This window comes from Alosa alosa, chromosome 4 (genome assembly GCF_017589495.1).
Source record: "Alosa alosa isolate M-15738 ecotype Scorff River chromosome 4, AALO_Geno_1.1, whole genome shotgun sequence".
In the NCBI taxonomy this organism is placed as follows: Eukaryota; Metazoa; Chordata; class Actinopteri; order Clupeiformes; family Clupeidae; genus Alosa; species Alosa alosa.
The window spans coordinates 17,724,824-17,846,561 of NC_063192.1; the positions used below are offsets into that span (position 1 = coordinate 17,724,824).

A 121,738-nucleotide genomic window follows, 5' to 3' on the forward strand; every position below is an offset into this window, starting at 1 on the left:
CGCTGTCTGTTCCCTACCCCTGGATGCTGAGGGGATAACCCCACACACACACACACACACACTCACACCCCAGTTGGAGCTGTGGCCACCCGGCGTTCTCTCCTTGCCCGGCACCACTGCCACCACGCCATCCTGCATCTGTTTTCCTTACTGAGTGTCCATTTCCTCCTTTCTTTTTCTCCCCCCCCCTTCCCTCATGTCCGAAACAAGAAATCTTGAGTTAATGAATTTCTCCCACTTGATTTTTTTTTTACTGTTTGCATTTCAACTTCTTGTTTTCTTTCTTTGGATGACCTAATTGGACATATTTGATTTTTGGCCTGTTGTTTTGAAGTGGGGTTTCCTGTGACCGTATAAAGTCAGATCTTGGTAAATGCCCCTGAAAAATAGAACCTTAAGCAGCTGCTTTTTCCCAGTTCACAAATTCATCAAGATTGACTGTAAAATTCACTGGCAGCAGAAAGCAGGCTAAACTAAATGTTTACCATCTGTATATCCATGGCCTGCATCAAGACAATGGTCAGGGGTTACAAATGGAAAGAGTTAGCATTTTGTTCATTTTTCTCACTAATAAAAAACCTGCGAAATAACAGTGACTGTGAATAGATGCACAAATGTGCCTCACGCTTGTTTTATAAAATGATGCAGGGATTGAATTAACACCTAAAGTGCTTCACAGTGAAGGGGGAACTTCACTATCCACCACCAATTTGTTTTTTTTTGTCTTGACAGAATTGGGACATATTAAGATTGTTGCAAGTAGAATACAAAATTAATAGAATGAAGATAAATTGGATCATCTAACATTACCATGTTATTCATTGTAGCGATTTCTTTAGATACACACATCAAACTCAATCAGTAGGCACAGGTTAACCTTTATTTCAGTCTCAGCTGCTCTGAGTCCACCCACCATCAGTCTGTGGAGAGTAGGCACAAATCATTGGCAAGGACCTCTGTAAATGAGGAATAAAAACTATGGAATGTTTCATGTTCCAGGAAGACAATATTCTGTTTTCTGGCCAACTATCTATATGTCAGTTAAACCGAGAAATTCATCCCCTGATCCCTGTACTCTACCTCCCCTCCACCTCGTAGCGGTTCAACATTGCCTTGATGTGAAAGAAAAAGCCATTTCTATCCTAATTGATGAGTTGTTATGGGACCAAGTTACATAACTTTTCTTTTTAGAAAACCTTGGCCATTCAAATCCTCAGACTCACTTTTGTTAATTAAATTATTCATAGCTGGAATAATATTTTTCCAAATATTGACGCACAATACAATGCCATGAGCCATGACTGATTATATTTTAAATGAGCATGTTAGATAAATAAATAGGGTTCAATATAGATACCTGGAAACCAGATCAATACACCATGTGTACTTTAATGGTGAAAGGATGAGGAGTAATGTCAGGCTTGTTAGGAAGATGTGGTACTGAGCACTGCTCAGAATTATTTCAGCATATCGGACACAAAGAAGGAGACAGCCAGCCTTTCACAAGACGAGATATGCTATCTTTATTGTCAAAACACAAGAATGAAGGGGGGAAAAAGACACAGATTAGCTTTCCTGACAGTTGGCTGTTTGAAGTGTGTGCCAAAGTGCATTATGGGCCATTATTTGTACAGTTCGCTTCTGGCGAGCAGAGAAGCTGCGCACAGGAAAAGGCGAGATTTTCTTGCTAATCAACTGATAATTGGTGGCACTGTCAGTGACTCAGTGACCCCCAACTCGCCCACCACCTCCTCCCCACCCTCGCCATCCTGTGTGCACGCTCACGACACACTTACTTCACACGCTCATCCAGAGCTCTCCCAAAGCCCTGACAAAATGCCTACAGTACATGTGCCACTCTTACCGTAGTCTTACCTTCAGCCAGGAATGGATTACTGCACGGGCCTACCGGGCCCAGGCCCAGGGGCCAAAGGGGTCAGGGGACCTGAAGCCCAAGCCTTTGCATGGAATCATTGCCTCAATATCAACAAATCAGGATGTAGGCTATGAATCTGATTGAATTTCGTATTGGCCATCCCCAAAATGCACCAGAATACAGGAAATCACATCAAACAAATTAAAAATGTTCTGGGGGAGGATCCCCAAACCCCCCTCCCACATATACGACATTAAGTGGGGGGCCCTTAGTACATCTGGGCCCAGGGGCCCGAAAGTTCATAATCCGCCCATGCCTTCAGCCTTCAATACAATTGTTTTGTGAACTTCTTAACTGTAAGTTGATGTTCAGAAATTGGCCCAGTGATTATGTAAACCCCCAAGAAAAAAAATTACAAAGTAGTCAGGCAGAACTGGGTCAGAAGTTGAGGTGACGCTAAAGGGTGGTCACACATGGATAACACAAGCCATGACCTGTTTTATCAGAGCCTGTATTTGTAACAGGGCCTTATCAGACATACACAGTATATATGCATTCTACTTTCAACCTCTGATCTGCTTGTCTCAGGTCAGGAAGTTCCACCCTGGTCAGCTATTGTCCAGTCTGTTGCTGCATCGCCACAATCACAATATAGGCAATGAGCTTGTAGCTATTTTAGAAAAGCATCGGATTAACTTTCTCGTGCGTGACACTGTCATGACTCCTGTAATGTGTAATGCTATGCTACAGATTCATATGTACACATGGGACAGATGCCAGTGTTTTGTGTACCATCTGTGATCTCCCATCGTGTCAGCGAGGAGCCGGCCAGGGTGTTATGTGAGGTGAAGGGTACCATCCGAAGCTGCATGTTGACTCTGTCACACTCTCAAGCCAGAAATCATCCACTCTCACTGCTGCACCCTCAGTCGCACCACCCAGCCCCTTCCTGCAGTGATAACGGGGGTGAGAGAGACAGTGGAATGGGGCAGGCTCGCCGCTGCTGCTGGTGGTTGGTGGAGGTGAGGGGTGGTGGGTGGAGGGGTTGCCACAGTGCCTTGACTCTCTTTTCCACCTCCCTCCACATGGCCTCTCTCTCAGGAAGCTCAGAGTGTCTATTCAGCGCTCCGGCGACATTACAGCAGACAAGGCAGCGGAGGACAGGTCAGCCGCCGCATGATCGAGTCTACACAACATGGCGAAAGCCTTCACACCTGTAATGGCCAGGTCACTGTGTTCAAGCTGGTTCACTGGGGCAAACTGGGGAATTGAGAGTTTTCAGACATCTCCAAATAGAGACTGAGATTAGAAATGACCCAGAAGGGATTAGAAGTCAACTGTGTGACCGAAGCCCCCAGGTGGAAATGCAGTAATGCAATGGAACAAAGAGGGGTAGAATAGCCCAAGCAGGAAAGATCTTGTTTTCTGCGCTGTGGCTGAGCAGGAAACGAAGCCATTCACAAAGCAATATACTCCCATCCTGAAGTGGGGGAGTGAGAGCTGTTGAGAGCCAGAAGGGGGTGCAAGGCTGTAGAAATAAAAAATAATAATAATTACGCCATTTCCATTTAAAATGCACATGTTTATTTTTGTTTTGCCTCTCCCTTTCATGTCTGATAGCCGTCTTTTATTGTCTCTTCTCTGTTCCAGCTGAAAAGGATGTGACTATCACTGATTGTCCACCATGAAAGTGTATTTTGTTCCCTTTCTGATTGAGCTATTCCTTGTTTTTGCCAGTTATTAGTGATAATTATCATGTGCACCCTTGTACCAAACCCAAACTCATACATGTTTATGCTACAGACAGGAAGATGAGGCCCAGCAGCCCTCCCTCTCCCAGGTCAGGATCCTCAGAAATCCTCTCTGGATTTCTCCCTCCTGGCCTCAGCTTTAATACCCTTATGACCAATGTGCAGGCTAGTAGAAAATCACAAATTAATGTGGATTTGGGATATAAAATTACCATTTGGGTCTTAACATGTTCAACACATTAGGACAATAACTAACACAAGGGGTAGACATAGCTGATACAATTAGTTTGAGATTAAACTAGTGTAAATGAATTGCTGTCATTTTTTCAAACCAGCACCTGTCTTGTCCATATCCACAATAAAAGTACCCAGATTTCATCAGAAAAGTGACACAACTGTCATCACTGTTCCACCAAACATCATTTAACCACCTTGGACGTTTTGCGCCCACAGTCAGTCATGGTAGCCTGGGAGCTGATATCCTTAAATGTGATTTCATCCATCAACTTAATCATACTAACAGCGTCTCTTTGTCGTGATTACTTTTCTTATCTATAACCATCATTTACTTTTGGTACTGATATACATTAATTGAGAAAAACATGTCAATTACGAACTCTAATAGTATCAAGTGGGTCAGATCAAGCTATTCATGCCAGTTGTTTTAAAAAATCAGAAATACCACTGACACTGCTCAAATTAATCATTTGTGAGTCACAGTTTCTATGTACTGTACAATAGTGTTTGACAGAATCTCAGTTTTGACTAGTTAATTATTACTCAGTCTTGTATTGTGGTAAATACCAATGATGTCAACTAAACAGGTTTTATTTATTTAATTAAGCTTGATCTACAATGAGTCATGTGACATGGTTACTAAGGCAGGGATCGAACCAGAACACAAACCAGATTAATTGATTTTGCTCCCTTATGTACTTCATTGTTTATCTATCCCTTCCCTGAGTAAAGACTTCAGAAGAAATTATCTTACAAGAAATGTTTGTGTTTACAGGAAACTGAGGATGCTTAACATGTCACATACTTATCCTGGGCAGTTCATTTACATCTAAATAAATTAGATGAGTTGTCAAATGTTCAGCCTTGCCACATCACTTGGAGGATGTCATCTGAATAGTCCTCTGCTCTTCATTTTCTTCTATCTCAATTGTGGAAAGTAGGGAGACATTATCATTTTGATTTTATTACTTTCTGAAACTCAAGCCATTGTTCTGAAGTGGATAAAAATATTATGTTGACAGAATCACTGGGTGTTTCCAGTCAAGAGGTCTTCAGAGCGCGGAGGCCATGTCTTGTGGTTCAGGAGAAAACAAAAGGAGGGAGATTAACCGAGTCCAGAGAGCGCGTGTGTCAGGGCTGCGCTGTCTCTTCAGCAGGAAGCTCTTGTGCATAGCTGGCTGTGTGTCACAGACCCTCACCTTTAAACTGGTCTATTTATATACTACCGTCAAAAGGCATTTCTGCTCAATTCATCCCCTGGGAAACTACTGTTTCGCCGCAATCTGCCCTGTCCAATCCAAGAAAGTCTAAGTTTGCAGACATTCTCTTACTCTTCAGTGTATAGACGAAAAGTGTATATATTGTATAGATTTGATAGAGGGTATAATCAAATACGTTTACTCAGCCATGTTAAATGGGGAGGGGGGACTCAGGAGAGGATATTAACGAGAGTTATCCTGTATGGCGCACGAGGTTGAATTGGAGGCGTGTGCGCCACTGTCGCCCTTAGAGCGCGCAGGAAGGGAGGGCAATCTTGTCCGGTCACAAATAAGACCTGGCGGCTTGTGCGAAACGGACAGGAGCCCTCAGTCTCTATTGGAGACTGCCAACGGAGAATAACGAATAGCTTGGCATGGAGATGGCTTCTATAGATCGCTGAAGGCAAATATTTTGTTTTAGAGAACTAACGGACACACGAGGGACATGGATCTTAAGGGATGCGTGCCAATTGCTTGTTATGGACCAAAGGATAAGAGGTGATTGGATACCTGTGATACACCTGTTACCTTTTACGGACGTAAGGGATGTAACAGAGCAGGACAAGCACCGAGTTAGTTTCCAGTTTACAACACAAATGTCTTATGTAGCCTAAACAAGAAAGGATGTTGTAGTATTGAAAAAATGGCAAATGTTTTGACCAATTAACCTTATTTTTATTTTCTATTTTCCAATAGTCATTAATGCGAAAATGTGTTATGTTACATATTTGGAACACTATTCGTCAATAAATTGTATAACTTCCCATTGAGCTATACATGAAAGATTTTTTTTTTCAGTCGCAGTTTATCATTGATAGGATACTAAACCGTCAGCCATGGAGAGGATATGGACCTAGCTAGAATCAGTGACATCCCAAAATGCCAGCAGGTGTTCAGCGCTGTCAAGTCCCGCCAATGACGTTGTCTCCGTGGCATAGGCGGGCACTGCTCGTCTTGCTGTCGGTGTGCACATCCACATCGCTGTTGGTCCACGGATGCGGCCCTGGTCCTGGGTATGGCATTCGTCCCAGACCGCGCAAACTAATTCCTCTGAGGTACAAGCAGTTTGTACCCCCAATCTCTGAGAATAACCTCGGTGCAAGCGGGCGGCCAGAGGGCAAGATTACGCGCGACTCGAAACGCTTTAACGAGCTGATATGCAACTACAACATTCACATCGACTTCAAAAACGAAGAGGATACTCAAGCTGACCGATTCATGACAAAGGTGAGAAACTCAAGCAGGTAACATTTTTCTATGCAGTATGTGTAGTTGAAATGGGCCAACTCTGAAGATCACCTCAGCTGTTATGATCAAACCTCCATGTGTGCTGGCCTTGAGTGGCACCAGAGAATTATACTGCTATGATTTCTTGCAAAACAATTAGACACAGAATATGCAAAAGTATATGGCAGTTTGGATGTTTTTGTCTTCATGATCATATGTGCAGTCATACATTTGGTCATGCTTGTAATCTTTAACCAACTGTCTTGCTGAGCAGTGAAACAGTCACTAGTTTTGCTCCTCTGGTCTCTGTATGCCTCCAAGCCAGAGTTTCAGATAAGTCATAAATGCAGTGGCAACTGTAGGCTATTAACCTTCTGATCAAAAGAGAATCAAAGTCAGAGTTGCGCATTGTGCAATAAAACGACCAACTTAATGGTCATCGAATAATTTTTTGCCAGCACACATGGAGGTTTGATTTCTGGTAGGATAAAGATGGTGGTTAGTGGATTGTGAGATAGCTCACTGTGGTACCATCCCAGGTTAAGTGTTACATCACTAAATGCATCCATATAACTAATTACCCAGTCAAACGGAACTTCAATTATAGGTCATAATTGTTATGTGTGCTTGATTGCTTGAGGAAATCAGGAACCTCACACAGTGAATTGTCAGAGAGACGGAAACAATGCACACATTGTTATGCCTCTGACAGCTCTCAAAAAGGCTGGTCTCATATCATGGAACATAGAGCCAATTGTGTTAAGATCAAAATGTGTTAAGATCTAAATCTATGGACGTGATTAACACATGACATTTTTATGGAGATGCATTTGAGCGTAAATAATGATATGTAAGTTACAAAATATCTGGTGCTTTAGCTGATCTCATTTGAGGTACTCTCAAAACGTGTGAAGTGCCATCTCACTTCCATTACAGACTTTTCCTCTGATGCTGTTTACAGAGACTGCCAGTCATAATAACCAGTCCTAACACTAAACTGTCGTTCGGCTTCTAAGTTCCCAGAAATAGTAAATAGAGAGGTCTTATCATAGGCCACTCTATACACTGTGTTCCCACGGGAAGTCTAATCTATGCTGCCTTTCTGAATGATTCTACGTGATGTGTATTTATGATTAAGTGTGAGTGCCCTCCTGAAGCCTGGGCTTAGTATGTGTATATGTATGCATGTGCCCTCTCCTTGACCAGGCTTGAAAGCCAGCCTTTGTGCATCCTAAGGGAGGCTTTGCGGGGTTGCCTGTGCAAAAATTCTCGCCTGCTGAAGTAATGGCCACCGTTGGAAAGGCCTCTATTGTGGTTCCGACAATGAAACGCCTCTGTCAAACAGCGGCGCAGGAGGAAAATGTGCCCAGTTTGTTTTCTGTTCCTCTCTCTTTCTCACCCTTGCTGTCACATTCCCAAGTGTATGCCCATACATTCCACCCCGCTGGCCTCTCGCACGGGCCAGAGAGAGACTCAGTCTGCTGATTCAGTTTCTTAATAACCTCATCCTGTCTCTTTCTCACACACTCTTACTCGCCATCTCACAAATACAAGCACACAAATACTGTATGGCGCACCTGAGATGGCTGGTTGAATATAACAAGCCATGGTGAGGCAGCACATTTTTGTTACGCCACCTACAACTGGAATCAACCCCCATAAGACAGCAGCTGTGCTCCTACTTTAAACACTTTTTAATATAGGATGAAAACTCTCTTTTTGACAATTGCACAGCACCTACATTATTGTGTTCTTTTATGGCATTATACATTTGGTTTTTCACATTTTTAAACTTCTTTTCACTTCCTGAAAGTTTGGGTAACACCTTTAATCCACAAATGGTCATACAACTGTTTGAATTTGCAGTCTATGGAATGTGAACGTCACTCCCATCGTTTGTGCTTGGATTCTTAACTAGGTGACCTCTTTCCACAGATATACAGTCAAGTTAATAAATCGCTTAATCTAAGCTCAGCCAGAGTTCATATAAAAGTAAACATAGTCTTTAGTTAAATATTGATAAGCAATGATTGAATTCATGTAATGACAGAGAATATTAAAATTGTTGCATGCAATCGTTCATATGAGATGGATACTCATTGTTTCATATTTTCAGATCTGTACACATGATGTAACCAATGTGCACAGAATGAGCCAAAGGGTGTCGTTTTAGAAATAAAAATGTAACTCATCCAATGGTAATAAAGGGAATTGACCTTGATTATTCTCTCACCCTGCAGGGATGGCCAAGGAATGCTGGAATCTGGTTACAGTAGCTTTTTCTCTGATTGTTTGGGGAAAGGAGGGGAGGGGGGTGGAGATGGCCTTTACGAAGGCTGAGCAAACAGGAGGAATTTTCATGATGTCAACCAAAGATGTGCAACCCTACAACAACTGATTAGAATCCTGTTGTATAGTCTCAGTCAGTGGAATTTGGCTGGCATTTGTCACCAACTGAATAAACTCTAAAGTCAAAGAGGAAGAGAACTGAAAGGGCTTTCTCAGTACTGTAAATGAATAACAGGGGATGTCTCCACTTCAGTCGGTTGAGATGGTGACAATCTGTTGATTGGGAAAGATTTACAACAAGAGGAAACTAATGGGGTATAGCAAAAAGCCCAAGATGTTACTTCCCCTCAGGTGGAATATTAACCTCAGCAAATTTACTCACACATGAAATAGTCATGTGACTACACACAGAGGGCATGTAACTGGAAACACAATTTGCTGATTTAGTGATGCCCATAATTCAACTACATCCTCTTTTTTCCCCTCCGTATACTGCAGCGCTGCAAAGACTGCCTGGACAGACTAGCCCTAGCTGTGATGTTGCAGTGGCCAAAGACCAGACTGCGGGTTACAGAGGCCTGGGACGAGGATGGAAACCATCCACCTGATTCTCTGCACTACGAGGGCCGTGCCGTGGACATCACCACTTCAGACCGCAACACCTCCAAGTATGGCCTACTGGCCCAGCTGGCTGTGGAGGCTGGCTTTGACTGGGTCAATTATGAATCCAAGCATCATGTGCACTGCTCTGTCAAAGCTGGTAAGAGCAGTTGAGTGTATACAGTTGCTCATATTTGTTCCCAGGATTTATGCTGATTTCTGACAAATTCTTTGAGAGAGAGAGGGAGCTCAACCCGTGACAATATTCATGTCTTGAAATTATCTGTTTTAATGTAATGCACTGACCTCACATGGTTAGATGCAGCTTTCATTGGTATTTTTTTTCTTTCTCATTGACGCCGACTTTTTCTTGATGGCTGTTCTTGTTGTCCTCCACAGATCATTCTGTGGCTCTTGAGAGAGGTGGCTGTTTCCCAGGGTCAGCAAAGGTAACTGTAGAAGGAGGAGAACAGATGCCTATGTTTTTACTGAAGCCTGGAGACAAAGTCCTTTCCCAGACAGAGTTGGGTCAAACTGTTTTCAGTCGCGTCCTGCTCTTTCTACACAAGGACTGTGAGAGCAGGTCTTTGTTCTTAGTGCTGGGCACAGAGGATGGACAAAGGCTTACGCTAACACCTAATCACCTGCTCTTTCATTCCTCTTATTATGAAGCAGATCACGGCAAGTACCAAGCTTGCTTTGCCAGCAGAGTGCGGAAGGGAGACTATCTCCTCATTCATGGATCAGGAGGTAGAGTTAGACCATCCAAGGTAACCTCACTAACAGTGGAGGAACGGACTGGAATCTATGCTCCCCTGACAGAAGAAGGCACTATTTTTGTGGATGGAGTCCTAGCCTCTAGCTATGCCTCTGTGGAGGATCACAGACTTGCACACTGGGCCTTTGGGCTTCTCCGCTTCCTGCTCTCCCTTCCACAGTGGACCCAGGGAGTGGACCAACAGAGCAAACAAGTCAGAGTGGCGGTGGCTGTACACACTGGGCCACATATTTACAATGATACACAGAAAATAGGCCACCCAGGGGGGAATGGGACACTCAAAGTCAAAGGTGTAGGTTGGTATCAGAATAACCACTGCCAACAAAACACACTTTCACTGAACACCAGTTATGGGGAAACCTGTGAGAATTACAGACACAAACAGGGTAAAGTTCATTGGTATGCTAGACTTCTGTACACCCTTGGGCGAATATTACTGGACCCTCAGATATTTTACTAATAAAACACTTACCTTCTATCAATCTGATGCATAAACATTTATCAAGAATCTAACACTGCTAAACCCCAAACTGGCAAATGACATTGACATTTTTATGTATACAGTATGTACAATTATTATTTCATAACATATTTCCTAGTAATATCAGGTGTCAGGTTAAAAGTAGTTTTCCAACAAGAGGCAGACACTGGATGCCTATGCAGTTATGTAGCCGATGTTCCAAAATAATGATCTAATAAAAACAATATTTTTGAATGTTCATTATGAGAAAATGTTTTATACAACCATCAAAATCTTTATTTTTGTACTGTTGGATTTGTAATATATAAATGTATCTGCTTAATTATTCTCACCATGACCATGTTATTTTTCCATATATTTGCCTGCAAAACGTACTGTCAAAGCTATTTAATTTTGTAAAAAAATCATAATATGAAAAGATTGTTAAAAAAATTATTAAAAACAAATATGACCTGCTTAACTGATTTTCTTACTTTCCGCTAGATTGTGATGTTTCCTTCTGAGTTTTTGAATGTTTGAGCTGTTGCAACAGTAATGATTTTATGTGTCAGCTACAAATTGTACAGTGCTGCCATGACCTGTCCTGGCAGGTCTTTGATATGGCCTATGTGACTGCTCTTGCAGTTATCAAAGGGAGCGTTGTTCTATGTTGACTCTATAGATCTACAGGTTAAGATCTTCTTGAAAATCTCTTTGCATTTTGCCTGTTGACTCTTGAACATCTTGTGGGGTTTATATGGTGGGGACTAGTTAGCAACATGAAATTATACATGGTGGTTGTTTGAAACTCAGTACCTGCTTCCTTCAAGAATTCATATTTTTGCTGGGGGCACTTTTACACCCCCTTGTGGACAACAACGAGAACCGTTTGATGACGTACCGTTTCCGTGGTTGTAGGCTAGGTCTATGACATTTTGCAACACACGACTTAAGTAGACTTATGAGGCCTAATACTAATAAAAAGAATCAAAAACTCAATTAAGTTTTGCCATTTAAACCAAAGACAGACAATTCTGCACACAATCTTATCTATTTTCATCCTAATTGTGTCAAGGTGAATATGTCCCAGTTTGCCCAAAACTGACAGGTTCTAGGCCTACACTTTCTATGACTGAATGCTTGAAAATACTTTTCACAAAATGCTCATATCATTGCACCCTCCAATGGGACAGCCAATATGATAAAGCAAATTTAACCCAAGTAGGCTATGAACTAGTCACTGTGACTCTAGCCTCTCTGATGTCCACATGTTTCGGCAGCGGCCTACTGGTTACCACCTCGGACTTGTGACCGCCGGAGGGTTGCCAGGTCGAACCCCGACCAGTAGGCACGGCTGAAGTGCCCTTGAGCAAGGCACCTAACCCCTCACTGCTCCCAGAGCACCGCTGTTGTTGCAGGCAGCTCACTGTGCCGGGATTAGTGTGTGCTTCACCTTACTGTGTGTTTCACTAATTCACGGATTGGGATAAATGCAGAGACCAAATTCCCCTCACGGGATCAAAAGAGTATATATACTTATACTGTTCACTGTTGTGTTATATCAAATACTGTTGAATCATCCTTTTTTCTTTGGTCATTTGGTGATCCATCCAAATGACCAAATGGACCTGCTTTATTGTTTAGTAGGTTGTAGGCAGCTGTGAAGGTATTCAAGAGGATTATCCTGGAGATGGAGGAGGCAGATGGGCAAGCATTCTCTGAGGAGAGGAGTAGTATGCTATAGCCACAGTGATCCAACAAGATCAGCCCAATGGAAGACAGAAGCTTCTACAGAACCGCCCATCTATTATCACAAACGGACCAATCATATCCTACTAAACTGTACCAGCTATGGTACACATGGGGCCCAAACCTTGCTGTTAGCTAATCCTGGAGAAAGCTGTAACTAATCCTGTGCCTGTCAATAGGACTGGGATATAGTGGGTCACCTATGGCCTAGCAATCCTTTTACTCAATTCTTTTAAAACTACGGTCATTGGTCTTGTTCAAACTGTCTTTACATTTAGAACAAATATAGCCTATGTAAATAATTAATGCAAAAACAAACATAAGTCAAAAGAATGATTACTGTATAATTTGTACTGTATAACAATACAGGCCTAGATATCTATTCAGTAGCACTTGGATAGACCGATATAGGCCTAAGGTCAGTAAAAGAGGCTAAAAGTGAAACAAGAAATGGGCGAACGTGATATTTAATGTAACAAATGTAAAGACTAATAATCAATTAAATAAGTACTGGGTGTTGACATGAACTCCTGTTTTACGCGCGCGCCCGCACACACATATTTGAACATCAAAAGAATCATTAGATGGGAACAACTCGATTACATTAGGCTATTTCAAATGGATTTATCCACAGGCATGCGATGGCGATAAGTCCGAGAGCAGAAACTCGTTATCGTGACTGTCAAATCAATTCCAACTGAAGGTCTACAATTGCCTTAATGTTTTATCATAAAAAGAACACATTTTGCAGTTTCCTCGTTTAGCCTAGCCACCAATGCTCTACTAACCTCAATCTACGCTAACTTCCCTCTCGACGTTGTTTGCTATTTGTCATCGCACGTAGGAACAGTTTTATGCGCAAGCTAAATATTGTTATGTAGTGATGTTTGCACATGCACAAGCACCATTTCACGAATTTCGGTACAGTCAGGTATAATCTCATCGACAGTACCAAACATAGGAAGCATATCTGAGAAGCTAGGTCTCGTTGGCCCCTTCTGTTTTTGAACGCATAACATCAAGGACTACATTTAATATCCTCTCTCCATATGGTGTAGGCTACAGAGTAGGCCTACTGGTCGACAACTGTTTTCCCAAGATAGATTTAAAAAATACTTTACACGAGGTCCTCGCGAATGTGACTGTAGCTGACTGTTAACGCAAATATTTGTTTTCCTGCAGACATTAAACAGAGACATGCTACTTAGCGGGAGGATTTTAGCTGATGCCCAAATCTCTTGTCAACGTGATGGTGAAGTGAAAAACAATCAACACCAACTGGTCAAGTTAAAAATGGCAAAGTAGTACTGTATTGAACTCTAAGCACTCGGGGGCAGGACATTTCCTATGTTTACATTACAATGTCAATGTCCTTTACTCCAGCTAACACAGCCTACAAATAAACATAAACAGCCCGAGTTGTAATGGCATTAGCCAGCTAATGCTAACAGCGAGTTGGCGGTGCTATACTACACGCACCCTGTCACTCGCGTGGATGTGTTGTTGAATGAAGTCAAAGTGGCGGTGACTAGAGTAGGACAGTGGCAGAAGTTCAGATGGTAACCACATAGATACGCATTGAAATAACCTCGGGTGGTAACAGCTTTATATCCTTCTTAGATCCTTGGACGACAAGGTTCGTGGTAAAAGCATCAGTCTCGCAAAACTTGCTGCAAGGTGAACTATTCTGCTGACAGAAGTCAACGTTTATGTTAGTGAAAATGATCGCTAACACTTTATATAGCTAGGATGGCTAACGTTAGCTAGTAAAGCAAACTGGTTGGTTTGGTCAGGCTGTAACGTTACCCTGTCTTTTAAAGCTGCCTAGTCAGTACGACTTGCTGGGTAGGTGATTTCTGTCAACAAACCTAAAACTGAAATTCAGATTTCACCAAATGATGACCAGGATCAACTCTAACGGAAACTGCTGTCCTATTTTAATAGCCAGCTAACGTTAGCTACCCAGCCGTCGAACCAACGTTCTAACGTTTACTTCCCCCATCTGCAACCGGTTAGCTAGCCAAGCTAGCTACGTGAAATGAGACTATTACAAGCGATCAATGTCTGGATTGTTCTGATGTATGAACATACGAGCATCGCACTGTAAGGTAAGTGTGTACCATATAAAATAATGAACTTCTTTCCGGAGTCATTTGTACATAGCTCGCAACGAGGTCTTTCCAAAGTAACTGTTAAAATAAGATATACAGCTAACGTTAGCTTGCCTACCGAATGAATACAACGGGTTAATTTGGTTATTGCAAGTCGCCATCCTATCTTGCAGAATTGTTAACATGTTAAGAATGGTTTTAGGCTAAAACCTGTGTCATTAATGTTCTAACGTGATCTGCAACTCTGCATGACTGAACTGCCCTCGTACATGTCTGTTGAAATATTAGGTTAGAACGTAGAAATGCAGTCTGTTGATACGTTCCCTTGCTAGCTGAGCTGTTTTTCGTAGCTAGCCAGGCTACATGTTAATTCAGTTACATCAGTAAATGGGACGTTCTAGCTTGCGAAATTAATTACATTTGGGAAACTAACTGCAACTACAAAATGCTATATATGATCATGTGTTTGGTTGTGTTCCGTTGTCTTATACGCGAATAACCCGAGTTGCATTCGTCCCAAGAGTGAAAACAGCCATTAGAGAGATTTGAGTTTTGGTTGCTTGCAAGGTCCTTTAGCTGGTCGGATTTATTGGCAAGGTCCTTTAGCTGGTCGGATTTATTGGCAATGTTGTCATTGTTTCAGTTCGCCATAAGTTATACCTGCATTGGTTGAATTGTTTTTACAAGGGCTAAATAATCATTTTAAGGCTCAATTACAAGTTATCACAACTGGAGTTTGGTAGCTATCAATGGCTAGGTAGGAACAACTCCAAGAGACGAGCTGGCTAACTTTGTCTCGAGCTGTAGTATGTACTGTATATACTTGTTTGACAACACATTATCAGATTTTCCACCTGAATTGAACAATAATGGTTTTCCCTATAGTAAGTTTCACGAACGCACAGTTTGTGAATTGCTAACTTGGCCACACGTAGGCCTGTTTGGGGTGCCACTGTCGCTGAAAGTTGAGAAAATGTCGATAGATAGCTCACAGCTAACATTAAGGTTGGTTAGCTAGCCTGGTTTTGGTCTGGCATCGATGTTGAGTCGTACTTTCACCAATATTAGATACAAGTGACCTAGATAACATCAAATATCCAGGACTGTGCATTTATGCATTTTATTTCTTCAAGAATAATAACACAATCACGCTTACAACGGTGATATTTCTGGACTGTTACCTTCAATAGCTTCAAAGAGGCAGCTGAGCCAATGATCACTTTTAATTCTGTCAATTTATGTATAACCAGATCGCTAAATGTAACGCTAGCTGAAGTTAGCGTGCTAGTCTAAAATTGTACTTCATTGCGTCGTTTACTTGTGAGTGCTGTTTGCCGACGAGTACTCATTAGTGAAGGAAGGGTAACCTAACGTGGTCTACATGACAAACCCTGTTGTCGTACTTTGTATGTTGTTAATTGTTGTGTCGAACAGAATTAAATATTTTCGACACCTCTATTGGAGGCCAATCTGTCCGCGTTTCGAGGCCTTATCAAACTGGTTTGTCCGCGAAATTTCCTGTTGTGTGGGCTCGTCGCGACGATGATAAATCTGGGTTGAGATTCGAGATGTACAAGCAGACTTGAAAACATCTAATGTTAATGCACTCAAGAATTTGCTAATGTTTTGTAATCACATTCAGTACTGTTCAAGTTGGGCCAAATAGCGTTGATGTTTTATCGAAATTCAAGTTTCATGTATCGCAATGGGTCTTTGTTTTATTATTAGTGGAATGACTTGTTACTGTATAATGATGAACAAGATGGCTCGTTAATTAGGTTGTAGTGGCTACCCCTCTTCCCTCAGTCATATCAATCCCTAACATTGTTTTGAACGCCCTTAGTCGGTTTTCCAAACATGCGCACCTTGGTATAGGATGTTGTTTCTTTCAAATAAAAGTCGAAAAAGTAAGTTCTCTCTTAATTACGTAATGTTCACAATGTCTTTGTTCATTTTTTGGTGTTAAAAGTAGCGCATTTATTATTTCTGAAGGCTTAAGTTCTGTTATTGTACAGCGATAGCACAGGGAGTAATAATTAAAATATGTTTTATTTTATTATCAACTGAGAATGCTTAGTAAACATTTGCCTAAAGCATACATTGATAATCAACGGATAATCTACCGCTTTTATTACGATAGAATTACCGGTTCATCGTCGCTGTATGTTTGTGTGGTACACATTTTAACGTCATGCACGGCCTGTTTCAGATCAATATTTAACTAAAGATTTTTAAAAAAACATCCTCTTAATGTTGGGACGTGTAACCAGGGATATATATATATAGTGCAGTGCAGTAAAACCTGAGTGCCCGTTTTGCTGGAGTTGGATGACTGATGGGTTTGCTTAGTGTTCCGCCTGCTGAACGATATGGCTTGTGGTCAGGAACGTTGTTTTTGAGAGTGATGAAGCAGGTGTGGCGTTCATGTGGGCAAGGCATACATGTGCATTTATGACCATATATTACTCTTAACACGTCAACAATGGTTCTGTCTGTGTGATTATCAAACGAAATAGGCTACTGCTGGAAATACTTTCTGGCGTTACCTACCCATAATTTGGTAATATGCACATGTTTTCCCTGAAAAATCAACCGATTTCAAGTATTTTTTATTTTAACTAATTCACTGTTGCCCTTTAACTATATGCGGAACTGTAGAAGTCTCTGATGTTTCTACACGGTAATGTCATTGCTGTCACAGGAAGTGTTGCACACGGAAGTTACATTTTCTTTGTGTATCTCGCTTTAGGGTTGTTTTATTTAAAGTAAACATCATTTCAGTTCCGATATCATTTATTGTCATTTTGAAATAACTTGCGTCATTTAAAAGGATACATTGCAAGAATGCAACTAAAACAAATTCGTTAGAATACTTTTAATTCGTTTGGCTAGCAACTGACTAGCTATTTATGCAGAGTTTGTTGGCTAACCCCGGTTAGCAGGCTCCACATTAGCCAGCGATAGCAAGGTTGCGCGGCCAACTGGCCGAAGACGCACGAAGCAAATTAAGCTTATTTTATATTTATGCAGTATTTAATTCAGCTCCCGGAATACACACGGTTTACTGGCATGGTGCAATAAATGGAGGAATGCGCTTTGTGATGGTCTGTAGTCGTATTCGTATGATACTTTTCTGTGTTTTTGCACTGTCGGAATTTTTCTCGGTGGCTCATGTAAATAACTTTTCTTGTATCAGTAATGTGTATCTTGCATTGTTTTAACTTACAATCAGACCCCATGTTTAATGTTTGGACATGGTATATTTAACCGTGAACCTTAATCAAACATGGAATTTTGTGGTTACTAAGTCGTGAGCCATATGTCCCATGCATTTCGTGCCTTTGAATACAATGGGCGACTCTGAACAAGTAAATCCCATTAGGCTTTGAAGCCTTTGTCTTTATTTCTTTGACACATGGAACTTGGTGTAGTTTATGGTGCACGTTGCACTTGTGCGCATCTCAAGTCACCAGTGCTAACGCCCTATTTTTTGCGCGGGTGAGTATTCTACATTTTTAACTCAGTCGGTCCATGTATGTCTTCCAGATCTCTGCGAAAGAGATCAACTTCTGGAGAAGGTATGGACGAGCAGAAATCAAACTGCGAAGAGAATGATTCTGAAACGGCAGGTACGTGAATAGTATAACAAAAAAGTAAAGTAAGAGTGAGTAAAATTGCACAAACTGAAAATGCACAGCTGCACCAAAATTTAATTCTTTTGGAATGGGTTATGATTTAAAATACTTGGGTCACCCCCACCCCCCCTTCCATAAACATCTTTAAGGTGATGGAGTGTGTTGGAAGCTTCATATTGAGGTTTGTTTACCTCTTGTGCTCTATGCTAAAGGGACCTATCATTATTAATTACGTAATTACTTTTAAAATAGTTAAAAAAGCTTTTCTTAAAGACGATTACTATTTGTTTGTGACTGTAGGCTTATTACACTATTGGGTGGTTTCAGCAAGGCCCTTAATGTCGCCTATAATACCTTTATAAGGTATTTAATGGGTGTTATTGTCTCTGTTTCTCTTGTTGGTGTACTTTATTTACAATGGAATGAGAGGCAGTTGTGAAGTAGGGAATGCTTTGGATATGATGGAGCTGTGGTGTAATTGATCCTGGAGTGTGGCCAACATATTGCTTCCCTTTCCCCAGCTGATGATGGTGCCCCCCCAAACCCAAGCGTCCTGCCAGAGGGGGAGGTTGATGTCCCTGTTGCCACGGAGGACACTTCTAACACTACTGTGGAGACTTCCAGTGCACCTGTGTAAGAATGTTTAAAAATAATCCGTTGAGTTATTGTCATATTTTGAACAGGGTTAACAGTAGGAATGCAACATCTGTGAGTGTAAATGAAAGTGCTTTGCATTTATGTGCCAGTGTTTGCTCACTTTTTTTATTTCTTTGTGGTGTGCCATTTGCAGTAAGTCGGATATAGCAGTAAGGTGTGTTAAGGTTGGCTGCAAGCATCAACATATGCAACAGTGAAATTAACCATTACATTAATTGTAACTACTAGAAATGTGTATTTATTTTTTGATAGGAAAAGTAAATGGGACTTTTAGAAGTGGGCCTCAAAATTATATTGTATTCATCTTTAAAAAAGTGTTTAAGAGCCTCATAAAGACCAGTTTTGTAGCACTGCTTGTCCAAGATGCTATTTGTTCTGTTTTAAAGTTATAGTCGTATCAATTGAACACTGTTGCCTCTGCTGAGAGCCACTGCTACTACAGGCTTTTGTCTAGAACAGAATTTGTAGAGATGTTTGACTTAGATTTGAGAAATTCACTTTTCTCTTGTCACTGGTATTGGTGAACATGTCTTCTTGCTCCATTGTTGTATATTCGGTTTCATTACCAATTTATTTTGATAGGCTGAAGATTAAAGTGCTTGATGAATAACATAAAACTGCAGCCATTTTAATGTGTACATTGCCCTTGACTTTAAACACTATGGGCTTTTTCTTTTTAGATTCATTTTAGATTTACTCTAGGGTGAATTTATTATTATTTAATTTATTTATGGAGGAAGACACAAGGGGACGGACGGTGGTAGAATTCATGTCTGTTCGGTCTCATTTTCCCTCTGCAGGGAGAGCTCAAGAGCCTGTGCTCTCTGCAACTGTGTGGAGCGTAGCCTGCACGGACAACGAGAGCTCCGGCGATTTGGGCCCTCCTCTGACCGGCCCGCCTTGGAGCTCCCCGCTCCTGTCTTGCCTGAGGCCGGAAACGACGACCTGTCTTCCATCGGATTCTCCGACTCCAGCTGTCTGGCCACGCTGTTTGATGACACGGGTATGATCTTGACAGACCTGCCATTACATTGTGCCCCAAGCTCCATAAACCTCCATTATGTAGGGTCTGTCCTTGGCACTCACATATGGGATGGTGTTGGATATTGTGTGGGCATCCACGAGTGGAGTAATGGTTTCTCTTGGTCACAGGGAGCTGCTGGGTGCACCACTGGTGTGCGGTGTGGTCTGATGGCGTGAGGCAGGCGGATGGCGAGGACCAGGAATTTGAGAACGTGGATACAGCGGTCATCTCAGGGATACAACGGGTATGTCCCACTTCAGATTACTTCACCTGTGAAGCTACCTGTTCCATAGATTCCAAGATTCTGATTATACTCTGTGTTTACTGTCCTGTCTTGGTGCAGCTGTGTGACTATTGTAAAAGACTGGGAGCTACCATCCGGTGCCAGGCGGACGGGTGCTCACGGTTTTACCACTTCCCTTGCTCAGCAGCCAGTGGCTCTTTCCAGTCCATGAAGCTTTTAGCCCTCCTCTGTCCGGAGCACATAGATAAGGCAGAGGAGATTGGTAAGTGACTGCATTCCCCTCGAGTCAGTCATAGTTTTATGTATGTATGTGTTATATTAAACCTGTTGTGTGTGTGTGTGTGTGTGTGTGTTACAGCGGGGGAAGAAGCGCGTTGCGCTGTGTGCGACTCTGCAGGGGAGTTGTTAGGGCTGTTATACTGTACGGGCTGTGGGCAGCACTACCATGCGGCCTGTCTGGAGATCAGTGCCACGCCGCTGCAGCGTTCAGGCTGGCAGTGTCCTGAGTGTAAAGTGTGCCAGACCTGCAGGTAAGCACCAGCCCCGTCACTACACTTCTAGACCACAGCTTCCTTCTATTGTCTGTAATTTGCCTTGGTCTATATCAGTGTTTCTCAAAGTGTGGTCCGGGGACCGCTAGTGGTCCGCAAGCTATCCAAAGTGGTCTGCGAGCAGAAATGGTAAAATATAATATAGATGAGTTGTTTGCAATATTGAACTAACTTGTATGTAAATCCAAACAGTTCTGCAACACAGCCTATGTAATTTATGCCAGTTTAAGCAAGGTGATTCAGTGAGTAGGCCTATTGTGTAGTATACTGTTGAAGTAGGTCTACTCTTTATTTATTTATTTATTTATTTATTTATTTATTTATTTATTTATTTATTTATTTAAAGCTTTTTTTTTTTTTTGGTCTATCATTTCAGTGCACAGTGAAGCTGGAATGAAATAAAGTATTTGATTAAGTGTCTGATTGGCACTTCAGTGAATGCCTTTGGAACAATAAGTCATGCACAAATTCAATTTTATGTATTTTACATAGCACACAAAGCAATCACAACCTGCCCTGTTCGCAAGATAAATTAATTTAGTTGGTTATGGTATTGGTAAAGTTTTGATACCATGGAGTGCCTTTGGATTTATGATTACATCATCAGAGGACAAATAAAGACATTTTCACCCTGTACACAATTATGCTATTCTTCTATTTACCAGACAACCAGGGGAGGACTCCAAGATGCTGGTGTGTGATGCATGTGATAAGGGCTACCACACATTCTGTCTACAGCCAGCCATGGACTCTGTGCCTCCCGACTCCTGGAAATGCCGGGTAAGAGTACTGTTAGTGTATATTTTAAGTATACGGTCATTGTATAGTGACTCATTTGTAGTGCTGGTTTTGTTTCAGCTAAAGCAGTTAAAGCTGCATTGAATGGCTGACCTGTTATGATTCTCCTTGGTTTTATATTGCTCTCTCTCTTTCTTTCTTTCTTTCTTTCTTTCTTTCTTTCTTTCTTTCTTTCTTTCTTTCTCTCACATACAGAGGTGTCGTATGTGCAGTGACTGTGGGGCGAGTGGGCTCAGCCTTCCAGGCGAGGCCCAGTGGTTTGAGAGCTATGCCGTATGTGAGGCGTGCCAGCAACGGCGCCTCACTGTCTGTGGCGTGTGCAGTAAGAGCAGTGAACCCCCCGCCACACTGCCACACAGATGCAGCACCTGCCACAGGTCCGTACCCACCAAGCCCTTCCACCATGTAGGACAGTTTCTGTATGTAACGGTAGAGTGCCATCTCAAGCTTGTAAGCTTGACTTTAAACCACATCTTAGAGAACTGCAAAATCATACTTTGTCTTGGGTTCAGGTATAGGACCGAGTTAAAGTCAGGAAATCTGCCATTAAACTCATGCAGGATTGCAGTTTATTGGCTTACATTTACAGGCTGGATAATGACCATACAGATTAATGTCCCTTAAGGAGCATGTGTCCAATGCATGTTGTCCTTAGTTTTTGATTTCGGAATGCCTCATTTTCTTTGAACTGTGCAGATGGGTGCACCCAGAGTGTGCTGTGGTCGGCGTGTTGGAGGAGAAAACAGTGTGTGTGCTGTGCCGAGAGGCCACGCCTGAGGCCCCAGCAGAAGCTCCAGCTCCAGCTCCGATGGCACAGGAGGAAGAGGAGAAGACGACGACGGAGGAAGAGGTGCCCATGGAGCTGGGTAAGTGCTGCTGTTGGGTGTTATAGTTCTGATTTTTCACGCACGCGTCTTAGGGTTCAAAAAGCACTTGCCAGAATTCACAACCTCAACAAAGATTTGTTACAGTTTGGTGCAGCTAGTAGAAATTTATTTGTGGTTCATCTTGGAAGTTTTGCGCTGTGGTTGAACTCCTGTCTCTCTGTAGGCACAGACACTGAGGTGGTTGGAACGACAAAAGTCGAGGAAGTGATCATGGAAGAGGGACCTCAGGCTGAGGCCACAGAGGTCCCCTCTGAGTGTGCCGTGGAAACTGAAGTCCCGGTGCAATCCGAATCCGAAAGGGAAGTTCCACCAGAGCCTTTTGAGGAGGGACATATGCCGGCCGAGCCTCTCTTGGAGAGTGGGGTTCCCACAGAAACAGCTGTTGAGCTCCAGGTGGATGCGGTGGAAGGCGAAGCCCCCTCAGAGTCCCACGCGGAGGGAGAAGCCACCACTGTCCTTCCTGCTGAAGCTCTATCCGATGAGCTTCCGGTCAGCTCTGAAGTTCCAGGTAAAGTAGTCCATCACTTCAGCACTCTAGAAGCAGTCTCTGGGAAAAACTGCTGCTGAGATGAGCTTTTGAGTCACATTGTTAAAATTCTGCCATAGTTTTGTGTTGGCACTGTTTGTTTTAAAAGCACACTGTGCTCTTGCAGAAATGTGAAGTGCGCTGTTTAACTGTCATGCTTTTGTCAACAGAAGGAAGTGTAAGCGTTGAACAGGAAGCCAGTTGCTTAACTGTTGCCAGCAGTGAGGAGGAGAGCAGACCGGAGGCTGAAAGCCAGCTCATCCGGGACAGCCCAGAGAGCCATGTGGCAGACAGCACGGCTGGAGCTCAAAGCAGCGCTGTGGAGGGAGAACCTGAGGGGCACTTGGGGCCAGAGGAGGAGGAAGAAGAGGAGGCTCCTGTGCAAGACGCCGAGGTGAGAAAGGAGGAAACATCTGAAGACGTGGCTGTTTCTGAAGCTTCCAGGAAGTCTCCTCCCCGACCACCAACCCCTCCAACCGACAGCCGAGAGGCTGAGCCTGTTGCCATGGACACAGAGGAGGCAGGGCATACAGAGCTCGCCGAGGACTCGCAAGAAGGTGCGTTGGAACCCTCTGCGGAACAGGCTGAGCCGACTCCCTCTCTGCACACGGAGGACAGGCCTGCGCAGTCAGAGGAGGACGAAGAGGCACTGGACGAGGACGAGGAGGCCCTGGCGGAGTCGTCGGCGAAGGAAGAGGACTGCCCTGTGGCGGGCGAGGAGGACGATGACGACGACGACGAAGAGGTGGTGCGGCGGGTGAAAAGGAAGCGGCGGGTGGATCCCCTCGAGGGGGGCTGCAAGCCGGAGTTGCTGCTGGACGAGGCGTCCAACATGAGCCACGGCGACGAGAGCAGCAGCGGCTTCCTGGGCTCCCCGTCCGAGCATGACCCACACGGGCACTCCGCCGACCTGAGCCTGATGCCGGCCGGCCGTTCGCGCTCCGACTCGCTGCTCACAGAGACGGACGACTCTCTGCCATTTGACCCTCTCAAGCTGGATGGGGAGAAGGTGAGGCGCCGCGGCTCCCCAGGTCGCTCTCGCATCAGACAGGTAAGGACCGTCCAGCTCTGCATACTGGGGCATCTGGTGGGGGTGTCTTGGTAGTAACTGACCTAAGGTTTGGATCTTGGACTCGGTGATAACAGTGTTTGCTGGTGCTTTCCTAAGGGGCGGAGCAGCGGTTTCCCAGGGAAGAGACGTCCTCGCGGCGGTGGCAGTGGAAGGGGCCGTGGCCGGTCGCGCCTAAAAGCCATGGCCTCCTGCATCGACGCCTTCCTGGTACGTTAGCCTAGCACACCTGCTGCTGCTAATAGCAGTTGAAGTTAATCCGTTTGTGGGAGTTTCTCTTCCCTTACACCTGTTCATGCACAGATCTGGTTACTAAATGCTGTTGGTGGGGATTTCTGTTCAGCTGCTACTGTTAAGGGCCTGAGGGGGTTCTGATTTCGTGTAAACACTCTAGTGTTTGAGCCCATCACCGACATCACTTGTGTCCTCTGAACCTGATCTCTCCTTCTCTGCAGCTGAGTATGACCACAGACACTGGACCGAGCAAGGAAGAGGCAGAGGAGGAGGAAGATGACACCATGCAAAACACAGTGGTGCTCTTTTCAAACACTGATAAATTTGTCCTGCTGCAGGTAAGTCGCTACTTTGTCTCACGTCATTGACCCCTGTTTTACTAGCTCAGGAGTGTTTACAGTTGAATGGCCTCCTCTTTCTGTAGGACATGTGTGTGGTGTGTGGTAGCTTTGGCAAGGGCGTGGAAGGGCAGCTGCTCGCTTGTGCCCAGTGTGCCCAGTGTTACCATCCGTACTGCGTCAACAGCAAGGTGAGCATTCATTCACTGCCACTTAATGCCCCCTACCACAGGGCAACAGACTGCACACATTCACAGATTTTGCCCATTATGCTCTCTCTTTGTATGAATATAATCAACTATGAATAATGTATGACTGGTTTTGACCTTTCTGTGCGCAGATCACTAAGATGATGTTGCGAAAGGGCTGGCGCTGTCTGGAGTGCATAGTGTGTGAGGTGTGTGGAAAGGCCTCGGACCCCTCGCGCCTGCTACTGTGTGACGACTGTGATGTCAGCTACCACACCTACTGCTTGGACCCGCCCCTTACCACTGTCCCGAAAGGGGGCTGGAAGTGCAAATGGTGCAGTAGCCCTTCATTTAACTAAAACATTTGATTTCTCTTCTGAAATCTGCTGAAGATCTGCTGAAATCACTTGGTAATCAGTGAAGAATACGTAATCAGGGAGGTAGTGAGGTCTATAAATGAGTTTTTCCCATTTGTTTGGCACTGCAGCATATTGTGCTAGCTTATTCGTTATGTATGCATGAAGAAAATTGTCGACTTCTCACCTTTCCAGCTGTTTGCAGTTTGAGTTCTAAATTCAGCCTGAGCTTTACAGTTAACAAAGACAGACATGACTAATGATCCAGGAGTCTCATTATGCAGGGCTCTACACTAACATTTTTTTTCAGGAGCACTTGTGCGCCCAAGTTAAAAAATTTAGGAGCACAGACAAAAATTTGGGCGCACAGTCAGTTCTGTACTTAACTTGCACATAATCTAACATTATACTGCAGCTGACAGTTAAACATGCCAGTGCACCAATTGCGAATATTAAGAATGACTGACAACATTTAGGCTACAGGAAACAGGATTTTAAAGATCAGTGCCTACTTTATTTTCAGTCTGTTCTATTTTCCTACATTTTGTTAATGTAAAATAATATAATACATTGCCATATTTGCATTTAGCCTGTATATCAAGTATCCTGCCAAATGTAGGCTAATTTATTTATTTGTGAATCCATCTATAGCTAATCCAAATATGCCCATGGTGACCTATCTGACTGCATACTGCCTAATACTACTACTAAAACAGTCCATTTACTCTTCCACAAAACCCAACATAGGCTAATCAAGGATATATGTTTTATGCTTTTAGTTTTTATTTTAAATATATGCATTGGTGGGGGCAGTAGGCAAACGTTAGGCCTACTTTCGTTTTGCACTTCAGCTTGTATTCGGTGTAAACAAACAAGCATATTTTTTTGCACTCGCACGGCATCATTTTTACTCGCATGTGCGAGTGAAATGGGCGCACTGTAGAGCCCTGCTATGTACCAGCTTATGTCCACATGAAGCTGAATGCATTATGTATTAAATGGCCGGTGGTAGCGTAGTGGCTAAGGAGCTGGGTTAGCATACAGCCAGAAGAGTTTCAGCTCCACCGTTCCACCGTTGTGCCCATGAGCAAGGCACTTAACTCTGTGTTGCTCAGAGAACAATGGTCCTTGTAATATAACTAATGTATGTAAGTCGCTTTGGATAAAAGCATCTGCTAAATCACTGTATGTAATTAAATGCATTGTATATAAATTAAATGCATTACACCGTCGTAGGACGTGTTAGCTGGTCAACAGTTCCTTATGCCCACTGCAGTTGCTCCTCTCTGACCGCTTTGCTGTCATGCCCGTGCAGGTGTGTGTGCTGCATGCAGTGTGGTGCCAGCTCCCCGGGGTTCCACTGCGAGTGGCAGAACAACTACACCCACTGTGGCCCCTGTGCCAGCCTGGTCACCTGCCCTGTGTGCCGAGAGAATTTCAAGGAGGAGGAGCTACTGCTTCAGTGCCAGCACTGTGACAGGTGAGCGCAAGCACACACACACACACATCTATATATATATATATATATATATATATATATATATATATATATATATATATATATATATATATATATATATATATATATATATATATATATATAATATATATATACACAGAGGTTATATTTTAAAATGGAAATGTGATTCATTCATGCGCATATGTATTAGGTTGTCTTCCCTGTGACTTTCTTTTTTATGACTTAAGACTGCACCACGTTTGTCTGTTAATGTGGTCGTCATGGGTTGATTGGTGCATCTCCTGACTTCTTTTCCCCACAGATGGGTGCATGCTGTGTGTGAAAGTCTCTACACTGAGGATGAGGTAGAACAGGCATCTGATGAAGGATTTGCCTGCACTGCTTGCATTCCCTATGTGCCCAAGCCTGTGGGTAAGTGAGCGCCTCTCAGTTATACAGAAGATCTCGAAGGTGATTTAAAAAACATATAAATAAGATTGCTGTTGTAGTTTACCCTGTTAATGTATCCTATTTTCCTCCACCAGTGGTTTCCCCCATGATGTCGGCTTTTAAGATCAAAGAGCCGGGTGAGTGTTTCCCACGCCTAGTTGTTATTCCTTGCCTAGTTGATGTTGTCTCATGACGGTTTGTTTTTAAAAAGGTGTTTATCTTTGCAGTTTCTCTTTTTGTTTTGATGAATGCAGGTGAATGTACATGGTTGTTGAAATCAGCCTTTGTGTATGTAGCACTGACCTCTCTTGTGTCTCCTCCCACAGAGCCGCAGTTCTACCGTCTGGAAGGCGTGTGGCTGACCGAGTCGGGCATGTCCCTGCTCCGTAGCCTCTCCATGTCACCCTTGCACAAGCGCCGTCAGCGCCGCTCTCGCCTTGGGACCCTGTGTGGGGAGGTCCAGGACAGCCTTGAGCTTAAGGAGGTAGACGGAGAGGAGGGCAAAGGTCAGGGTTCTTTTCTCTATATACACACACACACACACACACACACCTTACACTCTAGTGTTGGCACCATTGGAGATGCTTGTCTCTGATTTATGCAGTGCATCCACGGAAGTGGCCATAAAGGCTCATTTGGTTTCTGTAATCATTCTTCCAAAGGCTGTGGAGAGCCAATGGAGTGCGAGCCAAAGCTGGAGGTTCCTGGGAGTCCTGACCGGGAGGGAGGAGCAGAAAGGGAAGGAGCAGAAGGATGTGCTGACGGCATGGCGGACCCTGAGGGACTCAAGGGAGGTGTAGAGGAGACAGATGATGGGAAAAAGAGAAAAAGAAAACCATACAGGCCAGGTAAGACATGGTCGGGTTGCTTTCACTCCGCTGAATTGGTGAAATTGAATGTGCTGTCGCTAATGAACTGGTCTGCGTTGCTAGGAATTGGCGGGTTCATGGTGCGGCAGAGGAAGTGTCACACAAGGATGAGGAAGGGCCAGATCGCGGCTCTCTCAGGGGAGGGAGGAGCAGATGGCCAACCTCATGAGGCCAAACTGGAGGATGGTACGGGAAAAGAGTTATTTTTCTAGAAATGTTTTGAGTCAAAGGAATCCACATAAACAGTTTCTAATGATTTTGTTTTGCTTCCCTACTGCCTGTCAGGCGCACATCCAGACACTCCCATGGACGGACCCCCAGAGGTGAAGACCGGGGAAGGTGAAGGGGAGCAAGCCAAAAAGCGACGGGGGCGGAAGAAGAGCAAGCTGGAAGATATGTTCCCTGCTTACCTGCAGGTACTAACCTCTTTTATATGTTTGAAACCACCCCATATACCAGGGGTGTCAAACTCATATTAGGCAGTGGGCTGGATTTGTTGGAATGAGACCTCGTGGGGGCTGTCATTCTCATGGTCGTTATAATTTTTCTGCATGGGTATCAGAGTGTTCGATGATATGTTCCTTTACTATACCCACTTATAAGCAAACAAATACAAATCATGTACTGCTGTCATATACTGCTCTTTCTCTCTTGAAATATCCTACTTCCATGCCAGTTTTTTCAGCCTCCTCTTCCCTGAGAATGGTTTGTGCTAGGTTTAAGCAATTTATCGTATTTTTCAGATATTGCATATTACACACGGTGGGGTGGGTTTAGATGGACAGTTTTTTTTTGTCATTCCGATTAAACTATTCTGAATGAAAAAATCGTGCCATCTGTTTACAAGGGGTGCGTTCTATTCCGATCAGGTGCTCTCAAGCGCTCTAGAATCTTTGATTGAATAGACGTGGCAGCTTTGCTTTTGTTTGAGAAACTACAGCAGACAACCCGATTGACTGTATACATGGCTGTTCAATCGAAATACACCACCCCTTCCATTCCGATTAAAATTTTAATCAGATTGGCAGTTTTATTCCGATCAAGGTGTTTATATGCGTAATTTTTAATCCGATTCTAATCGAAATAAAAGTGTCCATGTAAACCCACCAATTGTTGACCACAACAGGATGTGAATATCTTTTCTTTTCTTTTTTTTTCCTTCTAATTTTTCTCTTCCTACCTAAAACATCTGGGGAGCCCCCAGGACTTATGTTTGACACCCCTGCCCTATACAATTGTGTTACGGCTCCTACACACAGTTGCATGCGTTGACTGAACGCAACTGTTTGTAGGAGCGGTTAGAGATTGGAATACCTGTACTCAAAGGATTAACCCCAATATATGTGTGTTCCCCATGCAGGAGGCTTTCTTTGGCAAGACGTTGTTGGATCAGAGTAAGAAAGCTCTCCTGGTTCCACCAGGCCAGAGACATCCTCAGGGCCTACTGCGACCTCCTCTGGCTGGGCAAGGCCCTCGGCCTATGCCTCTGGAACCAGGTAAACACCATCTCATTCGTGTTTTGCAATGCCTCTGCATCTTGATTGTACTTCTTTGTGACTGGATCTCATGTTTCACTTTGGTATGCAATATTTTTACCAACACTGGGGAAGGTGTGAGTGTGATTATTTCAATCTGCGTATATTTGGAACAGACGCAAAGGACAGAATGATGGGTGCCGCTCTCCAGCTAAAGCATGAAGGAGGTACGGGACCAACATCTCAGGGAGCTGGGACGGGTAGGTCAAATTCTGACACCACCTGTCCCCTGTTGAAAGATTCATAAGCCATCTGTTATAGTTGGTGCATTTGTACTAACTCTGTTTACATGTTTCAGAGATGACAGGGCAGTCCTCCTCGCTTAAAGATCAGGCTGAAGCACAGGATAAAGAGAGAAGTGAAGGTAGCACTTCCCTAATGTCCAGTGTATTTTGTATTGCATCTCTTAAACCAAACCTGTACTGATTGCACAATTTGGTTTTGCCTGGCCCTTAGGTCTTCCGCAGGGAGTTGAGAGTCAGGACTCTGAGCAATTTTTCCGGAAGATCCTGGGAGGATCGGAGGGGTGTCCTCTTGGGGGCGTGAAGCCTATTCTAGAGGGAGACCGTGGCGGCCTCCCGCAGAGAGGCCTTCTGCCAGGTATGGATGAATGCCATACTCCAAAGTGATGCCTTCATAGTCATTCAAACGGCTATTCGTAGTCTGATATGGCACAAGTGGTAGCAGTTTCTATATTTGCTTTTCCATTATGTTTGATTTACAATTATTGTTCATGCAGGCACATCCTTGTCTGGGTCTCTGCCCTCTGCTGCAGTAATGGACTCATTTCCTGGACTCTCCCAGTCCCCCTTCTTGGACATGCGGTAAGTTACTTTTGGACCAGTAACAGCTAAACATACTTGTCCCAGTAAGGCCGATCTGAATGCCAGAGTTTTCTGCTTTCTGATTTTCTAGGGATCGAGGGGGGTTGTTTAGCCCTGACCAAGGGGAGGAGAGTCCATGGGCTACGCCATCCACCCCTGCCACCCCATCAACTCCCACAACCCCCACTGAACCGGAGGGTGACGGTCTGTCATACAACCAACGCAGCTTGCAACGGTGGGAGAAGGATGAGGAGTTGGGCGAGCTGTCAACCATCTCCCCAGTGCTTTACGCCAACATTAACTTCCCCACCCTCAAGCAGGACTATCCAGGTCTGTCAGACTGAGTCATTGTAATTTGTTGTGCATTAAGATGAATAGTGAGAGCTTTTAAAGGAGGTTGAATCTAGGGTGGGCCACTGTACACTGTACAGTTGCAGAGTTTAAGTTTGGTTACATTTTTTTTTAGCAGCCTCAATATGCCCTCTTGAATTTTCCACAGATTGGTCCAGTCGCTGCAAACAAATAATGAAGATCTGGAGAAAAGTATCTGCTGCGGACAAGGGTCCTTTTTTGGTGTGTTAACTGTGTTGTTCTGATGATTTTATAAATGTAATATTGGGCAATAATTTATTAAATGTAAAATGTAAAAAAAAAACTCCCCCTCTTTGTCTTTTCCAATAGAAAATGGCCAAAGACAACAGAGCTGCTCAGCGCATTAATAAAGCACAGAAGGTAAGGACTTAAAACAAAAATGCTGTATTTGAACTCAACATTTTATATAGTTTCTACTAGACATTCCAGAAGTATATCCAGTGCTTCCATATTCCGTAGATATTCAGCGCTGTTCTTTGTTTTCCCTTTACAGCAGGCGGAGAGTCAGGTGTGCAGGACGATAAAGACAGAAGGAGGTGCTCGAGTTAAAGGGGAACGACCGAACCTACACCTTCAGATCCCACCTCCATCTGGTTCAGCCTCCACCCCTTCTCAGCCCAGTTCTGCTGAGAGCCCCTTTCCCTTCGCCCCTGACTCGGCCTCATCCTCCACCTTCTTCCCTGACGGTCCCCTGAAGACCCCAGGCTCTGCGACAGATGCCCGGACAGATCCCTTTGCCAAGCTGCCTCCTCAGTCACCTCATCCACACTCTCACCCCTCCACCCCCTTCTCGCAGGCTTCCTCCAGCCCTCTGCAGGCTTCTTCCTCAGGTTACCCTCACTCTGGCCCCCAGGGTCCCCCTCCTCCTCCTCAGGGACGGCCAGCCAGCCTGGGCCCTCTCGACATGCAACCAGGAATTCCTGGCAACCTGCGGAGGGCTCAGCAGGTTGACCCATTCTTTAGACCCCAGCAGCAAGGCCACATGCCTCAGCCTCAGCCCCAGCCAGCCTCTCAGGAACCCTTATGCCCACCTGAGAGTCCCCGATCCCGAGCCACTGGGCTGGGGGACTCCCCTCTCTTCTCCCCTCCTCACAGTACTCACTATGTAGACCCGTTTCGCAATCAGCAGGCAGTCGTGCGTCAGGAATACGGCTCATCCCCCTCATCTTCATCAGTGCCCTCCTCACCAGCCGGGGCAGGCCAATATAGGGCTGATATGAGCGCCCCTTCTCCACGCTCCTCTTCCTCTGGGCGCCAAGATATTGGCACTGGCTCCCCTGCTGGAATGCTGGACTCAGGAGACGGACTGTTCAAGGCTCCAATGACCCCTCGGATGCACCAGGGAGATGGTGGGAGTGCTCTTCTCCCCCCTAATGCCTCTCCCAATCATCCATCAGAGGGCTACCGGCAGTCTCCTGCCCCGTTCTCAGATCCTAACGCTCAGCCTCCCCTGACTCCGCGGCCTCAGTCTGGGGACAGCTCCTCACCGCTGTCCCAGAGGCTGCCCATGCCCCAGCAGGAGTCACACCCAAGGGTGCCCTCCAGCCCACAGTCTCAGGGCAGCTCACAGTCTCCCCTCACTCCCGGTGCCCTGTCCAATGATGCTTTCTCAGTTCAGTCGCCAGCCACACCTCGTTTCCAGTCCCCTGATCCTTACTCAAGGCCACCCTCACGCCCCCAATCCAGAGACCCGTTTGCCACACTGCACAAACCTCCTCGCCCCTCCTCTGCAGTCCCAGAGGGCGGACAGACCTTCCGAGGCTCTCCTCATCCAAACCAGCAGTCACCCATGCCCCCCTGCTCTCCCTCAATGGGGGATCCACTCTCTGGAAAGCCCACTGGGCTGCCAGCTTTCAGTCGAAGCCCTGGTGTTGGGCCCCATCAGATGAGCCAGCAGCAGGTGCGGATTCCTTTCGGGGAACCCCAGCCTCCCCAGGCCCAGCTCCAACAACAGCAGCCTATGGGTTCAGACTTCCACCCCAGGATGCCACTGCCATCTATGGGCCAGGATCCCACATCTGTGCGACCACCTGATGTGTCCCAGGTCCCGGCCATGCAAACCCCACAGGACATGCCAGATATGTCAGTTGGTCAGGACCCAGCCTTCATTGGTCTAAGTCCTTTAGATATGGAAAAGAGCAAACAGGTAAATCTCCATTGTAACTGATTTTATTTTATTTTGATGGCCTTTTATTGTGATTTGCAATAACTTTGTTCCTTTACACTGCCTAATTTAGAAACAGAAGCTGAGAGAGTTCTTGATCAGACAGAAAATGCAAAGAAGCTCTCGTCAGGAGAAAGAGGCCGCTGCAGCAAGTGCTGCTGTCCCAGTTTGGCCTGGTGGAGACATTGCAGCATACCAGCAAGACAGAAGTCAGCGACCCCCGCCACCATACCCACAGGTACATGCCCTTCCAGAGCTGTCCCAGAGCTGATTGATCGCTAATAGACGTGCTTAGTCAGTTGTTGATATGTGTTGGTATGTTGTGGAAAAAATCCTCTGCTGGTGAGTCTCTATTGAAATAATCTTCCAGCTGTACCCTAACACTGATTCTGTCCACTGAAATTGTTTAGGTGTGCCACAGACGTTTTTCATGTTTGTTGTTTAGGTTTAAACAGGTTGTTTAGAGCTTTCTCACATGTTTTTGTGTCTTGCCTCAGGACCGAGCAGCAGTAGCTGCCGCAGCTGCTCAAGCAGCAGCTGCAGGGAAGCTCCCCCTCCAAGTGGGGCCTATGGATGACAAACTGTGTCGACCGGGCCCACTTGGGACGCCTGCAGTGATGGACCCTAATGCTCTCAGGTATGGTCACTCTTTTAATATGCATCTTTACATACTGTATATGACACACCTCACTGTTAGTCAAATCAGTGATGATTTCCTTTTCATGATATTTTCTCTGAATGCACATTTTTGTGAGAACATTAAGTAATCCATAGTGGCAAAGTTAAGTTATGAAATCAAGCAGTATCTCAAAGCTAACGTTAGAATACTGTTTGGATGTCGAATTTAGCATGCTTAGCCTACTTACAGCTGCTTGTCAATTTCGTTGAAGGGGTCATTTTATTGACTCTGACACTGAATGTTTGCAAAATCCCGATGTAAATGGAAAAGTGTTTTCCAAAATTTAAAAGTGCTTCTCCCAAGGAGAAGTACGAACCTTTATTTTAACTATGTAGAAAACGTTATGAATTGCATCCACACATCAGCAGCCTTTCCCTTTAAACTGTGTTACAATTGCAAGGGTTCCCTCAAACGCCTTAAAGATGAACTGAACTGAAAGAATCAACATTGATAATGTGTTGATTATGATAATTAAAAATAAATGACACTAAAAAAAATTATTAAAAAAAATCAATACGTAGCCTTTTTTAAGCAACACCAAAATTGCGTTTGTTAGTATTAGAACGCTGCCAGTTTCAATGACGTCACTGGCATGGTAGGACCTGAGAAGTTCTATAGGCAACAGCTGCAGCATATTCTGTATACACGAAAACTTGTAATTTTAATGGCATGGGTTACAAATTTGAGCCTGTGAGGGACAGGCCTGTAGTGTCTTGACTACCACTAGATGGGTTTCAGGCTCCAGCTCAACCTTCAGTAGGATCATTTGGGTGAAAATGACTGTGGGCGCTGCCGGAGCATGGACACTGGAATCTATCTGTTACAAAGCAGTGGCGAAACGTAGGGAAAATGTTCAAGGAAGCCAAAATGACGGGAAAAATATGTTTTTATTTATGTATGTGTTTATTTCGGGGGGTATACATTTTGTGCAATGTACAACATGGATACATTTTGTGCGGCACAACATAGGCTACTGTAGACCTAGCCTACAGGTCCTGTAGAAAACGACGAGGGGCGCTTGAGACAGCAACACGCACGCTGTCTCTCTGTCTCCCTCCATCCCTCACACACACACATTGCCTACTGTACATCCTTCACACAACTGCATACTCACTCACCACCACTATATAAGGCCTATGCGAAGGCTACGGTGCATATACAAATAAGCTATATAACACGCAGTCACGTCAATGTAGGCTAACGCAGTATGGACTACTGGCACTCGTAACAGCAACTCACACGGGCTCTCTCTCTCCCTCCCTTGAAACTGTTAAAAACTTCCTTACCCCAAGTTGACTCCAGATACACGGAGGATACACGAAGTTTGCCGCTTATTTTAGGCTAACGCTAGTGGAGAGTTTGCAGATTTTACCTTGTGGATGTTGATATTGCACGGTCTCTTTTGGATAGCAGCACTGCGAAGTTAAACTCCCAAAGATCAACAATCTGCCCTGAGACTTCAGGGTGAGTAGAAAGGCACATTGGATTCTGTTTACAGACCCGCTGTGGTTTAGTTACCAACTAGTAAAAGCATTATTATCGATCTGTGATATCGTCGGAGTCATGGTTTATACTCTCTATGGTCGGAGTGCTAGCTTGTGGAGTTTGACATAAGAGTGTTCCCAAGGTGTTAGCTGCTAGCCCTTTCCCAGGTTGGATCGTATGGTAGCCTATCGAACACTGGACCTCATCTGAGGCTACTTCGAGATATTATTCCAAAGGGGACAGATAGGCTTGCACTTAAAACTTTAAACGATTGAATGAACCTTCCCATACTTTAATTGCGACCAGTGACTGCATTGGGTGAACGAAACCGAAGTTGAAACTTAGGCTCCATGGCACATAGACTGTAGGCTCACCTTTCTATGAATTGAAAAAGACTACAAGCTACTCCACCGAGTTTGTGATAAAGTAAGCAAGAAAAGGATTTTTTAAGTCAGGATATGGCTGGTCAATGGCATTTATTCGTCCAAAATTACAGACCAGTTTCCATAGTGCACATCTTCTCAATAGTTCGAATGTCGTGGTGTTTCTGCTCATTGACAAAATAGCGTTCAGTATGATTCATGCCAAATTAATTTCCCCTGTTAAAGTGTTCGCCTTTGTTTCACTAGTTTGGTTTCATTTTGTATGAGATTTTGTGATGTAGGCTAGCCTATGATAAATGGCTTATGGCCAATATGTAACTCAGCTAGGCCTAATGTTAGTTTCCTCAGCCATGTCAGCTAGCCTCAGACTCATTATCTGCTATGGCTGCTAGTGCTAGTGCAGAGTAGCTCACCATGCCAGTGACGTAGCGATTGTTGAAACCAACATGGCTGGGCGCCTGTAACAACAATACCACTTTCAGCGCATAAATTTTATCCCTTTTAATAAATTCAGCCATTTTAATATATCTAATTATATATATATATATATATATATATATATATATATATATATATATATATATATATATATATATATATATATATATATATATATATATATATATATATATATATATATATATATATATATATATATATATATATATATATATATATATATATATATATATATATATATATATATATATATATATATATATATATATATATATATATATATATATATATATATATATATATATATATATATATATATATATATATATATATATATATATATATATATATATATATATATATATATATATATATATATATATATATATATATATATATATTATATAATATATCTATAAAATACATCTGTTATATCACCTTTACTTCAAATTCCAGTTAAGTTCATCTTTAAAGTGACAGGCACTCAATTAGACCTATACACCCCCCCCCCCTCCCCTTGTCAAAGTAAGCTACCGCCACAAATTGAATCCAATTCTGTGGGAAACATTGCAACACAGTGGCATACTGACAGGAAGACATCAGTATGACAAATGTGATGCTAAGAGCTGTATCCGGGAATTAATCTGTGTCCAACCTAGCAGTGAAATTACTTGACTGATGCAGGTAGGGCTGGGATAAACGATTATTTTTTAAACGATTAATCTAGCGATTATTTTTTCGATGCTTCGATTAATCTAACGATTCATTTTTTTAGTCCGATTCGATTTCGATTATCGAGTATCTCCCCATTAATTGACTAATAGCAACTTATACATGTTGATTTACATATCTGAATGAACATTGGAATATATGTTTATTGCTCTTAAGATTCCAAAATAAAAGACTATACAAGTGCAAAGTAATGCATTCTTAGTCAGAGGTAGCATTCAGTTCAGTTCAGTAGGTCTAATTGAGTGCCTGTCACTTTAAGACGACGTTCGTGAGGGAATCCCTGCAATTAACATTAACACCTTTAAAACGCTGCTGATGTGTGAATGCAATTCATAACGTAGTTAGTTCAAATAACGGTTCGTAGCCTACTTCTCCTTGGGATAAGCACTTTTGAGTCTTGGAAAACACTTTTCCATTTACATTGGGATTTTGCAAACATTCAGAGTCAATAAAATGAGCCCTACATGAGTAACGAAATTGACAAGCAGATGTAAGTAAGCATGCTAAACTTGACATCCGAACAGTATTCTAACGTTAGCTTTGAGATGCTGCTTGATTGCATAACTTAACTTAGTTTGGTCTCCTCAATGTAGGCTACTATGTTGTGATGAGACCTTAGCAGAGTTAACTTTTAATGCAGCAGTTTTGAACAAATTTGCGCAGCATGGTCACGATGCTAAGCGGATTTAATAGCAATTTAGCCCACCGTGTTCTATGCAATGCTTCTATGTTGCAACAACAATCCTTTAACAATCGTGAATTTTGTTAAATGCACATGCAGAGGAGGAGCAGCGGGCTCATTACAAGAGAGAGTGGCCGGGGCAAGGAAAGGCTGCGTGCGTCAAAAGCGCAGCTCAATGATTTCGTGGCCCCCAGCCACAGATTAGTCAACGTATGGGAAACACTGAAGGTGTAAAATTCAAAATATTTAGCAGCACACGTTATGCTTAATGAGTCAACGCGTATTTTTTGCGTCGACGTCATCGATTACGTCGACGTGTTGTCCCAGCCCTAGATGCAGGCTATGCATAACTGTTCTTCAGGGGTATGATGGTTGGTATATACGATTTTAAAGCCTGGAACATTGACCCTGTAGGCCATCCATCTACTGAGTGTTTTTTTTCTCACCCACTTTTGTAATCTTTCATAACAGCAACTACACAACTCACAGGGAATAGGAAGCAAGTCTGTCTCATCCACCCCTACTTCCCTTTTTCCATCCTGCTCATGGATTCTGGGTTTACATTTTATGATCACTTACTGATTGCATTGCATAAAGTCTGTCTGAGCTGTTATGGTTTATTTTATGTAATCAAGCGGCAACGCAAGCACCAGCAAATCAAGTTGCGGTTATGCAAATGAGCGTAGACAGCTCTTACATCAATCAAGATGGCGGACTGAGTTTAGTAGATGGTCTGAGCCTGCTGTATTTGCAGATAAATGTAATTTGTTTGGCTTTTTTGATGTTTGGATTTTAAAAATTAGCGAGGAAATAAGGGCTAAAAAGTCCTTATTGTAACCCCAAAACACGTCTGAAATGTTCAGTTTTTATTTTGTCATTGTTACAGGATAACAATGAAATGTTGTTAGAGCAAAACACAGACAGGCATATAGTTTTTGGTTGTCCACCCATAGACTGTTGGCCGGCCTGCTGGTTTTGGCCCTGATGGACCTATATCTATATCGTCGGAAGAGGTGGTGTGCTGGGTGTAGATGGTCCTGGAGGATGTTCCTCACTCGGTTCATGCAGCAGGAGGTGTACACAGTTGAAATGATGTGTGAACCAACTATATCTAACATTAGCAAGTTAGCAGCTAGCTACACTCCACTGCTAACAGGGAAAAGCTACCGGCAAGCGATAACGCACAGAAATGTGTGAAAGTTCTGTTAGGGTGCCTTTGCTGCTAGGCTCCTAAATATAAATACAATCCAACATGTATTTTCAAGAATCACCGTAGACTCACCTAATCATGTATCATAATTAAGAGATGGAAATCTTCTAAATGTCTACTTTGTTGTTTTGCCCAATGTAGGCCACAGGGACCTGCCAATCCACAACAGGGAGTGTTTCCTCGTCCTCCATTCCCACCTCATTGGCAAGGTCAGGCTGCAGGACCTCGGAGGTTCCCTCAACCATCTGGGATTGATGCTATGGGACCCAGACATCAGCTAGGTGCTCCTATCAATAACCCACTGGCAATGCAAGGCATGCAGGGTATGCCCAACCCTCTGGCAATGGTCCCAGGATCTGGGGGCGAGACTATGCAGCCTTGTGTGTCTGGTCCACCCCCCCAGTTTATAGAGTTGAGGCATAATGCCCAAAGAATGCCACTCGCACCACAGTTCTTGCCAAGGGGAGCTCATCCACGCCCAAGGCATTTTGTACCCCATCAGGCTATGAATCCTCAATTGGTACAGCAGCCCATGCCTCAAACACTTGATGCCCAGGCAGAGAGTATGAGAAAGGGGCTACAGCAAGGTGGTTTGGGACTATTACTGTCTCAGCAGGGAACTGACCTTCCACAGCAGTCGCAAGTCAAACCCCAGATGCCCACTGCCACCCCCAACACTCCCAGTGCACTTCAGAATTCTCAGCAAGTTGCACCAGCAAGTGGTGTAGGAGCACAGCCAACTGCTCCAGCGGACAGTGTTGATCTTCCAGAAGCAGTTCTAGGAGATCCCTTTGCTCCCAAAGGGCTAGGAGATGCTACAGGAGATGCAGGAGTGGAGGATGAGGATGATTTAGCCACTCTGGACTTGGATCCTGACAAAGGGGATGATGACTTGGGCAACCTGGACAACCTTGAGACAGCTGACCCACATTTGGATGATCTGCTCAACAGTGATGAATTTGACTTGCTGGCCTACACTGACCCAGAGCTCGATCAGGGTGACCCAAAAGATGTCTTCTCTGATCAGCTGCGCTTGGTGGAAGCAGAGGGGGAAGGACCAACATCATCTGCTACAGCTGACATCAAGGTGGAAGAAAAACCAAAGGCTGGTTTGGCAGGGCCAGACACTGCTTTGCCAACCTCTGAAAATGTCCCTACTCCCAAAGCTGAGAGCTCCTCTAATAGTTCACAACCACATTCGTCAGTTGAGGGCACTGATGCCTCAAGGCTTGCATCTATAAAGCTGGAAGACAAAGGTTTCACTGTGGAAAGTCTGTCTGAGCTTCAACAGCAACCAAACTCCGCTGTTGTAAAAGATGAGATGGGTGAGGCTGTCTCTATGCTGCTGGGAGGATCTGCTCCTACAGCCAAGCAGCCAGGAGGAGAGAACCCAACAGCTTCACTCAGTACAGTCCGTTTGGGAGGGATTCCCTTTCCCCTTTCCAATCAGGCTGATCCATTGTCATTTCCTCCAGCGACACCACATCCAGACCTTGGCGAGGATACTTTAGGACTACCAGATGGAGGGGGGCAGCACTCACCAGCAGTGGATCTTGATAAAGTGGAGAGCTCACTTGAAGCCAGTGAACTCCCCCTGTTAATACAGGATCTTCTTGAACATGAAAAGAAGGAACTCCAGAAACAACAGCAACAACAGCAACTCAATGCACTCCAACAGGGAGGAATGGGGGCTTCTCTCCATACGCAGCAACCACCCCCTCTTGGGGCTGGCCAGATATTGCTCCCTACTCATCAACGCCCCCAGGGGCTAATTGGTCAGCAAGGAATGGTGCCAAGACCACCACATATGATGCCACCACAACAGCAGCAGCACAGGTTAATAGGAGCACCAATGGTACCTCCACAATCCCATGTTGGCATGCCACCACAACAAGGAATGATAAGAGTAGGGCAACCTGGAGGCATGCATCCAGGAATAAATCCACAACAGCCTCCACAACCTCAACAAATGGTCAAACCCACCCTTGGCAATAATTTCTTCCCAGACAAAGGTAGTTACCTCCTTACTATGGACTTTTATTGATATTGGCTATCGGATATTGGGATGGTGTGGGTAAATGTAATATTAATTTTCTGCTGTTGTTGAATGTCTTGTAGATCTTGACAAGTTTGTGACTGATGACATCATGGACCCAATTGCTAAAGCAAAAATGGTAGCCCTGAAAGGCATCAAGAGGGTGTTGGATCAAGACCCCATGGGTGGTCCTCCGGGGATTAATAGGTACATGACAAGTCATGTCTTACTTATTAAGTCGTAGTTAAGAAGTTGTTTGTATTGAGTATGATATTAATTGTACCATCTGTTCACCCAGGCAACAAGTATCTCTTCTAGCCCAAAGGCTGGCATCAGCTGCAGGCAGTGGTGACCCACAGGGCCATTTTTCAGCTGGACCATCCAAGGTAGAGAGTTACTCATTTGTTAGATATCTGATGTATAAAAATGGTGTGGGGAATGACATGAGTAATTATTTGATTGATTAATTGTTTTCCTTAGGAGGGTGATGGAAGTGACCAGGCTCAAGCTAGACCCAATCCTCCACAGTTTGTGCAGGGCATCATAAGTATGTATTGTTAAAAATGCTTTGATTGTGTGCCATTTGAATGCAGTGTATATGTAGATGCAAATATTAATTGTTTATTTAATAGATGTTAGACAAAGAAATATGATTAAGTAGTGCAGTTAGATTTGACACCAAATTATCTTTTTATTTTTTCTCTTTTTTTCTTTATCTTACTCTAACCATCTCATCGGGGCTTGTCAATACTTAGATGATACTGAGCAACACCAGTATGAAGAGTGGCTCTTGCACACTCAACAACTGCTGCAGATGCAGCTGAAGTTCCTAGAGGAACAAATTGGGGCACACAGGAAATCCCGTAAAGCCTTGTGTGCCAAACAGCGCACTGCGAAGAAGGCTGGCCGAGAATTTCCAGAGGCTGATGCAGAGAAGCTCAAGCTCGTCACTGAAGAACAGAGCAAGATCCAAAAACAGCTTGACCAGGTTTGGAAATACAAGTTTATGCTTTTGAACGGTAATGGACATGGTTGTAGAAATGCAATGGCTCTAACTTGTTCATGACCATTTCTTCATTCTCAGGTGAGAAAACAGCAGAAGGAGCACACTAACCTCATTGCAGAGTATCGAAGCAAGCAGCAGCAGCACCAGCAAGGCTCTGGATTGATGCCTGCTGGACCATCTACACAGAATCCTCAGGGACTCTCCAAGATGCCAGGGCAAGTAATGATGGGCCAGCAAGGAGCACCAATCATGGGCCAACCACCTGGATACGTGCCTCAAGGAGGCATGCCTGTGAGAATGCCGCAGGGACAGCCTTTTATGGGTGCACAGCCCCCTCACCCTGGAGCTATGGGAGCTGCTCAGCCTGTCGCCCCTGCAGGGTTCTTCCCTCAGGGACCAGGATTTCAGGGATCAGATCCAAGGCTTTTACACGAGCGTCAGCTTCAGCACAGGATGCAGATGGTTCAGAAGCTGCAGCAGCAACAACAGTTAATGATGGGGCAGCAGCAGCCGATGCCACCTCAAGGGCAGCAGCCTGGGATGATGGCTCAGCAGCAGGGTGGTTTGGTTCCACAAGCACAACAAGGAATGATGGCCAATCCACTAATGGCTCAAACAGCACCCAACCTCCAACAAGGACTGATGACAAACCAACAGAATCAGCCAGGTCTAATTCAGACTCCTCAGGGTATGATGGGTAGCCAAGTGGTCCCTCAGCCACAACAGAACCTCATGGGCCAGCCGATGTCACAGACTCAGAACATGTTGGCCGGTCAACAAGGAATGGTGGGAAATCAGATGGTGCAGCAGAGGCCGCAGGTGATGATGGGCCAGCAGGGGCCAGTTGGACCCCAGGTGGCTCTCAGAAGCCTGCAGGGACAACTTACACCTCAGCAGCAGCAGAATCTCTTGGCACAGCGTATGCTCCTTCAGCAGCAGCAGCAGCAGCAACAAAAAAACCTTGCACAGCTGCAGCAACAACAGCAAGCATCACAGCAGAGACAACAAACACCTATGAGCCCGGCAGAACCCCAGAGAGTGGTAGGAACGCCTCCATCTGCAAATGCCCAGCCCTCTCAAACCCCTGGGACCACAGAGGGATTGCAACAAGGATTGGTGCCTGGTATTACCCAAGATGCTCAGTCTTCAGCCACCAAAGAGGGAGGAATTCTCAGTCCAAAAACACCATCTCAACAGATGGGACCTTTAACACCTGGCCAGATGCAACAAGGACCTTCTGGAGATGTACAAGGAGTTGTAGCACAACAGCAGCAAACTCCTAATTATGTGGGTCAGCAGCAGGTACCACAGCAACAAATGTCTCAAAGTCCTGCATCATCTGGACTTCAGCCACAGCAAGGTTTTGTAAACAATCAACAAGCTGTTGCACAGCAGCAACAACAACAGGTACAGCTCACTCTTCAGAGGCAAAGTTCAGGCACTGAAAGGACTGAGTTAGTTACCATAAAGCAGGAAGGCCAACAAATGTGTTTTATGGCCCAACAACAACAGCAGCAGGTTGGTCAGAATGTCATGCAGCAACCACAGGATGGCATCAACCAGCAGCCTGATGGGACTGTGCAATTACAGAATCCCATGGTACAGAACCACCCCGGTCAAACTCAGCCAGGAATGGCGGCTCATCCTAATGTCCAGCAGCAAGTCCTATTAGTCCAGCAGCAGAAACAGGCCATGATGGGACAGATTGACATGATGAGGGGCCAACAGCAGATGATGGGCCAGAGGCCTGGGGCTCCCACTGGACAAATAAGAACTCCTATCAACATCCAGGCCATCATTGCCCAGAACCCTCAGCTGCGTCACCTTACACCTCAACAGCAAATCCAGCACATCCAGCAGATGATTGCTCAGCGACAACTCCAACAGGGTCAGATGATGAGGATGTCTGCAGCCCAGGGACAAGTCCAAGGCCAGATGCATCCGCAGGCCATGCAAGGACAAGTACAGCAAGTTGGGCCTCGGATGCCCGGCCTTGAAGGTCAGCAACAGCTTCATTACGGAATACCAGGAAAACAAGGACTGGCAGGTACACCGCAGCAACCAGGGGTGATGGGCCAGCAGTTCCAACAGGGTCTCATGCCACAGCAACAACCCTCACAGCAAGGGGTATCTCCTCAGTATGGACTCACTGTGCAGCAACAACAGATGATGCAACAGCAGCAGGTCCAGCAGCAACAGATGATGAGAGGCCAGGTGCCTTTGCCTCGGGCAATGATGGGACAAGTCCGAGCTTCTCTTCAGGGCCGTATGGTCAGGCCCATGTCTCCCCATCAGTCTCTTGGACAGGGTTCCCCTGGAGATCCCTCAGCCCAGCAACGCCAAGCCCTTCTCATGCGCCAAACTTCTCCTGCCCAGGCCCAACCGTATCAGCAGCTTCCCCAGCAACAGCAGATGGCCACAGCTATGAGCCCTTTCCAGGCATCACCTTCTCACGCAGGATCACCAGCAGGTGCCACTGGACAGAAACAAGAATCTGATTCAAGTCCTGCAAGAATAAGATCTAACCCAGGCACTCCCTCCCTATCTTGTAACATCTCTTCACCTGCCAGAGTGGATGGTGGAGCTGGGAAGAACAGTCCATATAATCCGAATATGGCATCAGCCTCCCCCATAAGATCACCTCTGGCTAAGACTCCCCAAGATCATTCAGGTCTCAAGTCTGAGCTCCATGGTTGTGGTAGTGAGGTAAGACAAACCACCCCACTGAATGGGCCCTCACCACAGTTAGGAGATAACCCTCGAACAGGAGCACAGCAGACCCCTGGATCAAGTGAAGGAGTTCTCTGCAAAGTGACACTGCAGAACATCAAACAAGAACCCAAAGAGGTGCAGTGTGACACAGATGGGGCGGGTGTAGCCCATACTGGGATTGTCAAGCGAGAGGCATCTGGTGAGCCTGTCAGCAATACCAGTGGCTTCCCCCAAGGGAATGTTGCTGGAGATCCTGGCTCTCACATACCCAGAACAGAAACAGGTCAACAACTACTGCAGAAGCTCCTTAGAACTAAGAACTTACAGCTTGCCTCCCAGAGGCCCTCTGAAGGTATCCATAATGAGATCAATGGACATATCAACAGCAAACTGGCCATGTTGGAGCAGAAGCTGCAAGGGACACCACGGAACATGGAGGTACGGGAAAACTAGACACTCGGTTTTGTATACAATTTCTTTATCACCATCTAGGGTGCATTTCTTTAACCATTACTGTTGGTTTACAGGATCTGCAGTCTATAACAAAGAGGCCTCCTGTGGTCAAAGCCAAGCGTAATTATAAAGCTGCGGAGCGTGGTCCAAACTCTAGGAAGAAAACAAAAAAGGAAGAGGTTGGAAAAAGCACAGAGGCCCTGATGAAACAGCTAAAGCAGGTAAATTGGATTTTTACCTTAATGCTAGGCTTCAAGTTATGAGAAAATATTCAGTTGGTTTGAATATTTAAATGTGTATTTGCATCATTTAAGTTAACGTTTTGCCTTCTCTTGTGCTTTCTTCACAAAATCAAGGGCCTCTCTCTCCTTCCCCTGATGGAGCCCTCTATAACGGCCAGCCTAGATTTGTTTGCCCCTTTCGGCAGCAGCCCAGCCAATGGGAAGGCCCAGTTGAAGGGTTCCTTTGGGAATGCTGTGCTTGACAACATCCCTGACTATTATTCACAGCTTCTTACGAAGGTATGATACAGATATGTGCTATCTAGTTAGTGATATCTTTTCCTGTTGGTTATGTCTGAGTTTTCATTGAGGCAAATTGTGACACCAGTTGTCTGATCTTTGAATCTTAGAATAACCTCAGTAACCCACCAACACCACCATCATCCTTGCCCCCTACTCCACCACCCTCTGTGCAGCACAAGCTGCTGAATGGTGTGACTGCTGTAGAGGAGCTGTCTGAGGATAAGAAGGAGACGGAAGCATCAGAAAACACTATGGGTAAGAGTAAGGATGCACACAATTTTGTATTTGAGTGATCTAATGGTGACCAGGAATAATGCAGTGATTCATTTTGCTCTAGATTCCGTTGCTGAGGAAGTGAAGAGTGTCGACATACTAGCAGCCCTACCCACTCCACCTCACAACCAGAATGAGGACATCAGGTACACACACTGAATTTGCTGGGTTGCTTGAATTCCATGAGAAGTATTCTCTGTTGTGTGCAGTGCATTCTACTCTGCTGATGGGACATATTGGTTTTTCAGAATGGAGAGTGATGATGATAGTGATGCCCTTGATGGCATAGTTCCGGCCTCTTCCCCTGAGAGTCAGATAGGTGAAGACATCCCAAGGTTTCCCCTGCTGGAGCCCAAAGAGGAAGAAAATGAGAGGGCGATTTCCCCAGTCATTCCAATCATACCCCGTGCTGCCATACCTGGTATGTCTAGAAACATCCCCTCAATCTGTCCACGTCAATATGTAATGGGTTTTTTTTCAGCAGGTAATTAACCAAGGTCTGGTGGGTTTTTGTTTTAGTTTTTCCAGAAACAAAGCCATTTGAGGCCGTAGATGGGAAGGTAGTCTCAACAACTGGCCCATGGGATAAAGCAAAGAACAATGAGGTGTCAGTCACGTTCACACTGTCTGCAGCTGCAGCCAAGGTACAGAATTCCTCAGGGCTATTGTATCCTCAATTTGGCAGCAGCTAAAGCACATGCTCTCACTCTAACCTTGCAACACAACCTTTCTCTGCACAGAATCTGAACACGGTCATGGTGGCTGTGGCCCAGCTTTTGCATATGCGGATTCCAAGCTCCTATGAGGTGACTTTCCCCCAGAGTCCGGGTAGAGCAGGAGGCGCTGGACCTGGAAAAGGCCCAGATCCCTCTAATCCAGGTAATCCACATCCTTGTTCCTCCCACATCAATGTCTTGTAAAAAAAGAGTGACCTAAATGTTTTTTATTAGATATTCTGCTTTGCTTATCATATAATGTTGCGGTTGGGTGAAATAATACCTATGTTGTTGTCCTTCTCAAGGGATATATTTACATACAAAGTTCCTGTTTCATGGTGTGGCCTTTTGTGTGCTCTTGTATTCAAATGTTAGATTTTCATATTGAGAGACTAATTTACAGGGAACATTCATTCATTGGATTTTATAAGAGAGGTGTTTCAAGTTTGATGTTTGTCCTTTTAGTCAGTGCCTATCTTGCTAATCATTTTTAATTATGTGAGTACTTGGTTGTCTGGCATAATTGGGCCAACATGGAATGTTGGAATACCCTGCATCAAGTGTATATGGACACTAGGGGGCAGCTATTCAAAACTGAAGTGGTAATTCTATTGGGATTCCAGCTTGTTATTGACATGAAATTCTCTCTGAATCTCATTTCAGGAGCCCTGTGTTTGAAGCCCGGTACAGTGGATGGAAACCAGGATGCAGAATGGGTGAGGCAGTTTGACGTGACTTTACCTGGGTGCACTCTGAAGAAGCAAATAGACATCCTGTCTCTCATCAAACAGGTGGGTTTAATTAAAAACCCATGGCTGTGGTAGTTGGAGCACCAATAGATATAGTAGTAGTATATAATCTGTAGTGGTTTAAGTAGACACATTTAGTTTTGCATATAAAATGTATAGCTAGAAGACTCACCTTTTGGGAGTTCTGGATTTTCATGCCTTCTGTATGACCCATTCTGTCTCTTTCAGGAGTGCCCTGAGGAAGAGGATAGACCAGTCCAGCACTGTTACACCACCAATGTGTCTGACCTGGATGTGCGTCACCTCCCGGTCTTCCCTGTTGAGGAGTCTCCACCACCATCTCCCTCTCCACCACCTCCTCCCCCACCGCCACCACCTGCTTCTGTTCCTGCCCTTGCCCCTGCCCCTGTCCCTACACCTACCCCTGTTCCAGAGACAGAGACAGCCTCTGATGCTGTTGCAGATGCAGCCTCTGCTCCACCCGTGGACGCTCCCGCTGAAACAGAGTCTCTTCCTGCCCAACCCAGTTCCCCATCTCCATCACCAGCTCCTGTGAACCCTGCTGATGCCATCATCAAAACTGAGCCTGAGCAGGAGATGATTGTCCCCCCTGACCAGCCTCCTGCTGCTTCTAGTGGGGACGATGCTGTTGCTGCTGCCATTGCTGCTGCTTTAACCTCTCCTCTCCCCAAGCAGGAGCCATCACCCTCAGTCACTCCCATACAGTCCCATCCTCCCTTCAGCATGGCCTTGTCCCCCAAACTGATCAAGCAGCGTAGCCGGCCACTGTCCGGTGACGACCTGGAGGTGAAGCCAAAGATGAAGAAGTGGAAGGGCCTGCGCTGGAAGCGGCTGCAGCTGGTCATCACCATCCGCAAGGGCGGCTCCAAGAAAGAGAACAGCCGGGAGGTGTCTGAGCTGATGGAGCGCCTGCAGATCACGCTGCGGCCCAACAAGATGCCGCGCGACAAGCGGAAGTGCTGTTTCTGTCACGAGGAGGGCGACGGTGCCACGGACGGTCCCGCCCGGCTGCTTAACATCGACGTGGACCTCTGGGTGCACCTGAACTGCGCCCTGTGGTCCACTGAGGTGTACGAGACGCAGGGCGGCGCACTCATGAACGTGGAGGTGGCGCTGCGTCGTGGCCTGGGCACCCGTTGCGCCTATTGCCAGAAGTCGGGTGCCACCAACAGCTGCAACCGCCTGCGCTGCCCCAATGTCTACCACTTTGCCTGCGCCATCCGCGCTCGCTGCATGTTCTTCAAGGATAAGACCATGCTTTGCACGCAGCACAAGCTCAAGGGTCCGAGTGAGGAAGAGCTGAGCACCTTTGCAGTCTTTCGTCGCGTCTACATCGAGCGCGACGAGGTGAAGCAGATCGCCAGCATCCTGCAGCGCGGCGACCGCATCCACATGTTCCGCGTGGGTGGCCTCATCTTCCACGCTGTGGGCCAGCTGCTGCCCTCGCAGATGGCTTGCTTCCACTCGCCCACTGCCATCTTTCCCGTGGGCTACGAGGCCACACGCATCTACTGGAGCACCCGGGTGCCCAACAAGCGCTGCCGGTACCGCTGCCGCATCAGCGAAACCGAGTGCAGGCCACTGTTTGAGGTGCGCGTTTTGAGCGGGGTCAAGACGATCTGCAATTCCAAGACAACAGCCCTGATGGTGTGTGTTGCCCTTTTTAAGGTTATGAATATAGTTGACCCCAACACATGTATGTGCAAACTGCTGTGTTGCATGTCATTGTCCTGTCATTGTCAGTATTGCATTTTGTATTGCAATTTTGGAGAACTTACCTAACATAGGATTTATCTGGCAGTTAACATATGCAATCATAGGCATAGTTTAAGCTGAGCGTATTTTAACTCCTTGAGTGGCCATATTCCTATTTAGCAAAGCCAATTGATTGATCAATCTTGTCCTGCAGGTATTTGGGGTACAATTGTGCAGCGGGTGGCCAAGCTGCGTGAGGAGGCAGGCATGCTGAAGCTCTTTACTGACCATGTGAAGGGAGAGGAAATGTATGGACTCCGGCTGCACGCCGTCATGCGCATCACTGAATCTGTAAGTAAAAGGAAGCAGCTTTACTAAGCCACAAACTTGAACTGTTGTCTTAAGTGCTCCATGCCTTCTAGAACTAACATGGTCTACTGTATACCAGTTACCTGGAGTGGAGAACTGCCAGGACTACGTGTTCCGTTATGGACGCCACCCCCTGATGGAGCTGCCGCTCATGATCAACCCCACAGGCTGTGCTCGCTCTGAGCCCAAGATCCTCACCCACGGCAAGAGGTGAGCATGCATGGACTCCTGTGGAGCAGCCTAGTTTATACAAGCAACAATCCAGAATCGCAATGGATTTATACTTCCATAACTTAGTGAACTTATAGTGTGCAAATTGTAGAGATTTTACTTGAGTTTGCAAAGGAAGTTTTCTTAAGCATTTTTTTTTTATTTCCAGACCACACACCCTGAACAGCACAAGCATGTCAAAAGCTTATCAGAGCACCTTTACTGGGGAGACCAACACCCCCTACAGCAAGCAGTTTGTCCACTCCAAGTCATCTCAGTACCGGCGCCTGAAGACTGAGTGGAAGAACAACGTCTATCTGGCCCGTTCACGAATCCAAGGACTGGGTCTGTACGCCGCCAAAGACCTGGAGAAACACACCATGGTCATCGAGTACATTGGCACGATCATCCGCAATGAGGTTGCCAACCGTCGGGAAAAAATCTATGAGGAGCAGGTAAGACAAAATAAGTTTTACTTTGCCTACATTGCCTACTAAATGCTCAATTTGTAGAGGAGTGCAGATAACACTTTTTCTCCTGCTTTTGTTGGGTTCTCTTCTCTAGAACCGTGGGATCTATATGTTCCGTACCAATAACGAACATGTGATTGATGCTACCCTTACTGGTGGGCCTGCTCGGTGAGTGTCTGTCTACTTGCCTGCCTACATCTATGTGATGGATTGTTTACTCATTTGTCTCAATAGCTGCTTTCAGACACAACCTCCGCAGTATATGCGGATCTTTGTCAAACGGAGGTATGACCCCTCGGGTGATTCAGATATGATGCTAACATGCGGACATTGTGTGTGAACGACACCGACGCACATGAACAGAATCTCTGCGTGGTTGAACAGGTTGAACGTGGCTGAACATGAACAGAATCTCTACATGTTCTTCGCTTCGTTCAGACACAAGGTCATTTACATAATGTCCGTCGGAAATACTAGGAGGGGAGTAGTGTAAGAGCCGGCTAAGTTCGAATTCCAAATAGCTGGTTATGTTGTTCAGATATATACGGCCCAACCACTTGACATCCGCAGAACAAGCAGCTAATGTGACAACCTTACTTGACTCTACTTGGTAAACAACAATCTTGTCTTGCTTCTTTTCAAGCTATGTGAACCACTCTTGTGCACCCAACTGTGTTGCTGAGGTGGTGACCTTTGACAAAGAGGACAAGATCATTATCATCTCCAGCCGCCGAATTCCCAAGGGCGAGGAGGTAAGTGACCAACTAAGGGCTAGTCCACACGTACCAAACCGATCTTTTTTTCCTCCGTCTTCCCTGGAACCGTATCAAGAATATTTGCATCCAAACGGATCCATCTCAACACGACTCAACACGTTACTTCATATCCTAGGCCTATAGGTGGCACTGTTTCACAGAAATTGACCAAAGCTGGCGCGCTGTAGGCTATACAAACAGACAGAATAGGCTAGGACGTCTAATGGCTAGTGCAAGGAAACCAGAATTGTTTGTGTGGACTGATGGTGAACTGCCAACTGTAGTCAACTGTAAAATAAACTTAATTTTTACGGTTTGTGAAGGGTGCAGTCGCGTCCTTTATTTGGCCAACGCAGGTACAAATGATCTCCTTTACTTTCTTTGTTTGTAGGATAGTCCGCGATTCACATTAGTTTTGGCTATCACCGCAAATGCATAGGCTACTAAACGCTTGGTCAACCCAAGTTAGGCTATTCTGTCGCTACATTTATAATATTGCTATAATACCTTCGTCTAACAGTCGACACTTTTGCCTGCATCAAATCGCGCAGTCGCATTTAGTGTGCATCTACCATAGGCTTAACATGAGTTACGCGTCTTTGTATGTTCATATCTGACTTCACTAGACTATGAATGCATTTATTTATGTTGTAAGACATGTAAAATAAATTAATGACACCGCCACTATGCACAAACTAATTTAAACTTACACCGCACTCCCCTTTAGGGGCAGCTGTGGCCTACTGGTTAGCACTTCGGACCTGTAACCGGAGGGTTGCCGGTTCGAACCCCGACCAGTAGGCACGGCTGAAGTTGCTGTTGATGCAGGCAGCTCACTGCGCCGGGATTAGTGTGTGCTTCACCTCACTGTGTGTACACTGTGCTGTGTGTGTTTCACTAATTCACGGATTGGGATAAATGCAGAGACCAAATTTCCCTCACGGGATCAAAAGAGTATATATACTTATACTTATACTAATAACTTCTGATTATAGTTCTCTCGCGTCAACTAACGATGGCTAGAAATGCATCAAGAAAACACAGGGAAAACACTGTTCAGTCCACCATGTCATGATAATGATGATCTCATGAAGTCATGATTGGTGCTGCGCAGCACCAGTTGTGATATTTATCCTACTGAGTGTAATTGTAGGTAATGTCATGTATGAAAACTAGTATTGTTAGGCAATACTATAAGTGTTAAGTCCAGGGCAGCTGAGGTGAGGCAATGACATCATCAATACAGCAGATATGCGGTTTCGCCGTCCAAACGAACTCACAAGGGCTACGGTTTCAGATTTTTCCACCCTGGGACCAGGTTTCAAAAAAGTGCGGTTTCGGGCAGTGCTTTTACAGGATTCGTTTGGACGATCGGCCAAGACGAAGGAAAACCGGTGCGTTTAACCCAAAAAGCGTCTCCGTGTGGACGGGACCTAATTCAGAACCAGCCTGTATTTTAGAAGCTTACACAAGTTTTTCAGTTTCAGCCTATCAAGCAAGCATTACCCTGGGGAGGGGAGGAGGGGATGCTTTGGTGCAGCTGGCTGCAGCGTCCGTGCCGCATTTGGGTCCAGGTGCCCACGGGGATCCAGGTTTCGGGTCCTGCCGGCCTGGGTCATTTTCCGATCCCGCCCCATCTCTCTCTCCCACTCACTTCCTGTCTCTCTCTTCACTGTCCTGTCACAATGGAGGCAAAAAAAGCCCCCCCCCCCCCCACAAAAAAAAAAAAATATATATATATATATATATATATATATATATATATATATATATATATATATATATATATATAAATAAATAAAAGTAAGCATCGTCCTCCATTACTTTCTCTCTCTCTCCCTCTCCAGCTGACCTATGACTACCAGTTTGACTTTGAGGATGATCAGCACAAGATCCCCTGCCACTGCGGAGCGTGGAACTGCAGAAAATGGATGAACTAACAGGGTGGAGCGTTGGGAAAGGGGACGCATGCCTCCCTCCTCCCTCTGTTGCCACACCTGCCACCTCACCCCCACCCCACCCCTGCGCCAAAGCCTGTCGGACCCTACTCATCACTCAGTTCATAAGCTGTCGTCAGACTCCAGGCTGGAGGCGAAAAGGTTTGCCTCCCTTCACTGAAAGACAAGACTTTGCATTTCTCAACCCAGGAGCCAAAGGTCTGAAGGGAGGATACCCTTGGAAGATGCCACCTGTTTTGCGCAAGCAGCAATGGTGGCCATGCTTGAATAGATTTTTTTGTTTTGTTTTGTTTTACTGTTTCGTGACGTTTTGGAATAAACAATAGCACCACCACCAATAACAAAAACCTTGCTTGCCAAAAGCACCTCTACTTCCTCTACTGCTCTCCCATAATAAGCTAGCTGACTGATTGACTGACTGGCTGGAATCAATCCTTTTTACACTTACCAAAAGCCCCCTGATTTTAGAGATCATATCAGTGTGTTTGTAGGGTAGTAATAAGTGAAGAACGTTGATTTTTAAAGCCATTTCAATTACTCAGATGAACTAATAAGACTTTCACTTGGACCTATTGTATCTTTTTTCCTCGTTGGTCTCTCTCACCCCCACCATCCCGCCCTTCCTCCCACACCCCCGGTGCAACATTCTCTCCCACCAAGTCATCAATGAAGATGAAGATCAACTAGGATATATCAGCAAGACAATCCTGGAGGGGCTCCGCACAGAACTGGGTATCTTTTGATGGATAAGATGTAAGATAATATAAGAGTTGAGATAATATTTGACCTGTGGCTTCACAAAAGGCACCAGATGTTTTATTTGTATGGAGTTCAAAGGTGGGTTAGCTTGACCCCTGTCTACCTCATTGAGTTTGTGGGAAGTGACTGCTTTGTACAAAAACTGTTAAGTGCTACTGTGGAAAGGGGAAGGTAGGAATGTGTTCATGGTGAATGCCTTCTCGGATAAGCAGGGAAACTTAAGCAGCAGGTTTGCTTCTCATCTTATCTGTCAATATAAATGCATTCTTGTTTGTTTTGGTTTTCGCTTTCTAGTGATTTACAGTAGTGAACCACATTTGCTATCTATTCTAAAGCCTCCACACAAGCAGGGCTTTGGTTAGAATCATGAAGCATTAATCTTGATGTGATCGCATCAGCGGGTGATTGGGTGTCGTGAGTTGCGGCCCCACCCTCTGAGCGTCTCGTGTAGCTGATCTTTTTGTGTTATTCTCTCCCACGCTTTTGCAAAACAAATCTAAATCTTGCAATCATGTTTTCTTTTTTTTTTTTTTTTTTATTCAGTGTGTAAACGCACAATAGAAATCGACTTGTCTTGTCGCGGAGGGCGGAGCTAATGATGTGAATGACAGGTTCCACAGCCTATTGAATCATGGGTGCACTTTGAAGTTTTTCCTCCTCCTCTCTCGCTTTCTGATCATGGTTCAGCTAACCTCAACTGAGACTGTATGCCTGACCACCTCAGGCTTTTTGTAACGGCAAGTCCAATGTTTGATGAAAGGTAACTGATGATGCAAGACTACTATTGAGTTTGAGAGCGTGTTCTCCCATTGCGTAGAACCCTCACCCCGTCAGCCATGCGGTGTCATGTCATGTAACCATCCCCCAGCATTATCCTACAGTATGCCTCTTCCCTTGTTCTAGTTGACTGTTGTAAACTTACTGTAGTGAGTCTTTCTCTGCCATAGCCAAGCCAGTGTGTTTGCCCTCCCTGTGCTGTGGTTTTGATGGTGGTAGCACCCCCCACACACACACACACACACACACACACACACACACACACCTCCCCTATGAAAGGCTCCAAGCAATGGCAGAGAGAGACTATAAAAGGGCATTTGCTTTCTTTTCCTGTTGAATTTTTTCCTTTTTTAAGTAAAGTAATTTAAAAACAAAAAACTGAATTTTAAAGTCTTCAAACCAAGGAGTCTCTTAAGAGGAGTCTCCTGAGGTCCATGCTACGTTATGTTCCTCCTCCCTCTGACTTAGGACCTCATATTAAATAATAATGGAAAAAATGCAAAATGTACAAACTGTAAATACGAAAAGGGGGGGAAGGGGACAAGAAACTCCAGTCCCTTTTTAATCAATAAAAATCCAATTGTAGAGAAATAAAATCAACACAAATCAACCACTGGATATCGTTTTATCAGAAAGATTAAATGTGTGTGTGTGTGTGTGTGTATGTGTATATATATATATATATATATATATATATATATATATAAAATATATATATGTAAAATCGCAAACAAAGTACTATCCTGATATGTATATGAACCAGAGTGTTTTTTGCATTTATGTGTTTTTCTATTAGCGTTTTTGCTATAACACCACAAACAGTTTGACAAAAAACACACAAAAAAAAACAAAAAAAAGAAAGAAAGAACGTGTGCTGGATTTCTTGTCTTCACCGGTGACCGATGAGTGGTTCAGGTGAATTTGAAAAATGTAAAGTTTTGCTGATTAACTATATTTCATCAAGGGGAAAAGCAGTAAAATGGTGCATAGCATTTGTGTATTTATGTAATATTGTTCTCCCTATGTTTCTACTTTGATTTATTTATGCTACTGCTTGTAAACTTCAGAAGATAACCTGTCCTTGAATTAGGCGAAATTGGAATTAGTAGACTCAGTAAATGGCAAATCTTACAACTCTTGAAGATAGTTTTGATATGATTGGTGTTTGTTTTGTTTGTTTTTGGTAATGATTTCTTCCCTCTAGAAGTGAATGTGTTCATATATATACATACATATATATATATATATATAGCTTGTGAATTGGCTACATAGCCTGATGTATGTTATGACTTGATATTCTACAGTATCCCCATATTTACCCAAGAAAGAATTGCACTCAGCATCTTATGGAGTTCTTCTCTTTAAAGGTTAGATGTTAAAACGAGTATCAGAAGCAGTGATATAGCTATATATATATATTTTTATGTTTTCAAGGGAAGACCATAATATAAAAGAAAAAACACATTGGCTCTCACTGGATTTCAGCCTGCGATTTGTTCTTACTTTCTGTTTGGAAATCTTAATTTAAGTTTTTTTTTTTTTGTTTGCGTATCTGCATATCTTTATAATTTAATAAAACGAAATGGCTGAAGTTGGTTTTTTAACGTAACCTACTTTTTTAAGATGTCGCATCTGTACAGCAGACCTCTTTTTAGGGCAGATGAATAAATGATCATTTTTATTCTATGTGGCATGTTTTGTATGGATATAATTTTGAATTGTACATATTTTTTGACGACGCCAGAGGTTGCATCTCTTTATATACGGCTTCCCCCTCCCTCCCTAGCCCCTTTCTCCTTCCATTTATTTCTTTGTCTCTGCTTTCTTGTAAAGGAAAATAAATGCATTTTAAATATAAACCGTGTCAGTGGATGTACAATTTCATCTTCAAGTGACAGGGCTTTGTTAAAATGGGCTTTTCAGGAACTTGTCTGTAAAAGATGCAATACTAATAAGATGTAATTTTACGTTTATACATTACTTGAACATTTCTTCCGCTAAATGAATAAATGTTAATGAAAGATTTTCAAACTAATCTTGAAAAGATTTGCATTTTTTACATGGTTTTCACATAACTTTGCATGAACAGAATGTCGTCCAAAGAATCTGAGGGCCATTAGTCACATGTTGACACGGCAAACACGTACAATCATGTCATTTCATTCATCATGACATTTGGTTTACATAATAACAGTCGACAACAGCGGGCCTTCACAATTGTACCAGTTACCAGCATGGATCAGCTACATCTCACCACACATGCATTGATTGATATGAACTTAGTCTTATTCAGCTTTAGAAAGTAAATGTTTATAGTTTTTGCCCATTGCTTACACACTAAAAATGAATGCTTAGACCAAAGCCTCAATGCTTAAACTTCTTGTACCTGTGTAACTATAGCTTAAACACATTTTCTGCTTTGCACATTATTTGCAATTCTGCAACACACTAATTGTGAAACACTACACACGGTTTCTTACATTAGACACTTTGTTCAAAAATAAAATCTGTTATCATTGTATTGGGAAAACACTTTCATTCAAAATGCAAGCACATCTGGTAATTGGTAATACCCACACACACATACCTGATAACACTTACAGAGAAAATCAAACACCAATCAGTCTGAAGCATACCACTACAAATAGACTTCAGGTAAGGTTCAGGTTCAAGTGTGTACTTTAAATTGAGTAGCCGTGTACAGTTCTGTATTTGCCCCTTTACTCCCCATTTCTAAAACGTATCAAATAATTATTTTCAGTGGGCCAATGAAAAGTATATGATCACCAACCACATACCTGCATGCCTCTTTTGCAAGCAATTGAAGGGGCATGCAGAGACATTGATGTGGGGTCAGTTCAAGATATGGCACACAAGGTGATATTTTCCCTGTTGCCTAGCCTGAAAGGACATCGCCTGCGATGTAGATGAGGACTTGTGGCCAGATCTGAACAGAAGGCAGAATTATTTAGACATTTTTATTTGTTTAGGGTACATTTAGTTACCGCATTGTATTGATAACTGTGATTCTATTTTTCTTTATTTCTGTAAGAAATGTAAAAGAATGTGATTACTGCAGAAATTCAACTTTTGAGTTTCACAGAAGACAAAGTCTGAGAAAATGACAATAGAAATACAAAGACTGCAGTGTTTTATATAAAGCACATCAGTATGTTGCTGTTTATTTGAAATAATTCAAATGGTGCATGTCTGTATGGTTTTGTTGCAATAATTACATTTTTAGAAAGGATTATTGAGTTTTGATTGCAGTGTTTCATTTTGGCATAGATAGTTGTTTATCTCCAAGTGCTATGTCTTATTTGGCTGTGTGTAGAGTTTTTACATAATGAGCTAAATTCTGCAAAAAGTGTGTAAGCATAGGCAAAAACTGTATTCACACAATGTGGATATTGTGAATTTTACTTGGACTTAGGAGGGGCAACATTTGAAATGACCAAAACATTAAGACAACATTAGAAAGTAAATGTTTATTAATGCATCATTCGAATACACATATTCAAACTAATCCTGAAAAAACTTGCGTTTTTGACATGGCTGACGGGTTTGACTAATAACTCAACTTTGTCAACACAGGCGCAGAATGTCATCCAAAGAATCTGAACGGCATTAGTCACATGTTGACACACCAAACATGTACAATCATGTTTGACATTTGGTTTACATCATGCCAAGTTGACTCTCGCTAAACAACAGCGGATCAGCCAAACTGTGCCAGCTTCCCTGGATCCCCTCACACCCTGTGTGGTACACACCTCTCACCACAACACCTCCAGGTGTGTTCTGAACACACAGACGACACTGACAACAAGTTCGACCTAAATAACAGGACAAGTTTACTCTACACTCACCTGCATCTCAGATCATTCTTTAGGCAAATATTTATAACCCAGTGTTTTTGTTTATGCAGAGCACCATATTTCAAATGAGCAGTCACATTTAGTGTTTCAGTTCAAGTGAAAGGAACAGTCAATGCACCGAAATCCTGTCCCCCAAATGTCTTCAGGCTCCACATAATGTGGACACCAAACATTAATTGTCAAATATTTTGCACCTAATAATGACCACTTCAAGGGTTTTTTAAAGGGTCATATGAGGTAACCAACTGATGTTTGACATTCATAAACAGAATGGCATGAGGGGGTATTCATGGAGGTCAGAGTAGCTCAGCCAAGGAACACCGGACACCAATGCAGAACTCCCAGCTGTCCCAGTGCTGGGAATCGGGACCCCTCACCTCTACAAGAACAGGACATTGGTGGTGATTCACAACAGGAATGAGCGTTTTATTGGATGGTTGGAGACCTACTTACATGGACTTAATACTTCCATGCGTGACCAGCAGCCCAAGCAGTTTTAAATGAAAGAAGAATCTAACTAACTGTGCAAGTAAAAATGTCTTTACTACAGGTCATGGCTCCAAATGACAACAAATGGACAGCAACAGGAGGCAGAGTAGTAGTTTAGATCAGTAGTACCTTCAAGTTTGTTTGGAAAGCTAAAAATACAAACAGTAGAAAAAAAAAGGTATATTTGGAGTAGTTGATTATAAACAAGTGATATTGATTAGCTAAAAGATGCAATACTTTACAATACAAATATACATAATGCATGAACTAAGTGGTGAACCAGCATTCAGTTCTTATTCAATCAACCTTATTTCCAAAGACATCTCACAGTGCCCAGACAACAGAATCAGTATGTGAAACCACAGACGTCAGTTCCATCAAAGATTGTCATAAAGGATGATTTCCAGATATTATTAAAAAAAAAAAAAAGGAATTTAAAAATCTACTTAAATCAGAAACCAAAGTATGAACACACTTTCTTTCTCATTACAAGACAGTGCAGACATAGTAATTCCCCTTCCCTAAAATGTCAGTTTCTCAGTGTATGGCTCTCCAGCAGATCACGCAGGTTTGATTATCTGACTTCTGTCACTTCTATCAGCCATTGTTTGACAGTGACCTGGGCTCCACTGACAATACTCCCCTGATTAACACATCACAGTGAACGAAGAGAAAAAAAAAAAAAAAAAAAAAACTATATATAAAATATTAACAAATAAATAAAATGTAAAATCACCCACAAAACATTGAACAAAATAAAAGTCCAAGAAAACAAATCATGGACCACATCAAGAGATTGATCCTTATTGATTCAAATCACAATAAAATCATTCAGACACACGTGCACAGCCACACTGTTTGCAGCATTGTAGTGCTGTGACTGGGATTGAACCCAAACAGTCCAAACCACAACCCAAACAGTCCAAACCACAGATTTGGGAAAGATTTTTGAAAGATTGTACTTTTTTAACTAATGCCCCCCTTTCAAGCTTTCCTCAAAAGACTCCAATCTTTCAAGAATCTTTCCCAAATCTTGTCAAAGTTGTTTGGTGTAAGGAGGCCATAAGCTGTAGCCTGATTAATACATTGCCATATGGAAGGTCCTCTCACACAGAAGGTCTTTCCAAGCACATGTGTGTAGTATACCCCTAACCCCTCCTGCAATTTTAAATATTACATCAGAGCTATAATACGAAGTCTATATACATATATATTCACATACACACTTGAACACAGTCACAGACATCAAGGCTTGCTACATCCCTGCCTATGCTATTGTAATGCATCAGACCTCAAAAAGGAAAGGGTGTCTGCCTTTTTTCCTTCACATTCTCTACAACTGCAGTAGCGCATAACATGGTATGAGGAAAAAAAGTGGAGGAAAAAAGAACCCATATAACTGTGGACAAACTTTTTAGGTCTGAATTGTAGTGTAGAGCTACAACCGTTTGTCTTAAATGTCTCTCACATAGTCCCATTACTAGAAAATGGCAGGGAGATCAAATAAAGGAGTGGCAAGGTTTCGAACTGTAAGAGAATTTTTAAAACAAACAGCGATTCACTGTACATTAGTAGTTACTGCCATGACATGCGCAGAAAAGAAAACCCATTAAACACAAAATAAGGGATCCACAAACACTGGGCGGAGAAGGTTGAGGAGTGCAGTGGATGAGGAGCAGGGGGCCCTCCGCTTCAGGGACAGGAGGCCCAGGTGTGCGGGGAGGAGGGGGAGGATGTAGGGAGTGGTCAGCCGGTGGGTGGAGTGGCTTCAGAGTCGGACGGATCCTGAAAGAAGGGGATGGTGTGCACATGGAGGGTTGGTAGTGCTGGGCTGGAGTTGGAGGTGGAGGTGGAGGTGGAGGTGGCGAAACTGCTAGATTCAGTAGTTTGGGCTAAAAAAGGTGAGGTAGACCTCTTTACAACACAGAAGTGTGGCTTTGAAAAAACTGGCAGGGTCTTTTTTTTTTTCCATAAAATAAATCTTTCACTCTGTCTTTTCTTTTTCACTCCCACTCTCCCAGTTCAGAGTCTGTGCGCTCTCGGCTCGGTTGGTGCGTCTCTGTGGAAGTGTCCTGCAGGCGAAGCCGGTCCGGACCGCCTTCCGAGTGCGTCTCACATCTTCACGTCTTCCTGGACACTAAGCTGGGACAGGGTTTTTTTGATGCGCAGGGCCGTCAGCCTCGCCGCACCATTCGAGTACCAGCACTCCCGCATGATCTTCCCCATTACTCGCAGTGCCTGAAACACACACACAGTATCAAAATAGATATTTGAGCTTATATACCCAGGGTTGCAATTTATTTAATTTCTTTAAATGTCAAGTTATAGGGAGTATTGGACATCATAAATAATTAATACAATTATATATATATATATATATATATATATATATATTAATTAGTCTTAAATTGTAATTCACAAGAACATCAGAGGAGTGAATGACTTGATCCTGTGTCATGCTACATACCTCATCTCTTCCCCCTGTCCCATCTCAGAGATATATATATATATATATAGGACAGTCCTTCCTAATCTAATGGCAGCTCTGTTCTTACCTCATAGCTCTGCCACCAGTTGGGCACATTGGGCCGCAGTCTCTGGTCACACACCACCTTCCTCATCTCCTCGATGGACGGATCCGAGGGCACCAGGTCGTAGTAGGGCAGCTGGTACTCTTCATGAATACCTGTGAGGTAACAGCCTGCTTTATACCCACTGACACGAGCCAACCAGAACACGCCTAGGACAGCATAGGCAGCTACAGCAGCACTGGATTCCACAGAGATCAGATAACTCAAATATGTGGGTTCAAGGAGTTCTGAACTTCCATATGCACAACGAATGGCAACATTGTATCTCACCTCCAGCATTGCAGCGCCTCGCTATCTCCCAGTATACAAGACCCAGGGCATAGATGTCAGCACACTTGAACGAATCAAAGTGCTTCATATTGATGGTCTCATCCAAAACCTCTGGAGCCATATATCTGAGATGGGACAGGGGGAAGAGATGAGGTATGTAGCATATGATGTCATCACACAGGATCATGTCATTCACTCTTCTGATGTTAATTACAATTTAAGACAAATAATATGTATATTAAGATTTAATTATATACATATATGTATCTAAATATGTTTAATTATAATTTAAGACAAAAAAAACAAACAATGCATGTTGTCCATGTTACCCTTGTATAAACACAATAATTCTGTATGCTGGGTAAAAAGCTGCAAGGACAGTCATGTTTACGGGATCTCTTGGTACCTCTTCGTGCCCACTCTCTGATTGGGTGCGATATCAATGGTGTCAGTGGATGACTCGTGCCTCACTGCCAGTCCCAGGTCAGCGATGGCACAAGTGGCGTTCTTCTTCACCAGGATATTCTTTGACTTGAGGTCACGGTGTGCTATACCAGGCTTTCCTATGGAGAAGGCCATAATAGTCACTTATTAGCAATGGTTTGATTACAGCATGTATTGGCCATTCAGAAACACTTTAGAAGGAGGCCCTTACCCTGTGTGCCCAGGATCTCCATGTGCAGGTGGGCCAGTCCACTGGCCGCAGACAGCGCCAGCTTTATCATGCCCTCGATGGTGACCGAGTAGTGATTCAAGTAGTCAAAGAGTGAGCCATGCTCGTGGTAGTCCGACACCAGCCACAGCTGTGTCCATGTACCATTGTCTGGGACGGGGAGAGATGGAGAGGAGAAGGAGGAAGGGAAAAGAGAGGATATCAGAACAAGGAAGCTGTAGGCACAAAGAGATAGGCTAGACGATTTGCATACTTGTGTTTATACAAAATGCAGGAACAGATATTGATAACATGAAATGATATGGTGAGATTAAACCATAGTAGCAGGTCAAACTGCTTCACATCTGCACTGACTGCAACAAGAACCTTAATTCTAGATACATACTCTGGTGGGCCTAAGTCTTCTAAAACAAGGGTTTTCAAGCAGTTGGCCATGGCCCACTGGTGCTCCATGAAGGCATTGCTGGTGGTCCCTGACCATGATTTTATGTTTCAATTAAGTACACTCAGTGGTGGTCCACAGGTTGTTTCCTTATTTGAAATGAATCCCTGAGTCACAATCAGTGGAAAAGCCCCTTTTTAAATATGACCTGGAGGTGTTAAGATGGCACTCACCCTTGTTGTCTGCGGCGATAAAGCCCAGGATGTTCTCGTGCCGGAGCATGATGGTCTGGTAGATCTCCGCCTCGCGGAACCAGGAGCGCTCCTCACGCGAAGAGAAGATCTTGACGGCCACATCACCGCCTCGCCACTTGCCCCGCCAGACCTCGCCGAAGCGCCCCTTCCCAATGATCTCCTGCAGGACAATGGTCCTGGCCACCGTCCTCTGCACGAACAGGGGGAGGCCTGAAGGAAGGGGAGAGATTAGAGGGTGGGTCAGATATAGTCAGTCAACTACTGCATATGAAGACAGTCATCTGGGTGAGGAGTTGTCATTCTAGTGAAGAAATTAGATTAAGTACTCAAACGTGTACAAGGTTTCCAGTGTTGGTGGTAAGAAATTCAAAGGATTGGTATAAAGGCTTTGATGCTTGATTTCTATTTGTATATACAACTTCTACATGATCCCAATACTAACGTCACACACCTAAAGCTGATGACACGTTGCAACTTTGACAAATGTTACAGAAATTGAGGAATTGAGGATTTGTTCCTGAGTAATGCTGTTTGGGGACACTCGCATTGATATTGATAATTAGTAGCTAATTCAATCATCAGTAGGCAAATTCTCTTGATCATCAAAAAACATGGAACTGGCTATGTGGTTGCCTAGCAACATTGTTCGAGTTACCCCATGTGTCATCACCCTAAGCGTAGTAATTAAGATTTGTAATCACGTCTGGCACTAATTTAACTATCTGAATATCTCCCTTCACCTAGCTGAGCAACAATAGCTGAACTCACCTGAGCCAGAGCCAGAGGTGGACATATCAAAGATGAGGTCCTGCAGCGTCTTGTCCTTGGCGAGGTAGAGGTGGTCGCAGGACGGGTCCTCCACGTCCAGCCGCTGCCGGTGGTTGTAGGTGCGCTGGTGGTGCTGGAAGAGCAGCACGCCCACGATCAGCAGCAGGCACACCAGGATGATGGGCCCGGCGATCACCGCCACCAGCTCCACCGGCCCCCAACTGCTTAGGGCGCGCTCCTGCTCCGGCACTGCAGGGGAGCACAGGCAAGATAGGCCAGCGGTCACCACACAACGCCCTTACAAATAAAACATCTCCACCACCACAAGGCTGACGGAGGACAGACCACTCCATTTAACTTGACATTTCCGATCTCTTTCAAATGAGAGTTTTGTGAGAAATTCAAAAGCTGTAGCCTTACAGCTACTCCGTTGTTGTGGACTGGGATCAGGCCCTCTTAGTAGTGCTTTACCAAATCGAATTCCTTGCTTTTTTTTTCTCGTGTGGAAAAAACCTTGGCAATAAACGATTCTGATTTTGAATTGTTGTTATCAGACACCAATAGAGAACTCTCTTCACAATGACTTATAATGGGTACATAAAGCCCATAATACCCATAATCAGATGGTGTGTGTGATTTTATGGATGAACATTTACCCCCAGCCACTCCATTGACCTTGTAGTCATTTCCCCTCCCATTCATATCTCCCTCTCATGACTGACTGGCAAGCGGACGAGGCAGGGCGAGGCCTGTACAAACAATTGCCCCTAGGAGACAACACAGTTTCCTTGATCCGCTCACCTGTGGGCATCTGGAGGTCGACGCTGTTGCAGTAGTCGGTGTAGCAGCAGTGCGTGTTGAGGTAGCCCTCGGCGCTCAGGCAGTAGAAGGGCTGCCCCGGCGGCATGAGGTTGTCGCGCGAGATGCAGATGCGCACGTGCTGCTCCACGCCGCCGATGTTGGATGTGGAGGCCATGCAGGCCCCGTCCGTCTCACACTCATAGCCGTTGCTCTCGCAGTTGGTGCAGTTACACCTCAGAGCTGTGGTGACAAAAAAAAAAAAACAACAAAAAAAAGACAGGAAGGAAGGCCAGAGAGGTTCAGTGACACAGCTCAGGGACATGACTCCCTATCACACCGTGTGCCTGATATAGCATCAGGGCATTTCTTCAGAGATAAATGACGCTAGAGAGAAGGTTGAAAATACATAACTTTCTGATAGCAAGTCTTTAATTGGAAAGACAAGATGACATCTCTAAATCAAACAAATCAAAAACAAGCATCCAAGTAGAGTCCTGTCCTGTCAGTAGAATTCCCAACTGCTCTGCTTGCTGTAGTAGTATAAACCCTCCAGCAGGGGGTGAACACAGATTAGGAAACTTGCGAGGTGACTGTACAGAGCTGCACAGAGCTCGATTGGTGCCAGTCGCCTCGGGGTCTGTGCCGACACGCAGTCTCCCACCCACCCCCCTCCCTCCCTTCCAAAACACTGCATGACATGAAACCAAATCCTTCACTGCAGAGACCCAAACAAAAACAGACTGCGCCTCCAGACGAGACTGCCTGCCCGGCCTGTGGCCTCGCCGGATCCCCATTGCGGCACTAGTGGCAATGGCCAGTAAATAACCGGCCATGGGTCCCTTACCCAAACAAATCATTACCTCCGCATGCAGAGGTGCATTAATCGTCTGGCATAATGACCACCGATCAGATGGCCAGGGAAGGAGCTCTCAGCTCCATCTTCCCCTGATCTATTTAAGGGTCCAGGAATGGCAGGGGCAAGGCCAGAGCACCCGCCTAATGGACTAGTAACAGCACACTTTAGTCGGGCCTACTGTAGACAAGGACTCCAACTCCCATCAAGCCCCCATAACTGCTCTGTGTGAAGGCTATTTCAGTGGTTTACTAAAAGGACACGCGTGGACACTCCGCCTCTGGATTACAAAACAGGGCCCAAGCATTTGAGATAATCTACTGAAGGAGGCTCCACTGGAGAAACCAGAGTAAGGTGGTACAATCTTGGCATTTCTGCTTTAAGCCTCTGTGTGAATGCCTATGCTTTTTACGTGTGTGTGTGTGTGTGTGTGTGTGTGTGTGTGTGTGTGTGTGTGTGTGTGTGTGTGTGTGTGTGTGTGTGTGTGTGTGTGTGTGTGTGTGTGTGTGTGTAAATGTGCAGTGCTGAAGTGTTTGGAATGGTTTCTGTGGGCTGAGTTCTGTTTAGCTGTAGGAGGAGGCTGAGGTCAGTCTTGCTGGAGTTGGGGGGAGGTGGACAGTGAGGGTGGATGTCTGCCACACGTCACTCACACCCCACTGTTATCAGCCCAAAGCCCTGCCACCGACGATGGAGGGCCACTTTACACTAATTGCTTCGATCTAAGAAGAGAAACAACCCCTCAAAAAAAACACAGGCCATCTAGGAGAGGAAGTGACACACCACAGTGAACAAGAAGGATCCGGGACCCAGACCAGAACTGGGCCTATATGCCACTGTCTGTATCAATCATACCCCAACACACACACACACACACACACACACACACACAGGAGCATTTAGGACACATTAGACCATGGCGTCCCTTCCAAAGCACACAAAGCAGGTTTATGGGAAGGTCTGTGGCTAATCCGCTCTTCTTTTCTTCCAGATCTTTCCTCCCGGTGCACTCAATAGCCTGCTGTTTGTACAGGCCCTTTATTTGCAGATCCCCGTTTCACCACCCTCTCCCTTGGATCTGTCGCACTCAGAGCCTTTATCGCTCTCTCTCAGCCTCTCTGTCTCTGTCCGTGTCTTTCTCTCTCTCTTTTTTTCACCCCTTTTATGTCTCTGACCTGATCTCCTCCAGCTTGCTCATACTTTAGGGAAGAGAGCATGGTTCGCCCTGAAAGGTCTTACTCACACCGTTTCCTCCCTCACTCTCCCTCCCACTGATTGCGACATGCATGACATGCAACGAAGGCCTCACCCGTACCGATCAAAAAAGGGAACGGTTCACACGCTCATGTGCACGTCTGCGTGGGAGAATTTGAATTTATGTGTGTTTGCGAATGTGAAGGGTGAGTGTGAGTGTGAGTGTGTGAGAGAGAGAGAGAGAGAGTGTGAGTTGGAGTACACTACTTGTGTAATATTCTCGGCAGTTGTGCTGAGGGACAGGAGTGCCAGTAAGCGCCAGTGGAGCGGCTCCAAGTTGTGCTCGCTTGCGCAAGGAATTTCCTGCAGATTACGCAGAGGTGACCAGGCCCTCATCTATGAAAAACAAATCTGTGAAACACATGGCTGCTGCCTTGATGGAGCTGCCAAACTATCACCTAAACAGGTCGCTGGAGAAAAGGTCAGCCATTAACACGACCGCAGGATCACACACACACACTGTCTCACAATGGCCCTGTGGCTTGTCTGACAACAGTGGTTGGAAGCACAACGCTGTTCGGGAGACCTTTCTGCTCCTGGCTTTAACAGCACTAGCCAGCTACCGGATCAGGAAGAGCTGCAAGAACTGCAGCACAGTTCAGTGGAATGGGGAAGGTAGTTAAATGCTGCTGACACACGCAACCTGAGAAAGTCCATCTTTGGACAGAGTCTGAGGGGGCAGGAAGAGCTGCTAGACATCCGTCCTGTCGGGCATTAAAAAAATAAAATAAAATCACCCCACCACCCTGATTCTTCCCCTGCTTACTAGAAATCTGGACCACAGACACACTCTCGCACTCTTACATACACATGCAATTTAAAACACACTAAACAGGGATGGAGGAAAGTGTGGTGACGAAACAGAAATGTGGCAAACATGCTCACCACAAATACGTAAACATAAGCAGCAGATGTTCTGGGACAGCTGTACATACTGAAGCTCAGAACATCATGCATGCCGAAGTGATCCCCACCCCCACACACAATTCTGAACCTCCCCTCTGGCCCATGCCTCCTCTGCTCTCCATTCCAGGTCTCCTGACCTTCTGCAAGCCCGCGTGAGGTCTGTGGCTGACCAATGGGTTAAGCGGTGGTCGCTTTTCCCCACCTGTGGATGTAGCAGCAGCGCCACACTCACCCTCACCGTGAGACGTTGGGTGAAACCTCGCCATGACCACATCGGCCACTTGATAAGACACCACCCACACACACACTCCAAACACACAACACCAGAGCATTAGACCAACTTCACACTAGCAGTTTGTATTCTGCCCTCTCGTGTAGTCACGGTTCAGAGCTGTCCAGTGGACACCCAAGCCAAAGCAGCTCTCGGAGGGGGTCATATGTTCACATAACGGCCCCGGTGCCTTCAGTTCACAGATGGACGATTCCCACTCCAATGGAGGCCATTACACTTCCAGCGCTAACTAGCTGTGACGGTCATGAAATCCCACATTATCCTCTCCCAATGGAGTGGAGCAAGATTTGACCAACACAATTAAGCATATAAAAACGTAACCCCAAAACACCACGCTCACCCACAGAAAGGCCAAACAGGACTGTCGAGGACACTCCACCCCTCACTATTAGGAATTGTAGGAAAGCACGCAAGCACGCACGCGCTCACTTATTTTGGGGCTCTTTTAAAGTTGGCACACAAAAGCAGGCGAGAGTGGGGTAAGGCGGTGTTGGGCTCCGGGAACAGCGTGAATGTGGCTGAGGTGGAACCCTCTTGTGTGTGCACATAATTGGTGGCCTTACACTGGGCCTTTGTGTGAAGATTAGGGGGACGTGAGGAGGGATTGGGCTGGCTGTGTCTGAACAAAGAGCGGGAGTGGGGTGTGAGTGGGGGTGGTGGGAGTGGTGTGTGTGTGTGTGTGTGTGTGTGTGTGTGTGTGTGTGTGTGTGAGTGGGGGTAGTGTGGAGGAGTTTGTGTGTGGGTCTGAGTGAGTGGGGGTAGTGTGGAGGAGTGTGTGTGTGAGAAGGACTGGAGGGTGGAGACTGCATGGGGGGTGTGAGGGAGAAAGTTGGTGTGTTTGAGGAGGGGTGTGGCGAGCAAACGGGCGCCGGGGTGGGAGGGCAGTGAGTAGCAGACCTGCGCGACTCACCACAGCCACAGACTGAAAGTCTCACAGATTGAAAGGGGGCTGCAGGAAGACCCTGCAGCTGAAAAAAGGCTGGCAGGAGCGGCAGGCTGCACCAGGACTAACACACAGACTGCAACTGCAGGGTGAAGGCGCCTAACGACTGGTACAGCAGAGAAAAGTCACAGTTTGTGAGCAAGTGTGTGTGTGTGTGTGTGTGTGTGGATGAGGGGGGTGTGGGGGTGATTATGAAGCCCCCCAGCTGTGAAGTTTGTGCTGAGGAGCAGTAAAAAAAAAAAAAAAAAAAAAAAAACACACAACAGTCTAGTCTAGACTCAGACTTAAAACAGGCCAAGAAAGAGGAGAAAGATAGAGAGGTGTGTGTGTGTGTGTGTGTGTGTGTGTGTGTGTGTGTGTGTGTGTGTGTGTGTGTGTGTGTGTGTGTGAGAGTGAGAGTGAGAGTGAGAGTGAGAGTGAGAGTGAGAGTGAGAAATAGAGAGAGAAAAACAGGCAGCCTAAAAATTGGTGTTGCCAGCGCTAAAGTTCCTGTCATTCCACACTTGTTGAGACAGGAAATGACAGACACAGCGTGGCCAAAATGAATAAAAAAAATGCTCACCATTAGCAGAGATGTTGGAGAATGAGAAACCGCAAATGGTCTTAACACAAACAATCCCATGTGGGCCGGGTGGGGGTGAGGAGGGGGCCTGCAATGACTGGACTGAACACAAGCCCACCAGCTGCTCCTCCTCAGAGTGAGAATCTGACGGCGCGAGGCGGACTGGAGACGAGAGCGAGGATTAGCCCCTACGACAGAGCACTTCTTTACGATTTAACTACTGGGGGCCGCCTCGCAGCTAAATCATCCCGGCGAGAGAGAGAGAGAGAGAGAGAGAGAGAGAGAGAGAAGGGCTCACTCACTTTGCAGGCTTAACACTAATGACCAACTTCCTGTCATCGAAGGGTGTTTTATTTTCGAGGGCTGTGTGCTTGCACACACGGTTAACCTGCCGGGGTATAATGTGTGCTTCCTGCCTCCTTGGGCTTGATTTGGCTTCTCTTCTCTTCTCTTTTCTTCTCTCTCTTTCTGTCGCTCAGGGCAGGGGAAGCAGAGGCATTAAGCATGGTGGCAGCCACGGTGTGGTTTGCTGTGTTTTTTACCCAAGATGCACTGCTGAAATGAGATCCATAGAGTGGCCAGACAGGGAGCTGATTAAGATGCGCCGACGCCACCAGACAAGGCACACACACACACACACACACACACACACGTGTGTGCATGCACAAAGGCGCGCACACACACACACAAATCAATGCAAAGGAAGGAGGGCAGCCTTTTCCGCTTGCTCCCTCTGCCTCCTGCTCAGATTACCCGCTTGATGGCCTGGCGGAGGCATTTTACTCCACAACTGCTGGGGCTCAAGCTTCACCTCTGGGACACCTCCCTCCCTCCCTCAAACACTGCTCTCCTTCTTCTACATGTACACAGCATAATAATAAATCTAGCCCTGGACTAAGGAACATACTTCATATGACATCACTCTTCATGTACTTTGACTGTAGTGTAATTAACGCAGCATTCCCTTGTTTTTTCACTTGGGGTGGAGGGGGGCAACAGGAGGATATCTTATTCTACAGGAGGGCAGACAGGGAAGGGATAGGGTGACAGAAAAATGGATTTGGGGAGAGGGGAGGTGGGAGAGGGCGTCGGTCTCAAAACGCTGAGCCATTCCTCATTGCTACACACACACACACAATGAGAATCCCCCTGACACAGGTCGGGTCAGACAGGGGCTAGTATGTCTGTCAGCACAATTAGAGCCGTCCGCCGGCTGTGGTCGTTACAGAGGTCATTAACAGAGCACGTCTGCCACAGCCCCAACCCTGACCTAACCCATGGACTACAGACCACACACACATATACACACACACACACACACACACCTCTTACTTTCCTTAATCACATCTCCTGGATGCTTTCCCCTCCTGGCTCTGATCTCATACACAAGCACACACATGCAAAACATGACTTGATGTGCTCTACTTTGATTTCCATAACATTATTCTGACATTCAGCCCCTCGCACGGCACCTGGGCTAATGCTGTGAACTCCCTGAACCGCTGGCACATGGCAAGTCTCTGTGAGTAGGCTGAGGAAGACGAAGGGGGAAAAAACAACACACTGTTTATGCTGAGTGATTACTGTTTCCGAGTTGTCACTAGTGTATAAGTATAAGTATATATACTCTTTTGATCCTGTGAGGGAAATTTGGTCTCTGCATTTAACCCAATCCGTGAATTAGTGAAACACACACAGCACACAGTGTACACACAGTGAGGTGAAGCACACACTAATCCCAGCGCAGTGAGCTGCCTGCATCAAACAGAGGCACTCAGGGAGCAGTGAAGGGTTAGGTGCCTTGCTCAAGGGCACTTCAGCCGTGCCTACTGGTCGGGGTTCGAACCGGCAACCCTCCGGGTCCGAAGTGCTAACCAGTAGGCCACGGCTGCCCCATCATAGTGCTGCACGGTGTATCGATAAAAAGGTATCACGATGCCTTCACGCAAAATACGATTTGCGACGTTTTTAGAATCGATACTTTATTAAAATAATAACGTTTTATGTCTGAACTGCTGCGCTCACTGCTCCTGTCCTTGCACGCATCTAGGCAAGTGGGCGTGTCAAGCAGGCAGCTCTGAGTGAGTGCGCAGCCAACGTCAACATAGTTCTTTGCCGACAGTCCTCGGCCTTGTGGATAAAACAAAAGGTGAAGTGAAATCGAACTATTTCGGATACATCGCGAATAGTGAAGGCAAGCCATCAGGTACACAGAGGTTTGTAAAATATGTTTCAAATTAATTTAAAAGCAGTAGGCTACGCATGGAACTTGGCTAAACACCTCGCAGACATCCCAACATTTTAAAGAGTTCAAAGAACGACAGGTTGAATATGCTATAGAAAACACGACTACATGGTTAGTGCCAAGTTCTTCTCCTAAGTGAAACGAGTATGGTTCTCTGGGATAAAGCGAACCTTCCTTCATCAATGAATTTTGACGAGACATAACGAGCTGTAATCATAGGGTGCTAACGTGATGAAAGCGCAATGTTCACGCCAGAATAACCATATCTTGTAAACAATCTATTTCATGTTCGGTCAGCACTACTGGTAATATTTGTCATGGCATGTAGACTGCAATAACTATTGCCCAGATGTAAGATAGGCTACCCGAAATGCGCTAATTAAAGCCCGCAGCTAATACCACCAAAGCGCGTTGAGTCCTAATAATAATAGCGGCTTATTGTTACTGGTAGCAAATCATGTTATCAAAGAAATAGAGGTAATGTAGCAATGCACACAGATATATTGCAAAATGTAATGGTGTAGGCCTATCTGACGAAGACCTGGTTGGAACGTCGTACTTGTACACTGGGCGCAAAGAAGACTCACATTTTTCCCTTTACAACTGTCAAAGAAATCCCATGAACACGGGAAGGCCTAGCCTACATCAGATGGCCTAAAGATTAGGCCACTCTGCATGCAGTAATTTCAACACTGACCTTGATCTAGCCTAGTTTGGCTGTTTAAAGCTACTTTATTGCCAAAACACAACACAAAGTAAATGAACTATAACAAATAATAAAGGACTTAAATCACACAAAGGGCCTACTATTTTACTGATTATAAAAAAATAATTATGTAGGAAGTTTAGAACCCAGAATTGACCTGCACACTACAAAAGTGCACCGAATTCAACACAAATGACTCAATGCACTTGGAGGAGGTAGGAGTCCTTTCTTTTCCAGATATCTTAGGATTTCGCCGTAGTATTGTTTCAGTATTGAGCATCGTGATATTTATGGTATCGTATCGAAGTCATAATTTTGGTATCGTGACAACACTAGTTGTCACACGCTCAAAGCACCATTAAATGCCTTTCAACTGTAAAACAAAGCAAGAAATGATCTTAACCACACCATTTTGCTTTTTTAAAAATCCCTCTCACACAGACTTGCACTAATCCCTTTCAGTTTTTTTTTTTCAAATATACTGACGACCGGTTGGAACAGGTACTGTAATTTAAGGCCACACTTTCTCTATGAAAGTGGGCAGGAGAAACGGATCCATCCATTTTTTCTCTCTCTCTCTCTCTCTCCCCAGTGTGGCCCCGAGTGCTGATACTGAACAGGAATCAGACACAGCCATGGCTATACAGCTAACCGTGGAACCAAAGATAAAACCCAACTGAAACAGTTCATCCCCTGAGAAACTGTAGTCAGGCCAGCACCCAGCACCACATGAAAGTAAGACGAGAGAGAGAGAAAGAAAGAATGGGGGAGAGAAAGAGACGCACCCTGCCTTGAGGCTGCTTGCCTGCCTTGCACTCTGTGCCTGTATCACATAGCTGCTGCTGTTTTTCTTTGTGTATATGTGTGTGTGGGTGTACGTGTGTGTGTGGGTGTACGTGTGTGTGTGGGTGTATGCGCTCACAATCCACACAGGGACACAGAGCACACAGCCCAGGCTCTGAAGGGCAACGTCGACGGATGGAGAGAGTTTCGAGGTCGTCAACATAACACCTGCCTCAGCCACACTTTTCGACTGAGTAACCACACCGCTATCCAGTCACAAGCACCCGTCCCTGTTAGGCTTCGTAGATGACGTGAGGTGTGTATGCATGAGAGAGAGAGAGGAAGAGAAAGGAGAGAGAGAGAGGAAGAGAAAGGAGAGAGAGAGAGAGAGAGAGAGAGAGAGAGAGAGAGAGAGAGAGAGAAAGGAGAGAAAGGAGAGAGAGAGAGATGATGGTAGATATTGTGACATGCTTTGCTTTATATCAATAACCAATACCCATGATAGCACATTGATAAATATACAGTATATAGTAATACTGTATCATTATACATTTAATTTATTATTTTCTCTTTTTAATTATTATCATTGTTATTATTATTATTATTTTATTTGTATTTTTTAAACAGATATTGTATCTGTGTTGTTTTGTTATATGTTTGCTTTGGCAACACTGCTTCATTGAGTAATGCCAATAAAGCTCCATTGAAATTGAAATTGAGAGAGAGAGAGAAAGGAAGAGAGAAAGGAGAGAGAGAGAGAGAAAGGAGAGAGAGAGAGAAAGAGAGAGAGAGAGAAAGGAGAGAGAGAGAGAGAAGAGAGAGAGAGAGAGAAAGGAGAGAGAGAGAGAAAGAGAGAGAGAGAGAGAGAAGAGAGAGAGAGAGAGAGAGAGAGATTTGGCTTAAGAGTCCCCCCAGTGAGCCTCAGACTACCCCCATCTTCTCTCAAGGCTCCATTAGTATTAAAACCGTGGCATGGAATGGGCCCAAACTCCTCCACCACCACCCCCTTGTCAGCCACAGCTGTGCAAACCCATCATGGGTCTGCCTGGCCCCAGCCCCAGTTACACACACACACACACACACACACACACACACACAGCAAGACCCCACCCTCACAGGCAAATCAATGCAGGTGTTATCCATCTTAACAGGCAGCACTGGACGAACGAAACTTCCTGCCTCCATAAACACACACACAAAACAGTTCACCTTAAGCCTTATCAGACTGTCAATGTGCAGTGCAAGTTTGTGCATCACTGAATCTTCTCACAATCTGACAGTGGAAGGTTGCAGACCAATTCCTGGATGGAGGACGAATCACACTGTCTCAAGTGTGTGTGTCTGTGCAGGTATGTGTGTGTCAAATATGTAACTTCAATATACTGTAGCTGGGTGTCTGCACTGAAAAAGATAAACAAGAACGAAAAAGGAAAAAGAAAACCCTTGAGTGCATCTGGTTACATTCTCATTGAGCCTTCCCTCACAGATTGCCCCATCAGTGTGACAAGCTGCAACAAGGGGAACATTCACAGGTAAAGAAAAAAGAAATAAGAAGAGGTGTGTGTGTGTGTGTGTGTGTGTGTGTGTGTGTGTGTGTGTGTGTGTGTGTGTGTGTGTGTTTGTGTGTATGTATATGTGTGTGTGTGTGTGTGTGTGGGGCAGCAGCTTCTACCAGTCAGGGTTGCGACACAGTAAAAACAAAAGACGTTTCACACAAGGATTCAAACTATTTCTAACAGTAGACACCCAGACTGTGCAGTGTTGACAGAGCAGAAATCCTGTAGGTCACCATATGCCAGACCACAGATGTATTCATTTACATTCCGAGTGTGAGCAAAATGAGCCTGGGTCGTACAAAAGGGGGAGTGGGCCCCCTTGACCGGACACTGAAAGAGGCTCATTGCCAAAATTTCCATCACAAAAGATCCAGACTACAACTTTGACTTCTGTCTGGGCCGCCTGAATACACTGAACTCCAGCAGCATGCACGAGCTCATGGTCATAAAGAAGCCTTTAATTTTTAACAGACGCTGGGGGGTTACTGATTGTCTTTCAAACCCGCTCCTTATCCAAAGACATGAACTAACGCGCACAATTTCCGATTTAAGCATCTATAAATAAGTATATACTCTTTTGATCCCATGAGGGAAATTTGGTCTCTGCATTTATCCCAATCCGTGAATTAGTGAAACACATTCAGCACACGGTGAACACAAAGTGAGGTGAAGCACACGCTAATCCCGGCACAGTGAGCTGCCTGCAACAACAGCGGCGCTCGGGGAGCAGTAAAGGGTTGGGTGCCTTGCTCAAGGGCACTTCAGCCGTGCCTACGGTCAGGGTTCAAACCGGCTCCAAGTCCTAAGTGCTAAGTGCTAACCAGTAGGCCACGGCTGCCCCGTAAATCTTAGGAGTTGACCTGTCAATAAGTCATGAAAAAAGCGCATGACCAATTTAATGTTTTTCTAGTAAAGAACATTGTCCAGGCATATTCAACATGGACGGCACCCGGCCTGTGCCCTCGCCCCACGTTACCACATAGTCTGCCCTTACAGCTTCACCAAGTTGTTCGCGGGACGCCACTCTATTGTTTTGTCAACAACAGCCACATAACAGCGCGCTGATATTGTGATAATATCAAATTACTGTATACGTAGGTAAAAACAAACGATAAAGCGATTTGGGAAACAATCATTGTATGCGTAGCCTACTAAACATAGCTTAAATAAATTAAGTTGGTTAAAAACAATAAACGTGTAGGCTACGTTGGGCTGAGCTGAAACAGCATGCACGCACGCAAGTCATTCACATGCTACCGAGGATCTCACTCCTGGCAAGTAGCCGACTAAATACATTATTCACTTTTGCATGTTTTACTTGACCGTTTCACCAGATGCGTAGCCTACTTGACCCATCCTGTAATTATTAATGTGATAGTTTTTATTTTATTTTTAAAGGCTATTCATTGCCAAACGTTCTAGGAAGGACCTAAATAGGTTGCATAGGTTAAGCCAACTTTGTCTGAGCTATTTAAAGCGTCCCGTAATTATTGTTATCAGATCAGTCATGAAACGTAGGCTACGTATAGACAGGATTTTTTAAATAATCAAAATGGGTCTGTACATCCACAAATAATATTTCCTAATTTAGAAGTTATTTGACCCCGATATTTCGGAGTAGCCAAGCTACGAGTTCAACTGCTTACGTAGTAGTTGCCCACAATAACAAGCTAGCCGCTTAGCAAATCCTGATATGACGGGCAATGGTTAGTAATCTATTACTCCATAAAACACATGAAAGAAACAGATACGTTTCATCAATTTAACTGCTTCCCTCTTTTAACCGCCCCGCCAACAGAATCACACGAACTACTCATTTAGGCTTGCCAACTAACAAATCCCACACACCGCCATGATGAGCGACAGGCAATGCTACGTCCAGCCCAGCCGCCCTCTCTCACCGCAATAAAGTAAATAAATACACTATGAAAGACTCGAGATTAGACATGCATTGTAGGCTACGGGGGCATTTCACTTACCATTACCAATCGCTATCAGGACGGACAGAACAATTAGCGTTAAAGCAGTTCCTTTAGTAGACATGACTGCAGGATTCCCATCGCTTCGCATTAATGCATTCGGAGTGTGATATTGACAACAGAGCGAGACCTAACACAACCACAAACCATACACCGCCAGCCAGGCTCGCCAGGCTTTGATACAGACGCACTTAAAGGGGTGTGCTCAATTTTAAAGGGGAGGGCCCCATGCATATATTCTTTTGTTGTGGTACGATTTTTTCCTAGTCTAGAGAACCGATAGGATTAAAGCGTCTGAGTTTTAACATTTTAAAGGAAACATTATTCTTTGCCTTCACGAGGCCTATAAAATATTATATTTCTGACTGTGCTATAGGTATAGCATTTGGCATAGGATAGAGTATTTTGTCCATTTTTTTCCCAGAACTTATTGTAAGAGTCGCTTATAATAGCATATACACATCTTAATAATGTACGATACATTTAGAATAAAGTCGGTTTTCCCTCAATAGTAGGTTATAGAACTCTGTAGGTTGATTGACAGAGGCCAGTTCCTAGCGCTAGAATGGCAACTACCTGCCTTGAACTGAAGACAAGCAGTTGATGATGCCAGTAGTTTCCTTCCTGGACTGCACAGCTCTTTGCAAGATACAGTTCTGATTGCTCTCAAGGTTTCAATAATCTGTAAATGTAAAAGTTAACTATAAGCCAGAAAGCAAAGGTAAAGGTCAACCAGAGTTGTGAACAACTAGGCCTATGACCTGGCCTAACCAAGCCTCTGATTGAAAGGCAGAGTTAGATGACTTAGGACTTCCTGGCACATTCACCAGCTCTAAAGTTTTCAGAGCAGATTCATACCTTAAAATGTTTACTGTTTCAAGATGGCAGAGCCGTAGAGAAACTCGTGATTTTAATATTTGCTGAGGCGTTTGATGCCTCCCACCCCCCTCCACATGCTCTTTTCATAACCACATGACACAGGAAAAAATCTGCTCCAGAAACATTAGCTATTCTGGGTATGCAAGATTAAGTATTATTTAATTAAGCAGATACCTTAAGATGTGGCTAATAGCATACCAAATCCTGATTGCATTACAACCACCAGTTGCTTGCTCAGTATAGCTCCATGCAAGAACGTCCACATTTTGAATAAACTCAAATCTTTCCACCACCAATCTTTCCAGATATGTTTGTCTAATTAGGTTATTTTGAACATACTTAGGCCGGAGTTACACAGCTGTCATGAAGCTTGTCAGGTTTGCTGATCTCGTCATAAAGTCATCTAAGTCACTGGCTGTTCCCAATGCATATTGTCTGCTTTGTCCACACATGTGGCACCAAGTACATCCATTACAGTAAGCTGCATACCAACTGGACAGCCTATGCAGTAGAGATGAGGAGAGAGTGATGGATCAGGGGTGGGTTGGGGCTGGCATGGTCAAGCTCCGAGGCAGTGTGGAGGCCTCTGTACTCTGTTAAAAATAACCCCCCTTTCTCAGACCAGACATGCTGGGGCTTTGAAGGAGTATTATCTCCCCACGGTCCGCACAGCACAGACAGATACACCCAGACACATGCACACTCAGATGTGGGCGCACTCACAGACACAAATCAATGACTGTCCTATTCTTGGCCTATAGGATCCACTGGCCCTCGAACAAAAGGATCTGTGTATAACTGTCAGTTCACCTACAGTCAGATATACATTTTTCTGGATTTTAAAACGTCAATACAAAATAAAATGTTCGATTTGATTACTTGTCTTCAGCTCAAGTTGTATGTATTCTAAAAATAGTTAAAGAATTGATACTAGGATATGTTTTACAGCCGTTGTGTATAAGGTCAGAATGAGTAATCTGATATTGAAACACTCTTGTCATCTTCATTTTTATTTTTGCCAGGGTCTGTACATGAATGGGCAATTAAACCTTCTTTGCAGAAGAGTAAAATAAAAGTCGTTCACAGACAAAAGCATAGGTCTGAATGAAACATGATTATGAAAGATAGGTTACATTTTGTGTCTGTGAAATCCTGTCGCACCACAGTGAATTGCAGATATTGCAGGATTAGGGCCATGTCTTCAGATAGCTACAAGTAAACTAACTTTATCACAGACTGCTGTCAAAATAGCAATAGATCCATATGTGTATATGTTTGCATATGATCAAAGCACAACAGTTATTCAGTTAATTGAATGAAACATGTTTCACATAAACAGAACAATATGTGTTGCAGATCACCACAAGTGTTATGTGCACACAAGAAGTTATGAGGTGTTAGACCGCCTTGGAGCAGACAATATATGAATTGCTGCCCCCTAGTGGATAACAAATCTAGGTACAAGTAAGTCACAGGATAAGAATGATTATAAGGCAACCAATCTACAGTAAACAGCCACCTAAACCTACAATTGCTTTTTGAAAAACATGACTTCTAAAAGAATGACCATGATTGCATAGTGTTTCTTTATTTCCTTTTTTAAATTTATCACCATGTCCTGTTATAGATATAATATTATTGTTTTATACTTCAAAAAATTGTAGCCTATGGATATCCTTGATGATGATTACAAAAATCTTGTTGATAAAAATGTATATCATACAAAAGTATTAAATGGCAAGCTTAAGAGCTGAAGATACTGATGTGATCACTATTGGCACATGTGCAATGGCAAATGGTGTTGAAATAATAAAGGAAGTGGTGTCTTAATGGGAACGTGCATCGTGCATGTGGTTGATGCAGTGGGCTTCCAGGAAGAGTCGAATCAATACATCTCCATCCATACAATTAAACACACTGACACGGAATGGGAAATATGGCTCCCACCCTGCCCAGCTATTTGGAACGAAATACCTCCTTCAGGAATGACAGGAAAATCCTTAAGGAATTTGCGGAAATGTTTGAGGGAAGCCAGAATGACATGCACATCCTGGCAAAACAAAAGCCTTGAAAAATGAGCAGGACACCAAGAACTGTGGACTGAAATGCCGCACTGACGTGCATTCACTTTCCCCTCGTTAGTTGTCCAGCGTCTGCTCTGTTGCTCGCCTGTCACGCTTGACGGGCTTTTACGACACAGTCACTAAATCCTGGATTACATTCCTGTACAAAAAAAAGAAAACACAAGCGCGCAGAGAAAAGCACCAGCGGGGCCTGAAGTCCGTCTCAGTTGAGTCCAAAACAGTGGTCAAAGGCTCTGAATGGCAGGAAATCTTAAGAGGCGGCCTTGGCCATAGAGCACGAGACTGGACAGTGATGTCATGGGCTGAAGCGTAGAAACCGTCTCAAAAGGCACATTAGGCGAGGCCATCTCAAGAAAGATCACAAGGAAAAAGCATGGCAGCTCTTGCAGAGGAAACAGCAAATATACAGTATATATATATAAAACTTTGATTTCCACGCTTGGGTCGATTCCTGTGTCTTCCTGTGGTGGTTGTTGTTCAGACGTCCTGTTTGAGCTTTTCTGTGCTCTGGTCTGCGTCCTGGTCCAGTTTGGACAGGGTCTTGCGCACACGGAGAGCTGTCAAACGCGCTGGGGGGCTCTGGAACCAGCACTCTTTCATGACCTTTGCTATGGTGGACAGGATCTGGCAGAGAGAGAATATCAAGACAATCTGTAAATTACATCGACGCTGAGACCAGATGACAGAAGTGACCTGGATAGCAGCAGCAACAACAGTCTCTCAGGGATTCCTGCTGAGGTGTTTAAACACAGCAAGCCCATGGTGTTTTATACAACAGTGTATTTATACGTGTCTGTGTGTGTGTGTTTGTGTGTGTGTGTGTGTGTTTGTGTGTGTATGTATGTGTGTATGTGTATGTATGTGTGTATGTGTGTATGTGTGTGTGTATGTGTGTGTGTGTGTGTGTGTGTGTGTGTGTGTGTGAGAGAGAGAGAGAGAGAGAGAGAGAGAGAGAGAGAGAGAGAGTATGTGCGCGCGCGCGCGCGTGTGTGGGAGACTGTGTGTGTCTCTCTTACCGGATGGGAACACAGCCTGTTGTGCAGACTTGGCCTATACTGGTCCACACACACAACTTTTCTCATCTCCTCAAAGCTGGGATCCGAGGGCACCACGTCAAAGAAGGGAGGACGGTACTCCTCCACAATTCCTAGAATAACCACAAAATAACCCACTGATCAGTACTTTAGGAAGGGGGGGGGGGGCTCTCTTGCGACACCCATGCCAAATATGAAGGTGTAGCAAGACTGAATGCCATGACTAAAAACTGTATCTATCAGATGGGGTAGTGAAATGGGGGAGGTTGGCAGGAGGATTGATGCCGTGGGAGGCATGATGGACAGCAGCCAGCCGCAGCTCAAGCCTTAGGGGAGAAGGGGGAACAGGGAGTGGGACAATATCTACATTCTGATTACATTGGAATTAAATACGTAAGATGCTCGAATTTCGCCAGCCCAAAAGGACAACGTTTCCAGACATAGCTTAAAGATTAAGAGTGAATATGAGCGCCTCAGGCAATATGTATGAATGAAAAAAAAAGGGATAGAAAGAAAGAGAAGAGAAGAAAGAAAATAAAGAGTGAGGTCTGATAGCGGATCCCTGGAGAGTGTATTACATTGTAAGGGCACTGTGATTCCGTGGCGGTCTGAGTGTTCGTATGACTGAGCATCTGGATTGTATGAGGGAGAGAGTGCTGACACCAGATAACAGTGTTTATAATTACTGCACTGCTAATCATGTGAGAGGATAACAGACACAGTCAGACAGAGAGAGAGAGAGAGGGAGGCAGGGAGACTAGGAGAGTTTGTTGAACGACGACAAGTTTGTGCAACATGGTTTGCCAGATCGACGCACAAAACGGACATTATTCTAGACGCAAATTCATAATCTTTCAAGTGCGTAATGTCTGATTGGGTGAATTCTCAAAAGTACCCAATACACACATTTTCCATAGCTGATAATAAGGCCCTGTTTACACGACAATGCTCGCGGGTGAAAACAAAATATTTTATCCGATGTGCCTTTCGTTTAGACGGCGACAGCATTTTTGGGGCTTAAAAACGCAAAAAAGTGGTGAAACCACCATCCAGAGTGGAAATCTTAAAAACGCTCGCGTTCCTGTCTAAAGGGTAAAAACGCTCGCGTTCCCGTCTAAAGGGTAAAAACGCAAAAGTCTGCACTTGGTGGTGTTCTTGGTGGTGCTTCACACTACCACCTAGCCGCCTGGCATGCATACTACATTGAATTTCACACACTTTTGCATCACCGTGTGCACGCAGATTTCCCCCAAAAAATGCTCGTCTAAAGGGCTCAACATGCTTCTGCGTCAACGCGGGATAAAAAGTGAGAATGTAACGCCACTTTTGCGTTTTCTCTTCAGATCGTTTCCATCTAAACATAGCCTAAATATAAGAAAGTACTTATCACCGGAATCTGTAAAGCCCAGTCAGTTCATTCTGGTATGACTAACTGAATCATTATGAAACTGTCACTGTTAAAGAATTTACAGGCTAGAAACTCTTTGGGGGGGTTGATTAATCTAGCCAAGAGCTCATAAATGACTTCAATTTATAGCCACTCTCGACAGCTCAATTTCCCCACTGGACAGGCCATTACCATTCACGACGGTCCGGCGGGTGATCTCCCACAGCACCAGGCCGAGGGCCCAAATGTCCGTCTGCTTGTAAGACTCGAAGACTTCCACGCGGATGCTCTCATCCAGCACCTCTGGCGCCATGTAGCGCTTGGTGCCCACGCGAGGGTTGTTGCCCACGTCCAGGTAGTCATTGTTCTGAGAGTGTATGACGGCCAGGCCTACAACAAACAACATTTACATTTACATTAATTTATCTGACTACTAAGTGACTTACAGCAATAGAATAACATTTAAGCTACAGTGCAGAGGAGACATTAGCTAGGAATTACCACTGCATCTGTCAATACTATAGAGGATAGGAGTGCCTACATTATAAGTACTTTGTAAGCAACTAGACAAAACTAAACAAACAAAAATGCTGCATGAAACTCACCTACTCATCTAAAGGCCTAATTAAATGTATCCTTAAGGAAAATAAGTGGGGTGTGCCATGGGCTTACTGTATAGACATTTATTTGTCTTGTCTATATAGGATTAGTGTTGACATAGCCAGCTCATAAACATGTTGATGTGGTCTGTGGTGCTTCTGCTCTCCTGCAAACAGACACCCAAACATGCTGCTGGACTGACCCAGGTCGGCGATGCAGCACTGTCCGTTCCTCTTGACCAGGATGTTGCGGCTCTTGAGGTCTCGGTGGGCGATGGCCGGCTTGCCCTGCGTGCTGAGGATCTCGGTGTGCAGGTGCACCAGGCCACTGGCCACAGACAGGCACATGCGCAGGCAGCCCTCGGGGTCCAGGCTGCTGTACTGCAGGAAGTCGTAGAGCGAGCCCAGCTCGTGGAAGTGTGTGATCAGCCACAGCTGCGTGCTGGAGTTCTTGGACGTCATGTCTGACGCAATAAAGCCTAGCGGTAGAGACGCAGAGGGAGTCAGGTGGACTACACCTGCTGCCCAGAAAAGCACAAAAAGCCCTAACATCCAACCATTCTAAAACAAGTTAATCCACCCTCCACACAACAATATGGTGGTCTAAAAAGGAACCAGGAACACATTGAAAACTCTATCTGTATAACATAAACACATTTTGGAAAAGAAGGATGCATCCCTTAAAAGAGTTAATATCCTACAAACACATGCTATTATTCCGAGCATTACATCTTTACAATCTATGGAATATAAACTCTATTAAGAGCAACAAGAGGTCACTGGGGGACTCATCTCACCCAGGATGTTGTCATGTCTGAGCTGAACAGTGTTGTAGATCTCAGTCTCACGGAACCAGGACTGCTCGTCCCGAGAGGAGAAGATCTTTACAGCCACACTCTCACCCGTCCACGTGCCTCTCCACACTTCTCCATAACGGCCTTTACCTGTGCGCGCGCACACACACAGACACACACACACACAGCAGTGAGATACTGTGATACAAACTTTGACTAAATCAGTGATGTACTGCTGTATTACTACAAACGATGAGCACAAGGGGAGCAGAGCATGCTCTTACCGACACACTCCACAAGTGAAATCTGTCGAGCCATCGTTCTCTGCACCAGATAAGGCAGCCCTGTCCCACTGCCAGAGGTGCAGAACTCATCAAAAATGTCCTGCGCAAAACACAAGGTGCATCCTCTTCAGCATGTCCATGTGCACTTAGCATTACTTTCAACATAAGCTCTTACTAAATATTAAAACATTTCCTGCATACACTACAAATATTATACTTTGTTCGATTTGGTAATCAAGGCAAGCAAGGGGTTTGACAGCAATGTTTCAGTGCAATGTGGATACTCTGCTATGCTAGAGCATCCAGTTTAATGAACATGTAAAACCTCTTTGGATGCACAGAGTGCAGGTCAGACAAGTGGAATGTTAAAGGAAAATTCCGGTATTCAGCACTTTGAGTCCCTTTTCTGGTTTGTTTTGGATGAACTAGAGTGGTGGACACCGAAATTTTGACGATTGGTCCTGTCTCGACCTTTCTGACTCGTTTTGAATCGCCTTTGACGGCTCAGGGTGGCTGCCAACAGGCATACTGTAGTAGGCTACTCTACTACTACTACTAAAAGGGCCTTAAAGTGCTAAAAACCGGAATTTTCCTTTAATGGGATTCCATCCCTAACAAGAAATTATGTAGGTGGAATGTCAACAGCTGTGTCCTTTGCCCAGCCTGGCCTGACAGCTCTGAGCTTAGCAGCCCTGAGGGGCAGACCTTACCCCGTAGTTGGGGTCAGCTCCTGCATGGATCTTCATCATGGTGGCGTCGTCGTCGTCCTTGGCGAGTCTGTAGTGGGGCTTGCGGGAGCGCAGCCACAGCACCAGGGCACACGTGGCCATGGCGACGATCAGCAGCAGCAGCAGAGGCACGGCCACCAGCATGATCACGCTGTCTGGACCTGTCTCACTAGCCGGTGGCTTCACCTCTACACACGGCATATACAGTACGTGCAAGAAAACAAACACAAACAGTCACAACCACACACACACACACACACACACACACACACACACACACACACACAGATATGAAAATAGACTTATATGTACACTTTTGAAGTATACTTTAAGTAAAAACTTTTAAATGCTATAGTATATTTAGCTAACAAAATGATCTTCACTATGAGTCATTCATATGTGAAACGTTCCTGCCCCTCAGTGGATTAACAATGACCACTAGATGGCAGCAACCGCCTTACATTCTTTACTGCTGCTTTGTACAATGACGGTCACAGATATAGATAACCAATACATGTGTTTTCCTCCTAGTTTATTCCTGTTTATGTAAACAAGCTGTGGTGTGAGGGGCTAAAAGCCAGGTATTATCATAATTAACACCTAAACCTAAACTAGGCAGTCTTTACCCTCTGATGTTTCAAAAGCAACGTTTGGTATGAGGTGCTATACTCACCCTGCATTGGCTGCTCTTCTCTGATCAGTTTGTTCCAAATAATTAAAAACTAAAGACAGTGCATAGTGTGCAGGACTGTGGCAGTGGTTTGCCCTAGTTAGGGCTTCAAGTAGTTATATTGAGGGTACCTCAGGACTAATATAGACTGATACAGATATCTAACTTTATATTTTGTGTGTTCCTAACTGAGCTTTGCTGTTGCACAGGACTAATATAGACTGATACAGATATCTAACTTTATATTTTGTGTGTTCCTAACTGAGCTTTGCTGTTGCACAGGACTAATATAGACTGATACAGATATCTAACTTTATATTTTGTGTGTTCCTAACTGAGCTTTGCTGTTGCACATGAAAGTTATTTTGGTGTTCAGCAGATTAAGCTATTTCTATTTTCCAGCTGAGGTATTTCTTGCTGCCCTACCAACAATACTTTCAGAGATGGTGGTAAAGATAGATCAAGCCACATTGCTACGGTGCCTCTCTGCTATCTCGCACAATGTTAGGCTCTGTCTGTGGTGCAAACAGGTACAGTTAGGGGCTAAATTATTCATACCCCTGGCAAATATTGATTTAATGTTGCTTTTCTCTTGACCAATATGTTTGTTCTGACTGAAAATGACACAGCCACACGGCTAAAGGTTGTAAGACAATGTGGTAGAAACATGGAATCCAAGAAAGAAGCATTTTCATCTTTTTAAAAAATATTTATGAAAAATGGCATGTCCAAAATTATTATTATATATAATTTGTCATTTTCAGCCAGAACAAATATATTGGTCAAGAGAAAATCAACATTAAATGAATATTTGCCAGGGGTATGAATAATCTTGTTCCTAACTGTATGTTGAAAGGCCGTGTCCCTGACCTGGTACTTTGGGCTCGGTGAGGTCCTCATTGCACAGGTCCTTGTTGTTGCAGCAGGAGATGTGCAGGCCTGGGATGCGCGCTGTGCGGCAGGTCTCGTACTGCGCCTGCTCGAAGCAGCCCCTGGACTGGGCACCGTGGACCACGGTGAAGAAGCACCAATGGCCAGAGCAAGTGCCAGGGCAGTTTGGACGGTTTTCGCACGCACACGTCACCAAGCGACTGGAGCCAGCCACTGAGAGAGTAAAGGAGTAAAGTGGGGGTGGGGGAGGTGGACCTTCTGTTAGCATGCTATGCACATGTAACTTCTGTAAGACACATAGCTATTCACATGTAATGGGTAATCTCTATGGACATGTTTGACATGTTTGTTAAGACACGAGTTAAACACTTGTCCTAACAAACATCCCAAACACTGTCTTAACTCTTACCTTCCTCTGTGGATGAGTAATCTGTTATCTGATCTGCACAACAAAGAAGAAACTAATGAGTCATAGCCAGAGGCACATCTCTTCTGTTGTTACTAAACATGCTATCTATCCATTCAGTTAATCACTGTATGCAGACATTAAACAAGACCCAATTGTATTGTCATTTTCACACTTCTTATCAAGAATTACTCCCATGGGGATCTGACCGCCTTTCTGATCGACACATAGAGAATAGGACAGAGGCATTAAGGATACAGAGCTACAGGCCACTGAGAGTTGTCTTTGGGGGAGTTCACGCCACACACAGGTCTAGCCGGCTGGGTCACAGCCTGTAGGCTTGAAGTGGCAAGCACAGCAGGAAGGCTCTCACTTCCTCCTTTTCATTGTCTTGCTACTGCACAGTACAAATCCTCACATCTGCATCTGATTTACACTGACGCATGCACACACAAACACACATGCAGAATAGAAATGTGGTGATGGCGGTTTGTGGTGTGCCTGAGTCTTACCTGCAGGAACACATAGTAGCCAAGCTGTGGCAAGCAGGGCCTTGAGTATGGTGACTTCCCCCATTTCTGTGAAACAGAGGGTAAAAATATACTGTGACCTTTGGCCCTTGTGATCAAACCTAATTTTTCATGCACCACTTTCATCTTGTCGTCAGCTTTCTGTTTTTTTCCACTCTCTCTCTATCTGTCATCAGTTCACACCAAACTTCACTTATAGAAGTTCCCCATCTATGGCGACAGCAGCGCTAGCTGAATGGCTGACTAGACATCTTTGCGGGGAGCGCCTCTTCCCCAGTGGAAATAATGGCCACCGCGGCGCACTGCCTCTGTACCCATAGCAGAGGAAGTCGTGAGCTCAGAGAACAACAGCCGTAGGACTGCGTCCAGTCAGTCTGGCTGCCCCTTAATTGCAGCCAGCCCCGGTGGGAGGGAGGGAGGGAGGGAGAGAGAGAGGGGGGGAGGGAGGAAGGAGAGGGGGAGAGCGGGACTGGCTGTTCAGGGCGGCCTGGAGCCTCTATGGCTGCTCTGCACGCAGAGTAAATATTGATGGCTATGCTTCCTGCCATTGAGAGGCCGCACCCAGCACGCCAGCCGGGAACTTGGGGCAGCTCATTTGTTAGGACTGGGATATACCAGGTCACGCACGCAATATGGCTGAGAGTGTGTGTGTGTGTGTACTACTTGTTTGTTGTTGGGGGCAGGAGAGGTGGGGGTTTTGGGCCAAGCTTCGGTCTTGTATTTGTGTTTGAAATATTTGTGCTGGCTAAAATATGTATATATCTGCATAATCAAAAACAAAATCAGGGAAGTGTTGTGAACCATATCATTAGAGCCAAAAGAGATTCCAGTTACATTTTTCTTTAACTGGCTGCCTCTTCAGAGCTCCATCATAACACTGTGTACAGGGTGGAGGAGGACTGATTTGAGTGCCATTTTGAGTCCCTTTTTGTGTCCTCTTGCAATGCACTGCACAGATGCCAGAGTTCCTGGCCAGCTTAAGTTCTCACAGACATGACACACTCATAATACTTGATGTTTCGGAAGGTCAAAAGTCAAAAGCTTGGGGGTTTATTTAATTTCAGATCTGTGTACACTTTTGTAGCTTGTTGCTTTAACCCTACTCTCTGATATAGAAGGTTTCTGATTTCAAGTTTATCAACTCTGTTTTTAATTATTACCAGCAGTCGTGACATTTTTCTGAGATGCCCCAGCAGTTATTGTGGCATGCTTTTAAATGGATGTCAGAGCCCAGGCCTTTCCTGTATTATGTTTCCTGTAGGAGGACGCTCATTCCCAGGCTCTGTGATGACACTGAGACAAATCTCTTTTTTAATGGAGGTCTTTTTCTCACAGAAAATAGTAATGATGCCAATACTTTGATGAAACAGTTGGCCTGATATTTATATGCTATTAAAAAGTTGATTCCAGGTGACAGAAAAACTGACTTGGATCACTGTGTTCACCAAATAGTGTGCATTAAAGTATGGCTATGAAGCCTCTGCCATTTCTCTTCATTTGATCCTACAGAATGCCAGACCCAAAACCTTTGTATACCTATTACAATATTTTATTGTTTTGGGATTTAATTGTTAAAGCAACACCAAAGAGTTTTTTGTACCTTAAAATAATGTTTCCAAAATTGTTTCAGTGGTTCATCAACTCGTAACAGGGTGAACGGCACTTCTGCATTCGCTTCGCGGCCCATATCGGCTATAACCGCACTATGTAAATTGCCAGATCGGGTAGCGGATCTGTAGTTTGATGGAATGAGACATAAGAAACAAATTTGACTTGCATCTGATGTCGCAATGCATCGTACTTTCATAAATCATGCAACATACTCTACCTTGTCTGTGGACATCGTTATTTGCAAAGCCGATGCTGGATAAACAAATAACGTGCGTGCATCAGAGGGAAAGTTCTTTGGTGTTGCTTTAAGGATAGACATCAGATTTACTATACTTTTCTGTTGCCAATCAAGTTATTTCTCATGATGACCTAAACATTTGACATATTTGGGTCAATGTAGTGAATGAGAAAGAATGCATATCTCCATCAAGATTCTGACAGCACAAACCTGTCCACAGTCAAGAAATACATTTCACCAGGACTGACTGATAGAAAGACATTCATGGGAATGGCCAACACTCTTGCTTCAAGGAAGCATATAACAATTGCACTGTGACTTTTTACAGATGTTTACAGTTAAGAGTCATTCATTCTCCAGGGGTCTGATGAAATTTGTATACTGGTAGTGTGTAATTTGCGAGCCACCCAGAAGACACTGGACATAAACACAGTGTCATCCCGTTGGAGTTAAGCTAGTCTCCATGGAGCTACATAACTGTCTGTGATTTCCCCCCAGTCGCCCCAGTAAATCAGATTGAGACGAGAGAATGCAAACCTCCCCAAACAGCAGGATAGAGTTCTTAAGTCTACTCGAACTCATAGCTTCAGTTTTCGAGAGTTAACTTCCTCTCTGCTTTAAACTGCCTTCGTGATCTGCCTTCTTCTGTGAGAATAAGACTGACACCTTCTTCACGTGTTTCCTGTCTATGATCCGTGGGAAGATGAATCTGAGTTGCATTACTGATTAACTACTGACAAATGTTGCAATGACTCTTTGGCAAAACTATGTGAATGGGTATGGTTAGTCAAAAATGAGATTTATGATGCAAATGATAAGTCTTAGAGTTTATATGTTTGATTACATCTGTGGTAGAATATTTCTGTCATGGAAAAATAAAATTCCATTTGTGCTAAAACTACCACCCACCATATTATAATAGGTTCCATCTTTCTCAATCCTACAGTTTGCAGAGTTGCAGTGCTGAAACAGACCATGTTGAGCTTAACTCAGCCTGCTATGATTTCATCACAATGACAACTTTTCCTTACTTTATTCAGATGGTATTTGCAGTGGACAAAGATTTGGTCATTTTTTTCTTCAAAATGGTTTAATGCTGACAATATTACCATGGCAAGTTATTTGCAGTAAGAATAAAAATATAACTACGACATTGAAACTATCTTCCCTTGACAGTTACAGTACCTCTGTTATGGTCTTCAAGAATCAAAAAAACATAGACATGACTCACTGACAATTGGTGGTGGGGAATATTCTGAAAAGCCAGTTCTAGTCTTGTCTACAATAACACCCAGAGCTATTTCTCAAGGAAGAAACTAATGTGAAATCATGTTTAAATATGCCTAGGATACAGTTCTCTTCTGTAGGCCAACTCATTCCTTCTCAAACAAAAATATTTGTCTATTTCCAATGGCCTTTGCCTCTTTCAGACTTAATAGATACAAGAATATGACATGGCAACATGAAGCTTTTTCTAAAAGCCCACACTGAACACATCTATCTACTTTTCACTCTGCTTATTTGGTGGTTTATAAAAGTTGAGATAGTGATCTCAGATGACTCACCTGAGTTTAGAGGATAATAACATTCCGGAGTTGGAATGTAAATAGGCCTATGTTCTATTCACTGTTGAAATTTCTGATGGTAGTTTAAGGAATTTGTTATGAAAATACATTGGTTCTGAAGCCTTATTCACAAATTCCAGAGAGCGTAGCCTATTCTGAAGTGATATTCAAATAACACCAACATGGAGAAGAAGCGAATAGCCTACAGAATGCCCAAGAGAACATAAAAAAGAGTCTTTAAGAGTTTGACTTTGGATAGCCTACTAGTCTATCTAGTCTTTATCATGAAAAGTAAGCTGATTAAAACACCTGGTTTTACCTGGGTTTCCCGTAGCAGCAACAAGTCAGTTCACATCCAACTCTTTATGGAACCGTTTTACATCAGCAATTTTGCCAGAGCACCGCTTATCTCCCATAGAAGTAGGCTAATAACAAGTCTTTTGATTCACAATATCCCAAGTAGCCTACGTTGAATAGTCTCTAACAGTCACGTAGAGATTTCCATCTCCAGATGTGCTGGATCCTACTCACATCCTCCTACTAAACCGCATGCTCGAAAACCTCTCAAACTCGACACGATACCATTTTCACCGATTCAAATATGTATAATGTTGTAGTTTTCGACAAACCAACAGAGATATTATGTAGCTAAAACTCTTTCAATCGTCGACATTCTTCTCGAGCGACGATGTTCTGATTTGTGTCCGGTCAACGCAGTCTGAGCAGCTGTATCTTGCTACTAAATCTTCTAGGCTACTGATAAAACGAAAACTCGAATCGGAGGTCTAGAGAGGGACTAGACGTCATCCGCTTTGTGATAAACATACAAACAGTGTCTCCGTCCGTCGGCTCCATCTCAATAAGTGCAACCAAACTTTGTTGTGTTCCTGATGTTAGGGTAAGATTACAGATTTTAAATATACAATTATGTCCCACCCCTAGGGTTGCCACATTTGTGTAAATCCCCACCCCCCAAAAAATGTTTAAAAAAAAAATAAAACCTTATATAAACCTTATATATTATAAATTATACAGTTATAAATATTAAAAAATGCTGCTAATTTTATGCTGTTGAACTTGTATGGTGCATTATTGTCATTTTAAGAGGTCGCTCAGTCTACGCTTTCTCATAAAAGCCTATCACCAGCTCTTGTAAGATATAAGGCTAATCCATAAACTGTAGACATGTTTGTCTACGTGCCACATTGATAACACAATATTAACAATACTATGCATAATATTAAGTTGTACAAGCAGTTATAAGTTTCGTACATTAAAATGGGATATCAACAATGACACCTGGAACCTGCGAGTCTATCGCTTTCTCTGGTGCGCTATGGCGCGGGAATCGTGCCTAAAACCTTCCGACCGTCCATCTGATCAACCAACCGAACATCATACCACCTGCCTTACTTACACGTATCAGAATAATTGCCTTTTTATAAGCAGCCTACATATACCTACATGAACTTACACGTATCCAACACGTGCCCAGAATTGTTGCAACATGTACTTGTTCTGTTGGAACATGATGGATACATGTAGGCTTGTGTTGGAACATGAATACATGTAGGAACACTGTACAATGTTGAAACGTCATTAAATGAACATTCATTAGTCTATTTGTGTCGTTATTAGTGACAAGCTATTGCTATTGTTGCTTAAACTATTATGCGTATTAACCATCGGCAAAACAGGACTATAACCATTTATCTGCGAGATATGAGAAATGCCATAGGCTGGCCTACCACATTTTCTCTTTCTTACATCAATATGTTATGGAAGCATATGAGCCCACTTCAAATCTCCAAATATGTGATTATGTATCCTAGCCTATAGGTTAAGTTTAACAACGTTTTATGGACAATATCCCTCGGACTGCAATTTGAATAGATGTTCCTGTGCTGTACTGTAAAAGTAGACCTACGGCCATTTCTTAGAGTGGCTTGAGATTAACATAGCCTAAATACTGTAATGTTGACACTAATAAAGATACGTTTATAAGTAGGCTAACAAATGAAAAGTGTTTTCAGCTGAAATGGCATGAAGGCTATATGTGGACCGCCTGGACCTTTGAGCAAAACATCAGCAGACAGTGAAGCCCTCAGTGTAGCAATGCAGACTGTTCGGGGGAACCTGCTTATCCAACTGTGGGTCGCCAGTCGAACTGACAGGCTTATCATAAATTTGCATTTATTTAATTTGGCTATAGGCTACGATTAAAGTTCCTATGGTTCACAACTAGGCCTACTCGCAATATGCTATTGACAGTAACCACAATTTGTAGCCCTATTGGTCATGTTAAGCGTTACTTGCAATGTGAAACTAAAATCTAAGACAGTAGAAAATTATGTTTTTAATTTAATTAAGTCTTTAAACTGAATTTTCTACTGTCTTAGATTTTAGACAAACAGACAAAATGCACCAAAAACAAAACCTCCGGAGAGGTAGCTACACATATGTTGTTGCATGATAAAGCAATGAACTGTGCTGGTAGTCGTTTGACATGACGTTTGATGGATCCACCTGATGGTAGGAAGGGAGGTTTTTGGCACCATTCCCGCGCTATAGTGCGCACTCAAGATGCGTTCCCAATTAATTAGAGTAGGCCTAAACGTTCAAGTTAGACGATGCTGCATGATCATCCTTGCATGTAACACGGAGTTGGTGCATTTTGACATCGTAAACATTCTCGAAGAGAGAAAAGCAGTTAGCAATAAAGTTATTTAATGGCTACATGTACTCCTCTGTCCCTTGGTGGCCTTGTGCGTGATGCGCATGGTGAATACAATGTTGAAACATTTCCTATAGCTTCTTATCTATATTTGCCCTGATGCACTGTTGACGCAGACACACGCACTGGCTTTGGACTCCTTTCCCTGCTGCTGTCCCTTCCTATATTAGCCTACAGAGCAACAGGCTAGACAGGCGCGTGTAACTACAAGAGGGGTCTGACTCTGGGTCTGTGGTTGCGCGGCAGTTGCTAGGTAATAATGTAAACTCTATTTTTGCTGCCAGTCAACAAAAAGCATGTCTTTTATGTCTGTGTACGTAGTCTACACAGGATCTGATGTAAGATGAACACAACCAAGAACCAAAACAAATAGCCGTTTCATTTGAAACTAGCAGACAATTCGTGTCCCGGAAAATGTTAGGCTACTAACTAATCCGGGACAGTCACAGAGAACAATCCAGGGAAATCCAGTAGGCCTTACTACATGTGGCAACCCTACCACCCCTCATTGTCTCAGACGCGGTTCGCTTGGAATGCGTTCTCTTCACTGTTTTCCTGTTAACCTCTCATTTTCTCTCCTTTTTTTCTTTTCCGCTGTCTAGCGTCTATGAATAGACCAATTTTGGCGTTTACGGATATTACCAAGGCCATGCCATATGCATGGCTCATAATGTGAAATGTATGGTTTTCTTGCTACCTAATTCCATTTAGCCTAACCTGACACAAATTGCATAGGGTATCCTAACATTCAGACTACTTTAGGGCATTGGCATCATAGGCCTACTTTAACACCACCACATCGACAGATCATATATAGCCTACTATTATTGCTTGTAGAGAGGGACTAGCAGAGTTCAGATCATCCTTGATATGTAGCAGCCTAATTTATGTGGCAATACCCATAAGACCCAGAGGTAGGCTATAGCATCACAGACCTGTGACTGAAAAAGTGCGATCTCACCTGACCATCACAATGTATTGAGCAGACAGCACTCACTATGTTCTTGGAAAACACCTCTTAAAGGCCCATTACAGGTTTTGGTTTTCTTTCTTAAATATGACTAACCTATTTTTTATTAAATGTGCACATTTTCTGAATAACTATAACCATAATTATTCTACCATGACCAGACATGTAGGCTACACAAATTACCATGTCAAACTAGAGGATCTCACTGGGCATTCTTATCTTGTATGTCACTCAGTGGCGTTGGATGAGAGGAGTTATGAGGGAATGAAACATAATCTTAGGCAAACATTGCTCATTTTTAAAACAAGATACCACATCGAGTAGAATGCATTAATGCTATCCTAGACTGGACCTGCTGCATTTTGTCAAGGCATGTTATCTGTCGTTTTGGCCTATGTCTTCTACACAGCTGGGAGACTTCACACTGGTGCTAAGAGGAACAGAGGAATGGTTTTTGATCATTTCCCCCTCCTCTTGTCCTATTTCATCCATGTGATTTTGAGATCTGGCTTTCCCCTGAACTCTTTCAACATCAACAGTTTGTTGTGCAATAGTATATCGAAAATTGTAGCGTGGGATCCATTTTCAGAAGAACATAGAAATAAATTATATCAAATAATATTCATCATACAATTATAATGCGAATGTAAGTATTGTCCGGATTGTTTCACATACTGAATGTTTGCCTTCCCCCATTTACCTCACACAGCAGTGTGACTGGCTGCATTTTATTTTTAAATAAGGAAAATAAGTTGTTGTTACAAAAGAACAGTTTCCTTTCCTGAGTGTGTAGTAGGCCTACATTAGAAGTAATTTTTTCAGTAAATCACTCACTAAATTTATGTCACTAAATTTATGCCGTGCTGCACTTTGCTTAAAAAGGACACTTCAGTTCAGTAAACTAGAACTTCAGTTCATGTACATGCAAACAGTCTTGCTCGTGGTATATGAATTGGAACTTCACACACAGCAATGTGATGAGGCTTAAACTCTACTTAGATTCAAGACATTTCATGAGAGGTTTAGACCTTAGGCCTTAGATGTGGATCTGAGGCTGCTATTGTGGTTTTGTTTGTTTCTGTTCAGTATAAACTCTGTTTCATAGTATGTGTTCTAAATTAATGTGCCATTTCTTTCAGATATAGTTTTAAAATGTATATGGGAAAAGACACCAAAATGGAGGGTTCATCATTTTGTGAGTCTGGCCAGCTCAGGTCATGTGTGTCACATAACATTGCCACCATGAGCGGATTACTAGAGAACAAGACCACGCCAGCCAAGTTAAACCCTTTCTGTTCCTGTAATAGCAGGAATTAGCCAAACGACAGCTCCGCTGTCATTCCACTGGTGCACAGTTTGTCATAGTCTTAACACAATACAGCACTATGCTGCATCCTTACTGTCTAAAATACCAGTTTATCTTTTATTTAACCCAATGTACTTCAGATTTTATGTTCAAGTGCAAGATACTCTGTAACTGCAGACTATTTACAAAGTGACTAATGTATGAATATACAGGTAAATACAATTCAACCTCACAGTTTGGCTCAAGTATAATTTAAGATGCACTAATGTTTGTTCCTGTCATTTTGGGCATAGTGCTTGAAAGAGGCGTAGTTGAAAGTCATTGCATTAAGGGTTACATACATAAAGTATGCACTGTGAACTATGTAAGTGTAACTTAGTCTGGTGTGATACTCCATTGTAACCCCTTTTGTAGTATACCAAGATGGTGTAATTCCTGAGATTGAATAAAAGTGCTCATCTAAAAAGTAATTTTGATGGCAAAGAAGGGAAATCATTTCCCCATATGGGTGAAACGTAAACCACAGATGGGCATCGGAGAGAAAAAATGAACAAACAAACAAATAAACAAAAGTCTCTTCAGAAATCCACAGACATGAAAATTACAACTACTCCCTTCAAGCAGAACTGGGAATTTTTGTGTTTCACTTCATTCCACTCACAGAAATGTGCTACACAGCCAAGGGTGATTAGTAGAGACCATATGGTAGCCACTTTTAATCCACAATCACAACAGTTGGCAAAAGTCCTTTCAAGTGCCTCATCTTGCTAGCTTGGTAAACAGAGTGGACAGGTAGTATGTGAATCCTGACACTTTAGGACACTTTTTTGTCCTAAAATGTATAAACGTATGACTAGCAAGTTGTATTTAGCTCAAAAGGGAGCAAGAAGCCTAATTTCACCTTCATAGTTACATACATCACACATAATCTACCTGTATATCAACACAGGCCCATGTAATAAGAATTTACAAAATTCTTTGGAGATGGGCTCATCAGTTTCAGATCAGTGGACATTATTTACCAACACTTGCTCTTCAAAACAGTACAGGAATACAAAGTGTCACAAAGTCAGCATCAGAGCACTTGAAAGTCAATATCCGCGTAATACCGGACTGTAAGTATGGCTGTCAGAGAACATGCATCATGAACACAGCAAATCAACCCTGATGCCACGTGTGATGGCATAAAAGTCAATCAAATGCCAGTGGAGAATCTCTGAGCACACACTCGATATTGTGTAAAGTCTCTGACCAATGACCATTTAGTTTTTCTTCTTCGTCTTGTCTGCCTTCTTCCTTCCTTCCTCCTTGGCCTCTTTGTACTTCCAGTCAGGTGGCTCCAGGTGTCTGCGGTTCTTGGACTTCTTCCTCTTCTTCTCCTTTCGTGGGTGTGGGCTTGCCCGACTTGGTGTCTTTGATCTGGGGAATGCAGCCGGCCAGGAACGCACTGTTCCGCCGCCCCAGGAACGCGTTGACGCCTTTGGAGATGGCGGTGTGGCGTTGCTCAGCGTCCGAGCAGCAGGACGCCAGGGAGACAGACGAGGTGGAGGCCACAGACGACAAAGCTGAGGACAGCAAGTGCACGCTTCGCTCCTCCATGCACGCTTCGCTCCTCCGTGCATCGCTTGCCGATCTTGGGTGAGCTAGTGGGACAGAGTGGCTGACAGCCGGTGGTGATGTGCACCATGTGGTCCAGCACGCCATTGTCCTGATGGTCTTGGGCAAGCTGAAGCTGAAGGTGGACTTGATCAGGTGGGCCACCTTCTGGCCAGCAGTCCTGGTGGCTGTGGCCTTGGCCTCCACGTCCTTGAGCTTTATATTGATAGGACAGTTGAGAGACAGGAAGCGAGTGGGAGAGAGATGGGATTGGATCAGGAAATACGTATAAGTATATATACTCTTTTGATCCCGTGAGGGAAATTTTGTCTCTGCATTTATACCAATACGTGAATTAATGAAACACTCAGCACACAGTGAAAACACAGTGAGGTGAAGCACACACTAATCCCAACGCAAGGAGCTGCCTGCAACAACAACGGCGTTTGGGGAGCAGTGAGGGGTTAGGTGCCTTGCTCAAGGGAACTTCAGCTGTGCCTTCTGGTCGGGGTTCGAACCAGCAACCCTCCGGTTACAAGTCCGAAGCACTAACTGCTACTTTGTCCTTTTTTCCTTCAAAAAAACTTTCCTCTCAGACCCCCTGTTGAAAAAATGTCCAGGCTGCTTAAGGGTTAGCCTAGCAGAGGATGGTTGAATGACCGCAGGCTGGAATTGAACATGGGTCTCTATGGACACTGAGACCCATATATGGTACGGCGCTGCTGCTTGAGCCAAAGCTCCCCCAAAGCAGCCTGTTTTAAGGGCCCAGTCTCGGAGTTCTTCCATCGCCTGACGTCCAACAGCATTTATGTCTGCACCTGAGCAAAGACAGGAGAAAGTGATGTCAACCTGGACATTTTTTCAACAGGGGGTCTGAGAGGAAAGTTTTTTTGAAGGAAAAAAGGACAAAGTAGCAGTAGTAGTGGAAAAGTGCAAGTTCAATGTTACAGCTCCACCAAGTGGCCACTACAGGAACATATTTTGTGTGCCTATCTGTATGGTGCATTATATCTTTTGGCCCCCACCGCAGACTTCAAGGCAGCGCTGCCTGGAAGGCGCTAGGGTTAGGGTTATAGGATTAGATGCCTTGAAGTCAACAGTGGCAGTGCCTTGAAGCCTAATATTTAACCTGTCAGTGTAAGCAATAATATATCATAATGATAGGCCTAATGGCTATATTTCTCCTAAATGGCTTGAATCAAGTTGACTGTACATGATAGGTATGTTTTTTATTATTTTAAATGTTTACACTCCCTATGAATGCTACCAAAATGAAAATGAATATCTCAATAGGTTAAGTTTTAATCAGCTCATTAATTAAAGAAAGGGAAAGTTGTAACTTAAATGTTAAAGTGCTTCAATGTTAATAGCTTAAATGCTATTCTGTTGCTGTACGTCTCTTTGGATAAACACATCTGTCAAATGAATAAATGTAAATATAAAATATACATTTTTGTGAGGGGTGATGTGAATGCTGATGTGGCAGATAACTCTCTATTTGTGAAACACCTACAGTATAAATTCTGCGAAAACAGTAAATTAGTTCTCTCAAGCAAAGTACTACTATCAGTAGACAGCTACACATATATTAGTTAAGAATGGCATGCAACATCTTGGCTAGATCACTGTACATGTACAGCTGATGGTCATGATTGCTTAGTGGAAGCTGAGATTATGGTTTAGCCACAGCAGATTACATACTTGTCTCTATGGTAAAAATTCTTGACAGTTTACCTGACTGACCAGCTATGATAATGATGATAATCATGAGCAAAATAGATTCTAACTAGACTAAATTCACTGACTGATAAAAGTCTTAGTAGTACTGAGATACCACTTGAAGCTATTGTGTGGCAACTTAAATTGTAAGAGCCACAAACATAATTTATTATGTATGACAAAATGATGAATTGTTTAATTAATGACAGTAAATTATTCATCCAAGAAAAACGAAAGCAAAAGATCAGGCCAGGATGGAATGAATGGTCTGAACTTAAAAAAATAGACCAGTCTTCTAAAATTGTTTTTAAGCATCATGAACGGAGTGCTTTAGTTACGCGCCCGGTGTAGCCCCCCTGTGAGTTTCCTTGCCTTGTCTCTAACCACTAACTTAGTAAATTCTGTGGACTTGGTGCAGACACACACTCAATATTTTGGATCTGCAATTTTTGAGTTGTTCTCCTGATCATACAGCTACAGGGCACAGGTCAAACAGCCAGATAGCCTACAAAGGAGATCATAGGAGGGAAGGGCTTTATGACACTACCTGAAAACATGTTGTCAAGTAGGTCTAAAGAAACCTATTAGAATGTCTTTTTTTTACCAAAGGGTATTATAATAATTAATCCTTTGTTGTTGTTTTGTTAACAATATAAAAGTTTGCCAAGGTCTATTGCTGCTCTCCCTAACAAAAAATAACTGCAGTTTTTCTGGAAGTACAGTTGTTACAAGCCTGGCTCAGAGCAGAGTAGGGAAGGCCACACGCGGAGTAGAGATACTGTATTATATTTAAATGAATAGACAGAATAGGTTAAGTAAAGTCAGTAGTGGAGTTGGATTTGAAAAATAAAAGTGTAAGCAATAAGTATATGCGGTGCAGTAAATAAGCAAAACAAAATCCAAATCAGTGCGGGAGAGACGGAGCGGCGGCAGTGGACAACCCGGTGTCCTCTGAAGCGTTTTTAAAGGCCCAGACCAGGGAGTGATTAGCGTGACTTAATACACCTGCGCCCGGCTCACCTGTAGGAGACAGATGCAGCACACAGACAGGAGGAGCCAGGCATGGCCGTGACACCTATCCCCTTACAACAGAGGCCTCTCAAAGAGAGCCTCTGTAAAAATGACTCACCCCTCCCCTGGCACCCAAACATAGAACATAGCCTACATATATCAATATTTGAAATGAGTAAATATCAAAAGTTAAAAGTACTCAAACTTGTCTAGGAGTTATGGTTTGGACACTTCACCCAAGCCTGCAAAGCAGAGGAAAAATGGATCAGCTGACCCCATCCACTCAACCCCTCCCCAGCAGTTCCAACCATTGTCCCTCGAACCCAAAGCTCCAGCAAGTCCGGTACCTGGAAAGGCAATTTCAAGGAGACTAGGCAGAGAAAGAGATGGGAGACACCAGAGAGAGAGAGACAAGACAAAACAATGACTTACTCTGGCTCACACGGGGCACAGGGCACGGGACTAGATGTCATCCATGATGTTGTCCATGCCCCGAATGTGCCTGTTCAGTAGGCTATATGGTTGTGAAAATAATGCCCAGCACATGAGGCTCTGACTTGGGCTCTTTAGAGAATGTAGGAACGTTAGTGGATTATGATCAGAGTAAATTCTGACAGGAACAGCGCCCCCATCCAAATACACAACAAAGTGTTGCAACTCTCATATTCATGCCATTTTTTCCCACTTGATGGTCAAATTATTTGACAAGTGGCCGTTAAGCTTTCTGGAGAGGAAACATACCGGCCCATCTCCACCATGCTTATCCCTCTGCTGACGCACAGCACCAGCACCCCATTGTGGCTAGCCCGAATCTCTGGTGACAATTTACCCTCAAATTACCCTAGCCTGGCCTGGCTCGACGGTCTAAAGCCGGCTATTGGGAAGTGATAGTACCCTTTTACACAAGGTCCAGAAGATATTTCACCTCTGTCTCTAGGGACTGCTGTTTCTCCGGGGGCACCCAATAGAGACCACGCTGTCTTATCAGATCGGTGTCACTTACATCAGTGTCGTGCTCGATCATATGGTGTGACTGAAAACAAAGAGGGAAAATAAGACTCCGATGCCCTCTCATCTGACAAATGCCCAAGTAGGGTATCTAAGTCCAACACCTTCTATAAGCTTGAGCACCTCATCACCACACGCTGCCACCATGCGGGGAGAGACGCTAGACCCAGCAACTGCAGCCAAAGCAACTGCCTTGCAACTCCCTGCTGACATGTGTTTCAATTACATTAGAACGGCTACAGACATCCCAACCTGCAATAAGCCATTTCAGGGACCCCCCCCCCCCCAAAATAAATAAATAAATAAATAAATACCTATAAAAAATTACTTTAGCCTTCTTAGATACTGAAATAGTGATGAATAGCCTATTTTTGTTAATTAATTGTCCCTACTCAGCACACCAAATAAGTAAGGCCTATAGTTAGAAATTGTGATAATAAAATATGTAGATTTTGGTAGTTTGGTCTTTATGTAGCCTTGGCAAATAGCCATCTAGTAGGCTAGTCCTGAATAATATGCACATGAAATGACACTTGTTAAACTCACCTAAACATGTATTTTGCAATCATTTAACCCGCCATGGGCAATGCTAAAGTCACTGTTACAAACAGTGCAAAATGCAAGACTATCGTTATTTTGAACTCTTATGACAAGGGTACACTTTCGTGTTATCTGATGTGAAATGGGTCCTTTTTGGGGGGCACCCTGCCTCTGCCATGAGGCTCCTGTTCCTACTGAACTGAACTGAAACAGGCCAATCAGAATGCTCTCTGTCTTGAACAGGCACCCACGCACTACCTCTCTCTCTCTCTCTCCATCCCCGTCGTGTGCGCGCTACACTCAGATGCACACACGATTTGAAGTTTTGGTCTCGTGTGCTCGCTCTTGTTTGCTCGCTCTAGATTCCGGGAGATTTTATCTAATTTGCGGGCATCAGGGAGCTGTTATCAATATGCGGGAGACTCCCTGAACTTCCGGGAGACTTAGGATGTCTGATGTACACAGGACACAATCAGTAAGGAAGGATCAATGACAATACAAGACAATAAAGAAGAGTACAAGACAAGAAATAAGAGCACATTTGTTTGGTGAGCATCTCATGTTGTCCATTTTTTCTTTTTACAAATGGCAAACTGTACAATATTACTCAAACTATGATTTAAATTATTTTTATATGATTGCAAATTCAATGCTATATGGCTACTTGTTGAATGAAACAGGAACTGTTTCCAACTGTTGCCAAAGTCATAGTCATCATTATTCACTGCACATCTGATTTGCACAGCTGATGGAATTGTAGCTTCAAAACATGTACCTTATAATTTACAATATTATTTGAATACAATACTTCTACTGCTGACATCCTGTGTTTGTTTTTTTTAACCCTAGCATACTGTACATCCTTCTGCAGCCACATGGCGAACCTGAGTGTGCTCTGCCTCTTGGTGTCACTGCTTCACCTGGCTCCTCTCCAGGCCTGCAGAGTAGGGACAAAGGAGGAATGTGACGGAGCCCCTTTTGTCCCCAGTCACAGTCTCGTTGGTGAGGGTTTTAACGTGGTGACGCTTCAGCACAAAGGTGCTTACGTTATTGACATGCAGACCTACCTTACCCCTACCAACACCTGTACCTTGTGTACCAACCCTCTCATGGGGAACCAACTGCAGAAACTGCCCCTGTCTGTGCTGGACTGGCGAGCCTTTAGTACTTGCAGGCAAAGTCTGTCCAGTGCTTTGTTTAGCTCTGTTAGTGCTCTTTTCTAAAGCTCCACCTCGTCCATTGAGAATGACTGGAAGGTGGGCATGGGCTTGCCTGAAGTTGCTAATGTGCAGCTAGAGGGTAGTCAGTCAGCCGAGTCCAAGTTTGCCTCCCACAGACAAAGAGTGGACAAGACTTCGTTCACCTCCCATCAGCTTACCTGCTCTCATTACCGGTCAGTGCAAAGACTGGACACACATACACACTTTCTCTTGTTTCCTTGAGTATTGTATTGTCCTGAAAGTACTGTCATAACAACATTTCCTTTTTTACAGCTACCGTGTCCCTAGTGCACCTCCCCTGAGTCCAGAGTTTCAGCAACATGTCGACTCCCTCCCCCACGAATACTCCATAGACACCGCCTACCTGTACCGGCGCTTTATCAATACCTACGGCACTCACTACATCCAGCAGGTGCATCTTGGTGGGAGGTTTAAAAGGGTAATGTCGGTCCGCACTTTCTTGTCCACCTTAAACAAGATATCTGCTACCCAGGTGGAGAACTGCCTGAGGGTAGGTATCTCAGTGGGTCTTGGTCAGTTAGAAGCCTCTGCATCCAGTGACAGCTGTAGAAAAGTGCTAAATAACCAGGACAGTGTGACAGGGTACAATCTGGGCTTTCTGAACCACATCACAATGGTGTCGGGTGGAGATGGGTGGCCAGGGGTGTTTTCCATGACCCGAAATGACTCAGTCGGGTTCCACAGGTGGCTAGGCAGCATCAAGAAGAACCCCGAGATTGTGTCCTATTCTCTCCTCCCCATCCACGAGCTGGTGAGCAGAGGTCACCTCCAGCGGGAGGTCAGGAAGTACATCTTAGACAATGGCATGGCAAAAAAGCCCAAACCCCCAGCATGTGGCTGGAATCGGCCCAACCTCTCCCCAGATTGCTGCCCACTGCACACACGCAGGGGCCGGCTCACGGTGTCGGTGCTCAGGGCCTGGGGTCTGAAGGGGGATCTCCTTCAGACCCCACTTATCTCCTTCTCAGGCCCGTCTAGAAGGCAAGCAAACCAAGCAATTGCTTGGGCCCCCGAGCTGGCCAGGGGCCCCAAGACAACGACTGGTTAAGAATAAAATGCAACGACAAACTGTGAGCGCCCCTTTGATAGCCAATGCAGTAAAGTGCAACGGCCACCGTTACCGGCAATACCGGGATCCCCCTCAAGGGGGCCCTTCTCAGTAGTCGCTGACAGCAGCCAGCCAGCCAAGTTTGTGATCTCTGCTGCCGGGAAAATATAAAACCTCGCAGTCATAATGAAGCGGAGTTATGCGTCTGGAAGCCAGAAAAGAAAGAAGATAGTGGTAAGTGATAAATTACACTGGATAAAATAGCTCTACTTGTCTTGTACAAATGTAATGTCGCAGCAGGAAGGCTAGCCTAGCAAAACATTTTTTTATGTTAACTACCTGCCTGACGGCCCATGCTGCTTGTAACAAACTAGAACAGTTAGCGCAACTTTTTTTTTCTCGAACGGACGGAATATGGTTAGGCTACATACTATAATATGTTTATTAACAGGATAAGGAAGACGCAGATCTGTTCCAGAATCACTGTTTATCGTATTTAATGACATAACATTGCTATAGCTTTGTAATAGGTTTTGATGAAGGTTGCATAGCTTCTCTGCTATATTAACTATTCGACCGTGATAATCTATTGGGTTAGGAAAACCACACGATAAATTCCGTGCATCAAAGCAGACTGGAACATTCATGTCTAGCAGTATTCATGCACGCCAGCTGTTTACTGTCTTTAAAGCACCAGGTGCGTCTGTCTAATTCTCAAACAGCAGAATGCTTAAATGCTATGTTAAAGGAGAATTCCGGTGGGATGTTGACCTAAAGTGTGTTGAAACATGATACCGAGTGTGAACGTATGTCTCATAGCCCATCTCTACTTGTCCCCTGCACTCTAAACTCTGGCGCTAGTTAGCCGATGCTACCAACAGCTTTTTCAATGGTGGTGCTTCGGCATCGGGCTAGCCATGCAAATAAATCACTGTTTTACACCATTTACGAGGCTCAATGTATCTCCACACTTCATTGGTAGACTTCTGAGGGCCCTGACATTTAAAACGAGACATTGAGAACTTTGAAAAAGCACTGGTAGTTTACTTACAAGACGATTTATGCAGACAGTATCTTCACGAAGTTTAGCGTTTGCAGCCATCTTGAATTTAGTCACGATAAGTCGAGAGACGAGTAAGAATGAACAGGTATGATAAGGGATCAGATTCCAAAAATAATTCAGTGGAAATGCATGGATTCCAGTTTCTTCCAGTAGCAACAACTGGAATCCATGCATTTCCACGGAATTATTTTTTTTAATCGCCCAATTCATTTTGAAATACATAATGCGTTAAACAATATTTAACCCAATTGACACATTGTGTTTACCTATGTCATATAACGGAAGTGCAAAACCTGAAGCCGCAAGCCTGAGAGTTTATTTTACTGTCTGGAGTTAGCTGAAGGTGGAGAGGAACCGAGGAGCTTGTAGGCGAAAAGGTCAAGTTGCCAGATGTTAAAAGCACAGTGAGTGTCAAATGCTATGCTTATAACCAAGCTTGGATTTCATAATTTTAGGGGCAGGCCACCTGGCCTTCAGTTGGACATATTTGGTGGCCAAAGTTAACTAGGCTACATAAAAATTATGAATTTTCATGAAAAATTAAAAAGTTACATTTAGCCGGTATGAAACATAGGCCTGCAAAAACATGAAATATTACATTGAACTGTTAAACATAGAACTGATTTGAATATTTACAGATATCTATATCAGTGTTTCCCATACAATGACTAATCTGTGGCAGGGCGCCACAAAATCAAAATTTAATTTAAATTAAATTAAATACAAGATCAAATCCTTGCATTGCCATTGAGCTGCGCTTTTTATGCACGCAGCCATTCCTTACCCCTGCTCTCTCTCGTAGCCTGCTGCCCCTCCTCTGCATGTGCATTTAAGAAAATATTCACGATTGTTTTTGCCACATAGAAGCATTGCATAGAAGACGCTCATTAAATTGCTATTAAACTGGCTTTTAGCATCGTGGACCATGCTGCGCAAATTTGTTCAAAACTGCTGCATTGAAGTTAGATCTGCTAAGGTCTTATCACAACATAGTAGGCTACATTGAAGAGACTAAACTAAGTTTAGGTTACGCAATCAAGCAGTATCTCAAAGCTAACGTTAGAATACTGTTTGGATGTCGAATTTAGCATGCTTAGCCTACATACGGCTAATTGTCAGTTTCGTTGAAGGGCTCATTTTATTGACTCTTGACACTGAATGTTTGCAAAATCCCGATGTAAATGGAAAAATGTTTTCCAAAATTCAAAAGTGCTTGTCCCAAGGAGAAGTACGAACCTTTATTTTAACTATGTAAAAAACGTTATGACCAAGTCAGCTACCGCCAATGTTGACCAAGTCAGCTACCGCAACAAAATGAATCCATTTTTGTGGGAAACACTGTATATTTAACATTTATTTTCTATGTGGCCTGTTATGACATCATGTATTGAACTATTTAAACACACTTTGAAACCTGAAGCTCAAAGTTGGAGACATGCTTTTAGACATTGCTGCAAATGTTAAAACCGGATTACTCTGGAATGGCTAACTGTACAGGGGAATGCTTTACACCTTTGTATTCGGTAAGGTCTGCTGTTTCTTCTGATATTTGGTTTGTCATGTGTTTGTGAAGTGAAGTATGAAATAAGTGTGAAATTTGTATTATCAAAGTATTTTCAGAAAACTTGTAATGCAAAAAAATATTGGCTACATAAATAATCCAACTAGTAAAGTTTCATAAGAATATAAAGGAGTTACATTTTTTACCCTATTCACCAGTTCTATGTTGCCTATGGAGGCCAGTTTTCAGGCCGCAAATGCTAATTAGCAGGTTTAAAACTAAAAAATCAGCTAAGAAAATATGACATTCAGAATCAGCACCCCAAAATTAGGCAGAATACCCTCTTTACCAGTGTTTTCTCACATTTGACCCCCAAGTGATAGTTGTCCCAGTCTTAATTATGCATTATATAAATGATGATGTCATCTAAGTGTGAAAATGGATTGTGAAAATTTGAAGACAAAAAAAAATCTTGTTCCTTAGACTCTATACTAGCAAAATATGCAAAAAAAAAATCAATTTTTACAAGAAAATCCAGCAGAATTACACAAGACACCGTACTATTACATTATAGTTTACTCAAAATCTTTAGCTCACTTAAATTATTGTTTAGTTATGACATAGGGTTTTCACAAAACACACAAACATTAGTAGTGACCCAGTAAACAAAATAAAGTCCTGGCGACGTCCCCTAAAGGCATAAAGGTCCCCTGGCGAACGTCACCTCCTCGACATTGTGTCGGGTTCCCTTTACGTCCCGCGGACCTCTGTTCGGGAGATCTAAAAGACGTCCACGAGACTTTGAGAGGACGTTCTGTAATGGTCACCGCGACGTTTATATTTCCGCGATGGTAAAAAAAATAAATAAATGAAGCACGATTTAGTATGGTATTACATCCTGTAAATCTCAGTGTTGATAGGAGAGAGGTAGACGGAACACGAACACAATGACTTGTTCTACAACTACGCAATCAACTTCAATCACCTCATATTTTCACACATGTATGAAATCACATCCTCCTACACTAATGATGAGTAGACATGGACATTTATACCGGGCTAGGATGTGCTGCTTTCACATCTACGGTGTCATTTTCTTAATAAACTAATAGTTTTAATGGGCATATCCCGTAGCATATTGTTCAAAACATCATCAGAGTAGGCCTAGGCTAGCCTAAGATAAATTGTTCAAACCATATGGTTTCAAAATATTAAAAACTAATAATAGCCAAAAATACTAAATGAATCGCAATGCATGCTGGGAAGCAAAACTCAACATGAAATAAAGTAGGCTACATGAAACATAACTATAATGCATTGACGTTATATCCACTCGTTTTCTTGGACCTGCTGTGATCAAACAGGGACAGCCTATAAATGTAAGCCTTTCTTCCTGGAACATTGCGGATAAAGAAAAATGTATCGTTTTCTCTAGGCTATGAATGCTCTTTATAGCCAACTTTAAGATGAAATAAATAGATTCTGATGTTTCTATTCTATATCATTGATTTATTAATAAACAGTAAGGCTCTGGTGAGGCAGAGAGCTTCTGCTCCTCGTTAGAAATTTCATCGGATATGTGCACTCTTTGCTGTTTCCACAAGGAGCTGCTGTAACATCAGGGACAGCTAGGCCTATGCGTGACAGTTTTAAATGCGAGCATGCGTCAAATAAATTACAATGACATTTAAACAAGTCATGAAGAAGCAGTATCCTTAATTCTTCTGCAATGTAGAGCTAGATCGTTTTGCTTTACAAATTAAGTAGTCACTTATGTTGCTAGACAACCCTAAACAAATGCTACGTGGTCTGTTTTTAACATTTCTCTAGTTTTATTGCATCGTATTCAGCTCCAAAAGCCGGTTCAGTCCCAATTCGGCCGTGTGTGTGTTTCTGAAAATAAAACAGATAATAAGTACGTGACTACGTTAAATAAACCACTGCCTATTTAGAGCATGTTACATGCATCACGTAATGACAGTTATCTGAAGAAAAGCGCATTGTAGGCTAAGCTAGAAGCTAAGAACAGCGTCTTTGCTAACGTTACACCATGCATCACATCAGCTAACATTTTGATAAAATCCCTTCCCTAGTTTGTAACGTTATACATTAACGTTAAACTCAAAATGTATGTGCTACATAATTCAGCATGTCTGCATGCAGACATGCTGAATTATGTAATTATGTTTAACGTTAACCCTTTTCCCAGTTTATGAAGTTGTGCGTCTATGAGCAAAGTAGACAACTGTAGCCTATGATATGTTGCCTTAGACTACGGTAGGCTAATGCAGCTACTGCTAGAGACTAGATAGATAGATACTTTAGTCATCCCCAGACGTGTAACGTGAAGTTGTGCATGGATGTGATGTCTCAGTCCTGCAGGCGGTAGCCAGAGCGCTCTCAACTCCGCTGCCAATATGTGAATAAACAAACGTCCCCCCCATAACGTTATTGTCGGGTCCTTAGGAGGTATTTGAAATTACCAAATGCAAATTTCATCCGAGGGACCTGACGGTGACGTCCCCAGAAAGTCCTGCACCGGACGTCACGCAATAACCAAAACGATAACTTGCTCCGGACGTCAATAAGGTCACCGGAACGTCCGCTAGGGAACATGACGTTCGGGACCAATCGGGGACGTCGTGAATGTCGGCATGAGGTCCGGGGGGCGTCCCCGTTTAAATGTCAGGGCCCTCGGAAGTCTACCAATGAAGGGTGGAGATACATTGAGCCTCGTCAATGGTGTAAAACAGTGATTTATTTGCATGGCTAGCCCGATGCCGAAGCACCACCATTGAAAAAGCTGTTGGTAGCATCGGCTAACTAGCGCCAGATTTTGGAGTGCAGGGGACAAGCCGAAATGGGCTATGAGACATACGTTCACACTCGGTATCATGTTTCAACACACTTTAGGTCAATATCACACCGGAATTCTCCTTTAAAGCAATTTGAAAGTATCCACGTCAAACTTCACAAAGTTAGCCTATATTGTGAATGTGTAAAATGTTCTGAAAAATAGACATAGCACTGAGATAATATGAAAATTAAAGCAACTAAATAGACAGTCCATTATAACAATGCAACAGTGACCTCTTCAGTTCTAAATATTTCATACAGCACAATGTTGCATGAGGTAAAAGTTTAATTTAGGCCTGCAATTCCTTTTCTGAAAGCTTAAATGTTAACAGTGATTCCACTATCTCTGAAACCATTAACACTTGTATCAAAAGTGTGCCAACCTGAATGCACATTATTTTAGCTTTTGTTTCATATCACTACTTAGCCCTACTAGCCAACACCTACTATAATAGCCAAGTCCCTGAAAGTATTAACATGGACATAAGCATTTATTATGTATGTTACTTTATTTAGACTTCTGAAACAGGGTATAGTAGTTCTGAAAATCCCAGCAAAAATACATAAGCCTTGAACGTCACTTATAAAGCTCTTCTCAACCAGGACTTGGTGCTTCACAAATTCAGACAGGTGGCTGAATACTTTTGATATGAAATATAATAATAAAAAAGAACTAATGAAACACAGATATATAACACTTTTTTATTATTATTATTAATTCAGAAGAATCAGCCTTAACCCCCTACAAGCACGCCATATGGCAACAGTGGCAAGGAAAAATTCCCATGTTCCAAGAAGAAACCTTGAGCAGAACCCGACTAAATAGGGGGAGCTCATCTGCTTCTGGCTGGCTGCAGCTCTGAGAATGGAGGTAGAAAGTGGAGGAGTAGGCCTGTGCACAAAGATATGCGTGGAGGAGTGGTCAGCTCAGCAGAAATTAAACATGAGGGTGGTGTTGTCCAAAGACTCAACACGGGACTGGATCAGAGTGGCCAGCAATGAAGCATTACAGGAGATCTGTTGATAAGAGAAGAACATCAAAGCACATCGCCTACACAGTAGACATAGAGAGACAGAGTTACTTTCCGGATGCCGAAACCCATTAGATTATACTGGCCTATATGCTTTACTCCACCACTGCCTACAGACTAGATGATGTAACATGTAATCTGTGAAAAGAGCCAGTCTCGGGCAAAGTTTCAATTTAATTGAGAAAGTTGATGTGAAACATCGATCAGGAACAAATATCTCCATCAAAATACATTATACCGACACATACCTACCCATGGGATAATACTTCAGTAGAAAATATTACCATTTTGATCTCCGTTCAAAATACCAGCACTGCCTCATATCTGTCATTCTGAGCCATTCTGCCTCCTCCTCTAACTGCTCCTGATATCCTTTCCTCTTCTTTTTCCTTTTGCCAAAAAGCTTTGAAAGAAAGCCCGGCTTTTTGTGGCCAGTGATGTTTTATCCCTCTCTTCTTCTGTTGTTCCAGACACTCCTGTCTCCTCTTCTAAGTGCTCCTGATCACAATTTCTGCCTTCCTTCTTTTTCTTTTTTCCAAAGAGCTTAGCAAAGAACCCTGGCTTTTTCGCCTCCTCGTCCTCCTCATTCCCTTCTTTCTTCTTACTTTTCTGCTTCTTCTTTTTCTTCGTTCTGCCTTCTCCTAAACGCCTCATTTTAAGGCATTTGTCTATGAAGATCAAAATCCTGCCTGGTGGTTTCAGAACATACTTAAATTTGTTCCTCTCACCTCGTTTTACTTTGGGCAGCCACTTTAGGAATTTTTGTTTTAGAGTTGCTTCTTTCTCTAATTGCCTCTGGATCCACCGTTCACGCAGTTCTCGTAGTTCCTGCGGCTCCAACAGATCAGCTCTCCATCTCGGCTGCTTCTCTCCTTTTGTCTGCCGTTTTAGTTCTCGTTCCTCCATCCTGATTTGCCACCGTCTCGGTTTGCCTTCCTCCATCTGTGTCTGCACATCAGATTGCTTCTTGTTATGTTCCCATGCTCTCTGTCGGGTACATGCTTGGGCCTAACTGGACTAGACACAGGAGGATCAGAGTCACGTTTCCCATGCTCTCTGTCGGGTACATGCTTGGGCCTAACAGGACTAGACACAGGAGGATCAGGGTCACTTGTGTCATATCCGGTAAAAGACTCCTCACTACTGACAGATGAGCAATCTGATCCATCCTCTGAAGAATCACTGAAGTCAGACAGTGTATAGGACAGAGGAGAGGGTGCAGGAGGGGGCATCATGGCTTCATTGAGAAGGTTCTGATTAGGGATCGACCGATATGGTTTTTTCAGGGCCGATACCGATATCAGTTATTACCAAAACAGGAGGCCGATAACCGATATGTAAAACCGATATTTCAGTTGTCAAAAAGGCGGGTAGATAGTAGCCTAGGCTATGGCGATATGCTGAAAATTTTCTTTCAAAAGAAAAACTAACTTTTCTTTCTTCTTTTGATACACAATTGTATCAACTTGCATCACAAGTCTAAATCCGGTGTATCATGTTAATCCAAGAGCTGAGTGATAGCAATTATTTTCATAGGCATACACAATGGGCTATGTGCTTGTAAGGGACCTGTCACAAAGAGGATGCTTTGCCATCGTGTGTGTGAGTGCACGAGAGAGGGAAAGGGAGAGGAAGAGATGCATGCGTAATGGCAAGTGTTACGGTTGAATAGTTTAACAAATTTTTTTTTAAAATAGTTCTTAGGCTATTTAAGCATGCAATTTGTGTCCATATGTAGGCTATAAGCTACACTTCTGTGAGCCTAAAAGGTACGTAATAGCCAGCTCAGGACACGATTTAGTTCAGGTCGGATTAAATTACGGCTGACCCTGGGTGCCTGTAGTCTTTTCTGACAGACAGTCCGTCAAAAAGCAGCAACAACACTTTTAGACGTTCGCTATTGCATAATTTAGGACTTGTCTACTATGTAGGCCTAAGGGATAACGTCCGCCGAGGTGTCCCGTTATAAACAATTAATGGACGAGGCGGGATGCAAAGAACTCCCGACGCGCAGCACCCTAGTTTGTAGGCCAACTAGTAAACGGTAGGCTATATTTCCACTTGAGAAACATTGCCAAAGTGCGGCCCTTTTTAACTCAACAAGATGCAGAAAAACTAATTCACGCCTTTATCACTAGCAGGTTAGACTACTGCAATGCACTTTTCACTGGTCTTCCCAAAAAACATCTAAAGAAATTGGCACTCATACAGAACTCTGCGGCTAGACTTTTAACTAAGACTAAGAAGAGAGAACACATCACCCCTGTGTTGGCTGAACTGCACTGGCTCCCTATTTCCTATAGAATTGATTTTAAGGTTATGTTAATTACTTACAAAGCTCTGAATGGCATAGCACCTTCATATATCTCTGAGCTTTTAATATCTTATCAACCACAAAGGAAACTTAGATCATCCAATTCTAATCTTTTAATCGTACCCAAAGTGCTCCACAAACAAAGTGGAGAAGCTGCGTTTATCCATTATACCCCCAAACTATGGAACACCCTGCCTCTGTACATCAAGCAGGTGAGTTCAGTAAATATTTTTAAAAAAGATCTGAAAACATACCTGTACAGGAAAGCTTTTAGTTAACTCATCTTATCCTATAGACTACATTTTCAGATTATTCTACATCTGCTACTATTGGAGGCTTAGCCAGCCAGAAGCAGATGGGCTCCCCTATTAAGTCAGGTTCTGCTCAAGGTTTCTTCCTGGAATATTGGAGTTTTTCCTTGCCACAGTTGCCATATGGCGTGCTTGTGGGGGGTAAGAGGGTTAAGGTCGCCAGTCTTATGACGTCATTTTCTATATTTTTGATATGTTGCTGAGTATATCATAAACAGCAAAGAAAAGTGATTGATAATGACTGACTGACTATTATTGTGTTACATGCTTCAAATGTAAAGCACTTTGAGCTGCATTCTGTGAATGAAAGGTGCTATACAAATAAAGCTTTATTATTATTATTATTATTATTATTATTATTATATCACGTGCATCAATCGGGAATTCGCTAAATGAAGGAGGTGGGTGCTTTAGGCTACTTATTGATCCGGATCAAAGAGACAATAGCTTACAAAGTGGTGTTTTTGTAACTTCAGTGTAGATGATTGTGATTCACATTGCAACTTCAGCAATGTAAGGTAGGCCTACCTTCCTTACAGTACCTTCGAAAAATAGCTCCGTACAGCTGAAGCCCAGTCTACCAGTGTTAATTTCGTTGACGAAGACTATGACGAAAAATACTCGTCAACGAACCTTTTTCACGGACGCAAACTAAATAAAAACTAAATAAAAAGTGAGATATGATGACTAAGACTATTACGAAAATAACTGACACTTTAGTCAACGAATAAAAACGAGACTAAACTATTAGGGAGGGACGAATGGTGATCCTATCAGAATGACTTTTTTTGTGGGACAAGTTGGGAAGAAATCCAATCAAAAGTTAGTTGCCAACCGCCATAGAAAGAAATCCAGGTGGCGGTAATGCGCCATAAAGCTGTGCGAAGAAGGAGAAGAAGAAGAGAGCTCGTATGGTAGAAGCATAGAAGCAGCATTTTCGTAGCAGAGCCTTTCAAAAATCAAATGAATAATAGACATGTTACAGCAAGGGCGAAAAAGAAGAGTTGATATCTGGGCACACTTCACATATGACACTAAGGACAACAAGACAGCCTGCAAACCGTGTGGAGCCAAAATATCCGGAAAAAACACCACCAACTTGAAACGGCATTTGCAGACGACTCATCCAGAGATACATGCGAAGGTAAGCATACACGCTAAGCATACAAGGTTTTTATCTGATTAACCACTGTGTTTGCGCTAAACTTGGAATAAAATAGACGCTAAAGGAAACCACCTCTGAACTGTATTAGACGATTGTCTCGTTGAATTGATATGAGTATAACTATTCAATGTTCTCAAATTGAATCAAATGTGTAGGCTACTAGGCTATATGTTCTGGTGAATGTAACGTTAAGGGACAGGACTCCTCGAAGGCCGTTGGCAATAGCCATGCCTTCTTAGCTCGCAAAGGAAACTTGCGGTTTGTTTAAAAAGAAGCCGACTTGTTGTACAACTTTCTTTGGCCCTACGAAAGCGATAGCATGGACAGTTAGCTTGTTTAGTTGATTCCATTGCTGCGAAGCCTGCTTCCAGAGAGAGAGGGCGAGATCTGAGGAGATTGGGCAACAATGAATAAAGGGGAAATCAAGTTGAGTTTTTTTCTCTCTCTCACACAGATACAGAAGACGTCTGATGATAAAAATGACCATGGTGGAGATAAAGCTAGTGCTAGTGCAACCCAGCAGACCATCACTTACCGCCTTTCTTACTGCTTCTAAGTACAAAATGGATTCAAAGGAGCAATTGGTCAAGGAGCAGGCCATCGCGAGGTGGATTGGACGAACAGGATTACCGCTGACAACATGCGAGGACGAGAACTTTATACAAATGATGGAGACAGTTGACAAGAAACTAACAATTCCAAAGAAAACAAAAATTTGCAATTTAGTTGAAACTGAATATGAACACGAAAGAGACAAATTCAAAAAAAAAATGGCTGCTGCCAGGAGGGTCAGCATAGGCCTTGACATGTGGACAAAAAAAGGACTGACTGCCTCATTCCTTGCTATAAGCGCATGCTACCATTGTGTTGAACAAAGTAAACCTGTGCACATATTGTTGGCCCTTGAACAAGTAGCTCACCCAATCCTGACTGTAATAACGGACAATGGGAGTAACATGGTGGCAGCCTTTAAAAACACCACAGCAGAAGAAACCAGCTCTGAAGATGACTCCCCTGGGTCCTCGATGGAAAGTGACTCTGAAATTGATGACCAGCGGTGAGCCATGTTTACTTTTTAATTCACATGAATGATTTCCCCCCTGCCACACACTACATATACACACACACCAGTCACTTTATTAGGTTTGGACTTATTTGGTTGTCTTTTCTTGTTAGGTACCATCATGTCGACATGGAAATGGCCCGGACACCGTGCGTGGTGCATACCATACAACTTGTGGTCCACATGACGCAGAAAGAAACAACGGTCAAAAGGGTCCTCGATAAAGCAAGGTCTGTGGTGAGGCTCTTTCGCAAGTCCTCAGTAGCAACACAGAGGTTACTGGACCAGTGTGGTGTTATTGTTGTAAATGACTGCCCCACACGCTGGTCAAGCACATTCAACATGGTCACACGACTCCTCACAATCAAAGATGCAGTCTGTCAAATCTCAAATGACATGGGATGGGACAGTTTGCTTACTAGTGAGTGGCAAAAGCTTTCGTCATTGCATGACCTACTGCTGCCTTTTGCGGAACACACTAAAACCCTACAAAGTGACACTACATCTATGTCCCTAGTGGTTCCTGCCCTCTTTGATCTGCTGAGCCACCTAGCTGACTTTGCAGAGAACACTCGGTACAGAGACCTCGCCACTCTTGCAGAGAAAATGAGATCAAATCTGAACCTACGTTTTGCTTGCCTTCTGGATTCAAACGATGAGAAGTTCTCACCACTTGCAGCAGCTGCCTGCTTTGTCAACCCGACTGTGTGAAATACTTGTTAATATTGATGTAGCTGATGGAAATATCCAGGAACTGCTGAAACAGGCAGAAGACTATGTGGTCAAATGCACTTCCCCACACACAAGACAGGAGGACTCAGGACTTCAGGAGTCTGAAGATGATGAAGTTGTTGAGGAACCAGAAGCAGCGCCATCCTCAAAGCAGCCGGTGTTTAGGTTTCTTTCAAAATGCCGTACCACAAGGCCTAAACAGAAAACCTACACATCCAGCATCAGGCAGCAGATCATTAAGTACAAGGAAGAACTTTCACATCCCATCACTGAGGACACAGGAACAGACTTCTGGCTGGAAAAGAGTGACAGTTTTTATCACAGTTTGAAACCTTTTGCATTAGACTTGTTGGCTATGCCAGCTTCTCAAGCTTTTGCAGAAAGGGTATTCAGCATCACAGGTGATCTCACAAGAGGACGGCGCAACAGAGGAAGGGTCAGATTGGAGCGAAGTGCTTTCCTTAAAATGAACAGAAACAAATAGAACCGTTGTATTCACTGCTATTTACAGCATTCCTGTAGCAGTATGTGCACAGCTTAGAGAGTTACTGGTCTGGTATTTGTTTTGTTTTTTGTTTAATATGAGAGCAGAGATGTTTTTGTTCCATGCAATAATGGCATTACAGCTTAGCATTTCATTTAAATATGTTTTGTTTTTTTTCTTTTCAAATCTTTGTGCATTGTGTGCAAAATCAGAGTAATTGATGATGAAAAGCAGTCTGCTTTTTAGTTTAATGTGATCTTTACCTGTCCAATGCCAAGAGAGCAGGGTTTTTTCATTTACTTGAACATTGAGGAGTATTTTTTTGGTAGTGTGTGCAATGGCATTACAGCCAATCTTTTATTCTACATTTGAGAATTACACTAATCTGTTCAAATCTTGTTGATTTTGTAAGGCATTCGAGCCTAGCAGTTATTTAACTTCTCTTGAGGTATGTGAACGTATGTAATGTTAACAGTAGTGAATTTTCTGTATTTAGATGTCAATGGCATTACAACCAATAGTTTTTTTTTTTGTTGAGAATTGCACTTTATTTTTCTTAATGTTTTTTGAGTGGTTTATCCATTTCAATAATAACATCTTGAAAATGTTATATGCATTGCATATCATTCAGGGAGAATGCACTTCTTTTTCAGGGAGCAAAGCCACAGTTAATGGTTTTGAAATTCAAAATAAAATACATGTTTTGTATCTGTAACTGTTCAATCTGTGTCTAAATCTAGATAGATAGATAGATACTTTATTGATCCCCAAGGGGAAATTCAAGTCTAATTCAAATCTAGACTACGACTAAACTAAAACTAAAAGACTTAAGACTAGACTAAGATTAAAACTCTTTTGACATTTAGTCGACAAAAACTAGACTAAGACTAAAAGATTTCAGATGACTAAAATATGACAAAAACTAAATGGTGTGTTATTCAAAAGACTAAGACTAAATCAGAATTTGCTGTCAAAATTAACACTGCCATCTACAATATGCCTCAGTGAGAATTCTAAACTTTCTCTGTGTTCAGTCTTCGATCTTGATTGGCTGCATTCGTGCTAACTAACAAATCAGACGGTGTAGTGGGCGGGACAATGCTGTCGACCACAGAGTAGCAAATGCAGGGAATGAGAGGCGCTTTACAGACAAAGTAGCGCGTTTCATTCTTTATCCATTTCAGTATTGGCTTATCGGTGGAAAAAATGACCGATACCAATTATTATAAAAATGCTAAATATCGGCCCTAATAATCGGCCCGGCCGATAATTGGTCGATCCCTAGTTCTGATATTTGTTATAATATCCATTAGGCTGCTCATAGTCTTCCTCCTGGGAGGTGGAAGCCGATGTGGAGCCCTCCGTATCCGTATCACTGGAGGCAGTCTCGGCTCCACGGGAGGATGGAAGGGAGGGACAGGGGGAGGGAGTGAATTGATTTGCACTGAGGCATTGCTAAGAGTTTGCATAGACCTAAGTGGTATCAGAAAGAAAGACGGTGATAAACATTTGAGAAACATGAAAAACAAGAATTTTTCTGGAATCTGACTCTATGAGTTTAGGAGAAGGTGGGTGTGGTGTTCATATCATTTATACCTCCTCGGCTACCACAGGCTCTATCTGAAGCTCTGCTCTAATGGCATTTAGCTGCTTCTCATGATTTTCTCATGCTATTTATAGCGTTGAGGTGTTATGACGTCATTTGTTAGTCAACGTCCCTAATTGTGACATCATTGTGCCCATAGAAACAGCTCACGCAAGTGGGCTAGGTGTTCTAATTCTATAGCATGCTTCTGGAACCGACTGAAATCTGCATTTATGTAGGCCTGACTTCAGGCCGGCAGGTTAGGTTACAAATGTGATCTTTAAAAGAGCCAATCGCTCTCTGTAGCCTTTTTGTATCAGGCTGCGGACTTCAGCAGTCTCTCACTCACTCCCCTGCGCCCCCGCCCCTCAGCCCCCTGGTAATAACGTTGTAACGACGATGACCTGACATGCAGGTAGCCTGCTGTAGCCAATGAGATCGGTAGCCTACATAGACTAGCCGACCGAACATTTTCAATGAGCGGCAGCGACGTGTTGTGCCTCGAATTCCCCCCTCTAAAATAGGATTCATGCCAAGTTGGGTCACACTCCCATCAACAGCCCCACCCTGCGTCCGGTGGGCCGCTGGAGTTTGAAATCACCCGGTAATATGGTGGCCCACTCAGCTCGTGTAACCTAGCCTAGGCTTCTCATAATTTATTTCTCTCATAGCCTACCGTTTTGGTGTTTTTTTATTTTATTTTTAGGGTAGGCCTAGGTTAGCCCACATATTGCAGTAGGCTTTTCCCTGAATGCAAGATGATAAATAAACACCCTTTAGGTCTAGGTAGGTCTAACGTTGGCTATGTTGTTAATAATAATAATAATAATAATAATAATAATAATAATAGTCTACATCTCTACTCCATAGGCTACGTCCGCTCCATGACCAGAGAGACAAGAGTTTTCAGTGGTCTGCGACATGGCTGGAAATCATAATATTTTGAGGGGGACATGTTTCCAATATAACTATAAATGTCGTCGTCCCAATTGTCATGACTAATGGTGCGTTCATGCACTGGGAAAAACATTTTCCCCCAGTAAAAACATCATCGTGGACGTCACGTCATGTGAGAATAACTGGTGGAAAACTGTGGGGACAGTTTGCTAACAGAGTTGCCCAGTTGTGGGCTTGTTGTCACTTTTGTCATCATATTGTAGTTCATTCATCATATAGGCTTAACGTTTCTTTTAGGATAGGCAATGTTTTTTGCTGAAAAAGTAGCCAAGTTTTCTTTCAATTGTGTCCAATGGCTTTAAACATTGTCCTTTATTGTTTGCTTTAGGCCTACCTTTATGTTTTAGCCTACATTATTCAACTCACTTATTGTCATCTGATCTTGGGCACTGCCGATCAAAAAAAGCAAACAGGTTCAAAGCTCTGCTCCTCTTTACGCAACTCCGACGCAACACTAAATAGGAAGATGCCCTGCTTTCAGACGATAACTTCCGTCCCTTGGTTGTGTAGGCTATATATGATATCAAATATCTATAGCCTACATTGTATAGCTTATGTTACGGGTCCAAGAATGACACTGTGGTCTGGTGTAACACATTTAATTAAAATTCTGTTGGGAATACAAAAAAAGATGTGACAGTTCATCTACACACGCTAACTTCTTACAACTCTTGTTCTGTCGTCAGCTATTTACACATTACTATTACTAAGTTCACAACCATGTATAACCCAATCACACATTGGGTTTCAGAAGAACCTAACAGATATGTTCTATTCATGTAACATTTTCATGTCATAGATTTCTTTCTAACATCTAAGTTATTCATCCAAATTCCCAGTAACAGGTGGAGATAACAGATCAAATAATTAAGCAGAAACCATGTAACATCAAATTGTAGGTCTGTGCTCACATACAAGTGTGTGTGTACAACATTCTCTCACTGAACAAAATAATGTGACAAATTCCCCAGTTAAACAATAAGGGGACAATCATGTCTTGTTCTATTCATAGTCATAGATTTCTTTTCTTCAAATTCCCAGTGTGGAGATAACAGATAATAATTCCTAACATCAATGCGCCCGAAATAATGTGACACTTAAAACAATGGGGACAATCATGTCTTGTAACATAGCAATAACCTCTATAGTAATGCAATAACCTCTATCGCGATTAGCGTTAGCTAACATACATTCACTCATTGGGACTGACGCTGACACAAACTTGGAGCTAATACACAAAATGATACCTTCAGTATTTACTTTAAGCCTATTTTTCATAACAGTAAACCTCATACATTACATACACATCATTCATTTTTGAACTGTATTATTTCTCTAGCTGACAAGCTTTCGTATAATGTAACAAACATACTCAGTGGCTTTGCCGATAACAGTTAACTGACCGCGCGCCACTGTACCAGAAGAAGCTAGTTAAAACTCACAAGAAAACTCGTTGTTGTAGAGAGTTAACATTACCACAGGGCGCTTATCTGTACTTCTACTACTGTTAACTAATTTCAAGATTCTGTTTTAAGTGTATTTACCTGTTGAGAATACAAAAAGATGTGACAGTTCATCAGCGCACTTCTACACACGTAACTTACTTGTTCTGTCGTCAGCTATTTACCAGTAGTTGCCTATGTGTATTACAGAGAGCGCCATCTGCTGGAGAGTTTACTCTTAACAGGGATGAATATCACAATGAGAGGTCTACAGAATCAGTGGTAGTGTTCCAAGTCTATCAAATTAAATGGGGTTCAGTCTTTTATGTTTTCTCAATTCACCCTATGCCACACTTAGCCTACATTCAAATATTACTTTTCTGTTACGAAGCTGGGAATAGGCCAATGAGCGCAAATTAGGATGTATAGTGGAGGCAAAACGCGAGTAAACGCAGTTTATCCACCTCTGACATTTCAGAAATAGAGTTTAGGCCCACCCCTTTTTAGAGTTTACCACATTACCACAAGAAAATTGTTGTACGTCAAGTTTGAACCTGACGTGGATATGAGCACTTAACCACGTCAAAGACTGTTTTTATAAATCTGAGCGTTGGCATGGATTTGAGCGTACGCACCGTCTAAGATCAAATCTGTGCGTAAGAACGCTTTATAAATGAGTCCCCGGTGCTAGAGCTCAGTTGCGTTTCTAAGTCATATCAAGTGACCTAAAGGGCTGAAATGTGGTCAGTTCAGAGATGCTTGTTATCCGGCAGAACCTGAAAATGCACATTCAATTTAATGCAGGTGTTGTGTAAGGCTAATTCTCAGATTTCGGATAAAATTGTGTTGCTTAAATTTGGAAAAATTGACTAATTGGTATAGCATACATCAAATTTTCATTCCATTTGATAGGAGTGACTTTGCGAGCTTGGTTAAGACTATAATATAGGAAACTTGATTAATTTCTGCAATTTTTCTACCATTCATGTCAGGTAAATGTGTCATTACCACCACATCATCTAATACATTTTAAAGATGAAATGATAATTCTGTGCGTTTACAACCTTTTATGGTTTCACATGAAGTTTATTTTATCTTGCACTTATCTGAATTGTTGAATTTTACTATAGTCATTTAAATATCTTATTTATTTATTCATCACTCGACCCTGGCTAGGAATAGACATTTATTTCTAATCAATATCAAATCTGTTTTAATACAGTATCAATTTGGACTGTCCAACATTGTCAAAAATATTGAATTGTTTTCGTTCATTGTAATTTAAACATAATCTATTGGCAAAAATATGCAAGTGTAGCTAGCTTTCTACATGTAACGTGCACCATTTTAACTATTAAAGTAATTTTGAAAATCCAAGAATATAAAAATAAAATACAGAAATACAATGTGTACTGCAATGACACATAATAAGTGTACATGCCGAGGGATAAAGAGTGGTTCTGGACATCGTGGCATCAATCTTTCTGCTTGACACCCATGTAGGCTATTCCATTGTGATATTTGGCTACCATGGCTACTAAATATTTGGCTACCATGGCTACTTTGATGAAAAAACAGTAGAAAAGTGCCTGTATGATGAGTGTGTTGGTAATGACGGCTACAGGTGTAATGAAAAGACCGAAAAACGCTCAAAAGGGGACTCGAGACCAAGACCGGTCTAGAATAGGCTGCACAACACTGCTTATCAGTACAGGGAAATCAAGTCTCACACATTGACTGTGACAGATCTCACAAGACCTCCGCCACACATGCCTTTTCTCACACAAATACACACATGGCATGGAATGTTTTATTTGTCAAAGATTGACCATAAGGAATATTATAAATGAGACCACAATGGTGAAAGCTGTCAGCCTATAAGATAGTAGGTCTATTTCTGTCGGTATAGTTTTCCTAGATTTCTGAACCACATCACTGAGGTTTCGGGTGGTCAGGGGTGTTTTCCATGACAAAAAAGACTCAGAGGGGTTTCATAGGTGGCTGAATAGTATCCATAAGAACCCAGAAATCGTGTCCTACTCCATACGTCCACTTCATCACCTGGTGAAGAGCACCACCGTGAGACTTAACCTTCAGAGGGAGATCAGAGCATATGTTCAAAAGAATGGACTGCCAATGGAGCCGGAACCCCAAACATGTGGCTTTGATAAATCCAACCTCTCCCCAAACTGCTGCCCCCTGCATACACACAGAGGCTGGCTCACCGTGACGGTTGCCAGGGCCTGGGCTCTGCATGGGAAACTATTAGGGCCTCCAGACGGCTACATTAAAGTCTTCTATGGAGGCATCGAGCAAAGGACCGCATGGATCAAGTCTTATGACCCAATATGGCACGCACAAGTTAGCTATGGACACAACACAACAGCTTTCGCTCCAGGTTTGGGTCAAAGGCTGGTGGTGGAAAGAAGATCACTTAGGAGGTTGTGTAGTATCCATACAAAGAGGAAATCATTACCATGACTGCTGGATAAACCAAGGTGTTTTCTCATATTTATACAGCCTTCAATGTGATCCACATCTGATTGGTCC

General features: G+C 43.7%; 5 protein-coding genes across 5 annotated transcripts; 3 read left to right on the forward strand and 2 right to left on the reverse strand.

Moving 5' to 3' along the window:
• Positions 1 to 5,393: 5,393 nt before the first annotated feature.
• Positions 5,394 to 10,952, forward strand: dhh (desert hedgehog signaling molecule). The gene is made up of 3 exons (XM_048241236.1): positions 5,394 to 6,350; positions 9,138 to 9,399; positions 9,639 to 10,952. Exons 1-3 carry the CDS (start codon positions 6,003 to 6,005, stop codon positions 10,475 to 10,477), a joined length of 1,449 nt encoding a protein of 482 aa, XP_048097193.1. The 5' UTR covers positions 5,394 to 6,002; the 3' UTR covers positions 10,478 to 10,952.
• A 2,694-nt stretch (positions 10,953 to 13,646) lies between these two features.
• On the forward strand, positions 13,647 to 55,488 carry kmt2d (lysine (K)-specific methyltransferase 2D). The gene is given in 56 exon segments (XM_048241235.1): positions 13,647 to 14,334; positions 17,884 to 17,966; positions 18,494 to 18,605; positions 19,430 to 19,632; positions 19,782 to 19,897; positions 19,997 to 20,159; positions 20,256 to 20,427; positions 21,114 to 21,228; positions 21,442 to 21,623; positions 21,943 to 22,112; positions 22,297 to 22,641; positions 22,830 to 23,710; positions 23,828 to 23,938; positions 24,184 to 24,300; positions 24,387 to 24,491; positions 24,641 to 24,822; positions 26,160 to 26,324; positions 26,626 to 26,735; positions 26,849 to 26,890; positions 27,080 to 27,259; positions 27,416 to 27,601; positions 27,686 to 27,808; positions 27,908 to 28,038; positions 28,983 to 29,118; positions 29,274 to 29,357; positions 29,456 to 29,521; positions 29,614 to 29,757; positions 29,897 to 29,981; positions 30,073 to 30,311; positions 30,481 to 30,554; positions 30,663 to 30,713; positions 30,847 to 32,499; positions 32,591 to 32,755; positions 33,015 to 33,154; positions 38,289 to 40,159; positions 40,266 to 40,389; positions 40,481 to 40,568; positions 40,663 to 40,729; positions 40,938 to 41,170; positions 41,267 to 44,338; positions 44,428 to 44,574; positions 44,710 to 44,874; positions 44,985 to 45,132; positions 45,215 to 45,296; positions 45,399 to 45,571; positions 45,670 to 45,794; positions 45,891 to 46,029; positions 46,530 to 46,657; positions 46,844 to 48,233; positions 48,236 to 48,283; positions 48,546 to 48,682; positions 48,780 to 48,910; positions 49,080 to 49,365; positions 49,475 to 49,548; positions 50,024 to 50,132; positions 51,983 to 55,488. Coding segments are annotated over 55 exon segments (15,627 nt in total). The 5' UTR covers positions 13,647 to 14,334; positions 17,884 to 17,917; the 3' UTR covers positions 52,076 to 55,488.
• A 1,614-nt stretch (positions 55,489 to 57,102) lies between these two features.
• Positions 57,103 to 75,971, reverse strand: acvr1ba (activin A receptor type 1Ba). The gene is made up of 9 exons (XM_048240967.1): positions 75,812 to 75,971; positions 63,736 to 63,975; positions 62,935 to 63,183; positions 62,146 to 62,376; positions 61,513 to 61,680; positions 61,264 to 61,420; positions 60,858 to 60,982; positions 60,552 to 60,682; positions 57,103 to 60,234 (listed from the first exon to the last, which is right to left on the reverse strand). Exons 1-9 carry the CDS (start codon positions 75,900 to 75,902, stop codon positions 60,109 to 60,111), a joined length of 1,518 nt encoding a protein of 505 aa, XP_048096924.1. The 5' UTR covers positions 75,903 to 75,971; the 3' UTR covers positions 57,103 to 60,108.
• A 1,713-nt stretch (positions 75,972 to 77,684) lies between these two features.
• acvrl1 (activin A receptor like type 1) lies at positions 77,685 to 90,384 on the reverse strand. The gene is made up of 11 exons (XM_048241484.1): positions 89,831 to 90,384; positions 86,080 to 86,145; positions 85,571 to 85,603; positions 85,141 to 85,374; positions 83,583 to 83,788; positions 82,873 to 82,972; positions 82,592 to 82,738; positions 81,998 to 82,273; positions 81,388 to 81,585; positions 79,791 to 79,921; positions 77,685 to 79,398 (listed from the first exon to the last, which is right to left on the reverse strand). The coding sequence occupies exons 2-11, from the start codon at positions 86,141 to 86,143 to the stop codon at positions 79,252 to 79,254; spliced, it is 1,536 nt and encodes a 511-aa protein (XP_048097441.1). The 5' UTR covers positions 86,144 to 86,145; positions 89,831 to 90,384; the 3' UTR covers positions 77,685 to 79,251.
• Positions 90,385 to 101,270: 10,886 nt separating this feature from the next.
• Positions 101,271 to 109,627, forward strand: LOC125293004 (perforin-1-like). The gene is made up of 4 exons (XM_048240608.1): positions 101,271 to 101,569; positions 101,621 to 101,788; positions 101,889 to 102,617; positions 109,606 to 109,627. Exons 1-4 carry the CDS (start codon positions 101,271 to 101,273, stop codon positions 109,625 to 109,627), a joined length of 1,218 nt encoding a protein of 405 aa, XP_048096565.1.
• Positions 109,628 to 121,738: the final 12,111 nt, after the last annotated feature.

Excerpts from the sequence above, each read along its gene's own strand:
- acvrl1 (XM_048241484.1), bottom strand. The coding sequence starts at position 86,143 with ATGGGGGAAGTCACCATACTCAAGGCCCTGCTTGCCACAGCTTGGCTA. Across the intron at positions 83,789-85,140 it reads CACCGAGCCCAAAGTACCAG|AGGTGAAGCCACCGGCTAGT; the intron begins GTCAGGGACACG and ends TGCCGTGTGTAG. Across the intron at positions 79,399-79,790 it reads ACAGGCTGTGTTCCCATCCG|ATCCTGTCCACCATAGCAAA; the intron begins GTAAGAGAGACA and ends TCTCTCTGCCAG.
- acvr1ba (XM_048240967.1), bottom strand. The coding sequence starts at position 75,902 with ATGCGAAGCGATGGGAATCCTGCAGTCATGTCTACTAAAGGAACTGCT. Across the intron at positions 62,377-62,934 it reads CACCTCTGGCTCTGGCTCAG|GCCTCCCCCTGTTCGTGCAG; the intron begins GTGAGTTCAGCT and ends CCCTTCCTTCAG. Across the intron at positions 60,235-60,551 it reads ACTGGTGGCAGAGCTATGAG|GCACTGCGAGTAATGGGGAA; the intron begins GTAAGAACAGAG and ends TGTGTGTTTCAG.
- dhh (XM_048241236.1), top strand. The coding sequence starts at position 6,003 with ATGCCAGCAGGTGTTCAGCGCTGTCAAGTCCCGCCAATGACGTTGTCT. Across the intron at positions 6,351-9,137 it reads CTGACCGATTCATGACAAAG|CGCTGCAAAGACTGCCTGGA; the intron begins GTGAGAAACTCA and ends CGTATACTGCAG. Across the intron at positions 9,400-9,638 it reads GCACTGCTCTGTCAAAGCTG|ATCATTCTGTGGCTCTTGAG; the intron begins GTAAGAGCAGTT and ends TGTCCTCCACAG.
- LOC125293004 (XM_048240608.1), top strand. The coding sequence starts at position 101,271 with ATGGCGAACCTGAGTGTGCTCTGCCTCTTGGTGTCACTGCTTCACCTG. Across the intron at positions 101,570-101,620 it reads CGAGCCTTTAGTACTTGCAG|CTCCACCTCGTCCATTGAGA; the intron begins GCAAAGTCTGTC and ends TCTTTTCTAAAG. Across the intron at positions 101,789-101,888 it reads CTTACCTGCTCTCATTACCG|CTACCGTGTCCCTAGTGCAC; the intron begins GTCAGTGCAAAG and ends CCTTTTTTACAG.